The 144179-nt window shown below is 33.4% G+C and overlaps 11 protein-coding genes across 21 annotated transcripts in view; 3 read left to right on the top strand and 8 right to left on the bottom strand.

Moving 5' to 3' along the window:
• The window catches only part of LOC140441005 (tripartite motif-containing protein 2-like), a 112764-nt gene extending 66482 nt beyond the window's left edge, over positions 1-46282 (bottom strand). Inside the window, exons 1-2 of one of the 3 annotated variants that reach the window (XM_072531390.1) lie at positions 46143-46282; positions 22949-23084 (exon numbers count right to left, since the gene is read on the bottom strand). In XM_072531390.1, the coding sequence (XP_072387491.1) occupies positions 22949-22968 (20 nt within the window). In that variant the 5' untranslated portion in view covers positions 22969-23084; positions 46143-46282. Of the gene's footprint in view, positions 1-7530; positions 7731-22948; positions 23085-30971; positions 31102-46142 lie in introns of those variants that run through there. The other 2 variants (XM_072531391.1, XM_072531389.1) reach the window with 2 other exon arrangements.
• Positions 46283-52165: 5883 nt separating this feature from the next.
• Chro (chromodomain-containing protein chromator) lies at positions 52166-80067 on the bottom strand. 8 transcript variants are annotated; one of them, XM_072531378.1, is made up of 17 exons: positions 79963-80067; positions 78563-78911; positions 76640-77107; positions 74966-75364; positions 74809-74915; positions 71123-71274; positions 70849-71058; positions 68514-68862; positions 65879-66076; positions 65488-65824; positions 65217-65407; positions 58280-58456; positions 57753-57991; positions 54373-54578; positions 53692-54023; positions 53367-53601; positions 52166-52535 (listed from the first exon to the last, which is right to left on the bottom strand). In XM_072531378.1, exons 2-17 carry the CDS (start codon positions 78864-78866, stop codon positions 52441-52443), a joined length of 3999 nt encoding a protein of 1332 aa, XP_072387479.1. In that variant the 5' UTR covers positions 78867-78911; positions 79963-80067; the 3' UTR covers positions 52166-52440. The 8 variants fall into 8 exon arrangements, with proteins under 8 accessions (XP_072387479.1, XP_072387482.1, XP_072387481.1 ...); XM_072531381.1 differs by having other exon boundaries at positions 57753-57988; XM_072531380.1 differs by having other exon boundaries at positions 74809-74912.
• A 491-nt stretch (positions 80068-80558) lies between these two features.
• Ssl1 (general transcription factor IIH subunit 2 Ssl1) lies at positions 80559-82587 on the top strand. 2 transcript variants are annotated; one of them, XM_072531388.1, is made up of 6 exons: positions 80559-80758; positions 80818-81019; positions 81082-81384; positions 81637-81749; positions 81819-82068; positions 82180-82587. In XM_072531388.1, the coding sequence occupies exons 1-6, from the start codon at positions 80700-80702 to the stop codon at positions 82306-82308; spliced, it is 1056 nt and encodes a 351-aa protein (XP_072387489.1). In that variant the 5' UTR covers positions 80559-80699; the 3' UTR covers positions 82309-82587. The 2 variants fall into 2 exon arrangements, with proteins under 2 accessions (XP_072387489.1, XP_072387488.1); XM_072531387.1 differs by having other exon boundaries at positions 80560-80758; positions 81496-81749; positions 82180-82586.
• Positions 82588-83750: 1163 nt separating this feature from the next.
• Positions 83751-90653, bottom strand: DCTN2-p50 (dynactin subunit 2). Its single transcript, XM_072531373.1, has 7 exons — positions 90495-90653; positions 90086-90360; positions 89831-90028; positions 89425-89657; positions 85991-86154; positions 85612-85714; positions 83751-85386 (listed from the first exon to the last, which is right to left on the bottom strand). The coding sequence occupies exons 1-7, from the start codon at positions 90528-90530 to the stop codon at positions 85205-85207; spliced, it is 1191 nt and encodes a 396-aa protein (XP_072387474.1). The 5' UTR covers positions 90531-90653; the 3' UTR covers positions 83751-85204.
• A 65-nt stretch (positions 90654-90718) lies between these two features.
• Positions 90719-91683, top strand: Rpp25 (ribonuclease P protein subunit Rpp25). Its single transcript, XM_072531377.1, has 4 exons — positions 90719-90906; positions 90963-91144; positions 91197-91313; positions 91421-91683. Exons 1-4 carry the CDS (start codon positions 90811-90813, stop codon positions 91611-91613), a joined length of 588 nt encoding a protein of 195 aa, XP_072387478.1. The 5' UTR covers positions 90719-90810; the 3' UTR covers positions 91614-91683.
• Spx (Spliceosomal protein on the X) lies at positions 91673-93315 on the bottom strand. Its single transcript, XM_072531374.1, has 5 exons — positions 93126-93315; positions 92981-93064; positions 92655-92929; positions 92335-92593; positions 91673-92224 (listed from the first exon to the last, which is right to left on the bottom strand). Exons 1-5 carry the CDS (start codon positions 93157-93159, stop codon positions 91710-91712), a joined length of 1167 nt encoding a protein of 388 aa, XP_072387475.1. The 5' UTR covers positions 93160-93315; the 3' UTR covers positions 91673-91709.
• A 1324-nt stretch (positions 93316-94639) lies between these two features.
• On the bottom strand, positions 94640-96345 carry LOC140440998 (uncharacterized). The gene is made up of 2 exons (XM_072531372.1): positions 95611-96345; positions 94640-94852 (listed from the first exon to the last, which is right to left on the bottom strand). The coding sequence occupies exons 1-2, from the start codon at positions 96312-96314 to the stop codon at positions 94708-94710; spliced, it is 849 nt and encodes a 282-aa protein (XP_072387473.1). The 5' UTR covers positions 96315-96345; the 3' UTR covers positions 94640-94707.
• A 2482-nt stretch (positions 96346-98827) lies between these two features.
• On the top strand, positions 98828-100676 carry Nf-YB (nuclear factor Y-box B). The gene is made up of 5 exons (XM_072530890.1): positions 98828-99061; positions 99114-99274; positions 99328-99525; positions 99821-99887; positions 99945-100676. Exons 1-5 carry the CDS (start codon positions 98977-98979, stop codon positions 100043-100045), a joined length of 612 nt encoding a protein of 203 aa, XP_072386991.1. The 5' UTR covers positions 98828-98976; the 3' UTR covers positions 100046-100676.
• A 1595-nt stretch (positions 100677-102271) lies between these two features.
• Positions 102272-102937, bottom strand: LOC140440941 (protein FAM200A-like). The gene has a single exon (XM_072531291.1). It carries the CDS (start codon positions 102935-102937, stop codon positions 102272-102274), a length of 666 nt encoding a protein of 221 aa, XP_072387392.1.
• A 331-nt stretch (positions 102938-103268) lies between these two features.
• Positions 103269-103814, bottom strand: LOC140440940 (protein FAM200C-like). The gene has a single exon (XM_072531290.1). It carries the CDS (start codon positions 103812-103814, stop codon positions 103269-103271), a length of 546 nt encoding a protein of 181 aa, XP_072387391.1.
• A 1278-nt stretch (positions 103815-105092) lies between these two features.
• l(3)80Fj (lethal (3) 80Fj) lies at positions 105093-143955 on the bottom strand. Its single transcript, XM_072531371.1, has 20 exons — positions 143899-143955; positions 143706-143808; positions 143445-143640; positions 143201-143387; positions 142437-142589; positions 140515-140767; positions 139470-139846; positions 138891-139212; positions 133644-136421; positions 127578-128646; positions 126149-126442; positions 125727-126087; positions 122316-122558; positions 121995-122264; positions 121566-121913; positions 121142-121335; positions 118128-118339; positions 105778-106031; positions 105499-105720; positions 105093-105380 (listed from the first exon to the last, which is right to left on the bottom strand). Exons 1-20 carry the CDS (start codon positions 143911-143913, stop codon positions 105252-105254), a joined length of 7980 nt encoding a protein of 2659 aa, XP_072387472.1. The 5' UTR covers positions 143914-143955; the 3' UTR covers positions 105093-105251.
• Between the last annotated feature and the right edge of the window lie 224 nt (positions 143956-144179).

Raw genomic sequence — 144179 nt, 5'->3', positions numbered from 1 at the left:
TCATTGTTTATTCAATATTTGAATAAGCTTTTTATATGATTGCAATAATTTTTTATAAAAGAAAACATAGAGTAAACATTAAAACTATTTTATGTTATGTACCAGGTGTAGTTTTATATGAGTGTATCTTTAAAAATTTTTTTTATTATTTCTTAATTTTTATTTTATAATTTGTATGCAAATTTGCTTTTTATTTGCCAAGTTCACTGGCCTATAAGTATTTTCGGTTAATTACTTTTATAGGGTTATTTTTTTTATATATCTGTATGTCAAGTACCTGACCAATTCGGAGCATGATTAGTGTTAAGACAAAAAACGAAGTTATTTTTCGTCTTCTTTATCGTCTATGTCTATTTATATCTTTTAAATGCGAGAAAAACGTTTATAAAAAAATTCATAACAGTCTATGCGACGGTCTTACCTCCACAACCGTTAGGCGTATAAATAAAAATAAAAAGACACGACCATAGTAAAATTGGAATGTTAAAACCCAATGGAATGACACGTGCTTATGTAAATTTCGTGTTTATGTTAATTTTTTGAACTACATTCTTGCGCGCTGTTGGAAATGAACAGTTAGACCGAGGGAATCAAAATTACAACTTTTTCTGTGTGAAAATTCAAAATTAATCGATATTCTATCTAAAAAAGTATAAATACAAGAAAAAAGAAGAGCATTTTGTGATTTTGGTCGTTTTGTCTTTGGATGTTTACTTCTTTTAGGCTTTTATTTTATTTGTTTAGCTAGTCCATAGTCCTCCATTCTCTTTAGTTTTTCCATTTCAAATAATTTGTACTTATCCACCCACTCGGAGGCTTTTTTAAAATCCATAAATACACTACGTTGTGTTTCTAGGTTGACCTCTCTTCGTTTTTCGATTACTTCTTTTATAATGAAAACATTGTAATTACACTCATGGACAAAAATATCGAATATTTTGGAATTTTCAAATTTTTGTTTTTTTCAAACAAATTCTGGTAAAGTACTTAAGTCGTTTATTGTAAAATAGAGTTTATTCTAACAATGTTTAATGAACAATTTTAAGTTTTTATGCGGAGAAAATTGTGAAAAAAATAAATGTTTAATATTAGGTAAATAAGGTTATTTTACTCTAAACTTAAATGATAATTTAAATTGCCTAAACAACTGGTTTAAACTGAAAGAAGTGCATGATCAGTAACGAGTATTCCCCCTGTAGCTCTTATTACTGCTTGCATCTTTCTCAGCATGCTTGCAAGTAAATTTTGGACATATCATTGGGAAATTGCATTTCATTCATCCTGTGCAGCAAGCCGAAGCTGCTCTAACGTATTTGGAACGGGATTTCTTTGTCGTATGCTGCGTTTTAGGTGATCCCTCATGCGCTCTATTGAATTTAAATCCAGGCCAGACGGTGGCCAATCAAATCTACGAATTTGGACCTCATCAAGATAATTACTCACTACGGCAGTGGCATGTAGTCAAGTGTCATCGTGCATTAACGTGAATCTTTCATATCCAATGTAACCAACATATGACAAAACATGATCTTGCAGGATGTTTTAAACGTAAGAATCACCAGTCATCCATCTAATCACTTCCACAAGTGAGGTACGTACCTCCCAACTAATACCTTCCCAAAGAATTATGCCATCAACTCCAAAACTAACGGTCTGGTCGAGACTGCAGCTGCCGAATCGTTCTTCAACTCTTCTGTAGACGTAGTTTTGACCATCTGGCTTCCATAATAGGATTCTGGTCTCCTCAGTGAAAAAAACGTTTTTCCACTAGTCGATATTCCACTAAATATGTGTTCTTGCAAATTTCAAACGACGAGCTTTATGATTTTGGAGAAGACGTGGAACTTTGGCGGGGCGTCTGGGCTTTAAGTTTGCTTCTTTTGATCTTCGTCTAACTGATTGTGAACTCACATTAACTTATCTAACATTTAATAGTTCATTTCTGAGTTGCATCGATGTCAACGAACGATTTCGTGTATAATTAAGAACCAAAAAACGGTCATCAATTGCGGTTGTGCACCTTGGGCGTCCTTGACCAGGCCTTCGTACAAAACTTCCTGTTTCGCGGTACCTTTTTAGAGTATTTGAAACTATAGATTCAGTTCTGCTAAAACGTCGTGCGATACCTTTTTGTGCATATCCTTCGTCGTACAAAATTACAATATGTACTACTTGGACTTCATCGCAGTGCCGAATTCGTGGGATACTTGTTTTAAACTTAGTTAAATCAAAACAATATTTGATTAAACTTAATAAATTAAACTAAAAATAACCGAATTAGTATGATTTTTCCTTTACGTGAAGAAGGATTTTTATGATAAAATGTACGAATGACACTAACTACTGAATAAACGTCAAAATAAACATCAAAATATTTCAAACCAGTTGAGTACATCAGCCTACTATATGAGTATTATCAGTAATCTAAAATTATTTTGAAATAATAGTGACTACAAAAAAAACTTAGAAAATTCCAAAATATTCGATATTTTTGTCCATGAGTGTAGTAAAGCTTTTCGAAAACTGTGATGGTCTTGCAACATGGCATGTGATTTTCTATGATAACTACTGTACTTTTTCGAGCAGCGGTTGATAAGGTACGAATCGAATGGCCATGATGATTGCCAATGTCAGAATCGGTTAGGCCCCGAAAGAGGTGTTGTTCTTATATTATTATAATGACTTTGCAATATTATTTAGCCTATTAGTTTGCCAATTGATAAGATGTAGCATTCTTAACTGTAGCAAGGGACTTGCATATCTCAGAAATATATGTAATTTGTTCTTATAAAGTGAAAAATATGCGCATAAATATGAATTTCTTTTAGAAAATATGTATTAAATATGCATTTTTTAGAAAATATGCATACCTACTGTCAATGAAAACATGTTTTAACATTGGTATATTAATTAATGTTTATTTTAATAATTAGAAAACAATATAAATAAATTTAAAAACTAAGTAGGTAATTGTAATGTACTAATTAATTGTAATGAAAGTAGTAAAATACTGAAAACTTTGTTTTCAAAACTTCCACAAAATTTATTTTAAATTCTTATCACTACAGCTGCTTCGGCTGATTGCCTTTCTCAAGTGATCTGTTTTTGGCATGGTTTTACAGTTTATAGTCTCTAATGAAATAGGTTGAGGAGGGGAGAACTGTTTATCTCAAGCTGGTCATTTAGAATTATATCTGTGTTTTTTAATTTGTTGATTTCCATAGATTCATCCGACACCCTGATAGGGTAAAAGGAAGGGGAGAAAGAAAGATTTCCATAGATTCCAACAAAGATAGCTTAAGGCCTTTATTTTGAATGTGAAGAATTTTAAATTCGTCATTAAAAGAATAATTTTGATCTAGAAGGTGAAGTGCGTATGTAGAATCTGTTTTTCTATTATTAAAAGCCCTCTTATGTTCTGCAGAAAAGTACTTTGTTCTCTCTTTAATTTGTAACGATGGCCTCTTAATCTTTCGTCTTAATTCAAAGTGAATATGGTATTTAGGTTTCCAAAATTATGTTTTAAAATACCAATTCCAGAGATCAGACCAATTTAAGTCACTATTATCACTCCGAGATCGTTGTGGGAGGTTACCGAGTTTAAGGGATGTCCATTAATAAAATACGGCAGTGATGGATTATTCTTGCCGATATGTAAAACAACTCATTTTTCAATGTTAAGCAGAAGTAACCATTCTGAGGACCATTTAAATATTGCATCAAGATCGTGTTGAAGAAAATGTTGGTTAATAGTTGGATTCACATATAATTTCGTGTCATGGACGTAAATGGAAACCTTACTGGATACAATGAGCGGAAGATCACTAGTGTAGACACAAAAAAGTAGCGGTCCAAGTATAGTGGTCGTATTTTCGAATTCGTTCGAGCATATTTCGCATACGAAATGAGAAGAAATTCGCTCGAAATCCAGTTTTTTGTATTTTCGAATAGTACGTATACGAATTTTTTTGTATAGGGCGACACGAATGGGTATGAACCATTCGAATTTCGATGCTAGTATACGATCAAAGTAATTGTTGTCATTTCAGTTGTCACTGGGCCCGTGTACGTCAGATAAAATTTCAGCTGATAGTTTTTAATCGTTGTTTTAGATTGAACAATACAATAAAATTTACATTAATACCTACCATATTTTTACATTGAACTTTGTTTTTAATGGGTGGTTTAAATAATTTTTTAATAGGAAGAAATAGTTAACGCCCTTGCCGAGGCGATAATATTAGCGGAACGAAGAGGCAAGTTTATCAACCCATTCTTAACCCTCTAGAGGACTATTCGGATGTACAATTTCAAAAATTGTACAGATTAACAAGGCCCCTCACAATGGAGTTGAGAGACTTGATAGAGTTGATAGAATGGCTTTTTTTTGTTTGGCCGACACTGAACCACCATATTTCATGCCCTTTTTTACTTCTTGTTTTAGATAACAAATTCACCATAAACTAGTTTAAGTAAAAGTGTCAATTATTCTTCTTTTTTTATTATTTAAGTTTTGGTTGTTCGAATTTACATTGTTGCCGGTGCAAATTCTTTTAGTATACGTATAAAATTTCGAAGGACGTTCAAAAATACAGATTCAAATTCGTATACGAAATTTTTCTTTCGAGTTAACTCGTGTACGAAAAAATTCGATTGAATTCGAAAATACGACCCCTGATCCTTGTGGGACTCCACTCTTGACTGGCTTATCTAGTGGGTCGTCTTTCAAAATACGAACCCTGAAGTATCTGTCGGATAGAAAATCTTGAATCCAAATGTTTAACCTTCCGCGAATACCATAGTGATCCAATTTTGCTAGTAATCGACGTTTTGGAACACTGTCGAAAGCTCTGGAGAAGTCTAAGTCTAGACTACATCGACATGATTCCGCTTGTTTAAAGATAATGACCAGTCATTTACATAATGAAGTAAGTTTGTGATTGTTGAACGACCTTTGATAAAGCCATGCTGTTGGTAAGAGATGACATTTTCTTGAAAAAGAAACTCAGACATAGCTTCGGAAATAATCGATTCACTGACCTTGCCGACAATAGGAACCAGGCTGAATGGACGATAATTATTGCAATCAAGTTTATTTCCTTTTTTGAAGGAGTAATCTAAGCCACTTTACTGGACGAGGGGAGAGAACTTTGAATAACAGAAGCATTCATTATAAGAGATACATATAGGGGGCTACAGATTCTGCACATTGTTTGAGGAAAAAGAAGGTGAGTCCGTCAAATCTAGGTGATGAATTATTGCGTAGTTTCCATAAATGATGTTTAATTGCATCCGGTTTGAAAGATATATTGTTAAGAGTTTTAGACAAACGTGGGCACATTATTTAAAGAATGGTATCGTTAGGTTCATCTGTAAAAACCTGAGAAAAGAATAACGATAAACATTCCGAAGATTCGTTATTCGAAGAACATAAAGACCCGTCAGCTTTTTGAAGTAATGGTATGGAGACTTTAGAAGATAAAGATGTGCGAATGTACCGATGAACTTTTTTACTATTACCACTTGCAATGATAAATTCTTCAAATTCTGTTCTTAACTGGAGAAATAATTAATAACATAAGGTATGCTGATGACACTGTGATTCTAGCAAGTAGCATGGAGGAACTGAGTTGCCTAATGAGTAAGATACAAAAAACAAGTGCACAATACGGACTCAGACTAAATATCACAAAAACCAAATGGATGTTAGTAAGCAAAACCCAACAACCACCACAGGAACTGATATTAGACAATGAAAGAATTGAACACGTGGATTCGTACATCTACTTGGGAACAACAGTTAACTCAAATTGGGATCAAGTGAAGGAAATACGTATAAGAGTAGAAAAGGCAAGAGCATCGTTCACTAGCATGAAGCAAATTTTCACCTCTAAAAGCCTCACCCTACCTCTCAAAATTCGACTTCTGAAATGTTATGTATTCCCGGTTTTGTTATATGGAATGGAGGCGTGGACAATGACCGCAACATTGATGAAAAAAGTAGAGGCCTTCGAAATGTGGGCTTACCGACGTATATTACGTATATCCTGGACTGAGCACGTGACCAACGAAGAGGTACTACGCCGGATAGGTAAAGAGAGAGAGAGGTAGGAATAAGTATTAAGAAAAGAAAGTTGGAATACTTGGGTCACGTTATGAGACATAATAAATATAGAGTACTACAACTGATCGTTCAAGGGAAAATAGACAACAGAAGAGGTCCAGGGAGGAGAAGACACTCGTGGCTCCAAAACTTGCGGCAATGGTTCGGATTGTCATCTGCTGAACTATTCAGATCTGCCGTAAACAAAGTCAGAATAGCCATGTTGATTGCCAACGTTCGGAACGGACAAGGCACATGAAGCAGAAGAACTTTAGCAAAGATTGTTTGACTCGGTTGGAAAAATTAGGGTGGGCGAGAAAATCATCAAGGGAACCAGTTGATATGTTTGCCAAAGATTTCGCTTATGTCGAATTAAATGGGTAGCTGAGAGGTTAATCCAAGGTTTTAGTCGATTTCTTTATAGCTGCCGTTCGGTTGTATAATCAGAAATTGTTTTAATAGCAGTATGAAGAAGAGTACCGCATTGACGATACATCAGACTGACTAAGAAAAATAGATTGCCAGTTTAACTGGGATAAAACTGAATTTACATTAAAGAAATCAGTAGTGGCATAAGTTACGAAATTATTTTTTCAAGGCGGTGTTAAACTAAATTGAATGTGAGCAATAATAAGCGAGTGGTCATAAGGACCCACAGGTGAGGACACTTCAAGTGTAGAAATTAATCGATCGTCATTGTTCCTATTCGCCATAATCCTCCATAAAATTGGAGGATTATTGTTGGCTCTAAACCTTAGTTTAGAACCTAGTAGGTTCAGTTATCAGTTGTAATAAATTTGAGTGCATGATAAAGTTAAACAAATTTTGGGAATTGATACTATCAGTTTTGGTAATCCAGTTAATCTCTGAAAAATTGAAATCTCCAACAACAATGAGATTTTCAAGGGATGATAATTCCTCAAGTTTGTCAATAAGCATATTGTCCTGAGTAAGTACTGTATCCGGAAGTCTTTAGATGCAAACTATATTAAATATGAAAGAGTTATTGAGAGTTTAGATTCATATACATAAGAAGCCAATCCGTAAATTTTGGTGCAGAAGAATTATGAACGAAATTTTATTTCTTTATTTAATCATTTTTTTCATTTCTTTAACAACATTATTACAACAGCTCTATACAGTCCAGCTCTATATAACAGACCCTTGTATATTCTGCCATAAAAACTGAGTATCGTGCATTTCCAAATCGAGTATCACAAGAATATTTTCAAAATTACCAATTATTGTTCTTGTAAATAATATAGAAACTTCTTATACAGTCTAACAAAGTAATCAATAAAATTAATTCGTTATACACATTATTCCTAACGGAAAATTGACAAACCTTATCCACTACTTATCAACAAACACATCAAGACGCGGTTACTTCATAAATATTACAAAAGAATCTGAAAACGAATACTCACTGGATCGCCAATCGAAGCCCATCCATGGCCACAGTCACGGAACTGTTTTCCTAGTCAAAAAAAACAGCGACATCGGTAACGAAAATATTAAGATCGTTGTCGCCCGGGGCGAAAAGCATTGACCCCGAAACGAAATAAAGCACCCCAACGTTGATTGTGTAGCTTCTTAGTGCGATTAGCGCGTTCACTCTAAGTTCGCGAACGACGAACTGGCTGAGAGGCAGAGTGTGCTTTGTGGAAAACGACCTGCTGGTGTACTACGTTGTCAGACTTACCAAAAAGTTAAGATCATACTGTTTAAGTAAAAAATATTTTTACATAGATTCGTTTTCCCTTTTTCAATGTCTTCGTTTCTTTTTAGTCTTTGTATCGAAACTTTCTCCGTATGGGATGATGTCAGTTATTGTTCACAGTACTTTTCTTTCATATGTTCTTAAGTTTTCTTGTCTTTTTTGTTTGCCACTGTTGTTTCTATCGCGAATATGATAACTGATTATATGAGTTTTTTGTTTATCTTCATTTTTGTCTTTTTCCTTAGTTTTCTGTTTTTAAGCATCTTTCTATTTCTACCGAAGTCTTGGTTTCCTTTTACAATTCTTTCTTGAATTACTTCTTTTCTAGTTGCACATGGTTACTCCCCGGTATTTGCATGTCGTTGCTTGTTTAAGTTTGAAGTTGTCAGTCCGCAAGTACTCCGCTTTATTCTTTCTTTTTTGCTTACTGCCATTGGAACAGGCTACAAATGCAAAAACCCTGGAATAAATTAAAAGAAGACAAACACGTATTAGGTGGGAAAAACGTTATATATCCCATAATAATCGTTAAACTTTAGAGGGGAAGAACAATTAGCGCCAAAGCAGAACAATCCTCCCAGACAAATCATTCTGTCATATCCCAGGTGTAGTAGACGTAGAATAGTTGAGTAGGGTATTTATTTAACTACATAACAAATAAAAATATTGTTTGTAGCAAGTCAAAAAAAAAATACATAGTATATAAAAAAAGGAATATAAAACGTAACTTAAATATATCATAAACACGAACACGTATTAAACAGAAAAAGATTTATAGAATAGTTACGGTAAGCAGTTCAGTGGATGTTCTGCAATGAGTCATATATTCTTCTGAGCAGTAAAAACAATGTTTTAGAAGATATTTTTTATAACTTTATCGAAACTATTACAGCTTAACTGTTTAATACTTTTTGTTAAAATATTGTAATAGTTATAATTAAGACTATTTTTTTCTGAAGGACTTAATCTACAGCGATTTGTTCGTAGGTGGAGACAGTTTCGCGTATTGTGAACGAGAACATCAAACTGCTTTATTAAATGGTCCCGTTTTCTGCGAATTTCAGTTAGAACTTGAAATATTAAAATAGTAGATCGACAGTGTTCTAGATAACTAACCCCTGCTAAAATCCTAACAGCTTTCTTTTACATTCTAAAAATTTGAAGTGCCTTTGTTGAATTGTCCCATATGATTAAACCATAGTTGTTTCAAAGTTGACAACCCTTGCTAGTTGGCGAATATCAAATAATTAACTTGATAGTTTTTTCTTTAGTTGTGAAATATGAGCCGACCAGTTGATTATCTATGGTTATTCCCAATAATTTAACAGTCATTTTGTTATCTGGATCATTGTGTAAATTACTTGCAGATATAACCAAATTTTGCGTTTTATCAGAGTTAAGTTTTAGTTTGTTTGCAGCAAACCATGTGCTAGATTTAGTAGAAACTTCCTCATGAGACATTTTAAAATAATCATTACTTTTTCCTGATATAACGTATGTCGTATCATCTGCGAATTGTATGGTTCTGTACGGAGATGCGAATTTAAGCAAATCGTTGATATAAATAATAAACAAAAGAGGTCCTAAAACCGAACCTTGTAGGGCACCATGTTTTCCGGATAGAAAATCGGAGAGATGACCTTTAGACACTACCGCCTAGTGTCTGCCACATAGATTAGAAGTTATAAGCTTAATAGGGATACCTCTGATTCTATAGTAATTTAATTTGTGGAGCAAAATGTTCTGTGAACCGCAATCAAAAGCCTTCGACAAGTCGCAAAGAAAAATTGCTATGCGATTACTGCGTTCAAGCCCCTCAATCACCTCGCTCGCAACATTAAATACCGCGTTCGTAGTAGAACGAGGGTACCGTACCTTGTCGAATTATTTTATTTTGATAAAAGTTTGAAGAAGCTTCTAGTTTTCTTTCTCCGACGTATAGATAGCTGTAGATGAAGATCATAAGAAAATTAGTGTTGCAAATTGGAATAGTACAACGATATTTTTATTCCAAGTGTAAAAAACCACAGACAACAATACAAGCAGGAAAACAAGGTTTTTCTTACCACCGACTATGTTTCAACTCTCCCGAGCCTTTAAGTTTTAAACAAAATTGATGATAAGATTCAAGCAATGTTCCTCCCACGAAATGAGATCTCCATACTGCAACTAATGGACCATTGTATTTAGAAAAAAATGAAAAAAAAATTTAGAAAATAGATGCTTCGAGAGCTCTTGTTGGCTGAGAGGGTTGAAGAAGAAAGTGTAGTGCAATTTGTAAAGAACTCAATCTGAAAGACTCGATTTACATGCAAACTAGAAGGAAAAACAACACGGAATAGAATTGGAAACTAAGATATCAAAGGAATATAAGATAATAAATAAATAGTTGAGAATATACAACAAAACTTATAAAAATAATGAAAGTTATAAGACTAATAAAACAAATCATAAGGTTAGAAAACTGTCTGAACACAGTTTGTAACATGCAGTCAAAGCTGTCGAGAATAAGGAAATGGGAGTTAATGCTGCAGCACAGGCGTTTGACATACCAAAAACCACTTTAAAAAGACGTCTCAAGTCACAGAGTTATATTAAAGGTCCAATGGGAAAAGGCTCATTATTAAGAGCTGAAACGGAAAAAAAATGGTTAGGCATATTAAAAACGCTCCATGGCTTATTATTTAGCAGAAATCCTGCAATTAAAACAACTCTAACCATAAAACTAGACAAGCTGGCTACGACTGGCTTTCTGCTTCTCTTATGCGCAATCCTCAACTTTCCATTCGGCAATCTGAAGAGATACCTATTGCAAGAGCAAAGGGCTTAAATAAAATAGCTATCAAAAGGTACTTCGACCTCTTAAAAAATATTTTGGAAGAAAACGGTCTCATAGATAAACCTATAAACATTTTCAACATAGACGAAATAGGTTTACAATTGAATAAAAAACCTGAAAAAGTTGTTGTCTTAAAAGCTTCTAAGAATGTAACTGTTGTTACTTCGGGGGGAAAAGGTGAAACAATTTCAATATTAACAAGTGTAAATGGTACATTCTTACCACCTTTTTGCATAATGAAAAAGAAGAATCTAAAGCAGGAGTTTTGTCTCCTGGTGCCGAAGTAAAAATATCTCCAAAATCTGGACATTTTACTCCAACAAAACCAGCAGAAAAAGTACTCCCTCTTGTAGATGGACACACATCGCATACTAGTTACATTGAAAAGCTGGAGTTTGCAGAAAATAATGATATAATTTTTATGAGTATTTCTTCCCTCCAACAGCCATTGGCTTCAACGATTAGATCGTGCTATCTTTGAGTTTCTCAAAATGAAGTACTGTTCTGCTTTCTCCCTCAAGGAAGATCACCGCTGCAGTTTGGTACGCTTCTTAATTTAGCTTAGGGAAAAGTTGAAACAATACCAGAATATGCTTTTCTGTCAGAATCCACAGACCCCATGCCTCAAGATACATCTCGTCTTTCCCAAAATAGTATGACTTGTATCGCTGTTGGTGGTCTTAGTAGCTCAATAAACGATATCAATTCTGGTAACTCAAGAAGCTATGAAAATATTTCTGTACCTGGATCGTCTAAACAAGACGAAATGAGCCCATAGGCCTATCTGAAAATGTAATCCCTTGAAGTTATTGGACAAAAATACATCCAGTGCCTTGTGTCAATAAATTTCAGACTTTGAAAAGAAAATTTCAAACTATAGCGACAGATTTAAACTCTCCAGAAAACATAATGACTCTTAAAAAGAAAAAAAGATGAAAAATAGTCAAGAATTAAGATAAAACAAGAAAAAAAAAGAGAAGAAAATAAAAAAGAAAGAGAAGAAAGAAGATAAACATAGAAAACAAGAAAAAAGAAAGGAAAAAAAATAGTTACGAGATCAATAGTTACAATGTGTATCTCCACATTGTAAGACAGTGATGATGAAGATGATATACTTTGTTTGATTTAATACACAGGCTACACACTACGCTTTGCGTGAGAGCACGCCTGCAGAGACTTATTTGCACAGGTAAGAGCGTGTGTATGGACGACAAGACGGTAACGCGCGCAGGCCTCCAAGTACTGCCTGTACTCTCATCGACCTACTGAAGATTTTACTGTGCGGTTATAGGTTCTCATTCTACGGTTTTACTTGCAACGTGTGGTCGGAAGTTCAGTCCATTTTTCGTTTCTCAGTCCAGCAAAAGTTTTCAAGGAGAGTAGACGAAATGGGCGATATAAGAATCATTTCAAAAGCATTCTTAATTGAATTTATAGGGTTGTACAAATATTTCAATCGTTCAAAGAAAAATTACGAAAATTAACGTACAGGATAATTTTTCATTAGGAGATATAAAACGGCGCATAACAGTATCTTCTTTTTTAATTATGGTCGTCACTAGACGCAGTAAATCAGTATAAGCTGTTTCATCCATTCTAATATAACCACGTCTTTAGGATCTTCTCTCAAATCTTATTATCTTATTATGTTAACATGTGTTAACATGTGAATGTATGTTTTTCCGTAGAAGCCACTTTTTACTCCACTTACTTCTACAGCGTCGTTGCTTGTTTGTTTGTTGCTTTTTTATTAATAAACGATACAAACTATAACGCTTTCATTAAAAAAGCCAAATTTTTACGTAGCCTTCACGTGTAGACAACGTACGGTGTTCGGTCTTTTTGTTCCGTCATACCTACACGGTGTTGAGCGGCACAGACAAAACGTAGTGTGTAGCCGGTCCATAATGCATGATTTAACTATGTTATTTCGCATACGTCACCCTGTATATCATTTTCTATTTGAAATTCTTCAGAAATACTGAATATTTTTCATGTAAGTTTCCAAGCTTACAACAAGTATTGCTAATTTCCTTCCTAAATATGTAACGAGTTTCAAAAACATAAAAAGAACTCGTCAAAACTAACCACACAACGTGACAACAGCGCCAGAAGTCGTCAGCTGTTTTGATAAATGGGTACATTGAAACCCATGTGCGCTATGTCGATGGGATTGTTTTGTTGTGGTTTTGTGTTAGCCGGCAAAGTTAGCTCAAACTCAACCAACACAAAGAACAGGCATCGGAATGTGAACTATTGGATTGGAAAATAACCTCGTATTATTTGCCTTATGGCCGTTTCTTATCGAACGAAACACCGGTTTGAATATTTATTATTTCCACCTGGTACTAATCTACCATTTGATTAGTTACTGTTCTGGTCTTGAATCGTTCAAGCTACCAATTTATTGTTCTAAAACGATAATACCTACCTAATACAAAGTGCATATTTCCTTACACGAGGTCATTTCTAGAAAACAAGAAGTAAAATGAAAGAGATTGTTTTAGATATGGGTCTTAAATCTTTTCTTGTAGCATACCTATATATGCATTGAGAATGAAGCACAATTTTAAGTAAAAATGCGTTATGTTTGATGTTTCGATTTCCAACTTGCAAATGGTTCTCAAAATACCTATATATTTGCCTTTTTATATCTACTGTCACAACTAGAAATGAGGTAATTTGATAAATTAGAAACACTTGCGGCATTAGCGCCTGCAGGATTATTTTCAGGGGGGTGCATCTGCAATTACACATGCTATTAACCAATATAAAATATAGAAGGCGGTAATTTTCACCATAGAGACATCACACCACTCAATATGCAATCCACTCAATACAGAGTACAAAATAAACCGACCTAACAAATCAACAACCTATCAAATCTTTACAAAGAAGCAAATTCTTGAGAAACCCTAGAGTTAGATGTTAATAACAATCATATATTTGTGGATTTCAAAGCTGTCTTTGCCTATGACTACAGATAGCATTCAAGGTTGCCGTATCTCCATGTAAGTTGTACATTGTTTGACAGGATCGCCATGTAAGATTACCAGAAGCAGGTTCTTTTCAATGTTAAGTAGTTAAGGAATAATAATGGCACATCTTTATTTTATGGAGTATTAGTTATACTATGCTAAGTGTGGCCTTTAAATAATCATAACACTTTACATAAATAATATAGAGTAGTCGAATATATGTTCAATCGGAGTCCAGAACTCAAGTCACTTTAATTATAAAAATGAACAAGAAAACGTAATTCGAGATTCTTAGACCAAGACGTCTTTAATAAATATATACAAGTGGTTGGATATGCAGATGGCATTGACATCACCGCTAGGTCAACCAAATACAAATTTCAAAAGCTAGTTTCGAACTCACGACACGCTCTCCATCAATCATCTCGCTGCCGTTCACATTATATTAATTGGTGATCTTTCTAGCTAAGTCCAAATAAAAAAGGGTTACACGTAGACATTAAATTAATACCTAAAAGGAAGGAACACCGCCAGTTGTTTGCATTATATAAGCCACATGAGCGGCATTTGAGGATTAGTGTTGTCAAACTGTTTTGGAAGCGATATCCGTGTGAATTATAAGCAATAATTATTAATACAATTAGAATTTATGATATTTCTAATGTAGTGGGTTTTTTGGAGTTAATGTAAAGTTAGTTAAACCACTTAATCTCTCAACCCACAGAAAAACGTAACAATAGTTTATAAATTTCTAAAGGAAACCTCATCCCAAGGATCCCGATGTATTCAAAGTATATAAACAACAAAAATTTGAATATAATCGGCAATTACAAATTGCTAAAAAGTTAGCTTACTGTAATTTTATTACTAATTCCAATAATAAACCTAGGGACTGCTGGAAAATAGTAAATTTCGAAAGAAACAACACAAGATCCAGTTCGGTACAACCTGATCTACCTCCAGACGAAATAAATCAATTTTTTACTACAATTGCAGAGAATATAATTACATCTCTTCCCACCACTAATATCGATGTCCCCTTCAAGTATAGAATCTTCTCCGAGCAAATCCTTTTTTTTCGTCCCGTTGTGGAAGAAGAGGTCTCTCAAATAATAAAGTCTCTTAGTAATTCTAATTGTAGGGACGTTCACGAAATTGACAGCAAAATTTTAAAAGAAACTTACCAAATAGTTTTAACACCTTTCACTCATCTTATTAATTTAATTCTATCAACTGGAGTATTTCCAGAAGTACTAAAACACTCAAAAGTACTATCTATCTACAAAACAGGTGATTTCTCAAAAACTGACAATTACATACCTATAAGCATTGTTTCTACTTTTGGGAAAGTAATTGAAAAGTTTATCAAACGACAATTTTATTCCTATTTTGAGTCAAATAATTACTTTATCAACTCACAATATGGATTCAGAAGTGTTCGTTCTACTACAAACGCGGTATTTAATGGTATGAGCAAGGGGATTGAGGGGCTTGAACGCGACAATTGCATGGCAATTTCTCTTTGCGACTTGTCGAAGGCTTTTGACCGAGTTTCACACGAATTAAATTACTATGGAATCAGAGGTATCCCTCTTAAGCTTATAACTTCTTAGCTATGTGACAGACACCAGGCGGTACGGCGGTAGTATCTAAAGGTCATCTCTCCGATTTTCTATCCGTAAAACATGGAGTCCCACAAGGTTCGGTCTTAGGACATCTTTTGTTTATTATTTATGTCAGTGACTTGCCTAAATTCATATCTTTGTACAAATCCATACAATTCGCAGATGATGCGACATGCGTTATATCAGGAAAAAATAATGATGATTTAAAAATGTCTCATGAGGAAGTTTCTACTAAATCTAGCACATGGTTTGCTGCAAACAAACTAAAACTTAACTCTGATAAAACACAAAATTTGGTTATATCTGCAAGTAATTTACACAATGATCCAGATAACAAAGAGGCTGTTAAACTATTGAGAATAACCATCGATAATCGACTTAACTGGTCGGCTCATATCTCACAACTAAAGAAAAAGCTATCAAGGTCATTATTTGTTATTCGCCAACTAGCAAGGGTTGTCACTTTGAAACATTAAAAATGACATATTTTCCTTTATTCCACTCTTACCTAAACTATGGCTTCATATCATTTGGGGCAATTCAACAAATGTACTTCAAATTTTTAGAATGCAAAAGAAAGCTATCAGGATTTTAGCATTGGTTAGTTAACTAGAACACTGCCGACCTTTCTTGATCAAATTCCCAGAAAACGGGCCCATAAAGCAGTACGAAAAATCGCTGTAGATTACGTCTTTCAGATAAAAATAAAGGAAATTAAAGAAAACTTTTACTGAAGCTCTCACAAACCTAGAGATGGGAATCGGTGAATACATCAATAATATCCGCTACGCCGATGACACTGTGTTGTCATCATGGACGTATAAACATCTGTGTTTATACGTCCATGGTTGTCATCATGAAAATATCACTGTCGAAGTCGCTCACTATAGTCACAAAACGATTTTTTTTTAGATTGTTTGAACTGAATAGACCAAACAATTCCCAGAAATCTCACGTTTTCGATACGACCAACGTATGCTAATTATTTATTGTGTTTCCAATATGTTGTTCGAAAGTGTGAAAGTAGAAGTGAATTACACTTTTTCGGTTTTTGTGATGTCTGAATTATAATTAACGATAACTGTAAAAAGCGAAAATTGTCTAAAATAAAGTGTTGAACATTGTTGTTTCACGATAATTAGTATTATGATGAAGTTGACGGGCAGAAAAATCGGCCACCACATAAAATAATATAAAAATAACACATTTTTACATACAGGGTGAGTTTTTAGTAAGACATCGGTCGATAATTATATTATGGTATAGAATATCCAAAAAACTTATTGAGAAAAAATGTAGGCAATGATATTCTCCATGCTTGGAAAATATGTGGAATTCTACAGGTCGATTAATAACTATGTGGTATAGTAAACATACAATTTTTTAAATGGGACACCCTATATATTTTTTCAAATTTGTATTCTTCTCATAATTCTTGTTCTTATAGTATTGGGTTTTGCATTACTATGTAGCATTTGAAATTTATTGGAATCCCCTCGTAAATGTGTTAATTGAAATCCCCTTATATATGCATTATAATAAAGATAAATTTTTTCAATGTTTCTTAGTTCGTATCCTTCAATTTAAAACCCAAATAATCTTTCGTTCTTTTTAGGTCGCCGCCGTCGATAATAAATCATTTTATTGTTTGTTTATGTCACAGGCGCAAATTTCTTCGATATTTCTTTGTTCAAACCGCCCGATATTGCTTTTTCAAATTAAGAATTTACGTCTTAATTTCCGTTGTGTCTTGTTTATGTGTCTTAAACCCAAAGTGTTTTGTTTATTCCAACTTATGCGATAAATTTTTTAAGATAATTTCGTCACTTTCGTTGGAGCCGCGGTGAGGAGCGGTGGTCTTCAGCGTTATGTCCAAATTTTACGTCAAATTTGAAATGTTCCTCGTTGTTCGTCTTTTTTTTTTATGAAAAATATGTAAAATATAGTAGCAATTTAATGGTTCAGTTACAGTTTTAAGTAAGTTTTGAAATGTTGCCATTGTATCCAGTTGTACCTTTTCCTGTTTTTAAGAAGCCAAGTCCAGTTTAGTTTCCAAGGTTTGTGTTACAGTGACCCATTTTCCTTTTTGTTCGTGTGTCAGAGATTCCCAGCCATTGTTGAGTTTTTAGGAAGTCCAGTTTACAGCGCAAGTGTAATTTTTGTGAAATCCAGGTAACTTTCAAATTTTAAAGTAAAGACAGACATTTTTTTTAATAATAATTTTCATAACAAAAAGGATTTGTAATAATTAATAAATTGTAAAATTTTAGGGTTTGACTTTAGCTGTCAATTTATTTGTTCAGTTTTTTTTTTTAATTTAATGTTAACTCACGACAGCTCGTTTTATTATTTTTGATTTTCGTTTGTTTTATTTAAAAAAAAAAGCTTAATCTCTGTGCGGTAAATTTTGTAAGTTTATAATAGTATCTCCAACTCCTGGAATTTGTAAACAGATGAAACATGTAAGTCTTTTTTGTATTTTTGTATTTTGCGACTATTGCTGTATTATTTTTTCACTGTCTATTTTGTAACTGTTTGTGGTGACACAAAAATAAATGTTAAATTTTGTTTCTTAACATTTTGTTTATTCTTTTTTTAACTAACCCTTTTTTTTGAGTTTCCATTTGGAAAAGATATGTTTTTTATGTTTAATAATTATATCTCAAGTTACAACTAGTTGTTGTAATAGTTATAATTAGGCAAATTGAAGTGGCGCTCTTTATAAATTACTAGAGGTGTTTCCTGTTTCTTTTTATTTTGTCCCAAGAGATTCATGACCGTTTGTTTCATATTTTTGTAGTTGCCCCAATCCAAACCCCTTGATATTTTTTACTTATCCACGACCCCAGCTCTCCTAACAAACCCTGAGTGCCGTTCGCACAAGTAGCGTTTATTTTGCTTACCCTATCTCCACCCCCATAGTTTCTATTCCCCAATCTTCTGCCCCCAAAATCTTACCCCATGGTAGGCAAAATATTATCGTTACAACTATACAGAGTATTTAACAAGTTATGACCATTTTTATTCCGAAATCCCCATGAAATCAACACCATGTATATAAAGAAGTAATGCATAAACAATTATTTATTTTATATAATAAAGTAAACAATATATTGTAGTTTTTAGTAAACAAATATTGTATTTATGATACTCTTTCATTTTTATATAGCTTTTCCCTATACCTAAACTCATTATTTTCCGAGAAATTCGGCGGTACATTCAATTTTTGTAAGTAGAAATAAGTATTGAGTATTGAGTGATAATATAACAAAATTATTTTTATTCAATAAGTAACTAACAAAAAATATAAACCCTAACAATATGCAGTGAATGTATCAATAAATGTGATATTATGGAAATATCATATTTCCTTAATGTAATACAAGATTCCTAAAATTCCTACAAGATATGTTTTGTATAATAATATAACAAGATTATTTTTAATACACAAAACAGAAAGCAAAACAATATACAATTGATGTAACAATTATTAGATTGTTATATCAACAGTATTCTAAGCCAGGAATATTTAATAAAACATTCCTAACTGCCGACTGTGAGGCGCAGTTATTAAGAAGTAAAAGGTCATTTGTGTCAGACAAATTAAAATAGAAGGCTTTGAAAAAATGACAGTTTTCATATTATTACCTTTTTAATCGGTCTGTGTGGCTTGTCTTTATTGTTAAAAATGAATTCTTCTGTAGAAGAGTTAACAGATATGATCCGGGTATTAGGAGAAAGTCCGAGAAATTGATTACTTGCATTTAGAATATATCACGAGCGATATCTTGAACGAAGGAAGCCAAATGCAAGAGCTTTTGAAAAATTAATGGACCGTTTTGTTCGCACCTGGTCAGTTGTATATAAAAAAAATAAGAGAACCAAAACTGTTCTAAGTGTAGAAAAGAAATATGATGTACTGATAGCTACTACTGAAGATCCCCACGTCAGCACTCGTGAAATTTCACGTCAACATGACATTAGTCAAACTTCGGCGACAAAAATCCTTCGTAAACATAAACTGCATCGTTATCGCATACAGTTACATCAAGAATTGACAATTGATGATTATCAACGCAGATTATCTTGTCAATTTTTTTTTCGATTATGTGCTTCTTGGAGATGATGCTACAAAATTGATTTCACAAAAATGGAACGGTGAATCGGCATAATTTTAATTATTATGCATCAAACAATCCCTATTTTGTTAACACTCATAGTCAAACTAGGTGGTCTATAAATGTTTGGAGTGGTATTGTTGACGATTATGTGATTAGTCCACATTTTTTGACAGTCGTGTGAATGGTGCCATATATCTGGATTTTATAAATAATAATTTGCCAATATTACTGCAAAATGTACCACTATTCGACAACGAATATGGTTTTTACAGACGATGCTCCAGTTCACCACACTGCTCCTATTCACAATCATCAAAATAATAACTTTCCTGAGAGGTGGATAGGCAGAGGAGACCAATTGTTTGGTCACCGCGATCACCGGAATTCTTCAAAATTGATTTTTTCATGTGGGGCTATATAATACACCTTGTATACCAGAAGCTTTCAACAACAACAGATGATGTGAAAATATAGAATAAGAGAAGCTTTTAATAAAATTGACTTAGAAATGATGAGAAATGCGGCTCGCTCATTTGAACATCGGTTACAAACTTGTATAGACGTTGAAGGTGGACATTTTGAACATTTTATATAGGGAATGCTTTATAAAAATGAAAGAATATTATAAATACAATATTTCTAAAAAATAAAATACATGGTGATCCATTAAAAAAAAATAAGAAAATCGTTATGTCGTTTTGCAGTTCACCCTATAAACAAATTTTAGTCAATGATTTCAATTAAACTTAATTTAAAAACTATAATATATTGTTTACCTTATTTATAAAATAAATAATTGTTTATGTATTATTTCTTTATATACAGGGTGTTTCAAAAAAAGGTAACCCCGTCTCTAGGGTAGGTAAAAAACTGAAAAATAAATGGGGTTTGCTTAGTAAAAAATTTTTGCAACGCCATCCGTTTTCAAGATACAGGGCGTTGAAGAAAAAAAAATTTACGCATTTTTTACGATTTTGCCGAAACTACTGGCAACATTGTAATGAAATTTTATACGAATATGTTTTGGAAGCTGATACATCCCATAAATTTGTTTTTATATCTGATTCTCATAGAGGGCGCTAGTTACACGGATCGTACTAAGTATTAGTCAATATAACTTTTTTAAGAGTATAATTATTAATCAAAATTTCAAGTAAACTTAAACATCATTCAATTTTACACGAAAAAGGTACTTTTGGTAAAACTCGATACTGTGTACCGTTTTCGGAATATTTTGATTTATTTGAAATTATGAAGTAATAATAGATGCTGGTATAAAATAGTTAGTAATTAAACAAAACTCACAAGAAGAAAATTAAATTAATGACTAAGAACATAAAATAAAATTCAATTACAGTAAGTGTTCAAAATGCCCTCCATTTTCGCGAATACACAAGTCTATTCTTTTTTCTAAAGATTCCATTAACCTTCTAAACGGTAGGGGATCAGCTATGATGTCATTAAATTGACGTTGAATTCTTTCTTCCAATTCTTGGCGTGAATTTACCTCTGTAGCATAGACTTTTTCCTTAATATACGACCAAACTGCGTAGTCCAAAGGGTTAAAATCGCATGACCGAGGAGGCCAATGAATCGGAGCTTCTGCACCTCTACCAATCCATCGATTCGGAAAATGATTACTCAACCAATTACGACACCTTCTATCAAAGTGTGGTGGAGCTCCATCGTTCATAAAAAATAAAGATCTTCGGCCGTTTAGCGTTAAATCTTCTAATATCTCGAATAAGGAATTGTTTAAAAAATCAAGATACATATCACCATTTAAATTTCCAGGTAGAATATGATAACCTATTAATTTGTTATCTAAAGTTGCTGCCCAAACATTAACTTTAAATGAGTGTTGGTAATGTGATACCCTTTTGACTCGTGGATTCTCATCACACCAGTAGTGTGCATTATGGGAGTTAAACATACCTTGTCGCGTAAAGGTGGCCTCGTCCGTAAAAAGAATGCATTTTAAAAAATTTGGATTGTGGGCTGTCCTTTGTTGCAATGTTTCACAAAAATCCACACTAACCGGTAGATCATCTAGATCATCCTAAGAGCTCTTGGACTTGTCTGTAATGATAAGGATGTAATTGCTGTTCTTTCAGTATCCGCCAAGTACTTGAAGAAGAAGTATTTGTTTGTCTTGCTATATTCCTTACGCTAACTGTTGGATCTTGATCAAGTAAATTTAAAATATTATTTTCTTTATTAATAATTGTTATTGTTGTTCTTGGTCTACCAGAATTTATTTTATTTGGTCTCACATTCTCAGTTTGTCGACAACGTCGTTCAACGGCTCTAAATGTTTTTTTACTTGGTAAGTTTCTTCTAGGAAACTTTTCTGCATAACGTGTCACAGCTGCACTAGAACATCCTAAACATTCGCCTAAGGTTAATAACATGTCAGTGTATTCAACGTTTGAGTACATTTTGATTTGATTTTAGAAATAACAAGGTTTAAAAACTCTAATTATTGTTGATTTATCGTCATAACAATCAATAAATGTCAGATTTCGATGGCATACTTGGAGAAAATAGAGGTATATCTATTAGAACTTTATCATTACTACCAGCATCAATTATTACTTCATAATTTTCAAATCAAAATATTCAGAAAACGGTATATAGTATCGAGTTTTAACAAGAGTACCTTTTTCGTGTAAAATTTAATGATGTTTAAGTTTACTTGAAATTTTGATTAATAATTATACTCTTAAAAAAGTTATATTGACTAATACTTAGTACGATCCGTGTAACTAGCGCCCTCTATGAGAATCAGATATAAAAACAAATTCATGGGATGTATCAGCTTCCAAAACATATTCGTATAAAATTTCATTACAATGTTGCCAGTAGTTTCAGCAAAATCGTAAAAAATTTTTTACTAAGCAAACCCCAATTATTTTTCAGTTTTTTGCCTATCCTAGAGACGAGGTTACCTTTTTTTGAAACACCCTGTACATGGCGTTGATTTCATATATGGATTTCGAAATAAAATTGGTCATAACTTGTTAAATACCCTGTTTAGGAATGAAAAGCCCAATATTATAAGAACAAGAATTATGAGTGGAATATAAATATGAAAAAATATATAGGGTGTCCCATTTAAACAAATGTATGTTAACTATACCACGTAGTTATTAATCACCCTGTAGAATTCCACATATTTTCCAAGTATGAAGAATATCATTGCCTACATTTTTTCTAAATAAGTTTTTTGAGTATCTTGTACCACAATGGAATTATCGACCGATGTCGTACTAAAAACTCACCCTGTATATGAGACGACAAGATGTGGCCTAGAATTGCTTCTACTGAAGAACTTGCTAAAACGGAGCACCTCATTTTTGCACCAGTGTCTTCAATTTATTGTTCACGTTAAATAAACGAGAGTGAAAAATTTTTGGAATACCTCAAACTTTTTTAAGCTTCTTTTTTAAAACTACTCAGTAATAACAACACTGCATGTTTTACTGAAAGTATAAAATGTAATTCCTTCATTTAAATGTGCTGTATATACTTTCATTTACAAAAAAAAATTAAAAATACTTACAGTCTGGAACAGCAGAACATGAATCGCTCGAAGCTTTCACGTACTACTAGCGATGACTCTTGATTCTTGTCACATCTCCAAGAAGGGAGCACTAGACGTCTCGATGCACCGAAGATCCAACCAACGACTCAGGCCACTAAAAAACATGTCAACATTTACTTTGCATTATTTGATCGCTGCAGACTAAGCATACATGATGTGGAAACGTTAAACGATAACGATAACAAGTGCCACTTGAGAATATTAAATCTGGGAAGTTCTTGGAATTCGTGTTGCTATAGGGGCGTGTATAAAAAACAAGGAAATATTTTGTATAGTTTGTTTCAGCGTTCTTTACTAATATGGCGAGTATTATTGAGAAAGAAGGTGTGTTGAGAGAGAAAATGGTAGAAAAAATGAGCTGAAACATAAAAGGAAGTCCTAATACTTCAAAGTGAATAGAAATTTATTAACAATAGTTAACGCGTTTCTTGCCGATACGCGCTGGCGCGTCGCTACAAGACTTTAGCTAGACGCCGACGACGCTTTCGCGCGTTTAGACTTTTATTAATTATAATCTTGGATTATTTCACTGGCGCTACAAGGTCTTTTATATTTCAAATGCAGGTAACTACGGGTATCAATTCTCTAATTTTGTTCTTGGTTCTCCGACTACAGTGGCGGATCTAAGGGGGGGTCACGGGGGTCATGACCACCCCCAAAACAAAATTAAATATCAATCAAATAATCAAAAAAACATAATTTAAAACCCATCAACCCTATAAGCAGGATGTCAAGAGTTGAAATGATTCAAACTCATTTATTCTAGGGGTAAGTGTAGAATTCTTCGGAAGCCTTTTTAAATTGCTCTTTAAAAAAATCAACAATTCTAAATACAGTAATACCTCGACTAAGACTTCCACGAATTCAGAGTTACGCGATTTTCAAATTTTGTCAATTCGTCATTTGAGTGCCAAAGAATCGTTCGATTATCGATGAGATAGAATTACCGTCCACACATTATTGCTCATTCAATGTACACGACATGACTTTTTGCACGAAATCCGCACATTTTTATTTTCTAGTAGGTATTTCTTATCTTCAGTTTTGTCTACGAATTAGTTGTTTGTAATTTGAATATGTATTATAATTGTTGAGACTGTGTGCTACATTTTATAATTTATCTATAATAAATATCAAAGTGAATATTGTTGTTGCATTAGCTCTGTCTGATACGTTAGTGAATACAAATAAAGGAACTGGGGGCTGCTTTCCAAGATATTTGCGACACTGTGAAACAGTAGTTTGTCTTAGTAATGTTTTAGGTACAACTGTAGTTGTCTTCTTCAGTCACCAAAATTAGATTTTAAGTAGGCTACTGAGGCCATAGAGGACACTAAATGCATTCTCAAAATAAAAGATCAAATGCTGAATCTGTTTTTAGCAAACTTTACTATAATGTAAACAAATAGCTGAACAACTAGACATTGAATTGAAGATGCCTCATATAGTTTCTCGTCAAACCTGTCGTCAAAACCAATCTGCTAACTCTTGCGAAGAATATTTCTGAAGATCTATTTATTTACCCCTTTTAGACAATATCTTAACTGATTTAGAAGAACGTCTTTCACCGAAAGTTATGAATCTATTTAATCTTCGAGTTGTTTTACCTAAAACTGATAACACACCAGAAGATAAAATTGCATTAAAAAAATTGTTGACATCTTCCAGGATATTATTGGATCAACTACTTACTGCATATTCCACTGTAGAACAAGAGTTTTCACTGTGGATTCAAAAGTGGAAAAGAGTCGTGCAAAATAATGGAAAACTTCCTGATTGTATTTTAGAAGTATTAAAAAACTGCGATATTCATATGTATCCAAATACCAGAATATTTCTGCAAATATTAATTACACTGCCAGTCAGTGCAGCCACAACAGAGCGTTCTACGCTTAAGCGTCTAAAGACTTGGCTTAGAAATACAACTTCTGCGGAAAGGTTAACAGGTGTAGCACTCATCAATGTGCATCCTGAAATTTCTCTAGATGTTGATGCAATCATAGTGCGATTTGCTAAATCGGATAGGCGAAAAGAATGCATTTTTATAACATTATATAATATTTACTTATCTTATTCTTATAGTATTTTTAATGACTGAAATTTTATTTACCACTCGTTGCCGGCTGTTGCTGACAATTCGTGAGAAAAATTTCAATATCGAGTAAAAAAATATTTCACTCACTTATAGCCTAATATGCCTAATTGTAGAAATAATTATTCCTTAATTATATTATGTTTTTTGTTCAATAAATCAATTTCAATAAAATACTGTTTACACTTATTCTTAAGGTTTCTTCTTCATTACGGAAGCGTGGCTATAACTACAGCAAATTGCTCTCTATCTTGAGCTCTGCTTAGTATCGAATGTGTGTCCATGCCTGTCTAGTCTCTTACATTCTTCAGCCAGGAGCCTTTTTTTCTTCCTGGACCTCTTTTTCCTTCTACTGTCCATTCCATTATGAGTCGTAGAAAGTTATATTTTTCTTCTCTGTAAATATATCCTAGATAACTCGTTTTTCTGTTGTTTACAATATTTAGGAGTTCTCTCTCAGTCCTCATTCTTCTCAGCACGTCGTTATTGGTCACGTGCTCTATTCGCGAAATCTTCAGCATTCTTCGAAAAACACACATTTCAAAGGTTTCTATACGCCTCATACTTGTAATTCCGAGAGTCCATGTTTCCACTCCACTTCCAATAAATGAATGTTTTTACAAATTAATATCGGATATCCAACGATAAGATAGAGTTTATTAGGAATGTTAAATACATTCATTAATGTTTACACTTACATTGATTTATTGCATTTAAATTACTTAACTTTGGTTTATACTTATTTATCCTTGGTTTGTTCTTGATTTTGTAGCTATATGATAGGTGGGTTTAAATTAGTTGTCTTTAAAATAACTAGTTTAAATTGACAGTCCTTGATTTTTCAGTATTTATATTTTAATAACTTTCCTTTGGTTTAATAGTCACACTTGATTTTACTGTCATAGAGTATGTGGGTTTAAATTATTTTTTTTTGTTTAAGTTTAAGATCCTTTAATGTTGCACCCTTCTTTGCACCCGTAGGGTATTTGGGTTTAATAACTTCTCATTTGTTTAATATAAGGCTTAAAATAATTATTGAGAAAATGGTTCCCTTACATGAGGCACAAATCATATCAATCGTAAAGGTGCAAAAATCTAAATTCTATATCAAAATCACCCTCAAGACCCATGACCCCCTCCCCTGACAAAAATTTCTGGATCCGCCACTGTCCGACTATCGACTTTTTGTCCCGACAGGGTGTCTATATCTTCTGGATTTGTAATCATTGTAAATATTAGTAACAGTACATAAAATTCTGCAAATGCATATTATTTTATCGGATTAGTAACCGTGTAAAAATTAGTAATTCCCAGATTTCGATATTTCTTCTATTTTTTAGACTCTTGAATCATAAAGCTTGGTAATAGCCGGATATTCTCAGTGTTTACCCTAAATTTGATTTGGGTTCTTTTATATCTCGTTTGGTTAAAGTAAGATATAAAAAAAAATATCAGATGAAGAACTGTTGAGATTATTAGAAGTAAGCGATGAAGAATTTAATGACTTTCTTGATTCAGACAGTATTTACCAGAATCTAAGAATGAAATTGAAAATAACTTATCTGCAGCACTTATGGAAGATACGGAAGATAATGTATATTATAAAAATAGATGCAAATATTTTTTTTTTTTTTTAATAAAAATATATTTAATTGTAGACTAAGCTGCTCGTTGAAGTTGATGGAAGCGATAAATGGGAAGAACATTTTGATGGTATGAAAATATAAGTTTCCGATAATAATCCAGTTCACTTTTTTCGAATGCTACTTACAGATGAATGTTTGCAGCAAATATGTGATGAGACTAACAGGTATGCCGAGTACGTTTTCTTGTTAAATGCAGCGGCGACACATTCTAGAATTTTCGATTGGAAAATATTGACTCCTGAAGAACTGCTAGTCTTTTTAGGATTGGTTTTACATATGGGTCACATTTCATTGCCTAAGATTGAGGATTATTGAAAAAAAAAGATACTCTTTTTGCTAATGCAATTTTTTCCATTTTTATGGACCGGAACAGATTTATGGTCATACTGCGTTGTTTGCATTTTACTAAAAATCCAGAAGAGGGAGAACATGTACCTGAAGACAGAATATATAAAATTAGATCGATGATAATCTTTTTTAATAAGAAAATGGAAGAAAATGAAAAAGACAGTCAAGATTTGACGAAACTATTTTACTCGAAACTATTTTACGGATTTAAAATGGAAGAAGTTTATTATCCTGATCGTAATTTGAGCTGAGATGAGTCAATGGTATTACACAGATGACGACTTAATTTTAGACAATACTTAAAAAACAAAAAGCATAAATATGGAATCAAGATGTATATGTTGACCGAACCAAATGGTCCAATTTTAAAATTTTTAGTTTATTCTGGAATGTTTGACGATTCAGGTGGAAAGGGACATGCCAATAAAGTGGTTTTGCACCTTTTAGAAGGGAAACTAAATATAGGCTATTGCGTTTACATGGACAATTTTTACAACAGCTTTGATTTAGCCAAAAATTTGCTTAAATGTTCAACTTACTGCATAGGAACTCTTCGAATTGACCGTAGAAATAATCCTGCAACAATTGCCCGTTGCCGAAAAGGGGTATTAGTTGGCAAATAAAAGAATAAGAGAGACGTTTACTATATAACAACAGAATGTCAAAACACCTTACAACAAGTTAACAACAAGAAGAGGTCAGCAGGTAATGAAACCAGAGCCTATTATAAGATATAATAAAAATATGTCTGGTATTGACCGACAAGACCAGATGTTTGCCTATTATCCGTGTCAACGAAAAACGAATGGCCAACAAAAATGCTTATACATATTATGCAGATGATGGTTATAAGTGCCCACATACTATACAACAAGTATTCTGGAAAAAAGATTGGTCTTTACGAATTTCGTTTAGAACTCGTTAGATCACTTTTAAAAATTAATATTTCTGAAACCAAACATGTTACAAAAGATCACCTAGTAACAAAATGAGAGGTAAACGATCTAAAGGGAAAAGTTATGAGAAAACGCTGTAAAACTTGCAGCGAACGAAATATCCATAAAAATACAATTTACGAATGCAAAACCTGTCCCAATACCCCTGGATTTTGTCTGGATTGCTGTCAAATATCCCACATTTAAACCTTAGTATTGTTTTATATATCTATATTTTATATTATTTTGTATTTCTTGTTTTATTTTGTATTAGTAAATAAATGTACTTCATCTGTATATAAATACTAGAGCCGAGCGCCAGTGACGCTCTGACGCGTTTACCACCAACCCTTATTGTGTATATGTGCATTTAGTTTAAAAATATTTACTTTATTAGAACTTTTCCAAAAACTAATAAATACACGATATATCAAAAACAGTAAGCGGCTCTTGGTGAAAACCTACCCAGAATAGATCGGCAGTTAACGTGTTAAAGGTCTAGGCCAAAAAATTTAATAAGTAGACGTTATTATATATATATATATATATATATATATATATATATATATATATATATATATATATATTATTGTGATATTTAAAGTCTTGGTGCAAGCAATAATTAGCTAATTAATTTTTTTTATTAATTAAAATTATTTAAATGATATGATTATGACTCTATCACAATTTTTAATTCTTTTATCTCAGGGTTAAATTCGTGCTTCAATATCTATGCTATTACATGTGAAAGGTAAGGTCCAGAGAATACCGGAATAATAAAAAAAACACATATGATCTAACACTATATATTGAAATAAACATAATGAAATAATTCACACTCAAAAGTTTTCAATAAACAAATCTCATATAAGGATTCTCATAATTTTGTTCTCCGTACGTGAACAATCAAAATTAATGGTACAAACAATATTAATTGAAATCTCAAAATCCCAAACTATTCTAACTCTCCTAATCAAAATATTTATATCCTTTCTAAATTACGTGTAAAAATTGTGTTATCAATAAAAGAAAAAACTGCAGAAAACAAAAATATCTCTCTCTGATGATGAGTGGTCCAAATCCTTGTTCCTTGTAGACTGTATTATCTCCTCTCAACCGCTCCCTATGTAATCAGCAATCTTACACAGATTGTTGCAAGTATATCGTCCTTAATGATCTCCTTCAAAAGCACAAATCATTCAAATTATGATAGCCTTTCTCCTCTCGATAAACTGAATCTCTCGTTGGCCCGAGTGAAAAATGACTCTTGGAATATCTTCTCTTTACGATAAACTGAATCTCTCGTTGGCCTGAACAGTGACTCTTGGAATATAAGTAGAGAAATATGACTTACAATATTTTGGCTGCTTCAGCTTCTGTCAGATACACTAACTCCACAAAAACTCACTAACATTCAACACTACTGCTTGCTACATTTCAGGAACCGCCAGAGAACAATCACTGTTCTTCTTACAGACTTGGAAACCAACTGATTATATCTTTTCTCTCTCCTCAATCTCGCTAAACTTTTTCCTACATACTTATCCCACCTTTTTCAATCTCCGCCAATCAAAACTCGTCACAATTCCCCCATTTTTTCATTTCGATAACAAACAAATTTTACCTATAATTATAAAATTTCCTAAAACTTATTTACAAATAATATTTTCTATAATTCTTAAAAACTAACAAAAACCTCTTTCTAAAATCTCTTCTATTTGTCTCTAATCACTGCATTAATGTATTTTGGAAAACCCCGTTCAATTGTCTTTTTGTTTTCACTTAAAATTATGCGGGTCACTCAAGTATAACAAAGAAATAATTTATGCAAAGCTTACATTTTGTTTAGTACAGGTAATTCAAGAAATTAATAACTCTCCTTCTTCGAAATGTTTGTTGGATATTATCCTACTTATCTGAATTATTTTAATGTTATTGAATTTTGAAATATTTTTAAACAAACCAATATTTTTCTCGATTTTACATATCATAACAATATATATATTTATATATATATATATATATATATATATATATATATATATATATATATATATATAACTACCTTCACCTAAATTTTTATGCAATTTGAGATTGTCAGGAAAAAGTACTATCAGTTTAAAAATGATAAATGCGATTTTCGAAAAACTGAATATTTTTAAACAACTATGTCTTTGAATCTGCTAAACGGAGTTTAATTTAACAATGCTCAATTGAAAGGTATTTAAAAATCCTTTAATTTACCTGTTTCTACATTTTTTTCCTCATTTGGTTAAATTTTGACAATTAATTGAAAATCATAAAATTTTGTAATTTTTTTTTCGTTCTTTTTGACCAATAAAATAAAACATCTTTTGCGATTTTTTAAAATTATTTTGTCAAAAAGTTGACATTATAACAAATTAAATGAGACCTTAAGAGTTAAAATCGGTCTAATGGGCTCAGAGATACAGCTCTTCAATTATAAGGAAAAAGGGCTATTTTTGAGCCTTTTGAGGGCATACAGAAATAAAAATCATAAACAGTATCGAAGTTCTAACAACTGGCAGTTCATTTAAACTAAAAACAAACGTTACAGTATAATAAATATTTACAGAAAATTGTAAAGCAATCGCAAATAAGACTTGCAATGATTCTGCTACACAAAATATTCACAATTCAACACCGATTTGTCACAAAAACTGCTCACCTGCACTAATTAACTACCCAGCACTCTCACTTATGTAAACCTGATAGCTACAGCTAACCTAAGTTAAAGATTTATGACAACTCTAACCCTAATTAGTGATCTTGACATTGTATTTTCTTTGTTCCGTTATTATTCAATTATTCGGAAAGATTTTAGAATGAATAACACTCATTTACATGTAAGAATGTTTCTTTGTTACATTTTATAGAGAGATACTCACAATCGAAGATTCAAATCCAGTGAATCATAAAGAAAAATTATGCAAACTCACCAAAAACAACAGAAACGCTATTTCCGACAACGTTCAGATTCACGGTTTCAGCTGTTCGTGTTTTTGTTTGGGAATCGACTAGTTTGCTAGGGAAAATCAAGCTAAGGGGAAAACGGAGCAGCTGTAGGAGGAAAGGAAAATCGATAGCGGCGACCAGCCGCGACCTGCTTCTCTGTCTCATTCATTCATCCTTACTCCCCCTTCATGGGAATTTACCCTTTCATAAAGTTGCTTTTGTAGAGTGGTTGGTGTTTGCAGTCGAGGGTGTTCGAGGATTTGCACCTGTTCGTTTAATTGAGTGGTTTAAATCAAGTTAAAATATAAAATACTGCTAGCAATCATTCCTGCCATCTAGAAATGCACTTGGATTTGTTTAAACGTTAAGATTTTTGAAAAATAAACAAAAACAATGAAAAAATAGTTTTGAAAATATTTCTTTTTAATTAAGAATCACCATCATCATGGCCAGGCATGTTACGGGAATTATCTTCTTTCCTATTTTGAACTACTTGGGTCTATATACATGTCTACAATTGCAGAGAATATAATTACATCTCTTGCCACTATTAATGTCGATGTCCTCTTCAATTATAGAAATTACCCTTCTCAGAGCAAGTCCTTTTTTTCGTCCCGTTGTGGAAGAAGAGGTCTATCAAATAATAAAGTCTCTTAGTAATTCTAATTGTAGGGACGTTCACGAAATCAATATCATAATTTTAAAAGAAACTGACCAAATAGTTTTAACACCTTTCACTCATTTTATTAATTTAATTCTATCAACTGGAGTATTTCCAGAAGTACTAAAATACTCAAAACTACTACCTATTTACAAAAAAGGTGATTCCTCAAAAACTGACAATTACAGACCCACAAGCATTGTTTCTACTTTTGGGAAAGTGATTGAAAAGGATATCAAACAACAATTTTATTCATATTTTGAGTCAAATAATTACTTTAGCAACTCACAAAAGGATTCAGAAGTGCTCGTTCTACTTCGAATGCGGTATTTAATGTTGTGAGCGAGGTGATGGAGGGGCTTGAACGCGGCAATCGCATAGCAATTTCTTTTTGCGACTTGTCGAAGACTTTTGATTGCGTTTCACACGACATTTTGCTGCACAAATTAAATTACTATGGAATAAGGAGTATCCCTCTTAAGATTATAACTTCTTATCTATGTGGCAGACCCCAGGCGGTAGTGTCTAAAGGTCATCTCTCCGATTTTCTATCCGTAAAACATTGAGTCCCACATGGTTCGGTCTTAGGACCACTTTTGTTTATTATTTATGTCAACGGTTTGCCTAAATTTATATCTCCGTACAAATCCGTACAATTCGCAAATGATATGACATACGTTATATCAGGAAAAAGTAATGATGATTTAAAAATGTCTGATGATGAAGTTTCTACTAAATCAAGCACATGGTTTGCTGCAAACAAACTAAAACTTAACTAAATTTGGTTATATCTGCAAGTAATTTACATAACGATCCAGATAACAAAGAGGCTCTTAAACTATTGGGAATAACCATAGACAATCGACTGAACTGGTCTGCTCATATCTCACAACTAAACAAAAAGCTATCAATGTCATTATTTGTTATTATTTGTCATCAGCTATGTCATTATTTATTATTCGCCAACAAGGGTTGTCAACTTTGAAACATTAAAAATGACATATTTTCTTTATTCCACTCTCACCTAAACTATGGATTAATCAGATGGGGAAATTCAACAAATGCACTTAAAATTTTTAGAATGCAAAAGAAAGCTATCAGGATTTTAGCAGGGGTTAGTTATCTAACACTTCCGACCTTTCTTTATCAAATTCAAAATTATGGCGCTACCTACTTTGTTGATATTTCAAGTTCTGATTGATATTCACAGAAAACGTGTCCATTTAATAAAGCAGTCCGATGTTCACGTTCACAATACGCGAAACTGTCACTATTTACGAACAAATAGCTGTAGATTACGGCTTTCAGATAAAAATTGCCCTTATAACTATTACAATATTTTACCGTTCCATATTATATAATAGCTGCAATGAAAGCCAACACATAGATGGGGTGTGATTTATTGTAAACCGAAGAACAAAAGGCCTTATTATTAACTTTAAACCCTACAGTCAAAGAATGTGCTATTTGCTCTTGAAAGGGAAATTCTTTAATTACAGTTTGATCAATGCACATGTCGCAACTGATGACAATCAGTTCTTCATGAAATAAAAGAACAGTTCTTCAAAGACCTAGGCAAGCCTACAGGAGATGTCCCAGAAATGACATTAAGATTGTATTAGGTGACATGAATGCTAGAATAGGAGGATCGCGAGTTTTCATGCCCACGATACTGTCACTATTTACGAACAAATAGCTACACGATAGAAAAGCATAGCCTACACATCAGGATGGAAGATGGAAGAACAACGAGTCAGATTGATCACGTCTTAATAGATTCAAGGGTTCAAGGCATGGAACAGACGTAATAAACTGCAGAAGTTATAGAGGCGTAAACATAGACTCAGATCATTGTCTAGTGATCTCAACATTGACGGCTAGAATTTCAATCACCAGTAAAGAAAATAAAATGGATACAAAAAATGGAATGCACAAAAGCTGAGATGCGACAATTGCAGAACGGTACTCGGAAATCATCACCAACAGGATAAGGAATCAAAATGTAAATGAAGAAGGCCAGACAGATATAGACTCCTACTGGACCATAAGAAAGGAAGACATTGAAGCAGTATATGAAAGTATATGAAAATAAGCACGCAACCACAAATCCTACGACCACTTGTTATAGAAAACGACGTCATCGAAGCAGTGAACGAATTTGTATACCTGGGAGTGCTCCTAACACAGAAAAAGAATTTGCACGGCCAACAGATGCTATTTTGGGCTCAATTTCCTCCTCCACAATTATATCGAGAAATACACAAATAAAACTCTACAAAACAATAATACGCCCAGTCCTAACATATGGTTCAGAAACCTGTACTTTAACAAAAAGCAATGAAAACATGTTAGGATGTTTCGAAAGAAAATAACTTTCCTTTGGTTTAATAGTTTTGTACACTTGATTTTACTGTCATAGAGTATATAATAATAATAATAATAATGTTTTTTAAATTTTCTTATACATTTTATAAAAAAGAACAATAATTTAAGTATGTTATTTACACATCGAAAAATAAACATCTGGTACTACCCGTTAAAACCAAAAGTGGTCGAGCACGGGCGTCGTGTGTGCATTGTGTATTTGATACATTAACAATCCAATAATTACATATAAATAATTCTAATTATACAATAATTCTGTACCTATTTCAGTTATTTCAGTTTGTATAACGCATTTTTATGTTTTGATGATGCATATTATACTTATTTTGATTTTATAACTTTCAGGTAATCAAAAACTATTACTAAACAGTTGTTACTATTACTATGGATGAACTATTATTTGCTTGCTTAATCCATTAAATTTTGTATATAGCTGCGATCCAAATTGAGAATGTAGTTTTTAAATATTGATTTTATCATTATCAGTGAGTTGAGAGTAGTTAGGTATAATTTATATTTACCAGGTAAGGCATTGAATATTCTTGGAGCTTGATAAAGGAGGTATCTTTGACCTAATCTTTTTTTGCTACTTCCAGTTTTAACATGTTTATTTGTTTTATTGCGGCTTTCATTCGAAAGAAAAGTACTAAGGCGAATCTATGGAGCAGTGAATGACAATGAAGTGTGGAGAAGACGATATAACTTCGAACTTTATAGAATCAGGAACCTGATATCGTAAAACATATTAAGATAGGACGTCTGAGATGGATAGGGCACGTAATGCGGATGGAACAAAATGATCCAGATAGAAAAACGGGCCTTGATAGACCCACTGGTCAGAGAAGAAGAGGAAGACCCAGAACAAGGTTCCTTGATAACATCGATGAAGACATGAGAAATATGGGAATACGTGCTTGGCGGAGAAAGGCGATAGATATGGACGACTGAAAAATATATGACTCATTGCAGAACATCCACTGAACTGCTTACCGTGACTTTGGCATACCTAAATATTTTTCTGTTTAATATGTGTAAAAATAAATACACTCTAAACTCTCCAAAATCAGCAGAATGCCGTAGGATCTGGTTAGCCACATTAAAAGGGGAAGTCATAAAAAAAACCACCAGTAACATACCATTGAGGATACATAATAAACAACATATAAAATCAGAGTTTGGTGGTAATATTGACAGTAAAATAAATTCTAAGGCCAAATACTTACCATGTCAGGATAGTATAATCAGAGTTTTTTCGTCATGATTTACTACGGTATCACTAACAGGAGAATTTTATTGTCATCATTGCATGTTGTCACAAATCACACGCTATGATTTTTCTGACGGATATTCTTAAGTTTGATTTCATATAATCGAATGAACTATCTTACAATAAAGTCGTCCCAGGAACGCAACTCAACAATATTGGCAATATCACTTCCAAGTCGTCTACTTTAAAATAGCCGTAAAGGGGAAAACACTCACACAAGTAGAGTCGACAATGGAAGAGGCTTTAAACATGATGTCAACTTACTACAAACAAAACTCATTAAAGCCTGTAACATTTTTTATATAATTAAAATATTAATTATTTTTATTCCTTTTACCCCCGTGATGATACGCTCATGTTCGGTTTACCGTCTTCAAATTTTATTGAATGCCCGGAATTTCCCTGCGTCCGAAAGGTTTTTAATCCTTTCCGTCTTAATCCGGAGTATGAAAGAAACTAATGCCTTTCGGTGAAGGCGGGTCTTTTATGATAGATTTGTAAATATTCCGAAGGCTCGTATAGTAATTTTTCTGTAAAGACCCAATCTCGGGAAAAACCTAATCTAGGAGATTTGATGTTTCATCACGTTTGTAGGTAGAAGTATACCGTTATGTTCAATGTTAATTAGAACTTTTTACCTTCTCAGAAATACATACAGCTGGCCTATCATTTTTGGGGGGAAGATACCCTCACCTTTTCTTGGGTAGCTTGGTAAAATTTTAGAGGAACCAAGTCACTTCTCGGTGGGCACTCATAGAGAAAACAACTTCTCGGTGGGCACTCGTAGAGAAAACAACTTATCGGTGGGCATCCGTCGAGTTAAGACGCTTAGTTCACATTATCGTATCTGCTACCTTACCGTCTCTGTGCATTTTCTTTATAAGTGTGTATACACTTGCTTATTAGAGTTTTTTTATATTACACTATATTAGTTTAAGTATAGTTGTAAAGCACCTTTAAGGGTAATTAAATTCAGTGCTTAATACCAGTACAGTATTAACTTCAGTGAATTAAAGCAGCAGTCTTCAGGAATTACTGTAAGTGACATAATTTTAATATCTCCACATATCTGGACAAGTAACATGGTATAGCATCATATCAACTTCCATTATCTGGACGTATCCAACGATCATACATGTCATCAAATGTAGTTGAGAGTAGCTACTGAGTTTTGCAGTCAATTAAAGAACATTCTATTCTCTTTTTTTTGTTACGAACCAAATAATCGACTTAACCAAGTGCGGTTTGGTTAAATTTTTATGTTTTCACTTCAGTAACTTTTTTGTATTTTTGTAAATTTAAATTTTATTAATTTTTGTTATCTTTGGTGTGTGTTATAATTTTTTATTCATTTATTTGCTGTAATATCTCGAGATACGCCAAAACTTTATTTGTGCATGATTGTGTTATACTTATATCTTTGTAAAGATATTTTCTAATTATATTTCTGCCTATTTTTATATGTATACCACCATTTTATAGTTGTTGGTGTATTTTTATTACTTGTGTTGCATTCAGCAGCGTCATAATTTTGTTGTTGTTTAATATATTGTTATTGTTTCATGTGTGTATTTTATTTGTCGACTCCTAACAAAGTTCCCTGATATATTTGCTTTTTACCTTTAAATATAACTATACCTTTGACCAGTAGAAAGATCAGGCTGATTCAAGTGTTGTAGGTGAGTAAGTATAATACCTAATATCTTTATTATTTGTTTATGTAGAGTGTTAACCAAATTTATTTAATAATTAACAGTTGATATCTTTTCTTGGGTTTGATCTCTGAACCTAAATATCTTTCCTTATCTCTTTTCTTTTCTAAGGTTTCTTAATTTTCTCCTGAAACCCCAAAAAATTAAGTGGCGCCCTGTTCCCTATCTTATCTTATCTTTGGTAATTTTACCCATCTGTCTTTTTGTTTATTTCTGTATCTTTTCCAATATCTCTTATCGTATATTTACTTATTTCGTCCGTTGGACCCATTCCTGGTTCCAAAAGCTAGTTTCGAACCCACGACTCGCTCTCCACCAACCATCTGGCTGCCGTCCGCAGTGTCTCCATTGGTGACCTTTCTAGCACCATCCAAAAAAGGTTTCCGAGGTTACAAGCCAAACCCTACTAAAACCCAAGTATGTGCATTCCATCTCAACAACCAACTGGCGCATGGAAAGCTGAATGTTTCTTGGGAGGGACAACGCTTGAAACATACTGATAGGCCCAAATATCTTGGAGTAGTACTGAGTAGTACTAGACCGGTCACTAACGTATAAATTCCACTGTCAGAGCACAAGACAAAAGGTTTCTACGAGAAACAACCTTCTCCGGAAACTTGTAGGGAGCAAGTGGGGTGCAAACCCCCACGTCTTGAAGACAACAGCTGAAGCCTTATGTTTCTCAACAGGGGAATATGCTTGTCCCGTCTGGGGTAGATCTAGACACGCCCAACAAGTCACCACGGCGTTAAATGAAACATGCAGAATAATTACCGGTTGTATGAAGCCCACCCCCTACCCCTACTGTACCGGGTAGCTGGATTCTCATCACCAGATGACCGTAGATGCGCCTCACAATATGTGGAGAAGTTCAGGCAAACTTTCGATGAAAGGCACCAATTATACGGGTTTGACGAACCGCCAGGAATCAGCCGACTTAAATCAAGGAAAAGATTTATGAGAAATGTCAGCGTCGAACCACCCGAACTGTTCCCCCTACATCCAGAACGACCTAATGGAATGAACCTGGACTGGAGAACCTGGCGGATACTGAATCGCATACGCACAGATGTTGCCCCTGTAAAACAGAACCTCATTAAATGGGGCATCAAGACAGACAGCGACGCACTTTGTGAATGTGGGGAAATACAGAACGTGGAGCACTTGAGAGTATGCAGACTTTGCCCATCACAGTGCACCCTCGATGATTGATGGCTCGCAAATACAAAGGGTGTAGACGTAGCCCGATATTGGGCAGAAAAACTGTAGTCGGATCCAGACACGAAAAATTGAAGTAAGTACTTTAAAATGTATAATATATGTCTGAATTGTCAATATGAATGAGTCAGATAAAATTAAATTATTAGAAGAATTTTTCACCAAGTAACACAAACAAAAAAATTTGTTTAATTTGTTAATATTTTGTATTTTGAGAAACTTTAAATTTCTGTCAAATAAACTTATTTTAAAGTAAAATTGTGGCTTATTTCCAATAAAAATAGTAAACTGCATTAAGTACTGTAGGTACGTTATATAAATGTCTATTATAAAACATTCGAAAAATGTAATTGATTTTATTTTTCTAAGAAAGTTAAGACACTAAAATGGTCATCACTCTGGTCAATTTATCGGATCGTATTATGATACATATTGCATAGTTACTGTTTTATAAAAAGATCTATTTTTGATAAATCTCCTGAACCTTGTTAATATTTTCTAACCGCTCATAAAAGGATTTAGGTTCGTTTGGTTTGGGTGTGTGCTTTTTCATTTTACGCACGTCTCGTGGATTCGAATTCCGTGTTATTGTATACAGTGACCTTGCTCCAGGCATATAGGGTGTGTTTTTGTTGAAAAAAAGAGTTGTGTAGCGCACATAGAGATTTTAATGAAATTTAAAAGAGATGGTAGGAAAGCAGGAAAAGACAAACGAATAAGTATCCATTTTTTGCATCCATTGCATCATGGTTTTTAGTCAGTTCAAAAGCCATACAATTAAATAATTCAAAATGAATAATAATAATCTATCAAAATCGAAAGTGTAGAGCTTCGTCTTCTCTTGATGCTACAATACTTTTTTTGGTGAATTTTGACCTGTTTAATGTTTTTCCATTCTGTCCCGTCAGCTGATTTACTTCTTCATTGTCTCATTTTGATGAATTTAGGGTGCTTCTCTAATTAATCCATCCGTGTTCTTCCGACAACTAGATCTTCATCTCCAAACCCAGAACATATAGAGAAACGCATTGCCGGCTCTCCAAACCCCTCGTAGAAAAAGTTCATAAAAGAGAAGTACAATATCAGTCCAAAAAGTAATTACTATTCCGAAGTGGATATTGAAACGTCAATAAACTTATTTTGACCTTCAATTGTGGCTTATTCCCATTAAAATATTATTACTTTAAAATGCCACAAGAAAATAGCTTCAGAACAGTCCAAAAAGATTAAAACTGCACGTCAGCAAAGCCTGCCAATCACGAGGCAAATAGGAACCGGGAAATTAGTTTGGTTAGTATAATTCCACTTCCAGTACCTTTACGTGAAGTTGTAAGGCCGCCTTGGCACAGTTCTATAGTCAACAGTGAATACAATAATATTCTACTTAAACGTTCTGACTCCTTACAATAACCTGTGTAATACCAGCATCAAAAAAACAGACAGGTAGGTAGTGGTATCACACAGTGATACCACTACCCAAAGGTTAAGGAGAGCGCGGTAGTGTGGAGTTATCAACTACAGTACATTCAACTAACTTACACCTCTAAACGATTAATGGAATTCGCAGAAAACCTTTCGTTGTAGTATAAGGCACAGTAAACTGCACTGGAGGTCTCCATAATCTTTTTAATTACTTACTTTGTTTAGAATAGTTTTGCCTGTATTATCAGTTGGAGTTAATTTGTATAAAATGGGGAGCAAAAATTCAAATGGAATTTTAAATATTATTGTTTATTTGGCTAATAATGAATGTATAAATTTAATAGTTAACCTGTTGTACAATTGTATTGTAAATAGCATTATAATAGTGTACTTACTGATTATTTAAATTTATAAATCATCATCTCTCTCTCTCTCCAATGGCGCTACAGCCCAAATCGGGCCTTGGCCTCCTCCAAACTATGCCTCCAACCTTGTCGGTCCAGCGTCGATCTTCTCCAGGTTCTCACGTCTAGCAAATTTTGCACGTCCGCTGCCACTTCATCCTGCCATCTTTTCCGTGGCCTTACTTTTGGTCTTGCGCCCTGCATTTTACTATCTAGGGCTTTTTTTGGCAATCTTTCTGTCTCCATTCTTACTACATGACCAGCCCAGCGAAGTCTCTGGATATCCATAGAGATACTTGGATCTCCATATTCCGTTTTCGTTAATAGGTCCAAATATCTTTCTTAGGACTATAAATCATCATCATCGTCACTAAATTCAATACCGCTATCATTATGTAAATCTATAATCGCTGGATTAATTTCACTAATTTTATTTTCCCGGATCCACCACTCTTCTATTAATTTTTCACATTTATTTACAGTTTTGGCCCATATTTCTGGAGTTGAAGTTTTAAGAGCTTTTTGTCACATTTCCCTAACTGCATCATCACTGTATCCACTGCATCCAACGTGATTATCATAGTACGTTTTACATATACCCCAGATGTGATCGATGGGATTAAACGGGCAGTGATACGGCGGTAACCGTAGTACTTGATGTAAATAACTTGATACAATTTAGCCAACTATATAAACTGTTGGTTTTTCATTACGTTTCGAAATTTCCAGTTACTCTGATTTGAAGGCGTATTCCGGAAAATTGATATTATATCTAACCAATTTTTTATGCTCGGTACGTTCCACGACTGTTTTGGTTATTTCTCCAAAATCTCCGAATGGTAAGGTGCATTATCTAAAACTATAATTGATGGTTCACTCAGTAACAGTTTCTGCTCAAGCCATTTAACAAACATATCTGCATTCATATTTTCATGGTAATCAGCAGATTTTGATTTTAAAGAAAAAAATCAAATCTGCGTTTTCTATAAAGCCTTCTTTCCCTCATGCTGAAGAATGATGTGTCTTTTGCCTTCGCTATCTGTGTGTTTTATTGATTTTATGCTGTCATCTTGCCAAATTCCACCCTTTGCAAATATCCATGTCTCATCTAAGTATATGAATGTTGCATTTTCAGATTTAAGTGTAGTATATTCTCTCAAAAATTTAATTCATTTGTGAACCTCACTACTCCTTTCGCATAAAAGTAACCTATTATTTTCTTTTTTGAATTTAAATCCTAAATCTCTCAAAGCTTTCCAAAGACTATTCCTTTTAATTTCAGAAACTTATTTTTCCGTTTTCTTATTTTGGTCAGAAAAGTATCTAAACTGACATGTTTGATTGTTTTCACGCATTCGATACAAAATATTGCGAATTTCAAATTTTTCTCAGGTAAGTCAATGCTACTAGAATGTTTACAATGTTTAGTTATTTTCTTGTCTTCGTGATACTCAGTCACAGTAAGATCTTCTTGAGAATCTCTGACAGTCTTCATTACAGTTTTTAGTTTACTGCTACGATAAATAATGACGTATCATATGACTCAAAACTGTAAACATATTTATTGCTAATATCTTTTCTGTTCTAGTCATTTCGGCGAGACTTGTTCACCTGCCGGCAGAAACCTCTAGTCCCTTCGCCAAAAGACCAGTCTATGAGTCACCTTGTCGTCTAATGGGTGGAAGGTCATCGACTCATCGCCAGATCCTTCTAGATAACGGCATTTTATATATAAATGGGACATTTTATTTCGAGGAACAGTTAATTTCTGAAGATCGCGCGCCGCGTTTTTAAATTGTAACGCACGTATTATAATAAATTAATTGTAAAATAAATTAGTACAAATAAAGACTTTAAATAAACTTTTAAGTGTTATAAGTGTAGAACCTTTAATAAATAAATAAAAACAATAAATTAGAATTAATAAAAACATAACATTACTTTCACTTATCCCGAGTGCGTTACAAACGCGTTGATTTATACATAATAATGACTTTAAAGGTCCACCATTGTCTGTTTCCATGGTAAAGTATTTATGCACATTTGCAATTAATTCATCAATATCCAACTTACGAATAGGGATGATGGTTACTTGAAACTACACGTTTGAATTACAATATACTGAGTTTAGATCAATATGACAGAAACTTTCTAACTGTTATGTTCGAACAAAGATCCTAAACACATTAAGCAAATTAGCCTAATGATCATTAGGAAACCGATTGTATTTTAATTATGTTTGATAAAAAGTTTGGAAATGGTTGGAAACCGTACATAAACAAATTAAAATGTCCCCACAATTATCTTATTTAGTATAAGTATTTTTATTTAAAAATAAGAAGTTAAATATATTTACCAAAACCCTAACTTTAGCCCGTAATCGCAGACGTCTCAAAAACGGTACTCTAACAGGCATATTTATATTTATGGTCAATCTAACCACCATTATTTAAATTGACAAAATGTTCTAGTTTACTCCGAAGTATTTTTTAACAAAAATTAAAAGTGATATTTTAGTACTTTGTAATTTACTACGAATATAAATTATCCTTAGCAAGGTAGTTTGTTTCAGAAAAAAATTATTAAACAAGTAGGTGAAAGAAATTTACGTTAAACATTATGCAAGAATACTATCTATTAAAAAAATGTAACAAAAAATGCAAAACTATGAACAACTGGTTAATGACACATATATTTATTTTATACCTAAAATTTAGCAAAGTGTTAAACATTATGGAGAAGACCAGTGCAGTTTACCGTGCCTTTTACTACAACGAAAGATTTTCTGCGAATTCCGTTAATCGTTTAGAGATGTAAGGTGGTTGAATGTATTGTAGGCGGCATATTTCACCAGGCGGAAATAATCCCCTCGTATTGTGAAATCAACAATAAAGACGATGAATGGTTCATCACAAAGTATTATTTGGAGACTAAAAGAAGAAAAATTAATTTGTGGTTTCTGCTATTCCTTCTCTTAGTAACACGCATATCTATTTTTAACTGTTCACTTTGCAATACTATGAATACTTTTGGAGGTAAATAAACGTAAATATTTATGCAATCTATTCACGTGGATTTATAACGAGAGGAAATGTTTGCTTTTCTTTCTCATATTATTTATATCTGATGTGGTAATTAGACGTGTGGTATAATTTTATAATTTTAATACGAAACACAAGAGAACACAATAATTATTGTATAAATACGCAATAATTAATAATATTTTTCATTATATTTAGATATAGATACCTAATATTAGGCTTATAAAAAATTAGACAGAACGAGTCTGTTGCGAGTAGCATGCGCCTACAGGACTGTATCTGCGGCGGCCTTGTGGACTATCACGGGTTGTGTTCCTCTGCATGTGTTAGAGCAGTAGAAAAGAAAAGAGACATCTCTATGGGAGAAGAAAGCATTTGACAACAGCTTTAAAAAAAAGAAAGGGAAAGATCAATGGAAAAATGGCAAGAAGAGTGTAACAACAAGGAAGATGTTGCTCAGTGGACAAAGATGCTGATCCCGAGCCTAAGGGACTGGGTAGATTGTCTGTTTTAGGGCGTATCTTCATAGGTTCAGAAAGACAGATGCAGATAAATGCCTATACTGCGAATATTCCGACACTGTTACTCACACAATGCTGGAGTGTAATAGATGTACAGTGGAGAGAAACAGAATGTATAAAGAAATAGGTATGAACCCTGTGACTGTAAGAGATGATCGTAAAGATGACGGGAAATACGGAGGGATGGAATAGTGTTCACAATTACATCCAAGCAGTCATTAAAAAGAAAGAAGAAGAAGAGAAATACCAACCGGGCTAATGACAGAGATAAGATCTAATTACTATTTTAATGGGAATAAGTCGCAATTGAAGGTTAAAATAAGTTTATTGACGTTTGAATTTTTGATCTTTGATCTTGCACTGATAACTTGTTTATACTCCAACAATTAATATAAAAAAGAATAGCGGTTGGTACAGAAGTACATCTAGCCTTCATCGACCTAGAAAAGGCGTATAATACAGTTCCAAGACTTAAATTGTGGCAAGCTTAACAACAACTCGACATTAGTCCATACCTTTTAGGAATAATCACAGAAGTATACAGGGATAACACTACTTACCTAAAAATCGGATATTGACTATCAGAGCCAATAAAAGACACTAAAGGACTAAAACAAGGATGCAGTATGTCACCCTTACTGTTTAATTTATATATTGAGGCAGCCCTCCAAAATTGGAAAAACCACTGCCAGGGAATGGGAATCCCCATAGAAAATGACGTACTGTTCTCCCTAAACTTTGCGGATGACCAAGTCATCCTAGCTCAAGATTCTTATGATCTAGAATTTATGATAAAGTGTCTATAGAGAGAATATTTAAAATGGGGGTTACAAGTCAGCATGAAGAAAACAGAATATTTACTTAATTATCAGTTCAGATGCAAGGTTTGAAGTGTTGATAGATGAGGACGTGGAAATCAAACAAGTGAAAAAATTTAAATATTTAGATCCACTCATTGCTAAGAACGGCTTGGGAGAAACCGAAATTAAACACGAAGTAATCAGGGACGTAAAATTGTAGGATGTCTGAACTCCTTATGGTGGGATCACCACATTTCCAAAAGGAACAAAAAAAGAATAGGGCAAACCATGGTTGAATCAGTTCTTTGTTCTATGGCTCTGAAGTATGGACAATTAATGCAGACCTGAAGAGAAGATTGTTGACAGTTGAAATGGATTATTTGAGAAGAAGTGCTAGAATATCAAGGCAGGAAAGGAAGACTAACGAATCTATAAGAAATAACATGAATGCTACAGAAACGGTCATTGACAGAATAGAAAGAAGAGGTTCAAAATGGTTTGGACATCAATTGAGAATGTCTGACAAACGTTGGCCCGAAAAACTTCACAAATCGAAGCCCCCTGGAAGAAAAAAAAGAGGTAGACCTCGACGCTCTTGAAATGAAGGAATTAGAAGAGCGATGGAATCGACACGTTTGGAGGAGGAGCATGCCTTGCACCGGGAGGATTCCCGGAGGAGAACGGGAATACGGCGATAGCCGTCTTCAAAATGTATTGTATTTACAAGTTCGATTAATGTCAAACGTCAATAACCTTATTTTAACCTTCAATTTTGGCTTATTCCCATTAAAATAGTAATTACTTTAAAATGCCACAAGAAAATAGCTTCAGAACAATAGATAAGATCTAGATAAGAGAAGGGAGTGTTCCAAAAATGTCGTCAGCCTTACAGTGGCCATCCCACTTTCGGAGTACGGTACGGGCGACAGTCAACTGCGCATAAGTAAGAGAGGGTGGTTTTAGTTGGTAGGTAGGATAATAGATACCTGAATCTTTGGAACTGCTATCTTTAGTACTTTAAATTAAACTAAAACCCAAATTGTAGGGACTCAACATGGAGGTAGCATAAAAAAATTTCAAACCTCCCCCCCCCCTAAGACAAATTCTGGGTGCGCCACTGAATAGAGAGGTAACCTAAAATGCATGTATTGGGGAATACTTATTTTAAAAAGCTTTAACACAAAAATCCTAAAAGAATCCCAGACCCAATAAAATTAGGCAATGACACATTCAAAAATTTGTTGAATCTCCAAATACTAGACATCACAAAAGAAGGAAACAATGTTAGATATAATGATATGCTTAGGGGCATTTGGTACATTTACATTTGTGCCAATTGTATAAATTATATAGAAGAAACTCTGAATTTAACGAGAAACAGGAGAATTATGAATTTAGCTAAAAGTTTTAGCCTAAAACAGTGATTGCTGTTCTAGTGAAGATTTATCGCAAAGATCTATTTGCTGAGTGAACTGAATAAATTAAAAGTAAGTATTCTAAACTTTTATCAAAGAATATAGACGCAAACTATATTCTTTGCTTTTATTATAGTGAAATTCAATTATTTTTAATTAAAATTGTGATTTAGTCCCATAAATAATATATTTTGATAGTTCGTCTTTCTCAAAGCTAGCAAATAAAGTTTGATATGAAATGTACTACCCTACATCACCATCCAACTCATACCATACCAGATAACTCTATGCTATGGATATGGAACTTACCGGTAAATTTTCGAAACTTCTCTTGGTCAGGATCAAAGTTCACACTCTTTGTGAGTAAACAAAACTAACCTCTCAACTAACTCATCCAAAACAAAACACCCCCACGTGCGCGTTTGACAGCCGGTATTTCTGAATCTGTTTACTATTACGACCACCGGGTCAATTTTTATGAGCGACACAAATGAACTACCAGACAGCGTTGCCAATATCTTTGAAAATGGGAAACATTTTAATATTTTGTAGAAATACTTTCTTTTGGCAAGCAACAAATGTTTATTGTTACTTATATATTTTTTATTCCGATTTTGTGCAGTATTAGATTTTTATTTCTCCTGCTAATATGCGTCGTTCTAGTATAGTTGTTTTTTAGGGTGTTTACAATTATTAGTTTGTTAGAATAGTTAAAAGGTGGCGCTTTTGTTAATTACCATTATTATTTTCAGACTATTTTGTGGTTGTCGGTCGATTATAATATAAATAGCATTTGCTTCACTGCTGAAATGCTCTAGCGGAAGTCTTGTCGAATCCTGCTTCGGAAAAAAAAAATAAACACACTAATGTAGTAGTTTAAAATTCTAAATGAATCTGTTACTTTACATCTAGGCCATTTATCATCTATAGTCATCATATCTCGTGCCTAGCCTTTCTGTTTACATCAGAGCTATTTTTGTACTATACCACTTTCATTGTTGCTAACAGAAAAAATATATCAAAACATTAACTTTGGATATTTCAGTCCAGCATTAAATATAATCAAATATAAATCACAAATTGTTACATCCAATAAATCACATTTATTAGAACACGATTTAATTTTTCGTCCAACACAGATATTGTTTAAATCCGCTTTTCATCTCGCAAGAAAACTTGCTGCAATATCTTGCATGACTAACTTTCATGCAAATCTATTGAAGGTCTTATGTGCGATTTTACAGCTTGCAATGCAATTTATGTTGAAATTTTTACCCTTAATCTAAGTTATAAACTTTTGTTTTTTTTTTAATTATTAATTGCTGTTTATTTAACACTATTTAGTAAATTTCGAAATGCCAAGACTATTATAAATCCGTGTCAATCAGTGATTATGACATTTGACATTGTGGAAAAATCAAACTTCCTACAAATTCCTCTAGACTTGCATGAAAACTTTCAGCGAAAATGGCACCAAACCGATTATCGCGCAATTGCAGGAAATAATCATCTGACGACATACTGCGCATAATTTTCTTGCATCTTGCAGGTATAATTGCAAGATGTAAAACGAACTTTGGAAATATCGCCTGGGCAGTGGCATGTGTCTTGCATAGCATGAAAACTGCATAATGAAAGTCGATTTTAGACTAGAATACAGCTGAAGCCTGATCGGTCTATGGCGCTGATTCTTCCGGTAGATCCCAATGCCTAATAAACTGGTATATACATATTTTGTGGTTCATTCATATGATATGGTTCTTTTCAATGTGATGATCTTTCGAAAATTATTTTCATTTTGTTGTGACAAATCTCTACAGGACTATTTTATTGTTTTTTATTTTAAAATCGAGCTAAGGGCATTTTATTAATTTATTATTATTATTATTTGTTTATACAATCTTCTGGAAAGCTTACGCTTTGCACCGTGTCTTTCAGAAGAAACTTGCATTTATTTCTATCATTTTTCTTATGTATGAGCAGTATAAACTGTTCTTTTATGAGAATAACTATTTTTTAATTAGTATTTTGAAGGAACGGGAAAGGTATGAAAGTTTTTACAAACAGCAAGTCTAGATCTAGTTGCAGTGACACCTGGTGATAAAATGAGAAATCTTTCCTTTCTTTTTCTCACTGTTAAAACACAAATGGTAATGTATATATGTTTACTTTTAGTTAAATTTTTTTATGTTTTTTAGTTTGCCATTTTGATTTACAAATGGTAATGTATATATGTTTACTTTTAATTAAATTTTTTGATGTTTTTTAGTTTGCCATTTTGATCTGTAGCGTTATTGTTTTTTTTTACCAGACAAATCCTATTTTTAATAATTCAACCAATTTTCAGATTTTTTTGGGCATTTCTTACTTACCTTTCAGTTTTTGCTGTTTATAAAACTTTCCTCATTGTTATAAATAAGGCTACTCTTCCATTTTTACTTTATTTAGTCTTAAAAAACATATATAGCATAATGACATTGTAGATATACCTTTATATTTTACAGCCAATTTCTTTTACCACCATTTTACTCTAAATAAAAAGTAAATCTTTATCGAATCTCTATTTATAAATATACTACAGTAAATAAATAAAATATTATTTAAAAGAAAACACTCACAAATTTATTAAAAAGTACATTTGAACTGACAGTTCCTGTCAAATTTGGTCGCGACGGCGATTTTTACAACTAAAACTCAGATTTATTTTGACAGTTGCTGCCAAATTAATCCCGTCATTTTTTTTTCACTATAATGATAATGCTCAGTAGTATAAAAAAATATGTATTACAATAGTTCTTAAAATTCGGCATTTGCAGCCAAAATTATCCATAAAAATTCCTTTTTTTCTCTATATGATTGTACTTTTCTCACTAGGCTGAAATATTCTGGAAAAAGTAAAATTCACGTTGGATTATTAGATATGATTGCACCAACATAAAGAAAGACCGGTTATGGTGTAGTTGTTTATATGAAAAATAAATTACTATTGGGAACGAGAGTATTAGCGCAGTAGACTAAGTAATCAGGTTTTCTGCGGTTTCCCGAGACTATTGTATAAATATATCATTAACTTGGTAAATAATATTCAGGGTTGGTGACTCAAAAGAGTTCACACTGATATTTGGTAAAATTCATAGGATTTTGTGAAAATGCTAAAACAGGTCGATTTTTATTTTAAAGGGGTCATCTTTTAACGATATAGAGCTGTCAATTATATACCCCCTCCCTTCCTAACTCTTAAATTGGTACATTGTTAGAGAGGTATTTTGCTTTAGAATTCAGATATGCATATTTTTTTCGATATTAACTGTATTCTTGTGAAAAAGTATCAGTTTATTGAAAGTGTTACACTGTTTTTATCATTTTTGACAAAATCCAATTAATCTGGTCAAATTTCAGGGTGAACTCTTTTGAGTTGCTAACCCTGTATATAGTTCTTGGTTGATTATTGTTTATATGAAATATTAATGGTTTTAAAATATTCATCTATGAAAGAGTAAGTATATTTAGATTGTAGAAAGGGAAATATCTGTTTACATAGGAAAATTTGTCTATTGACAAATTTATGTGATAATTATAATTAGTAAGAATATGTTTAACATACTTCAGTTTCCCGAAGACCACAACATTTTCCTGTCGTGTTCCCTCCATCTGTATTTTCTGAAACCATAATACCTACCTTGCAATTTTTGTCTTCCAACGATGCTATAAGAAATGATAGATAAAATATCTACAATAGCAAATTTTGTATAATGCTTCATTAAAGGATTTTTAGTGGAATTTTATTAGGTTAGTACTTACGTGTAACAATAAAATAGACAGCCCAACAAAACAAATCAACTGATTTTGGTTAATTCATCTGTGCCGATTCCAAAAATACAAACCTTTTTTTTGTATCAGCTTTAGTTTTCGAGATATAACAATCATCAAATACAAGGACCAACACTGGAGTAACAGAAGACCCTAGTGAGGAACAAGGGGAACTCATCCACCAAGATATCAAAACGATGGAAGGGAGGTATCAGGGGAAATGGGATACTCACATGATAGCGGATTATTGCTGAGTCTTCAAAGGGACCCTTTGCAAAAAATCTTATAAAAGGAACTTTTCAGATGATGCCGAATAACAGATTTGTACTGAGATGCTGGTTAGGTTAGATGAAAAGTTGTTTTTTTGGCAGATATGTGTGATGATTTTTGTGAGTATATTGTTGTACAATAAATATCTTACTTTTTATTCGTGTGTTGTTTATTTGATGGGTAGCAGCACTACATATATGTAGGTAGTGCTGCGTTAAATTACCTATATGTTAGAAAAATGTGATCTGTTGTCGTATTTTCTGAAAACGATTTGATGGAGCAAATATGGTGAAATTTTTAGATTCAGCAGACCCAAATTACCGCTGAAAAATAGTTAAGAACTGCCAGTGCGATTTCCGACCCAATAAATTAACAACGGACCAAATTTACACAGTCAGGCAGATTCTTGAGAAAACGCTTGAGTTCGGAGTCGACACCCACCACATATTCGTGGATTTCAAAGCCGCATACGACTCAGTAAACAGACAAAAACTTCTACAGGCTATGGTGGAATTTTAAATGCCGCTTCATCTTGTTCAACTAACGGAACTTACACTCACAGGCGTAGAGTGTAGTCAGAATCCAAAACGACTTTTCAAGACCCTTCCATTGTAAAAATGGACTGAGACAGGGAGATGCACTGTCGTGTCTCTTATTTAACCTTGCACTAGAAAAAGTAATTCGAGAGTGCCATATTAATACGAATGGCACCATCTTTAATAAATCTGTACAAGTGGTCGGATATGCAGATGACATACACATTATTGCTAGGTCCACAGAATCTCTGATCGAAGCATTTCGATCACTAAGGGCATCTGCACTGAGAATGGGATTAAAAATAAACCTACAGAAAACCAAGTATATGTATTGTACTGGATCAGGCAACCAGATACCTAGACTATTAATTGATGATCTGGAACTGGAAGGTGTGGACACCTTCGTCTACCTGGGCTCGCTGCTGACCAAAGACAACAATGTCAGCGAAGAAATTAAAAGAAGAATAGTGCTTGCCAATAAGTGCTATTATGGCTTGAGGAAACAGATGGCCCCAAAACTACCCATAAAAATTAAAGTTACCACATATAAAACACTAATAAGGCCAGTGTTAACATACGAGTCAGAAACGTGGTCACTTACACAGAACGACCAAGAATTTCTTAAACGTTTCGAGAGAAAAATTCTAAGGAAAATATATGGAGGAGTCCAATAACAGGGTTTGTGGCTTGGGCGCTACAACTTTGAGTTATACAGAAGCTTTGGGGAACCTGACATTGTAAAATGTATTAAATTAGCATGTCTTCGATGGATAGGACATGTAATTAGGCGAGATGAAGATGCAATGATCTGAAAAATTTTTGACCGAAGAGGACCATGTGTGGGAAGACGAGCCAGAGGAAGACCAAAACTTAGGTATCAAGATAACATAGAGGATGATCTAAAATCCATAGGAGTTAAAGAATGGAGAAGAGTTACCAGAGACAGGGGCGAATGGAAGATTGTTCTGAAGAAGAATTTGGCTCATAACGAGCTGTAATGCCACTGATGATGATGATGAGACCCAAATTACCTAGAAACATTAAAAAATTCCGGCTTTCAAAATATCTTCAGACGACGCCATACATTAAGAAAATCCAGAAAAAAATTGTAAATTTAAGTTTGGAAATAGGTTATTTTATTGAAAATGGGGGATATACGATAGTATATCATAGATAAACTCATATTTTTGTTTTTTCTTTAATATCTTTAAGTAAACACACTCTTTAGCACTGTGACGTCACTAAAAATTAATAATATAATTGGTATAATCAAAGTGATTTACTTTTTAATGAAAATACATCAAAATTTTAATTGAAAATGCATTATATTTGATGTTTCGGTTTCGATCTTGGGAGATTTCCTCCCACACGTCAAATTTAATCTATTTTCAATTGAAATTGTGATTTATTTCCTTTAATATAGAAATATGTACCCTGAAAAAAGTATAATAATGCTTATTTAGAAGACCAAATGATTTTCCCTTCAACTGTCAACGTCCTGTCAACTGTCATACACTTTGCATCCCAGGACCACTTTCAACCGTCACGTTTCATGTCAACCGTCATTCCTTTTACGTCTATTGTGACATATATGCAATTATTTAATAAAGCTGATGGTGTTTCCTTAATAGAAAAAATAGTTTTAAGTAAAATGGTGGTGTCATAGTATGTATAAGCATTCCCGACTCGATCCTATCTAAAATACTCCAAAAGAACTAAATACTAAACTTTTTATTGGCAATCTCTTACCTAATAATCTATAGATAAATACAAATATGTACAAATCAACTCATTATAATACAATGTTTTCTTTACAATAATATAACAAATAAGTTCCAATATGATTTCGTTTTGTATCCACATCGTCTGTAGAATGAGGGATTAAATGCTAAAAGAATATGAACGTCAACAAAGATCAAAAAATGAATTAATAGTAAAAAAGGTACATCCTTAACGTAGGTAAAAAAAAAATTAGAAAAACTGCACTCAATCTACTCCAGCTCCAGACTGGCGTATTCTTCTGGGGATACTTGCGTTATCATCAGGTTGCCGTCCGGAAGCATTACTACCACTTTGTGGGTTCCGCCTGTAAGAAAAATCGTTAGAGGATAGTTTTGTGCTGTTTTTGAAGTTATACTTCTATATGCACGGTCGGCGTTGGAAATTTGCAGGGGAGTGAATCTGTGAAACCATTACATAATGTAAGATAATGAGTAAGAGAGAGACATAAGATATATTTTCTCTCTCTTCCTCTCTCGAATATAAGACCGGGTTTCGATTCCCAGTCGGGGAGGACTTTTTTTATTGATGTTATTACATTATTGTCATTTTTAAATACTTATGGATATTGCATTTTAATTTGTATTGTATTATTATATATGGAATTATGTTGCACTGTATTGTAGTGTATTTTTTTATGTATATTATTGTCATTTTTAAATACTTATGAATATTGCATTTTAATTTGTATTGTATTATTATATATGGAATTATGTTGCACTGTATTGTAGTGTATTTTTTTATGTATATTATTGTCATTTTTAAATACTTATGAATATTGCAGTTTAATTTGTATTGTATTATTATATTAATAACAAAATAAACAATGAATTTTACTGCAGAGTATGTCTAAAAAAAATTTGCATTCAACTCCTTTCATACATATATGAAAATAAAAATATACATTTTCATCAAAATATTGATTCAATCCTTCATTGTTAGTAAGTGGTTATTAATTCTGTTTCTCTTTCTGCTATGTCTTACCTATAAAATTACATATGTAACGATTGTGCAGATTGACTCCCAAATAAATTTGTAACGGCGAACGCGTGTATAGAAGTGTAACTTCCACCGGCAGTCCCACTGGACTGCCACACCCGTTTTTTTTTAATAAACTAATAATTATCTCGTTACATACCCGGACTCGGTGGTTCTGCTCTAACCACTTGTGCTACGACTTGATCAGAATTTTCGGTGACGTCTGTTTTGATAGAGAGGGGATCTGTCACCGCGGGGCTGATTTCGGGGATGATTTCCTGTTGGGGTTCAGCTTCTTCGGCGGCCGGCGTCTCCATCGTTTCCGCAATTTCGTTCGTCACTAACAAACACTGCTGCTGGCCGTCACTACCTTGCGTCAACAGAATAGTTTGTCCCTAAAAAAAATTCATCGATAAAGGTTATATATAGCGAATGTTATTATAGTTATTTGTTTCAATTAAACCTGTAATTATTATGTTTATTACCTGTTCATTCTGCCCAGCTACTTGATACACGGTACCATCGTCGCCAGTAATAAAGATCGGATGATCGTTGTCGTTGAGCGTGAACGAGGACATATCAGGCGCTAAGGCGTTGATGCCCGACGTTTCGCCCGCTACGTTCTCTTCAGGTTCTTGTTGAATGGCGACCGGTACTTGGGTAATCGAAGGTTCCGAAACCACCGCTATTTTGTGTGCTTCATGTGATTCTTCAGGTTCGTGTGCTTCGAGGGTGGCTATCGTTTGTACGGGTTGAACGGGTGCTTGTTTTGGTTTCGGTTGTGCAGGTTTGGTTGTCAGAAGCAGGTCGTCGTCACCTAATGAAAAATAGACGATAAAATGCAGGAAATATGTAGGAAAAACATTGAATTAAAGATATTTAGTCAATTTCTACGACGCAAAGGTGCGTCATATATTTTAATTTATTGTTCTTGAGGCATTTGTGCGTCATGTGCCGTGAGAAACCAATTTTTTTAATATTCGTTAACAAATACTGACTTTAAAGTATTTCTAATGTTCTTTGGCTACTAACTGGAGAAAAAACTCTTAATATAAGAATACGGCATAACAAAAGATGAATTAAATACAACGAAAAAACCGAATAGGTGAAATATGTTAGAAAATTGAAGTTATTTAATCAATATTATGTTAAGATTTTGCACTTACTTATCAACGAAGGCATATTGATAACCGTTTTGGGTTTTTGTTGTACTATCTTCCGTTCTATTCTCTCCGGCTGACCTCGAACTTGTACGGGTTCCCTTCTCACCTGCGTCTGTATCACCTTTTGCACCAATCCCGAACTGGTTCTGACGTATTTTGTTTGAACTTTATGCTGGTTGTTGGTTGCAGGCACACCCGAGGGAGAACTCCTAGAAGAAAAACATTCGAAATAGTAACTGAATGGACAGTTTATGTTGGGCACCTCATTGATATTTAAAAACTTTTCGAAGCGATTCAGTTGTCATATGAAAAAAGAATTTTAAAGTTGAGCTAAACCGTTAATTGTGATGGTTTGAATAATTATGTTGTTGCAAAAACGCATTTGTGATTACTAAATCAATCGGTTCTACGATTCAATTCTTTTGGTTCAATTAAAATAACGGTCTATAACTAAGCCACCTCTAAATAGTTACCATGGATAACTGAATGGGGAATTACTTACAGTAGATTCAACCAACTTCACCTCTAAACGATTAACGGAATTCGCAGAAAACCTTTCGTTGTATTAAAAGTAAATTCCATTCCATTAATCGTTTAGAGGTGTAAGTTGGTTGAATGTACTGTAAATGTGGAAAAAGAAAACTTTATCTAGTATGGCATGACCAACCAGCAAACAGTAGATTACTCCTTCTCAATGGAACCTGTAAGTTTCAAAATATTCTCAAGCGATTCAACCACATTTTGATGAAAGAATGTTAGATCTGACTTAAACAGTTACTTTTGGAGATTCTATTATGACGTAATCAGTCCCTGTTCCTAATTTCTTCAATCACGACTTTCTGATTTGAATCACACTTATAATGATGTAGGATCGCCATATAATAATGTTGTATCTACTTATAACGATTATGGGATAGTGGAACTCCAAGGGTAGTTTACCCCCTGCAGGTGGTTAATTACTTGAACTCACTAGATACTCCTTTATATACTACTATAATTCCTTTTATTAGTTCTCTAAGTACAATAATATATAGTACCAGTTGACAGATGACAACGACCGTTCTCTTGATTCTTTATTCTTAATAATAATAATCCTACTCCGGAGCAGTGGCGGCTGGTGTGGTAAAATTTTGGGTAGGCCAAGCCAGCAAATTACATAATAGCTATGTGTAATCAGTGACGGATCCAGAGGGAGGGGTCACGGGGTCATGACCCCCCCCCTTACTAATTTTTTAATGAAAACACCCTCTTCTGTACATCCTTAATTAAAGGACAGGAAATTACTTAAATGTTCCTTGCAACTGGAATGTTTTTTTAAGGATGCAGGCATATTTTTTAAATCAAAGTATCCTTCACAATTCCATACACATTTCTTATTAGAAAATAACAAACACGGTCAACAATATAGTCTGTTTTTCGTAATACTTCCAGAAAACCATTTGTAGACATCATTCTTCTTCTTCTCATGCCACTCCTAGCGGAGATTGGAAATCATCATGGCCACTGCGACTTTGTTAGCAGCGCGCCTAAAAAGTTCAATCGAACTACACCCGAACCATTCACGTAGATTACGAAGCCACGATATTTTTCTTCTTCCCACACTTCTTTTGCCCTGCATGATATTTCTTAAAAGTTCGTACTTTTCACCTCTCACAATGTGCCCCAAGTATTCCATCTTTCTAGTTTTTATCTCATTTAGAATTTCGCATCTTTTGTCTAAAGTTTGGAGTACTTGCGTGTTAGTGACGCGGTCCATCCATGATATTCTGAGAATGCGCCTATAGCACCACATCTCGAAAGCTTCGATGTTTTTTGTGGTCAACTGTTTTAGTGTCCAAGCCTCTACTCCATACAACAGGGTAGAAAAGACATAACACCGCAGCATTCGTATTCGTAACTTTATATTGATATCACGATTGCAAAAGAGTTTGCGCATTCTATTAAAGACTGATCTAGCGATTTCTATTCTACATCTAATCTCTTTTGTTTGATCAGTATCGTCTGTGATCCAACCAAGTATATTTATAACAGGACACACGCTCAATCGTTGTATTGTCTATTACAAGATTAGCTCTGATGTTCTTTGACTTCGTGATTGCCATAAATTTAGTTTTTTTCAAATTAATTTTCAAGCCGTAACTGTTACAGTATATATTGAGACTTTGAACGAGATGTTGTAGTTCTACTAGCGTTCCCGTTAGGAGAACAGTATCGTCAGCATACCTTATATTGTTGATCGTCTCACCATTTATTATCAGACCAAGATCTTCTTCCTCGAGTGCTTACTCACAAATAGCTTCACTATACAGATTAAACAAAAGTGGCGACAATATGCATCCCTGCCGGACTCCTCGACGGATTTGTTATACATTATACCAAGAGCAATTAAAAGTACGCACCTTTTTCCCATCTTTTTGGTCAATACGCAATGTTGGAGTAGGCCTTTAATTCATAATAATTTTTTTTCTATCATTTTTATGTATCAGTTATAAAACAATCTCCCATAGGTATATAAGTTGCATACAATCAGGTGATATAGAAATCATGCAAATGAGATTTTTTTTCTTCGAATTTTACGAATTTTTTAAAATTTATTTGGGCAACCGTGCACTTGTTTGCAATTGTGTTGTTTTTGTTTAAAAATATGTTACATATTTTTTTATCATAATTTAAAAGAAAATTTATATTACAATTCGATAATTACGTTACAAGTGACAACGATGGTCGGTGGAGGCCCGATCGTCTGGTGCCTAAACAGCAAGCATAAACACGACAATATAAATCGTTGTCCGGCAAGCTGCTTAACTTCAAACGCTTTTTGTACGGTGATCTTATGTGAGCTGGGTCGTCCAGTTCCGATCGGGCCTATTAATGATATTTAAAATGCCCGAATACGATTCGATGCTTTCTGTGGTAATATAATAACATAGTTGTTTTAACGGACGCTAATGTATTGAGTGATTTAGTACATTTAAAAGTTATTTACATGCATTAACATAATTTTTGAATATATGTTTTTCAATTTTAAAGCTCTTAAAATTATTGGGTAGGCCCGACCTATCCTGTCTACCCCCAAAAGCCGCCACTGCTCCGGAGATTTCCAGCTATTCACCTCACGTGCGATTGTTGATATAATATTGTTTTTACTTGTTTAATTTGCATACATCATTTAACAAGCTTTTGAATACATTGCAAATTTCACTAGGTCAGCGTGTGTCCTCATTACACCGATATTTTTAATGTTATAAACAAACAATCTCGTTTCGCAAATATGTCATGTTATTAAAAGGTTACTTAGATCTGATGCTTAATTAAATCCCGTTACACACTATTAAAGTATCAATTTTTTGCATAGGGATCACAAAAAACAAATCAAAACTTACCTGATAGTGGTGCTTCCGATTTTTCGCATCGTTGGAGAAGAAACGACTTGCCTGGTGAAGGAATATACGTTTTTAGGCGATGAATTGTGTTCCGGTTGGATGAACTTCTCGGATATATCGCTGGCAATGTTAAACCTCGGTTTCGGGGCCACCGGTTTTGTCCTGACGAATGTTTTCGTTTGTCTAACAACGGGATTTACGATGGGCCGTGCCATCGAATGGTTCAGAACTCTTTGCTGCTAAAATAAAAATGCGTTAGATAATAATTTATATAACGCCCATTACGTCGATGTTTGAGTTAGCTGTCTTGAAAAGTGTTAACTACCTGTCATAATTTTTCATTTCATTTGTCTCGATATAGAAAGTGTTTATCTTAAATTTACTTTTCATCAATTAGAAAATGAGATAAATTGGATAAATAATGAAGACTGAGTGTGAAAAATTAATTTTGTACCGCAAAACACGAAAAATGTTAAAAGACATGTTATTAAAGAAAGAATATTCGAATATTACTAAAATGTACTTACTTGTTTTTCTGCAGATCCCGTTACCGCTCTTCTTATGACTTGAGGACCTGTCAGGGCCTTGTTTAGTATGGAAGTCGGGTTTGCTATTACCTTGCGGGAGGTAACAGGCATTTTAACTACCTGTTTCGTAGAAGAAGCGGTGGAGAATCTTCTTTCAGGTACAATCTGAGGTTCAGTCTATCAAACATTAAAAATGCTATATTGCAATATACATTGTAATAGTAATTTTTAAAAGAAACTAATGAAAAAAATCAATTTTTGATACTAAATATTGTTGCAATGTCTTTTTCAGACGCCACTGAGTTTCTGTCTTTTTTATTAGAGAAGGGCGAACAGAATATTGGTCATTTTAGTGAGTCGGATCCGAGAGTTGATTTATTTGACTACTAAAATTTCCGAAAATGGCTCAGTTTGAGGATCTTTACAGAAATATATGAAGAATGTATTTGTGAATCAACCAAGGCTCTTAGTAGATTGATGGTGATTCAAAACACAGACATATTTGATTATATCATATTAGATAGAAATTAAAAGACCGTATGTAATTCGTTTTAATGATCTAGATTTTTGAAGGGTTTAATGATACCATTGTCAGAATTTTTATATGAGTCATAGATCTTCTGAGAACTATGTTGAAAAAGTAACTATATTATTTTATTTTATTGGTTAAATGCTAAAACAGTTTAGGAAAATCGAGATGGTACATAAGAAATCATTCAGGAACGTAAGAGAGTAGTGTTGCCCAAAATCGGTCTTGGTCTTGCAGTCTTGGTCTTGTTCTTGCGTTTTCGCAAGACCAAGACCGCCTAATTTTAGCAAGACCAAGACCAAGACTGACCGTGCAAGATTTACGCAAGAACAAGACTAAGCCTGCGAGACTCTTGCGTCTTGCAGTTAGGACGGAGTGTCGTTTTAGCGAGTATTGTAGTTCGGGTATATGTTTAAATACTCTATGAGACGCAAAAAAATATGTAATAAAAATTTAAAAAACTGGACTTATGCGCATTACGAACAATACCATAAACATACATCAAAAACATCAATCAAAATATTCATTAAAAACAACACATTTGACACGTGCTCAGAGATAATAATTACAATGTAAAAATAAAATATTTTGTACATTCTTTTCCAGCATACGACTTCTTCGCTCTGAAATTAATTGTCCAGATTTATAGCTGCCCTCTAATCATGAAATAATCTTGCATTGATACGTCGACAGTAATATCGTATCAAATTTTTTTAAAAATATGTCACCTTAGCTATAAAAAAAGCTATAAAAAATATAACACTTATTATTACGGACACCCACTTCCCACGTAATAATTCAATTTTTTTCCCATTATAATTTAGTTAGGAGGAATCTAAATAAACAAATCTTATCGGCCTAAGACTAAACATTGTTTCTGCTGAGTGTGCGATGAGATCATTCGGTTAAACCAAATTTGCTGAAAGAGCGCGATAATATTCAAAAGTTTATTAATAACAGATAATGTAGCTTACAGTGTAAACAAAATACCGAAGTAACGATATATTATAATTCTCGGTTTGTTATCAGATACTTAGGGTATTGAATAGTAACGGACATTTATAGTAGTAGTTACTTTTTCGACATCACTAAACTTCATTTGACAAGTTTACAATTTGACATGGGGGACAAAGATTCAAATAGTTTTTAAATAGTCGGAGTAGTGAGCGTTGGAATTATAGATATAAAAGACCTAAAAGCAAATTTGATGAGTTTTTCGAAATAATTTATGCATCCCAAATTGCTTTGTTTGAATTGTGCCTACAAAGAAAGGTTAAAATGAAAATGAAAAACAAACACTTCAGGTTTAAGAAAGCATCTAATATCTTTTCACAAAAAAGAATTACAAATATTTCTTCCTGAAAAACCAAAATTCTGGTTCCTAAAAAAATATTCCTACTACTTTATTTTAGTAAATTAATGTATTTATTAAGTAGATATCTCCTTAATTTAAAATAACTTCTTTTGATTATCATTACTTTCTTACCTATTCTTTATTTTTTCAAGTTAGTTTTTTATATAAAAGTAGAGCTAAGATTGTTAATAACATTTTTGTTGCTTTAATAAGTGGATTATAGTTTGTTATCTTATCACCTAAATAATATGTGCCCTTGATACCTGTATTTGGATTTTTGCCACGTACAGTCTGTCCCAAACCCTTCTTTCAGTGCGTCACTAATTTTGACGTCATATAGGATTTTAAGAATGTCGAGAATTATTGCATGACATTTTAGTTAAATCTGACAGTTGAAGGATCCTAATCGGCTAAATGTGAAAAGGTTATTTTTGACGTGACAACGTCTTAAATTAGATTGTGGCTCGGAGTCACTCATGAAAAAGTGTAACGCCCGCTCACGTCTGTTACGATGAGTCACCGAACGAGAGAGAGGCCCGCCGGACCGGCGAATGCCTTGCGTCTCTCTCCCACTCAAACATGATCGGTCCGCTGCGCGCGCAGCACTAGAGAATTAGGCGCGTTGAATCGGTGCGTGCTTGTGTCTCTGTCTTTCTCGAGCGTTCTTGGCGTTGGAAAACCGAGAAAGCGTCATAATACAAGTTCACACGTGTGGTTAAAGTATCGTCAGCTGTGTCTGTAGTGAAAATGTGGAGTGCTTAGATTCGTCATTTACAACAACTACAACAATAAAGGTAAATAATTGTACACTAATATTTCATTATCGTAAACTATGATTGATTGATTAATTGTTAGATTGACACAAAAGTTGAGAAACTGAGTTTACATGTACAATGTTTTAGTAAACAAAATATATTTCTATAGTTAAAATTTGTGCAATTCTTATTTTCATTCAATTCCTTGTTCCTATTGTGCAATTTAATAATATTCATATCAATAAATATTCTACCGAGAAAAAGACGTTGTCACGTAAAATCTTCGCCCGTAAAACCGACTTTACAGGCAACCGATTTTTTTAAAATGTTGAGTAAAAATTTTAGGAATTCAATTTTTTTTTTTAATTTACATATTAAAGGTCCTGTATATAAATTTTTATTGCGCATTATATTGGAACGGCAGTTTGTCATAATTCCTATTCTATACATTCCAAGGAAAGTGCTTAATTAGCTAAGATTTATTTATGTATTTATTATTATTTATTACAAACACTATGGCTAAAATGTATAGTATTTAAACTACTAATATGAATATTTTTTATAATAATTTAAAACTTACTTCACGAACGGCAGAAACTGGTAATAAAGTTGTCCCAGCTTCTTTTTCTAATTGAAAATAATTTAATAATTTTAATATTAGTCTTTGTTCATTCTCGGTATATCTCGGCATATTTAAAATATTTTTATGACAATAAATACAAAATTAAATTTTCACTGTAAAATGTCTGAAAATACTATCCTGGAATGACAATTATCATTTTATCAGTTGACATTGTCAAAGTACTGGCACTATCGAGACCATCTGCGTCAAATTATATTTATGCGCATCATTGATTGGATATCTATTTAGCGCATTCTAAACTCCAACCAATTATATATCCGTAAGTAGAATTCGCTTTAATATGCAAATACCCATGAACGATATATAATTTTCTAAGTTCTATGTATAATAATCACAGACTCACGTTTTTTTCTGTCACTTCTAGCTTAATGCGTTAGAGAGAATTCGATAAACTGTGACGCACTGAAAGAAGAGTTTGGGATGAACTATACCAATCTTTTTTAAGATTTCCATTTCATATATGGTGGAGGTCCATCAATACCGTTCTAGCAAAAAATGTTCTTTAAAATACAGTCAAGTTTATGTCATTAATTTGGTTTTTTTGTGTTTTAACCATGTTTGATTGACTTTCATGGGGCATGGTAGATAGATGGGTTAGTTAGAGCATAGGCACGGATCGCTTAGATCGTGGCTTCAAACTTCTCTAGTAACGTTTAATAAATAGCAATAGGCTAATGGGTAACTGCAAGACTCTTGCTGCAAGACCAAGACCGGGAGTGCAATACCAAGACCAAGACCAGGTGTATTGGCGCAAGACCAAGACCAAGACTGTCTAAGTCTCGTCTTGTTCTTGCATTTGGGCAACACTATAAGAGAGTAAGTAAGAAGAAGAACTTCGGTAAAGTTAAGTAAGTCCTGCAGGACGTCCCAATTGTCGCATTGGTGCAATGCGACAATGGAGACATAAACTAAAAAATATTGCAATGTCTTTTTTTAGGCGCCACTGCAAGCATGCATCAGAAAAGCTAGATCCACCTTCAATCGGATGGGGGCCTTCTTCATGAGTCACAACCTCTCTCTTGATACAAAAGTAAGAATGCTGATATGCTACGTCTTCTCTGTTCTTTTTTATGGTGTTGAATCGTGGACCTTGAACGAAGATATGTGCAGAAAACTGGAAGCATTTGAGATGTGGCTATATCGGAGAATACTTAGGATCCCGTGGACTGACCGAGTCACAAATGAGGAGGTCCTCAGAAGAATGAATAAGAACCGAGAGGTACTGACCACCATAAAATCTCGAAAGTTACAATTCTTCGGACATATGCGAAATGAATCCAGATATGCTCTCCTTCAAGCCATCCTGCAAGGAAAAATATTTGGAAAACGAGATCCAGGAAGAAGAATATCTTGGTTAAAGAACCTCAGAATCTGGTTCGATACAACATCTGTGCAGCTTTTCCGAGCTGCTGCAGATAAGATAAAGATTGTCATGATGATCGCCAACATTCGTAACGGATAGGCACATCAAGAAGAAGAAGAAGATTCATAGGGAGAAAAGCTCTTCTAGCTCCCCTAAAATCAGGTGGCTTAACCACATAAAGTAAAACAGAGGATGTCCCATTACCCAAGGCTTAAAAAGTAACTTTCAGTACAAAGCCTCCTCATTCGTTATGGCCTGTGATGGACAGGGGTGGTTGGTTATAGCTTAGGGGTCAAATAGGTACCATTCCATTACGGAGTGTGTCCAGTTTGATCTTCGGACATGTGGGTCCCACTGTTCCCTTGGAACACACATGTTACTCGGAGCTAGAGTTCTACAAAAATTGTTGTTTGTGTGTGTCAAATGTTATTTTTATGTCATTATCTTTTAACCACGCACTAAAAAGAATGAAAAATGGTAAAGCCTCAGGTCCAGATGAAATACCAACGGAAATCCTTAAACTAATAGAAAAAGACTCGATTCACATTTTAGTTGAACTTTTCAATAGCATTTATACATCAGGAAAAATACCACAAGAATGGCTTTTATCCACCTTTGTTATTATACCAAAAAAGATAAATGCCAAACAATGTAGTGATTACCGTACAATCAGTCTGATGAGCCATGTACTGAAAATATTCCTAAAAATTATACACTCTGAGTACACAGAAAACTGGAAATGGTCAACAATAATACCCAGTTTGGATTCCGAAATGGACTTGGAACAAGAGAGGCGTTGTTTGCACTGAACGTTATGTCTCAAAGATGTCTTGACATAAATCAAGATGTATTCATGTGTTTCATAGATTACAACAAGGCCTTTGATAAAGTGCGGCATGATCACCTAATCAGACTCCTGACAGAAAAGGATTTAGATAAACGAGACATCCGACTAATAGCAAATATGTACTACAATCAGAAAGCAGTAGTGAGAGTAGAGAATAATACCACTGAAGAAATTGAAATAAAGCGAGGTGTGAGACAAGGGTGTATACTGTCACCAACCCTGTTTAATCTCTATTCTGAAGACGTAATGAATAGAACACTCTCTGAGCAATCTGTAGGTATTAAAATAAATGGTGTTAGATTAAACAATCTGAGATTTGCCGACGACACCGTTCTGATCGCAGAAACACTTGAAGAGCTACAGACATTGGTGAATAAGATAGCAGACTGCAGCGAAGAATATGGACTATCTTTGAACATAAAGAAAACTAAATTTATGGTTATATCGAAATCAACACAAAATGTCCAAAATTAATATTTACACAATGAAATTATCGATCGAGTTAGCAAATACAAATATTTAGGCACTTTTATAAATGAAGACAACGATAGCTCAGCAGAAATCAAAATAAGAATAGAAAAAGCCAGATCCATATTCACTAAAATGAAGAGAGTGTTCTGCGGAAAAGATTTGAGCCTTGAAATGAAACTTCGCCTGATGAGATGTTACGTACTTTCTGTGCTGTTCTACGTCATGGACGTTGAAAAAGATTGATACCAAAAAATTAGAGGCATTTGAACTGTGGATGTATTGCAGAATCCTGAGAATATCATGGACCGAGAGAGTCACAAATGTCGAGGTCTTGAGAAGAATGAATAAAGAAAAGGAAGTCATATTTACGATCAAAAAACGAAAACTGCAATACTTGGGACACATTACAAGAGGCGAAAGATATGAACTGCTTCGAATCATTATACAAGGGAAAATAGCAGGAAAAAGGTCCATAGGAAGAAGACGAAACTCCTGGCTAAAGAATCTACTAGAACGGTATAGCTTTAGCAGCAACGAATTGTTTCGGTCAGCAGTTTCGAAAATACGTATAGCCCTGATGATCGCCAACCTTCGGAACGAAGATGGCACTTGAAGAAGAAGATCTTTTAACCTCCGTAAATATTCTACTATTTCTGGTAAAATGTTATTTATGTTTGTAGCTTTGTTCAAATTGAAAATTTTTACAATTTGAAAAAATTACATATCTATTTCTTACATTTTTACAGTTAAAAATAGGATCCAATATTGCTGTTAATTATGCAGAGTAAACTGGCATCATATTATTTAATTCAACCGAACAAAAAATTATGCAAGGACCAATTGGTAGGGAACACATGAGAATTTTCATGTTACTTCCTCAGGATGCTTTATTATTGTAATGCTATGTCAAATAACGTTTTTTTTTGTGCAATTAATAAATCATATTTGGACTAATATTGGAATTTCCATTCTTACCTTAATAATTTTCACAGGTTCCGCTGATTGAACCAGATGGTGCACTTCAATGTCCATGGGTTCCTCCTGAGGCTCGTTCTTCAAGTCCTCTTCTGTTATATCAGCTGCTGCCAACTTAACTATATTATCTAGCGACGAGTCTGATTTGGCTTCCTCGATTGGCTCGGGTTCAGGCTCTGGGTATTCTACACCTACAATAATAAAAATCCAATCAAATCATTCTCCTTGTTATTTTATGAATGCATATAGACAAAGTTTTCCTATTCCTTACCAGCTATTTTTCCAGTTGTAGGATCCAAAATAAATTCTTTGTTTTCTTCTTCTTCCGGTTCCGGCAATTTGATTTCTTCTGGGAAAGGCAATTCTTCTAACCCATCATCAGATTCGTCCTCTTTAATCTCTGGTTGTTCCCTTAATTTCGAGAATACTTTGGGGCTCGGTTTTGGAGCCAATTCTGGAAGTTTCTTGACGACCATCGGTTTCTTATCGGTGTCTACCTTGGCTGAGAGAATTTGTTTTTTGAGGACTTCTGTCTTTTTAGGTGTAACCGGCGACGCTTTCAGTTCTGATAATCCTTTTTTAGCTTTGGCCAGGTGACTCTTCAGTGCCTAAAATATAAATATGTCTAAAGAGGCTCAAATGGTCCAATAATATTTACTTACTTTTGGCGTTTGTTGAACATTCTTAGGGCTCATCTGGACAACCTGTTGAGTCGATGTACCATCTTTCTTCATAATTTTTATATGAGTCTGTCCAATTTTAGGCGCCACTTTCACGATCATCTGGCCGCTGCTCGTAGCTACTTTAGATGTACTGGAGTCCAATTTTATAATACCAGCCGTTTTCGACATGATGTAGACCTGAAAGTGATAAAATTTATTAACCCAGATATTACTACCGTCCTTTTAAAAGGCAGTGTAAATTATGCGTAATTTAGGTTAGTACAGCTACCAACTGATAGATGGCTCTAGATGGAGTGTTTTCAAGAGCCAGAATTCGACAAGTTTTAACGATTTTAGTGCGCGCACATGCTGTAATTGTAAGGTTATCTGTGTAAATTGCCAGGTTTTGGACTACAAAATGGATGCTTATAATTGGAGGTAAGTCTAGAATTAAAAAACTGTTATTTCACGGCATTGGCATGTGGATTATTGTATAATAGGGACTTATGTACGTATATTCTTGGCTCGAATAGTTGTCTCGTTGTTTCAAAGGCTCGCCGCTTGGGATTTCATTTTGTTCTTTTAAAAGGACGGTAGTAATTAGTACTACCAACGTGCGTATTGTTTCAGGAGGCCTCTCAAATTGCATGAGCTATTAGAAGAGCTTGATTCTGATGAAATCCCAGTCCCTCCAGATGGTTTGATCATATTTCCCCCAGAAAATGCCAATGATGATGTCACCGATTGCGACTCCGGCGATGAAGAACTAACTACAATAAATAATTTACCGGGTAGTCAGATGAGAAACGATGTAGAACTTGTTTTTGACAACGCGACTGAATTACCACAAGATTCTGTGAATTCCAGCCTACCAGAAGAAGATTCGGATGATGACAATATACCATTGGCTTTGTTTCTTTCCAAGGAAAAGCTGCCCCATCAATTAGAGAAGAGAATATCTGCACACTGAATTCAAGGAGACTTGTATCAACACCCTGATTGTACTTACTGGAAAACTCAATTTGGACAGAAAATGACTCAGTCGCCGATGGAAATTTTCAATTTGTTTTTTGATGATGAAGTCATCAATTTTGTTACCGAATACACTAACATCTACGCAGGACACAAAGAAATCTTTTGAACGACATTACTCAAAATGAGATTCGATGTTTTATAGGCGTTCTTGTATTGAGTGGTTATGTGGTTGTGCCGAAAAGGTACATGTACTGGGAAAATCGTGACGATTCGCACAACGCAATGGTGGTAGCTGCTATATCTAGGGATAGATTTTCCCACATAATGAAAGTTTTGCATGTTTGCAATAACTTGTCATTAGATAAATTTGATAGATTTGCCAAGATGCGACCCCTGTTCGACGTAATAAACAAAAAATTTATACAATTTTCCCCTTTAGAACAACATCACAGCATAGATGAGGCAATGGTTCCGTATTTTGGTCGCCATCCCACAAAACAATTTATCAGGGGAAAACCAATCCGTTGGGGGTACAAAATGTGGGTAGGAGCCCTTCGTCTGGGATACATAGTTTGGTTTTCTCCTTACCAATACCTGAACAATATAAAGTCCTTGGATTGGGTGCATCAGTAGTTCTATCCTATGCAGACAGATTGAATGAAGTATGGCCTCAAAGGCGATTCCATCTTATTTTTGATAATTATTTTACTTCTATTCATTTACTGCATGAGCTAAAACAAAGAGGCATATTTGGTACAGGCACTGTAAGGGAAAATCGCACCATGAAATGCCCTTTACCCTGTTCATCTATTATGAAAAAAACTGAACGTGGTAAATACGAGTATCGTCTTGATAAAAATACAGGAATAGTGGTTTGCCGCTGGCATGATAATAATATCGTTTCTATTGCTTCCAATTTTGTACCAGTAATGCCTTGCTTCTCTGTAAAGAGATTCTCACAAGCAGAGAAAAAACATATTCAAGTTCCTCAACCAAATATTGTTAGAATATACAATAACTTCATGGGTGGCGTTGATCGCAGTGACCAGAACATCAGTTTATATCGAGTGTCCATAAGAGGAAAGAAATGGTATTTTCCCCTTTTTGCTCATTGCGTTGATATGGCTATTCAAAATGCGTGGCAGATTCACAAAACTCAAGACGGTAAACTGGATCAACTTGAATTTAGAAGATCTATTGCAACTAATATTTTGGAAACTTTTAAAAAAGAAACAAAACGCGGACCTTCTAAGCGGAATTCGAATTCGGCAGCCAATTCAAGATATGACGGTATTAACCACTTGGTTCTTTATCAAGAAAAGCAATCGCGATGTGGATATTGTCACAAAAAAGTCCAGTTTTTGTGTGAAAAGTGCAAAATACCTTTACATCCAAAATTTTGTTTTAAATCCTTTCATTCTTTGTAAATTGATACTAATAAAATATATATGATATCTGGTACCGTATATTACTACCATCCTTTTAAAAGAACATGTCAAAACTTGACAGGTATCGTCATAAAAAAATATATGATTGTGTTTTTTGGTTCCATATGCTATAATTTCCATGAAAATTCGAAATTAATTCAAAATGTTAACAATAAAAGTTTCAGTAATATCTGGGTTAAAATTGTAAGGAATTATAAAATACAATAACTTACTCCAGTGCTCAAAGAAGGCAGCTGCTTCTGATTTATCCTAACCACGCCGTTAGCGTCCGGTATGAGAATATTTTGCGGCAAGGGAGTGTTTTTACCAACGCCGTTTTTGATTACTTGTAGCGGAGACGCAGGCGGTTTGGGAGCGATTTTTCTCAACGGCGTTTTAGGTTTCGACACTTCTCCGTCAGAATCTTCCGACATTTCTTCATACTTCATTCTTTTTTCGAAGGACTCGTCACTGTCTGGTGATCGAGAGCGTTTTAGACTAATGCCCTCTTCGTCTGAAATGTTTCCGCACCACGCCTTCACTTGATCTAGTGCTTTTTGTTTGCTCGTTCTTTGTGGGCGACTGGAAAAAAATGGAAATCAAAAATGTCAATTGTGATATTAAATGTTATCCTACTGTATTTAATGGGAATTGGCCGCAATATTAATTGAAAATACGTTTTCTCGAAGTTACTATCAAAAATCCTTAAACTTGTGGCAAATTTCCATAAATATACAGTGGAACTTGGTTATAGCGTCATTGAAGGGTCCAGTAAAAAAATTATGGTATATTGGTATATGGAAATCAAAAATGTCAATTGTGGTATCAAATGTTATCCTACTGTATTTAATGGGAATTGGCCGCAGTATTAATTGAAAATACGTTTTTCTCGAAGTTACTACCAAAAATCCTTAAACTTGTGGCAAATTTCCATAAATATACAGTGGAACTTGGTTATAGCGTCATTGAAGGGTCCAGTAAAAAAAATTAAGGTATATCAGAGTTCACGTTGAAGAGGTAGAAAAAAAAAATGAAATTTTAACGGGGCAAAATTTTATTACAGCTGCATTTAGGACAAAAAAATTTAGAAATAAAACATATCATGTATATGAAACTTACATTTTTTATGAAAAAGTTCTCTAAAGCTGAAAAAAGTCAGTTATTTTCTTCTGCACAACTCTTTTCGAAAAATAAAGTTTTTTTGTAGTGTTCTTAATAATCTGAGCTGCTTCTTTGGTAGTTGTGGATGGCTCCCTGAACTGATAAAACCTGGATATGGTCTCAACAGCTCTCATTTCTTCTTAGTTTGTAGGACAATCAACGCCGTCTTCTTCATTATCTTCACCAACATCGATTTCCACATTTTGCACTTGTTTCACAATTTCTTTATCACTTAAAACTTGAAATGTTTGTACCTGATCGTCTACTGAAATGTAGAAGTCAAGATCAGTTCATGGTCCATAGGCCGCAAGACACTCCTGCAGTTGGCTGGTAAGAAAACTAGGATGATATTGGTCAAATTAAGCTTGGGATGGACTGCACAGTTGTTAACTATGAGAAGAATTTTTCTTTTTTTTTTTTGAAGAGAGTTCCTTTTCCCACTTTCTCAATTCTTCTTCACAGGCAGTTTTTATATTTTTGAAACATCTAGGATGTAAACTTTTCCCGATAACCAAAAGCTTTCTTTTCTCTGTATCTATCATTATCGCACAAACAAAAGCAGTGACTCAAAAAATATGTCAAATGTCATGTCAATATCAAAAATGTATTACAAAAAGTAGAGAAATATTAATAATTGTGTCTATCAATTATAGACATACTTTTTAATTTTTAATTGTGATAGGAAATGTCATAAATTTCCGAAATGAAAATCGAAAAGTCAAAATAACCGTATTTTCAATAGAAATTGTGGTTAATTCCCATTGAAGATACTCAATGATAGTTATAATTACTGCATCAGACGTCAAATGTGACATATCGCTGTCATGTCAATATCAAAAACCATAGTCAAAATAACTGTATTTTCAATAGAAATTGTGGTTAATTCGCATTGAAGATACTCAATGATAGTTATAATTACTGTATCAGACGTCAAATGTGATATATCGCTGTCATGTCAATATCAACAACATATAAAAATAGAGAAATATTTAATGGTTGTTGCTGTCAAATGTAAACATAATTTTTGATTTCAATTGTGGTATAAATATCGTATCGGACGCCAAATATCACCAGTAAATGTCAAAAATGTCATTTAAAAGTCAAGAAACATTAAATAATTGTTTTTATCAAACATAGACATAATTTTTTATTTAATTGTGATATCAAATGTCATAAATATCGTATCGGACATCATGTCATCTGTCACTGTCAAAATGTCATATTAAATTATTGTTTGTATAAAGTATAAACATAATTTGATCAAATTAGAGACATCAAATGTCATAACAATCGTATCGGACATAAACATGTCACCTGTCACTGTCAAAATGTCATTACATGATTATTTTTATAAACTATAAATATAATTTTTGATGGCAAATCTGATTGATAAAGTTAGAGACTTACTTTTTAGGTCCAGTTGCGGCTGAACTGGCTGCTGCTGAGCTGGCCGATGAAGCTGACGGCTTCACTTTGGGAGTATTTTTGCTGGCGGCTGCGGCGATTTGTTGTTGCTTGGCTTTTTCCGCTTTCAATTTCTTAAGTTGTTCTTCGAACTCGTCCACCATTTGTCTGCAGTGATTGAGATTTGATAAAGGTTCCCAGGTGTTGTGTTCGCTAAAAAAAAATTCATAATCAAAACAAATTCGCATTCAAAAGGTAATTTAATTTTATAACTTACCTTGTGAAATGCTCCCACTTAATTTGGTACTCCCAAGTCTTCTTCTTGGGGTTAAACCTCTTTGCTGCGATTTTTTCCACGGCGTATTCGCTTTTATCTAGATTAGGAGCGGATCTCATGGCCTTGTTAGTGTTAGCGCTGTTGTTATTGACCTAAAAATTGACGTTAACGTAGAAAATTTTCGACAGGACGATTTTGAAATCAAATTAGGTGAAAATGTGAAAAATTAACTATTTAAAAATCGGTTTTGTATCCATCGAAGGGTGATAAACTACGAAAAATCTACCAAGGTTATAAGTTGATGAAAAAGTGAACAAAAAAGTTGAAAAGAAACACTGGATTCCTTTTATTTAACTAACTACTAATAAAACTACTGATACAGAAAATTTAGAAACCACAAGAACATGAACTCTAATATCGAGGGCTGAGAACCATAGGGTTCCAAGCGACAGTTTGTACAAAATTTGTTTTTTAACAGAAATCTATTGTTATTTGAATTCTGCATAGAATGGTATTGAAAGTTCTGTCATTCGTGGATAGATAGCGCCACAGTCAACAGTGAAATATAGTTCCAAGTGCACAAAACGCTTTAAGGTTAGAACCATATGGTTCTATGTACTACAGTGAAAGTATTGGTGAAAGTTAAATGTCAGTTAAATCAGTTAAAATTATCATTTTGTTGTTTTGAAATGCGTCTCTGTGTCCGAAAATGAATCTTGGGCGGATTATTGTAGCTCCGGTTCTATATGTACCAGAAAATAGCAGTGGAAAGAAATGGTAACCTATTAAACATTGTACTTTACATTTCGGAAAAAATATAACCTTACTTTTTTAGGCGGTCGCTGGCTGCTATTCATATTTCTAGTGATTCTGACACAGAGAATACCAGTTGTGATGAGAAACAAAGGGTACTTATTACTGAAGTACCAGTAAAAAGAAGGTACATTTTTTTTTTCATAAAAGTATGAAACAATTTTAATACATCCTTTATGGGGTGGCAGATGGCAGATACACGTATATGCGAACCGTTATAACAAACAAAACAAAACTTATACTTATACTGAAGTAGATTTCTTACTGTCTTGACTGACAAATATTTTTAGACTAAATTTCAAAACTGGATAGTCCTCTACAGCTTTAGATGGAAGTGTAGTAAGTCCAAGGGAAGGAGTCAAGAACATTCATAAATATTCTTGGTCCGAAAAATCAAGTTGTTGCCTTAAGAACGTAAGACAAATTAAATAGTATGTATAACGATGTCCGAATCTGAATCTGAAAAAACCCCATTGAAGGAGGTAAATAGGACTCGAAAACGAAAGCGGAATCCCCAATGTGGAAAAAAAAACAAAGGAAAGAGAATTATCAACAAGGAAAAAGCTACATCAGTACTAAAGGTATAGCTAGGCCTGGTAAAGTAATTAATACACGGACATGTTGCAACCAAAGTAGTCGTTTCCGATGTAATGAAAAATTTAACCCCGAAGAAAGATTGGAGACAAAAAAACAGGTACTACTCATTGGACCAAAATTGAAAGTATGCATTTATATTAAATGTGACAAAAGAGAATTTTAGTTAGGAGAAAACGCAGTACTGAAACAAACTACAAATATTTTTCATTTGAGTATTACTTCGAGAAAGAAAATGAAAAATTGAGAGTATGCAAGAAATTTTTCTTAAATACGCTTTGCATAAGCCAAAAGCCCATACATACAGTGCATTTACAGAAAAGTGATTCAGGCATACGACACTCTGATAAAAAAGAAAAGGGACCAAAGATCGCATTTTAAGCAAAGAAAATGAAGTAATAACACAACACATACAATCTTTTCCATATGTAGGCACATTATTGCAGGAAATATTCAAAAAGAAGATATCCAGGTTCAAAAAATGTATGATATTAACATTGAAATGTGCAATGCAAATAATATACCTCCACAAACGCTGTCGTTGTATAGGCACATTTTTACATGCGAACCGTTATAACAAACAAAACAAAACTTATACTTATACTGAAGTAGATTTCTTACTGTCTTGACTGACAAATATTTTTTAGACTAAATTTCAAAACTGGATAGTCCTCTACAGCTTTAGATGGAAGTGTAGTAAGTCCAAGGGAAGGAGTCAAGAACATTCATAAATATTCTTGGTCCGAAAAATCAAGTTGTTGCCTTAAGAACGTAAGACAAATTAAATAGTATGTATAACGATGTCCGAATCTGAATCTGAAAAAACCCCATTGAAGGAGGTAAATAGGACTCGAAAACGAAAGCGGAATCCCCAATGTGGAAAAAAAAAACAAAGGAAAGAGAATTATCAACAAGGAAAAAGCTACATCAGTACTAAAGGTATAGCTAGGCCTGGTAAAGTAATTAATACACGGACATGTTGCAACCAAAGTAGTCGTTTCCGATGTAATGAAAAATTTAACCCCGAAGAAAGATTGGAGACAAAAAAACAGGTACTACTCATTGGACCAAAATTGAAAGTATGCATTTATATTAAATGTGACAAAAGAGAATTTTAGTTAGGAGAAAACGCAGTACTGAAACAAACTACAAATATTTTTCATTTGAGTATTACTTCGAGAAAGAAAATGAAAAATTGAGAGTATGCAAGAAATTTTTCTTAAATACGCTTTGCATAAGCCAAAAGCCCATACATACAGTGCATTTACAGAAAAGTGATTCAGGCATACGACACTCTGATAAAAAAAGAAAAGGGACCAAAGATCGCATTTTAAGCAAAGAAAATGAAGTAATAACACAACACATACAATCTTTTCCATATGTAGGCACATTATTGCAGGAAATATTCAAAAAGAAGATATCCAGGTTCAAAAAATGTATGATATTAACATTGAAATGTGCAATGCAAATAATATACCTCCACAAACGCTGTCGTTGTATAGGCACATTTTTTACAGCATTGTTTTATGAATTACTGTATTACCAAATTCTTAAACAGTAATATATAACATATCTTGGAAAGTATAATTTTGTCAGAACCGTTTTTTTTGACAGCAAACTTTAAAATTCGTTTTCTAAAAAATTTTGTAAATGTTGCTAGAAACCCTATGGTTCTTAGCCCTCGTTATACCAATGAAGTTTTAGATATACTACTTTGTTGTATGTCTTTGGATCGAAATAAAAAAATAAATAAATAATTTAATTAATTATTTATTATTTATCAAATAAATTTTTAATATACTGTCTTTTATACATACTTTTTCTGTACCTTTTGTAGTATTTTACTACCAAACGCTAAATTAAGTAATCAACATTAAAAAAATGTTTATTTCGATCCAAAATGTGACAAAATACAAAAACAAAAGATATGGAATAAAAATTCTACAAATTGAATCAACCAAATATACCAATACCAGTATTTCTTTCATTAATGGTTTTATCTACAAAGCCAACAATGATAAAATAATAATGAAAAAATTAATAGGAAGAAACAAATGAAATTATTTTAGATTATGATAAAAAAACATACCCAATAAAAATGACCTAATTTATGTGAAGTGAAAAAATGACACAACTTTAACCTTTGGTAGATATTTTGACGTCTTTGCCATATCCTTAGCTTATCTATATTACCATGCAAATAAAGATAAGGCTACAGTTGCAATCGCAAGCAATAATTAAACAAAGCACAACACAGTTGAAAATCGACAATATGTTACCTTCGGAACCGTAGGAACAGCTTTAGGTTTATTAATAACTGTTCTTTTAACATCGAGCAAAGGCGATTTAGAATTATCAACTGAGGAATTTTCCTTATTACTATCTGCTAAAATCAAAGAATTATTAAAAATTTTCACAATTTCACAGTATTATTACTTTTACCGAAACCATCCAAAGAAAGCGGATCTTTGTCATCTTTAGCAACAGGTTTGTTATGTACCTTGACTTCGGTCACCTTGGCAGTCTCCAACTTGTGGCAATACTGCAGAAGCTCCCCTGCTGATATCCATGAAGTTTTTTCACTTTCCGGTAGAGCACACCATGTTTTGTACAGCTCCCATTGGGTTTGTCCTCGTCCGAACTCCTGTTTCATTTGTTTGGTTTTCCATAAAGTGAAAGCCCACACTTCTGAGTTATTGTCAATTGTTAAAGTTGAGTTTGACTTTGTCGAACAAGTTTTTGACTTGTGGGTCTTAAATTCTTCTACGAAGTGGAATACTCCATGGCAATTGCCACACACAAGCACATCTACTTGTCTAAGATTTTGTTGGGCATCTAAAATAGCAAATTAGTAAAACTAGTTAAAAAAAAAGAAATAAACAACATATAAACCTATTCTGAAGAAACAGGCACACGAAAATTTTATTGTTGGTTTTGAAAGATATTATCAAACCTTGTACCAATTCTCTCAATGGACAATGTCTGATACCATAGATGACTCAGAATCCTACCACATTGATAGACTTTATTGAAAATCTCAAAGGATCGAGATACAAAAATTCAAGAAATATGTTGTCAATGAAATACCTTGTTAAAGGAACAAGGAACACAGCCTCCATTTTTATAAATGTGAGCTGGACCCTATCAAGCAAATAAAAAACAGAGAGGAAACTTGCCCTTTGAAATGGATTAGGTTGAAAGGATGAAACTGCTACTTATCATGACTAAGAATGGAAAAACTGCAATGAACACACTCTAAAACAAGAGAAAAATACAGTCAAGAAAAAGCACATCTAAATAAATAATAATGCTGTTAAAAAGATAATCTGGCACTGTTCATGAATGAAATTCACTCAGTTTTTGCCATTTTTAGCACCTTTTAATTGTGAAAGGTTGAAAATGTTACTTATCGTGCTTCAGAATGGAAAAATTGAATTCGGTACACAAGAAATCTGAATGCGGGATCTATAATCAATTCACAGTCAAGAAAAATCATGCCTTAATAACTACTAATGCTGTTAGAAAGATAATCAGACCCTGTCCATGAATTTCGCCACCTTTTTCTTGGATATGAATATATTAAAGACACAGATTCAAAGTTACAGTTTAACAATTAATTACAATTTTTCTTCAGACTATAATACATTAGGATTTCATACTGATGGCAAACTACTTGTATCAAAATTGTTTTTGTATTAATATAGATGTTTATATTTTGTTCAGATACATTTGGAACTAGCCAGAGAAATGAATAATCTTTCTCTACCTTAGTACAACTTGATTTACTGTTATTTGCTACTTATCACCAGCAGCACAATGCGATGCAGGTAATGTTGTCATGAATGACTTTTAGAGACATAATATGTACTTTTCGATTTTTTAAAAAATTGTATTGATATATTTTATTAGATAGCTTAACAAATACACTGAGTCTGTTATTCTACAAGCATTTGACTGCATGTGATGATATAAAAGGTTGGTAACACCAGAACAAAACTCTATCATTTAGATTTACATTTTTGCCAAAAGCTGTCTTGAAACATATTAAGATCTGAACATAGAAAGGTTGAAATCATACACATATATAGTTAAAACAAATTATTTACTCACTTTTAATCATTAGTGGATCCTGCAACACATCATCAGCTGCCAACATCTCTTCCAAATCAGAATCCTTCATTATTGGAGTTGGCTTACTCTCAGTATTCACTTTACTTTCAGGAACATTAACTTCTTCAAGCTTTTCAGACACAGGTTGATTCTGATCCAGTTCTGGTTCTGGCTGGACAGACTCCTCATGCATCCTTTCCAGCTCTTCTTCCAGTGAATAGACCGGTTCCTTTTGAACTTCCTTCATCTCCTCTATGGGTGCGGCAACAATATCTTTTTTGGGAGGCTCTACAACAGGCTCTTCCTTTTCCTCTGGTTTTTCATCCAAGTTTATATCTTCTGTTGAGATATCATTAGGTTCCTCAGGTAGGACAAGTGAGGGCATTGACAGGTCGGAATCAGCAGCATTGCTGGTTTGTTCATCATTTGTCTGTGTTTCAGAGGTTGGATTATCTGTGGTGAATGAGTCTAGAAAGTAAAGGGTATTAGAAGATTATTTCTGTATTCCTGATTTAAGAAAAAATATATACACACTGGAAAAACTTATGACAAAAAAGTGAAAACTTGTAAACAGGTTGGATATGGGATTGAGCATATACAAAGATGCAGAAGAATAAGTACTTATAAAATTAATAAAAACACTAAAGCACTTAATTACAAAGCATTATATGCAAACGAATATAGGCAATAATCTAACAAATTATCTAAGTCAGTTTGATCCAATGAGAGAAGAGAAATAAATTATTTTTTCCATGAAACAATGACGAAGGCCTGCTGATTAACTCATGGAATACAAACAGTAAAGATATAGTTAATGCTAAAGACACATTTTTAAAACCAGAGTTGGACAAATCCGAAAAACACTGGATCATCTAAGACAAAAAGAGAGTGATCTAAATCTAACACAGGATGGAACTAACAAGTTGAATAATTTCCTAGAACATTAAGAGTACAAAACTGAAAACAACTAATGAGAAGATTCAGGCACATGTAACATAAAAACAAGATTGATGTGAATATATGGCAACAGAATTTTATAAGAGCATGTAGAGCTTCTACATAAGCATTGCTGATTTATTCATTATTAGTTTGTAGTTCAGAGGGTAGATTTTCTGCAGTAAAAGACTTTAGAGAGTTAGAATTATTATTAGATTGTTTATATGATTTCCGGATTTAAAAAAAGTATATAAACACTGACAAAATTTAATACAAACAAATAACATACACACTGGAAAAACTTATGACAAACAAGTGAAAGCTTTTAAGTTTGTTACTTATCTGTAACAATTACAATCTGTAACATTACTGTAACTTTTAAGGATGTTACTTATCAGACCACCTAGTACTTAATCAGCATAAAATAATGAAAGCACTAAAAATCTACTTTATTTTTACGGTTCAACTCAGCTACAAAGCATTCTAGGCAACCAAACATAATATGCAATAACACAATAAAATATTGTAGGGTAGTTTGACCCAGTGAAAACAAATCCATTAGAGACAGAGATCACGAAATGACTGAAACCTGTTAATCAATCATGGAACACACTAAACAAAGAAACAGTTAATGCTAGAGATAGGTTTTAAAAAAAGTTAAGGCAAATCATTAAAATATTGGATCAGCTAAGGCAAAAAAGAGATCTAAAAGAGAACAGGATGGAAAGAACAAGTGGAACAATACACACAAGAATACCAAACTGAACACATATATTTAGAGAAAAACGAGAAGTGTAACATAAAAAGAAGAATGATATGGACCTACTCCAATAATAAGAGTTTTCTAACAAATACAGGAAATATAGGGCTTAAATTCAAATAGCGTCCTGCCAAAACATACACAAACAAAAATATTAAAAAGAATAAGGACCTAACCACTGCTTTAAATCAATAGGTATATTGGGATTTTATGAAAGTAAACAATACCTAAAAAAGAATCTGTTTCGCTAGTTGTTGCTGCAGCAGATAGGGTAACATCATTTAACTCAGAAATTAGATTATTATCATCGTTCCCATCGCCAGATTCAACGTTTGGTTCGGACACTTCTGGTGTTTCTATGTCTTCGCTAATTCCCGCGTTTTCCGTTGGCTCCACTGCCGAAACGTCGGTGTCGGTACGATCCGTGTCTACCGGGTCCATCGGTATATCCATCCCTTCTTCGTCCAACGACCCGACTACTGGCTCGAGTGTCTCCGCAGTTTGATCGCCATGTTCGGATTTTTCATCCATTGCGTTTTGTGCTTTGATATCAAAACTAGTTTCTCAATTTGACAACTAAAACATATTTATGGATCACCATTGAAGTCCAGTTTAATCTCTTTAAAGGATTAATGTAAAATAAAAATATAATTTAAAAAAAATTACCACTTCCACCTAAATCCAAAATATTGCATAGAAAATGTTTACCAATATTAATATATAAAAAATATCGCACTATAATGAAATATCCCTAAAATATTCCAGTTTTTAAAGGTTTAAATGAATGTACTCAAAAACTATCCTTTGTAATGACATTTTTATTATACTCATCAAGAAAAGGCTGAAACGAAAAAACACATCTATATTTTATATTCCTTCCTGATAACACTTTCCTGTGTGTTCCTAAAAATGTTTCTTAAATAATTATTCAAAACCCGCTATTGAATGACTGATTGCAATTAATTTTTCTGAAATATCCCAATAATTGTCAGCGGCTGACGAATCCTAAAATATGACAAAAATACCATATTTTTCCGAAAAAACATTGTTTCTAATACACCCTGTTATACGGCCAATTTTGAAATTGTTGAACATTGAATTCGTAAGGAAGAGGGGTCTGAGTAAATACAAATTTTATAGAAAATATTCTATTTTCTACGAATTGTCTTTTGATTTACATATCACATAAAATTAACATGACACATCACTGTAAAATTTGTTGATATAAAAACTGCAACGTTATTGGTGAAAAATATTTGGAATCCTTTTCTGCCTGCATCAAAAGCCTTACCTTGAATCATGCAATATCAAAACTTATTTCTATGTTTGACGTATTATAAATTCATTTGTGTATTTATTTAATCACAATAGTTTTTGCTTAAATAGTGGAAAAATGAGTAATTATACAATTTTTTCGCCAAAAAATATAGTATTACACTTTGTTTCCTTTGCAATAAAACTGTGGCTAGTGACTACTATACAAAATGGCTGTGTGACACGGTGTGCTAAATCGAACACATTCCTGACGTGAACTTAATTTTTTTATTAAAACCTACTACACCTAACAAAAAACTAGCAAATTTAACGTAGTTTGGTACACTTTTAAATAATTAATAGCTAAATTTACCTTGCTTTCTTTATTTTTCACGAAAGTTTCACCACAAGCGTTACAAACATAGCGACGGTGCTGCCACTCACTTAAATGGCAACCGTGCTCGTGTCGCTCTCATTTATCAATCGTTAGTAGCGCCAAATTTGTACGTGGCGTTACTATCTAGATTAAAATAATAATAAAAACAACCTTAACAACTTAATACTCTAAAAGTATTACTTACATTAATTTTCCTATTTATTATGTACATATATTCTTCATATTTTTACACTTTGTTGGTGACACAAAAGGTCAAAATTAATCAAAATCCTATTCTTTGCAGGGGATAATTTCAAATTAATATGGCGGAAACGAAAACCGTCAAATTCAGAAAAATACTTCCCCTACATTGATTTGTTTAGTTTTATTCAAAATCGTATTTTATACAATATTATTTTATAAAATTTAGAATGTCAATAAAATTACATATGAAAGTAAATTTAATGCTAATGATCTCTTATTAATTTTATTATTTTATAAAATTATTAATTTTGTTATTGTACATATCAATTTTGACTTATTTAAGATTTAAATATATTTTCTATACTAGACAATACTAATTCAAAAATATTAATTAATTCTTGAGAAAATTATGATTTGTTTGATGATAAAACTACATAACCTCAATAACTTCTAAAGAAATGCTTAAGGATGAGAAGGAATATCGTTAAGTAAAAAGTATTTAGCAATAATTAAGACATATCAATACAAAAATGGGAGATGACGAAGATGGTAAAGAGTATCGGTGGGAGACTGGATATGAAAAGACATGGTAAATATCAAAATTTTGTAATTTACCATTTTATGTAGAATTTTTTTGTTTCTTCAAAGGGAAGCTATTAAAGAAGACGATGAAGGATTTTTACAAGCCAGTGTAGCCGATATCGTTCAAAGGGCAAAAAGAAAACGGCAAGCCCTAAAACATGGAAGCCAAAAGTTGGGAATGATGAGACATTTATTCTTGCTTTTGGATTGTTCTGAAGCAATGGCCAGTCAAGATCTCAAACCAACAAGGCTTATATGCACCTTAAAGGTAAGATTCAAATTTATTGTATCACCCGTGACTTATACAAAATAAGCAATTTTTACTTGCAGCTCTTAGAAATATTCTTGGAAGAATTTTTCGACCAGAATCCTATAAGTCAACTAGGAATTATACTTATGCAAAATAAACGAGCAGAGAGGATCAGTGAACTAGCTGGGAATTGTAGGAAACATATAAAAATGCTCAGTAATTTAAACAGAACCAGCTTACAAGGTGAACCATCTCTTCAAAATGGTTTGGAAATGGCTTTATCTTCATTGAAGCTACTCCCTTCTCATGCCAGTAGAGAAATCTTGGTTATAATGGGTAGCTTAACTACTTGCGATCCTGGAGATATTACCAAAAGTATTGAAGTAAGTTTAAATTTGTCAATATTATTTATTTTATACCATCTGCAATAAAATCATGAGCATAAGGGATGGAAAATTGATCAAATTTTCATCTTGAGTCTGTTTTTATTGTAGAATTTGAAGCTGGAAGGCGTTAGGTGTTCAGTGATAGGTTTGGCAGCTGAAGTACATGTGTGTAGGCAACTGGCAAATCAAACCAATGGAATTTACAATGTAATTCTTGATGACAATCACTTTAAAGATTTACTACTCCAGCAGGTAGATCCGCCTCCTGCTGCATTGTGCCTTGAGTCAAGCTTGATCAAAATGGGATTTCCTCATCAACTGAATAATGAAGGGTCTGATGAACCTCTAACTATGTGCATGTGGTATGTTATTATTTATTTTATTTTCCAAAGAATAATAATTTTACAACTTATTTTTGTTTATGTTTTTAGTCATGTAGACAGTATAGAAGATGGTAGTAAACTAACAACAGGAGGTTATTATTGTCCCCAGTGCTTCAGCAAATATTGTGAACTTCCTGTTGAATGTAGAGCCTGTGGGTTGACATTAGTATCAGCTCCACATCTAGCAAGGTCCTATCACCATCTTTTTCCAGCTGCCAATTACATAGAAGTAGATTTCGCCAACCAGGCAACAATTTGTGCTGCTTGTCAGAGGTCATTTGGAGAAACAGACAAACAGGTTGGTTTAATTGATTTATAAATTTCAAACAGGTATTTACAAGATTATATATATATTTTGAACTACCAAGAAGCAATTGTAAATAATATGAATGCAATGGTTTTGTTTTAGGTGTATAGCTGTCCAAATTGTAAACGAATATTCTGCATAGATTGTGATATATTTGTTCATGAAACTTTACATACTTGTCCTGGATGTGCTACAAACCCTCTAAAGTTTCAAATAGCCCTTACTAACTAGTTTTTTCATTACGAAGACACTTTTATATAAAAATGAGTAGTAGCACTTTAAGAAGAGTTCATGTGGTCAGTAAAATATGATGAATTGTCTAGCATTAAACAAATGTGAAAGTAAAATCAATATAAATTGTACTTTTTATTAATTATTATAATTATATATAAAATATTTTTATTTCTAGAATTCTTTTTGCCAGTATGAAATTGAGTTATTGATTGTTTGATCTTGTAAATTTATTTTGAATAAATTGCTTAAAAACCAATTTAAAAATTCTTTTACCTGTGCATATGAAACAAAGACAACAGCATAGGATGTGTGTAGGCATGTAAACTGATGTAAGTATTTTTTTTTTGTTGCTGAACCATCCATATTAAAGAAGATTCACATTCTTTCGCATAAAATAGTGAATAAAAACACCAAAAGCTTCTGTAATTTCTTCCCATACAACAGGTTGTTTTTCTGGTATATTGTTTTCTAATGTTTCACAACTCTCACTTATGGCTCCATGTGCCACACTCTGGACAACTCCCTTGGTCTGCAGGCTAAACTAAGTGAGGGTAGCCAGATATGGTGAAAATTCCACCTAGGATTGCTGGTATAAGCAATCCGTCATTTACTGGCCAACAGCTTCGGATGGAGGAGCTAGTAAACAGTAGGACACCCCTTTGTCCTGGAGTTGGAAAACTGGCTTCAAACGCGGAAGAACCGTGGAGGCAGTCAACAGCATAGAGATGAGGAAGAAGGTTGGGACAAGACACCTCATTATAGATCCGGATTGGATAAGTCATAGTAGAATCAAGTGGCAATGCTTGCAGCAAAATTTAATTCCGCAGTAAGCACCTCAATTGAATCTCTGGGAGGAGCAGTTGCAAGTATAGCAAAAAAATTAAAATGCAAAGAAGATATCAGAATAGGCATATGGAACGTGAAAACCATGGCACAGGAAGGTAAAATCCATAATGTGATACAAGAAATGGCATACATGAAATTAAATAATCTGGTAATAAGCGAAATGCGTTGGCCAGGTTTAGGAACTGTAAATATGGAGGAACAGCGAGTTTACTATTCTGGAACATATAATGGCAACTTTTGAGCTATGACAATGAGATCTATCTCAATATACAATGTATTACAATATACAGTTTAAATTAGGATGATGTAGTTAACAATCATAGAGAGTTTTTGTATCCTCTCTTAAGATAGGCAAAATGCCATCACAAAATAATTTTTTTTTATTTTTGTACTTTCTAGGCGATTAAAAAATAAGATTTAGTGCAATTTTAATTCCCACCTCCAAAAACGTCATTTTTTCAGAATGTAAAAAACTGAAAAAAATTGCATTCTGGGAGTGAGAATACTCTTTATGAAACAAACAATATGAGACATATACTGACCAGCCTCTCGATTTGTATTTGCAAAAAAGGAAGAAAAAAACTAGATTTTATTTGTGTAAATAATTTACTAGCGTTAATAGACAAAAACAAAATAAATATAAATCACCACAACATAAAAACTATTATTATTTTAGATTAATCATTGTGTTATATAAAAAAAGTTGTCATCAAGGAATTTGCTTGTCTAAAAGACAGGTTTATAATACGAGTATAGTTAAAAATTTATGGATAGAAATATGTGACAATATTACTTTACATAGAAGATATATTTTGATTTTAATTGTGATTTTTGCTTTCACTCGTAAATGTACAGTGTGATTCAACACAGAATGGGTAATAATTTACATTCAAAGTATCATTGTTTGACTGCTATCAACATTGATTGTAGCTAACAGAAATGGCTGTGTAGAAAACAAAGCATGTAGCAAGCAAATGATGAGCAGCAAATACACTGACCAGATAAAAATTTAAACATACTAAGCGAGTGGATCAGTAGGAACGAAAAAAGATTAGCACATTAAATGATGGAAATTTATACCTCTGTGTCACGCATTCATTGATTTTTACCGGAAGATAATGGGATGCTAGAAAGAGTGTAGTTGTAGAAAAATAAATCAGGATATATGAGATACAAACTATAGATATTCAGAAAAATTTGTTTATTGTTTTTTCTAAATAAGTTTTTTGGATATCTTGTACCACAATGGAATTATCAACCGATGTCGCACTAAAATTCAGTCTGTGTTACAATTTAAAAAAACTTTTGGAAATTGTGAAAAAACTGTCTTGTGTCTACTACAATGTTTAGCGAGCGTGAGAGGAGAATCTATGCCTCGCATTATATACACACACTTATTTTCTCTAATTTGGTGGAAGAGAGGGAGAAGTGAGAAACAAAGAGCTTGTAGGGAATATGGTTTGGGTGCTAAAATTTCACTATAGTTCTATGAAGGAGAAAAAAACGAGATGTGGCACCCCGGGAGTGACCGAGAAGAAGCATAGCTTTCTTATCGTCTACACACAGAGCGATGGTTTTTTACGTTAATATAATTGATTTGATTCGATTCCAATTCGATTTTATTTTATTTTATTAATAAACATGACTGCGCTTACTACCCCACGTAGTGTTTTGTTGCCTGATCAGTGCTTACTGTCGGATTTTTTTATACCTCTGTACGATCCACCGCTCGGTCCTAACCCGCGATAAGAAAGCTATGCTTCCAAAAGAAAACATAAAATGTGGTGTAGATAGATATCCATAAATTGTCACTGCAAATTTTGAGAATGAATAATGAAGTCCAACAAGGAATGGACAAAAATGACCTATCCTATCTGAAACACCTTCAAAATGAAAAATTCTCATCCCTAGCAATAAAAGGAAAATTAGAAAGGAAGCATATACAAAATACGTTTCACAACTTCACTGAAAACTAAAAAATACAATCAAAATAAAAAACTCCACGGATATTCTTTCCTTCAATTAATTTAATTAGTAATTTAAAAATTTATTTATTTTTAAGAGCCTTAATTCTAGCATCTAAGCTAACTACCGTAGCATTAATTTCATTCAGATTCACAGCAAAACTTTCTTGAACGCCCTGCAAAAGCATCTTGTTGTTCTGCACGTTGCTCATCATTTCTGCCTGTGTTACTTCTATTTGGGTCAAGGTCTTAGCAAAATCGGCAGCTGAAACAAGAATTAAATAAAGAAATATTTATTTCCTACAAATTATACATCTATAATATACATTTAAGGCCCCCCTCCCACATATTTTCTAAATCTTTATGATGTGAAGTAATTGTTAACAATCTTGGACAGGAGCCATTAAAGCTAGTAGTGACATTTTCCAAATATTAACGTTCTCGATTTTTCTGGCAACAAAAAATAATTGATTTTAAAGCACTTTCTCACCTTTATTATGTAACTGCTCCAAAGATTTAAGTCGTTCTATAGTCTGTGGAAGCAGCTGTGTAATACCTTCTGTATTTTTTACCAATTCATAGAGTTCCAAAATCTACAAAAACAAATAATCACTAATATGCTAGCAAATAGTATGTGATAAATTTAGAATACATACTATAACAATAATAAAAATTAATAATGTTCATTATTCAGTATTATAAATGCTGTTTGTGATTTACAATTTTTATTGAATATTTTGGCTTACAAATGGGAACTTGTTACAAAATACACCATGATTTTTACCAAGATAATAACAATTCCCACTTTTCACTAATATTTTTACAGTACGAGTATATCTACATATTTCTTAAATTATTCACATACATACCATCCTGTCTTTTTCTTCGTCTGGCTGTACTTCTTTCTTTTTTTCTGCAATACTCTCCAGCTTTTGCGCCAGAGCTCCTAGTCTGCCTTCAATGTGATCCAATTGAGCAGAGTCTAAAAGACTTGCTGTAGCACTCAAGTGTTCAGCCCATTCATATAAACTACCTAAAATCAATATAATTATAAATAATATAAGAAAGTGCTGTTATTTAAATTTGCTAAAAGATTTTTTTTGTTTTTTAATGACTATAGAGACAATTAGAAATTTGTTTTATGGTCTGTGTGAATGTAAGTCCTATAACTTTTTCTGGCTTGAAATACTTTTGAAATTTATTAATAGTAACTAGAGAATTCGGGCCTGCGTAGCGCAAGCGGTAGGATGCTTGCCTCGCAAGCCAGTGGTCGGGGTTCGAATCCCACCGCCGGCAAGAACATCTAGACATTTTAAAAATGTCTATAGGCCCCAGGTCGACTCAGCCTGAATAAAAATGAGGGGTAATAATAGACGGTTGAAGCGTAGCACTGGCCATGTTACCTTCCTTGTATACCGTAGGCCCTAGATATAGCAGACTACCCTGCTATACTCCCAAAGCCGCGATAGCGGTTTAAAACGGGAGACTATTATTATTATTATTATAACTAGAGAATTCTATAATATGAATTTTTATGAAAAAACAAACAAGAAAACTACCAAAAGGGCACTACACAGCATCTTTGTTATTAATAAATGTATAGTTACATACAAGATACCATAGGGCACTATGAATGAAAATATATTTACTCTAAGACAAATTTTGATTTATTGACTTCTAAGGAGGCTTTTGGCTGAGCACAAAATAAAAAACTGATTGAATCCTAACATGCGACATAGCAAATTAAAGGGGAGGATATAATGAATATATTTAGATAGAAAAAACAGAATCAAACAAGGTGACTACCAAAAGGGCAGGAAGTTACATACGAGATATCATAGGGTACTATGAATATAAGAGATTTATTATATGACAAATATTGATTTATTGACTTAAAGAAGGCCTCTGACTGAGTACAAAATAAACAACTAGCTGAATCCTAGCATATGACACATCAAATGAAATGGCGTTAATAAATGTACAGTACATATAATTTTTATAGTGCCATAAAAAATATATATATACAGGGTATAGTAAAAACACTCCAGAGAGGGTCGACATAAGTGAAAATTTCTTAAACTGCATTGAAATTATAAGTATTAATTTGAGATAAATGCTTTTTCCGTGTAATTTTGTCTCCATGTATTTTTTTTAAATGTAATTGATATTTACAAAAAATTTTTAATTTTATTTATCTCAAATTAATACTTATAATTTCAACGCAATTTAAGAAGTTTTCACTTCTGTCAACACTCCCCCGAGTGCAATACTTTCTTGTTTGAAGGCAAACTTCAAAGAAAATTTAGTTATATCGATGGCGTCATGACAAAAAGGCATAAGCGCCAAAATTTATAAATTTATGTTTTGGTATCAAAATAAAATACATTTTACGTCCTATCGACTATTAAAATGACGCAGCTGTAAAAAATTCCAATTAGACTATAACAAGCTTTGAATTTTCTAACCGCCAAATGAGTTTCTTAAAAGATGAGACACCGAAATCAGTAAGCGACAAGATCCGTAGTGGAAGGTGGTGCTTACGTCTTGGGTCTGAAAACGTGGTTATATCAATAAGGTAAACAATAATTTGAAATATTATTAATATTTAATGTTTTGTTAAGCGTTTAGTTAGATTATTTATCTTGAGAAATCATAATATACCATAAGAATGTACAATTTTACCTACTGTCGGTTAGGCCTTTTCAGAAATTTTTTTTTCGTTTATCTAACCGCCATTTGGCCATTTAAAATACACTATGACTTAGATTTGCCATAGAAAAGATACTACTTAACCGACTTAAATAAGGTTTGAACCTAAATAAAATATATATTGACTTTGTTGTATATTTTTCTTTTTTTTAATTTTAAAGTTATATTTTGGTAGTAATATTATTTTAAAAAACTAACATTTGAATGGCGCTTACTTCTTTTTTTTTAATGGTTTTTAGAATGGTTTCTCGGGGGCACAAAATAATGAATCTTGCATTGCAATCCATTTGGGAAGATCAGGAAAGCAATGTGCAGGAATCCAGCGGAAATAATGAAAACCATGGTTCATTTTCCACTGAAAATGAGTGAAGCGCTAAAGCATGATGTTCTTTTAGAGCCTGTACTAAAAGACCATGAACAAGAACTCCAAATGCCTAGTTCTGTTCTAGATGATGATGCCATTGTGGATTTCAGTTTTCCTCGAAGTCCAAATTTGAATATTGACAGCCGTTTATTTTCGAATATTGATGAAACTGCCGAAGAAGAGACTGATTTATTAACCTGTGATAAAAAGCTTGTACCTTACTCAGATAGTGATGATACTGATGATAGTAGTAATATTGCCGCAATAGTATTTAGTTCATTAGTTGATGATAAGATAGGTTGTAATGATTTTATACAACAAAATGATTCTTTAAACTCCGAATCAGATTCATCATCCTTGACAGTATTTTTTAAAAATGAGACTGAAATTGACAGCATTAGTTCTAGCTCATCAACTGGTTCAATTTTCTGTTATATCGGTCCTTCGTTTCTATTAGTTTGTTTTGTTATTGATAAATGTTATTTTCTGTTATCAAATTTTGATTTGTATTTTATTTCTATTAGTTTTATAATACAACTTACTTAGTTATCAATATAGAAAAAAATGGTACGTTTTAATAGTTTTTGTTGTTTTTTACTTAATATAACGTGATAATTATATTAACTTTATTTTTGTATTTTTTTACACCAATATAACTCTAAGAAACTCATAAATATATTATTGTGTATTGTTTAATTTGTATTATTTTTACTTAATTGTTATGCTTTAAAATGAAAAGATTTATTTTCCATTTTTGTTATAATTCCGTAAAATTAAAAGGCGTACAAGTTCCTAAGAGACATTTTTTGATCAAAATACTTTTTTCCAAATATGGTAACTGCCTTTCAAAAAGGCTTAAACGCCACAGAACCTAACATTAAAGTCGTAAGCACCAAAATGTTAAATATCTCATGTTTATAATAATTGTTTTATAACTAACATATGGTAAGTCAAAATTCCTCTTCGATAATAATAAAATGCCAAAAAAATGTAAAAAAAGAAATATTAAGCGATATTAAACGTTTTTTGTGTCTCCTGAAAAAAACTGTCAATGGCGCTTATGCCTTTCTGTCGTGACACTGTCGATATAAGGTTCTCAAACTTTTACAATTTACTTAGGAGCTTATTAGAAGAAGTATTCTTCCTACATATAACTTGATATTTGCACAAAATCTTATTGGAACATAAATTGTTGACTAACTACTACTAAACAAGACAAAAATCACTTACTTTTAGAGTTTCCAGCTGTCAATCTAGATAACTTATCACTAGGTGATCCTACAACATTTTCCACTCTGTGAATTCTGGCCTCTAAGTCAGCTAGTCTTGTTGACTGTGCCAATTTAGCTTGTTCTGGTCTATAGTTGAACTGATAAACTATGCCAGAGCCATCACCTTTCAATTCAGATTCTGGTTTTTCATTAATAGTTGCCTTGAATTTTTCTAACTGGGATAAAAGTTTCCTAAAACATTACAAAATTACAATAAAAACATTGCTCTGTAGGTATGTCTTCCTGGCATTTCAGTTTTTCATATATTTATTAAATAATAAACCAAATCAATGATTTTCTGATCTGAAAATCAAACCAAAATACTCAAAAATTATACAGTAAAAATGTTATCAAATTTTGCTTACTGAATTTGTGTGCCTTGTGGATCAGATATTTTCTGAATGATCCCTTCACCCAAAGTTTCTTCTAACTTCAAGTCAGCTAGTTGTTTTAAGGATTGCTCCACTTTTTGACTAGACACCAGACAACTCTCTTGATTTTCTTTAGGATTGTTTTTGATATTATTAACTTCTTCCAGAACCTCTTTCAGTTCACACTGTAATCTGAAAAGTATTTAAGTACTATTATATAAATCAAAAACGTTCAAGATTATATCCAACCTATTGTATTTTTGAATTAAGGTTTCATCTTCACCAGATCCCACTAGTTCCCAATCACCACTTCTAGCATCATAGCCTGCTCTATGTTTTTTGCTTACTTTTGAAGAAAAATCAACATTTTCTGATCCTAGATATTTTCCTTTAAATTTATTAAAGGCGTCGTCGGCTGAAATATGAATTCTTTCAATGGGATCATTTTCCTCCTCAAAGGCATCAACTGATTGCTCTGATTCGGGAAGATCAGATGTTTCGTAGACATCAGGCTCATCGTGGGCCTATAAAATTAGATATAAATTACAATAATCACTCAAATTTTAGTATAAAAAACTTGAGACAATGATTAGTTTAGATGGTATAAAGAATATTCTGTTTAATTACCAGATGCTAAATTGACTTATGATCTACTTACTATTCCAGGCAAGTCAGCATATTTTGGATTTGCCATTTTATGGATTCAGAATGTAATAGTAAAACAGTTTAGATGTGGAACAAATAAATTATAAAATATCCGGAAAATTGAATAATTACAAAATGATGACAAATCTTGCTCTGACAGAACAAATGTCAAAAGCAGAAGAGCGAAGAGAACTTGTCACTTTCTTCTGTTTTTGTTTAATTAAGGCCAATTTCTTATAGCGTCTAGCCATATTTTACCTTATGTGATGTGAAAGTTAACCAAACTTTAATCCAATAAAAAACAAATATTAAAAATTTAAATTAAAATAATGGAAAATTACAAAAAAGGAAAAAATATCGAAGAACCTTTAGAGAGAAATAAAATACCTATACCAAAACTTCCAGAGAATTTTCTGTGGATGCAGGTAATTTTGAAATAGATGATTTATGTATCTCACAACATAAAATTATTGTTTTTTAGGTACGAGGAGGTAGCAAAATTAGAAATCTTCTAACACACGCCATAAATGAATTCCCTGAAGCAAAGCATGTTGTATGGACGGGTTTTGGATCATCTGTAGGGAAATGCATAACCTGTGCCGAAATTATGAAAAGAGAATTCAATAACACTTTACATCAAATAACAAAAATATGTTACAGGCTGTATGTTTTTGTAAACGGAGTGTGGACAATTTTCTGATAAATTCTGTTTTAGTGTTGAAGAATACTGGGATCCTCTACTGCCAGAACTTGATCAAATAGTTGTAAAACGAAGACTGCCAATGATCCACATATATTTGTCTTCTGAGAGCATAGATGCAGCAGAATTAGGGTAAGTGTGAAAACTTGCAATTTATTTAAAGTTTTGATATGAAAACTACATTAAATGAATTAATTTTTACCTGTTGTGTTACAAATACTGCAGTTTTTTCATTTTAGGTATCAAGCCCCTGGACAAATACTATTTTTCAACAGTCAGACTAAGGGTAATAAACAAAAACCAAGGAATAATGATGAAAAACAATATATGAAAAGAAATCAAAAGAAAAACAGGGACAAAAGAACAAAAAATGGCTCCACCACAAATGGTTCAAGCAGTAGCAATGTAGTCAACACATCAGAACATAGCTAGGACATACTTATTTTTTTTCTACTGGATGTAAATAAACTATTTTTTAAATAAAACAAATATTGTACTTAAATATACTTATATTTTATTACAAACATCTCAAATTTTAGTATCAAAAGTGGGTGGGGGTGGTGGAGGTCCCCTCGGTGGGAAAGCTGGTCTATTTCCTGCAAAACCTGGTGGTGGTGGAGGAGGTGGCCTCCAGTTAGGCGGTGGTGGTCTTCCTCCAGGGGGTGGAGGAGGTGGAAACATTCCTCCAAATGAAGCACTTCCAGCAGAAGTAGGTGGACCTGGAGGAATGGGCAAGCTCCCAGGAGCTGCACCTGTCCATGTTGGAGGTGGAGGTATCAGTCCATGAGGTGCCACTGGAGGAGGTGGTAGAGGGGGTCTGGCTTGGCCTCCTGCTGCAGTTGGCATTGTTGGGGGTGCACCAGGTGGTAAGGGTGGTTGGGAGGGAGGTAATGGAGGAGGTGGTATTCCTGGTGGGAAAGAACTTGGTGGTGGTACAGGAGGAGGAGGTGGTGGCAAGTTTGAAAGTGTTGGAGGCGGCGGGGGCATCATTCCTGTCATTATGACTGGTGGAGGAGGTGGGGCCATTGACATGGGCATCAAACCTATGAAGAAAATATTTATTTTAATTTTAAAACACAAATATACATCCCTAGTTAACCCTCTTATCATGTGTACTCAATAAGGAAAAACATCACATTAATAATAAATATACCTATTGGAGGTGCATCAGCAAACAGTTGATGAGGCCTATCAGCCTGTGATAATGGATTCTGAGCAGCAAGGAGACGTTCAGCTGCAGATCCATGTCTCTCTCCTTTGGAGTCTTTCTTGAATGCATATGACACTGATATGGGTCTATTGCACAAATATTGGCCATTCATGGCTTCGATAGAGGCATCTGATGCTTCAAAACTTGCAAAATTGATGAAAGCGAACCCTTTGGAGTTACCAGTATCAGGATCTCTCATAATCTACAAAATAAACAAATTATTTAATGAACAATATTTTAATTTTTATGTTGTATATGTATACCTTAGGTGTTTGTAATATTACTCCAAACGCCGAAAAAGTATCGTAGAGTAACTTTTCGTCTACTTCTGGGTCTAAATTTCCAATAAAAATATTAGCCCCTACGTCCAAATTTTTCTGATGAGCGGAAGCTTTGTTTACTCTTATAGGCTTCCCATACAATTTTATCATGTTCATAATTTTAATAGCATAATCTGCATCCTCCTCTCCCATAAATTCTACAAACCCATAGCCCTGATGCATCGTCGTTACTCGATCTTTGGGCATATGTACATTGACTACAAAATTAAGAGGTTAGATCACAAATTGGACAATATTTTGTAACTTACCTAAAGGTCCTGCTTGTACAAAGAGCTCCCACAATAGGGACTCCGAAACTTTATCATCTAGGCCTCCCACATAAATAGTGGCATCTAAAAGCAAGGTTCTTGTTAAGATTTGCCGAAAAAAACAGGTTATAAATTAAAAACTTACCTCGATTCCTTTCTGCTATAGGTCCGTTGGCCATTGTATCAAGATATAGTGGCAGGCAACGATTGTAGGTATTTTTTTAACTAGATAATATAAATTAAATTTATTTACTGGATTATTATAAACTCATTTTTAAATCCAAACAATCGTGTCCGCCATGATGTCAATGTCAATATTTCATGCACAGTATATACCACAAATAGTAGTGTAAGTGGTATACAACAAGCAGGGAGAGTAAATTGCATGGGCCCAGCCGTTCGTAATAGTGACGGCGCTACTAGTCACATTAGGTGGAGGCATTGATTATAAACATAAACCACCCACCCTTGGGTGGTTTATAATCAATGGTGGAGGTATAACACCATGGGAAGATTAAATGAAGATTGGTGGAAAAATCCCTACATGAAGTTGTCCATCTGGTACAGGATCGCAGCTAATGGAGACAGCAAGCTAACAATATTTAGAGTGGCCCCACTTACACCTTGACAAGTGCTTAAGGAATGCGGAGGAGGATATTTGTTGCCAATACTTTACCAAAGAAAATTATACAAATAAACAAGTGTCAGGGTGTTTTATTTTGTTGTTTTCAGGCCTTTTACCCACTTTGGTTTGTTAATGTAATGGAAAACAGATATAGTCATAAAATAATAAATAAAAACTTTCCTGTACCATAATATATACTCTGTTTATCTATTATTTTATACATTTATATATAAAAATGCATAAGTGTATACTATATTTTTGGACAGAGAGAATATATTTCTTGACATAGAATAAGTTTTTATTTCTTATTTTATGACTATATTTATTTTCTATGAAAAGCATACCTTTTTAATTTTGCCGCCTAAAATTCAGAGCATATTTTTTGAATTTGCCACATAAAGTTCAGTACATAGGCACCCAACAACATAGGTTTGTTCGGTGACATAGGTTTTAAATTTGACGCCAAATAAAATTAGTTTCGGCCCGTCCGCAATATGGCGCTAGAAACTCTCCGAAATCTTACTATGGGACTTACTTTACTAGAGGGCTATGTACTGTGATTTCATGTGTCAATTGCCAATTTCAACATTTGAACTTAAACAGGTGAAAAATTTAAAAAGTTTTTCTGTTTAATAAATTTTTAATTATTAATATGTAATGTAATAAACTACTATTTTTATCGATTATTCTAGTAAACTCCAGATTTGTTATACCTATATAATTTTAAATTGGTCATTAAAGTTAAGTAGACAATGTTGAAAAATGTTTACTTATTCCAATTATATATCCACTAGATTTTCTTCTTAGTTTTTGTATTAATGTTGTGCTTTTATTTATTAATTATTAAGTAGAAAACGTTGCACAATCTATGTTGCTTTATTTTTTACTTATTCCATGTTTTTGAACTTATTATTAACATTAAATAGGCTTTCTTCCACAAGTTCGTCATTGATATCATCCATTTTTTACGTTATACAAAGCTTTTTCAATCTCTGTATTAAACATTGTACGAAAATTAAAATAAAAGACAAATATTAACAAAACATTTTTAATTTTTATTATTTAATGAGAATTAAAGAAGTATATTTTTCTATAACAGTCTTTAGTAGTCTTTGCCGATTAAAGGAGTGGTTGGTTTGCTGGCAATTTTTTGTTGGGCAAACGAAGCCCACATGTTGGACCAGGGGTTGGCAGGCTGGGCACTCATTCCTGAGGGGTAGAGTCCTTGGTTAATACCATAAGCTCCTCTGCAAAATAAAGGTAAAAGTGCTATAAAAAATTATAAGAACTCTTTCTAATAATTAACGATGAATATTAAACGATAATTAGAATATTGGAATGAAAACAACTCTGTGTACGCGAGGACTGGGTGGATTGACTAGCTCAGAAGCCGCGTTCATCTACACAGCCGGTCTTAAGTCCGGATAAAAGAGGAGGGTTGTTGGGCCAGGTTAGCACTGTACCCATTGTAAAAGAAATCAAGCCTCAAAGAACCGATATAAATCTTCGGAACCAGACGGAACCTAAGATGACGAACCACACAAAGAAAAGGAAAACGAGAAGGAAAAATAAGCCCACAATCAATAAAAGAAGACCTGATAAATTAAAATATAGACATTTGTGCAATCTAAGAAACCTAGAAGAAAGGTAAAGGCCAAAGAGACTATAACTAATATTTGCTAGCATACAGTGGAGTGAAGAAAGAAAAATGAGCACGAGCAGGAAAGGAAAACTATTGAAATTATAAAAAGAAGACTTTATTGTAAAGAATCTTGGTTTGACATAAGAAAACTGTAATAGAACCAAAACAAAAAGAGTTAGACGTTATAATATAATTAAATATCATATCAGTAGGTCCAATAAGTTAAATTAACAGGAAAAACAATCTAAAAACCATTCGCAATTGTTTGTAGCGCTGTAGAATATACTAAAGGGTATACCTATATGAAGTATAACGGAAAAAAAACATTAGCTTAACTCGGTTTGAAGGTTTATTTGAACTTACCCGTATCCACCAAGATTGTTGTTGTTGTATCCATATCCGTAAGGGGAGTATGGAGAGTATGGGTACTGTTCAAGTGGTTGGTAATATGAGGGTACTGGGGTCTCTACGGGGTATCCGTATCCAGGATATCTGAGTGGTTGTTGGTTTCCATTTTGCACAGCACCGTTGAAGTCCCTCAAGCTGCGGATAACATCATAGACACCACTGTTAAGTTGACCAGATTTGACATAGGAGTCGACTTTGTTCAACAAATCGCTGTAGGACTTGGCATCGGTTGCATCTTGATGTTCGCTAAAAATTTCTTGTAATAATTGAGCTTGAGTTTTTGGTTTTCCTTCCTTTCCTTTGTACTCTTTGGATCCTTTGGAGTTTTTGCTGTCTTTTCCGTCTTTGCTGCTTCTCTTGGCTCTGTCTTCTTCAGTGTTGTAGAGCTCAGACAAACTTGGTTCGATGAGGTTGATGGTTTTGCTGTTGGTTTCGCCATCTACTGAGATTTTCTTGACTGTTCCGAAAGGTCCACCAATTGAAATTTCGATATCTCTTGGTCCTGTGCCACCAATGGCGTTTGAAATAACGATTTTCTTACCATTTTCTCCCAAGATGGTGAGGGTACCGTCATCGTTGATGGTGACTTGTTTGCCTGTACCAAAGGTGAGGGCACAGCTGAGTGCGATGACTGAAAGAAAAACCAAAGCTGACTTCATCTTGACGAACTAAAGACTGACTTCTGTCTCGCCGGTATTGTCTTTTATATGGTTTGCATTGTTTTTCTTTGTGATTAAGGAATATTTTACAATCTATTGGAAAAGGTTTTCGTGAGGCCATCATCAAAGGTGCACGATTAGACAACAACATGTTTGTAAAGAGATAAGAGCTTAGATAAGTGCTAAAATAAAATATTTATCGGTAATTTTAATTATATTTTACGACATTTTGTAACGGATGATTAGTTTATTCCGATTAAGGTGTCATCATAACCCCCTTTGCAAGTTCAGCTGGGTACAAACTGATAACTGGACTGTTGATAACAAATATTTTAAAAAGGAATTTTTGGTAACTGGTAAAACAATTTTGTAACAAATTAAAATAATAATAATGTTGTGAAAACTTTTGCATAATTAAATTATTTTGTTTAAAAAATAAATAGTATTACATATTTATTTTGAATTTTGAAATTAAATAGGTGTAATAGCAAAATTAAAAATGGGAATATCGTGTGGAGAAGAGAAGTTTGGTACAGATAAGAACATAAAAATATTTATGAGACATATTAACATCACAAAAGCTAAGAACATCGGGAAAAAGCCAATATGAAGCCAAAGAAGAACATAACGAGGTTTAATTGGGGATATTGGCAAAAAATAGTAAAAATATGGAAAAAATAAAATTGATGGCAAAGAAGGACAGGATGAATAAAAATAATAATAATTTTTTGCTGAGCTAAGAGCTTACTGGGTGATAATCATAAATAAATAAATAAACAAATAAACAGTTTATTTACGGTTATACCAATTACAATCATTAATAATTCATATCATATTAACAGTTTTAGGAGTCAATAATAATTACATACCTACAATTTACGCAAGACAAATAAATAGAATAAATACCTAAATGACAGTTTACAGTGACAGCCTGCATTGTATTTTAAAAAGATTTTTCAGCCTTTTTCGAAAACTATTCAGAGAGCTAGAAAAAGTCTACAGATAGCCAAAAAGTCTAAGCCATTTCCAGATTGACACATTTGTCTTATAGGTCTATTTAGACAATAGTTTGTTTCATGAATGTAATAATAATATTCCTTTTTTTTATAATTAACATAACAACATAGAATTTTAATAATATTTTAATAAACCCAAACAAACAACAACAAAATTTTCACCTTCATCTATAATATGCAACTTACTTAACTCAAAACGATGTGTTGCATAACTTCAAAAATATTGTCAACAAAAAGACGCAAGGGCTCACAGTTTATACCACAAATAGTAGTGTAAGTGGTATAGAACAAGCAGGGAGAGTGAATTGCATAGGCCCAGCCATTCGTAATGGTCACGGCGCTACTAGTCACGTTGATGTATTTATATAATATACCTCATTGGGTGGCATCGAGTTAGATTGGGTGGCTATATTCTTTGGTTAAAGTTGGACGATATTAAACATAGTAAATTACAAGCTCAATACTACTTTGTACATTTTGCTTCTGTAGTTAAATTACCTTTAAATCTTAACCAACACGAATATTTTATTTATATACTATATATATTTTAAAATCATTAAAACTCTTATATCATATTAACTCTTATAATTGCAGTCCTAAAAGTTGCCTTATTTTATAAAAAAAAGTCATACATTCTTAATTATAATATTTCATTATTATAGATTTTCATGGACCTTCTACTTCTGAGCAATAGTTACATACAAATTTGTGATGATCCTGAACAGCAAGATCGCAGAAATGCTTGAGATAACACTTTATTATCTACAGATGGTTCTTTAAGGAAGAGTATTTTAGAAGATATGGAACTTATAACAAACCGGTACTTATGAATATAGAGGCATCTATATTTTTATCAATAGGAAAATCTGTAACACCATGGGAAGATTAAATGAAGATTGGTGGAAAAATCCCTACATGAAGTTGTCTATCTGGTACAGGATCACAGCCAATGGAGACAGAAAGCTAACAATATTTAGAGTGTCCCCACTCACACCCTGACAAGGGCTTAAGGAATGAGGAGGAGGATATTTGTTGCCATAATACTTTACCAAAGAAAATTATACAAATATACAAGTGCCAGGACATCTGTGTTTTATTTTGTTCTTTTCAGGACTTTGGTTTGTTAATGTAATGAAAAACAGATATAGTCATAAAATAATAAATAAAAACTTTCCTGTACCATAATAATATAATATTCTCTCTGTCTGATATTATGTTATACATTTATATATAAAAATGCGTAAGTGTTATACTATATTTTTGAAAAGAGAGAATATATTCTTTGGCATAGAATAATTTTTTATTTCTTATTTTATGACTATTTATTTTCCATTAAAAGCATAGTTTTTGAATTTTGCCGCCTAAAATCTAGAACATTATGTTTTAAATTTGCTTCCAAAAATGAAATTAGTTTCGGCCCGTCCGCATTTGGCGCTAGAAACTCCCAAATCTTTCTATAATAGGACTTACCTTACTAGAGGGTTATGTCACTATGTACTCTGCAAGAGCTGTCATTTTATGTTGTCTTGTCAGGCTAACAAAATAAGGTTTTTAAACATAATTAACTTGTTTTTGGACCAATATTTCACAACTTCTGATGCAATAAACTCTATAAGCTACCTTAAGTTGATGGTATTGTAAAAACAATGGAAAAAGTTGAAGACATGACACATTCCTATGCCTTGGCCCCTTTGAGTGATCAATACATGGTTCAAGTAGAAGATATGGAAGGTATGAGTGAACGTAAGGTATCGATAAAAGTTTATAAATTCGTATGTTTTAGATGAACACGATCAATTAACGGCCGAAAACACAGATGATTCCAACCATGACGGCGACAAAATCGGTGTTCCACTCCGGGAACAAGATAGGTTTTTGCCTATCGCTAACGTTGCCAAAATTATGAAAAAAGCTATACCTGACGCGGGAAGGATAACTAATAAGGTATCAATAAATTTTTCCGAAATTCATTAATTCTAGTATTGTTTATATTTTAGATTGCTAAAGATGCTAGAGAATGTGTGCAAGAATGTGTTTCTGAGTTTATCAGCTTTATTACCAGTGAAGCTAGTGATCGTTGTCACATGGAAAAGAGGAAAACTATTAACGGAGAGGACATTTTAGTCGCTATGAGTACATTAGGGTTTGACAACTATGTGGAACCTTTAAAAATATATTTACAAAAGTACAGAGAGGTAAGACATATATATACATTGCCAAAAAATCATATAAAACAAGTATAGAGCTGTCGACAAAAAAAAACATAATTTAAGGAGGCCATACTAACACTATAGTTACAGATAATGATTTAACCATATACTATAACTAATATGTTACTCCAACAATAAAATTTTGTTTTCATAATATTTGTATCTACATTCAAATATAAAAGGTGCATAATAATGATGATATTTGCAGTAAATATGGTTACTTAAGAATCTCTTATATTTATCTCCTTTATGTTTTTCATGAGTAAATTTTGATTTTTAGGCTGCAAAGAGTGATAAAAACCTGAGTGTAGACGTAATGTATGAGGATGTCCAGGAAGAACCCTTCAGTAAGTTGATTTTAGCTGCTACATCCAGCAAAATAATTAAATTATGAAATTTTGTAGGTTCTGCAGGAAACAACATATTAAGTACAGAGAATGGAGGAACAGAAACTGTATTGTACACTTATCAGGACAATGGCATACAACAGTTTCAACTAGGATAGAAATGATTTGGTTGTTTTATTTAGGCAAAAATGTTAATGTTTCTAAATTAGTTTGTTTTTCTTTTTCTTGTATGGCTTTTTATATTTTGGCCCACAGCTGCATTTGATTAATTTTTGTTTCCTTCTGTGACATGAAACAAATTTAAGGGATATATTTTAATATGATTACTTTATTGGTTAAGAAAAACTGTCATTAATTTTTGTACAGTTTTCCACTGAGACATGGAAAATTTCCACTTATTGTTAATATTTCGAGATCATTTTCATTCATCAAATCTCCACATTTACTCAAGTCAGGTAAAGAACATGTATATATGAAGCATATTTGACAATAATTGCTTCATTTTCATTACTTCTCTGAATGAAATAACATTTAATCGTATTGACATTGGCAGCTGTCACAATTGTCTCAACAATTTATACTCCAAACAGATTAGTTTTCAAATATTTAACAATATTATTTGTGTGAAAGAAAGACTGTATGTGAACATAGTTATTTTTGTTGAAATATTAAAACAAATCATGTAATTGTGAATTGTGTGTATTAAAATTAGTCTAGTAGTTAATTGTATATTTCTCCATTCTTTTTATGAAACTATAAGTAGTTTTATATAATAAATATGTGCTGTAAGTTTTATTTATTTGTCAACAAGCAATTGCCCAATTTAAATGCAATATTACAATACTAAAATGTAAAATATTAACACCCCAATTTATTACATGTCAAAATTTAAAACTAATATAGACAAAAAAGAAAGAAACAAAACAAAAATCAGGGCACAATTTAAAATCGATTAAACTAAATTACACAGCTGGTAGCATCTGAGAATCACATGCAAGATATTAATTGCACTTTAAGAATACTTTGCATTTCAAAGCATTCCAACCTATTAGTATACTGATTTGCAGAGTGAGGTAGATAGATAAGAGTACAGCATAGTTAGATCCTTGTGCATGCATCTGACCTTAAGAGTTGTGATGTTAAGAAAACTTTTAAGGTTAAAAGTAATTGCTTTCTTCAGCTGTATGGTGATCCTCAAATGTAATAAATCATAGGAATTTATGTTGAACCCTCTCAATAGCCTGAAGATGAACATTATAGTGGGGGGACCAGACCTAGTCCACACTATAATAATTTAATGGAAGGGATATTAATATAATCCTTAGCACGGCATTTGAAGTGACTTTGAAATAGTCATGTGCAGTATGAATGATAAAGTGGAATCTTTAACTTGGATTACAGACTCTAAAGGACAACTTTTTATAGTATTTTGTTGGTGGGGTTTCCTATATTCAATTCCATACCATTTATTTCACACCAGTGGTTTAAATCCGCTTGTAGGTAATAATCATAGATATACATGATCTTAAGTTTTAAATCACCCGCGAACATGAGAAAGTGTGAATGGACAAAACAGGAGACAATATCATTCACATAGATATTAAAGAGAAGAGGACCTAGGTGCGAATCATGAGGTACACCAGATGGTACCTCTAATTCATTCGATTGAAAGCCTTGAATATGCACTATTTGTATTCTTTCTGTAAGATAATTATCATAATTCCTTTCCACTAGTATGGGAGAATTTTTTATTTAAGTTTTAAAAGTTTAATAATGGCAGATTTGTTAAAAGGTCTGACTCAGTGCTTTTCAGCTTTATACAGTATTTTTGAGCTAAAAGTTGTCTACGTAATTCTAATGGGATTTCATTACACTCTGGCTATTTAAGTTTGTTGGAGTTGATACTATTCTCAAATATCTGTTGTATGCGATCGAATATTTTTAAATTTGCATTGCTTGCTAATCCATTTATCCAACATGTGTAGTCCACGATTGACTGAATACAAGCATTGTAGAACAATAAAGTTGTTTTGGGACCAGCACCGTTTTCTGTTGATATACACCTTGTTTATTATTACATACACGTATGTTTATTATTTTTTGACACCATTTATGTGTTGAATATGTTTAGTCCACAGAAGTTTATTATCTAATATAATCTCTAGATACTTATACTGATTCACCACTGGCATAGTATGTCCACTCAAGTCTATGAACCCTGATGCACACAACCTATGCCTAGTGAAAAACATTATATTGGATTTTCCGTGGACATTGTAAAGTATTACATAGAAAACAAAACATTTATTTATACTGCCATAAGATACAATAATATTAGTTTTTATAAAATACAAAAATTATTAAAAAAATATAGATTAGGTTGGTTAGTGAGATGAATGTGCTTGCATTTTCTTTACTAATATGCCTATTCGTGGCTCAGTTTTAATAAGTGAACCAAGCAAGTCACTAGTACCATTAAGTTTATTCCGATACTTTGTTTTAATTGACACAAATGTTGAAAATGATTTTTCGCACAAATAGGTGCTTGAAAAAGGCAAATATAAACGAAGAGCATCTTCTTGAAGTGATTCAGGCAGGGAGTCTATGTTGACGTGAAATGGGTCAATTGACATTCTGAAAATACTATCGTAAGCGTTTGGGAAGTATTTCTGAAACTCTTCAATTGGGCTCTCTAAATGGTTTGATATTTGGATTTTCAAACTTGATCTTTCATAAATGTCCTTGAAGCGTGTTTCTTCTAAGATTGATTCTACTTTAGGGAAATTCGAATAATTGCAGGGGTGTGCTGATATTCTACGCCTCCAAAGTTGCAGTTTCTCAATATACATCTCATCACGATGAGTAACTATATATGAGTCTCCACACTGCAGTTTTAGGTTAAAGCTGTTCAACGAGTCAAAGATGTCTGACAAATAAGCCAATATTACTTGAGTACAATATTTTTTGAAAGCCATGCTTAGTTCATTTTGCTTTTGCTGTTCCAAGAAGGTGATTACTTCATCTCGAAGGTCAAATAATCTTACCAACATGTTTCCTTTTAAGGGCCATCGTACTTCTGTATGAAATAGCAGTGTTTTGTGATCACTCCCTAAATCTTCACAAAGAGTTTTAAACAGTCGAGTATTCAACGCACTGTTTTTTATGTAATTCACTACTTTGATACACAACTTTAAGAAAGCATTCAGTTCATTTAAAAGAGTTTTTGCTGTCAAGGCTTGTCGATGTATAATACAATAAATCCCAGTCACATCAGCATTTTTCTCTCTTACTAATTGTACAAATCCTGAGCGAGAACCAAGCATTGAAGGCGCGCTATCCGTACATACACCGATCAGTTTTTGCCAAGAGAGTTCATGTTTGTCAAACACGTCTGACACTGCTCGTAACATCAATAGCTTTTGTCGTGGTCTCCAACTCTGTAGAAAAGAGTAGCTCGTCTTTCATTTTTTCGTTTTCAATATACCGAACATAAACAATTAACTGAGAACATTGTGCTATGTCTGTACTCTCGTCTAGCTGAATAGCAAAAAATGGCGATTGTTTTACTGCATCAACTACCTGGTTTTGTATATCTTCGGCCATATCATCAATGCGACGTTTCACAGTATTGTCAGAAACAGATATTTGAGATAACTTTTGCTTACTCTGCGTTCCAAGAATAATATCAGCTACCTTTAACAAACACGGTTTAACAAGCGTCTCTCCAATAATATGGCTCTTCTTTTCTTTAGCAATTAGAAGTGACAGTTCATATAAAGCTTTAAGTACTTTTTCAGATGTCTGAGCCGTATAACCAGTACTATCCAACTTCATGAGTTTTAAATTTTCAGATTTTATAGCAAAAAATTCCTTTGGTTTGTCCTTATGTTTGGATGACAAATGTCTTTCAAGACGATTAGGTCTCATTGCTTAATACTTCATAGCAAGTTACACACTGAGGATGTTCGAAATTATCTTTACTCATACAAATAAACCCATATTTGATATAATTATCATACTTGCGTTTCTTTGCTGAGGTCATCTATAAATAGACTACAATAACTTCTCACACTCAAATCAACGAAAGTCAACTACGACAATTAAAATTTCACAACACGTACGCTTTTATAATGCAAAAAACGTGCAGGCTAGGCCGAGGTATCTCAAATACTGAGTCACAATTGATTAGCTGCGGTTACTGGCCTGCGTCTGATGGAGGAGGGAGTTGTCAAATGCGCGCTAATGCCACATTGAACGGCTCACATTCTATTCTTTCAAGCATTCGATTTCAAATGTAAGGTCAGATGTTACAGTGGTTTGTTTTAATTGTCTCTAAACATCATGGTTAATTTAGAATTTTAGAAAGACTACCTAAATTTAATTTAATTTTCGACTTGTCTCGCCCCCCCCCCCCCTCTGACATGTCCTCACGCCCCCCAGTTTGGGAACCCCTGCTGTAGACAGTCAAAACATGTTGCAGATACATATATGTAGGAAATATTTCTTATTAGTTTAAGTATTTAGCATAGTTTTATTCGTTAGTTACGCCACTGCAAGATACCACTTAAACCATATGCTTAAGGCGCCAGTGACCAGACGCCATTGGGAGGCGAAGAGGACAGGAAAAATGTAGAGGAATTCACACATTCCTGAGCTAAGGGGGATTCGATTTTTGTCGCTCGGGCTGGGAAGGTGAATTATTGTGCACGCCGGAAAAGACGACGCCGCGCTTGATAGATAATGAGCATGGCAGATTGATTTTAAAAGACGAAAACAATTAACGACGGGGGTGTCCGATATTTTAATTCGCAGACAATTATCCGTAATTTTGTGTACCTGTAAATAACATCATTACAGTGTATTTTATGTAATAAAGACTTCTAGTATGGATCGCGGACTTTTATTCTAACGTTAGTGCCTTTTCAAATAATAAAAGAACTGAATAGACCTACATATATATATATATATATATATATATATATATATATATATATATATATATATATATATATATATATATATATATATATTGCTGCACACTTTATTAAAACATTCTTCAGGTGAATCAATTGGATCGCTTGCCTTGAAGATAAGTTCTGCATAAGAGCTGTACTATTACTCCATGTAAAATCCACTTTATTCCCCAGATTTGACTACCTCAGATTTCCAAAACTAAAAATTATCTTCTTTCAAATGAAACTCCACTTTAATTATATTCTTTAATCTTATAATCTTAACAACATCTATTAACCAAACAAGAAATATTACAATGAGGTTCTTATAAATAAAAAACATTCTATACGTCGATATACGGATACAATGAGGAAATTTGGATTGCATTTTGACGACGGCACGTCTTAATGATCAGGTTAATAGGGTGTCATCGAGTTCCTCTTCCTTGCCTTCGGGTTGTGACATGATCTTCTTTAATACTTTGCTCACCACGTCCGAGAGGGATTCTCTGGCGCCGGCGTCAAGAATTCCGAGACATTTCTGCAACAAAGGCAATATATAACATAAAAATATATACATTAGAAGTACTTTATAAAGACGAAATATGTTTTTCTTGATAATTCTACAAAGAAATCCAACTTTATTGTGAAGGACTTACCTGGAACATAGAATCACCATCCCTCAACCTTAATAACGCGATTAAAGCTATCTCTGAGTTGGCTTTTACGTAGGTATTCTTTTCTTTCGTTCCATTTACTAAAGTTGGTAACAACATTTTTAATAAATCCGCAGACATCTTTTCTGCAGGAATTATTTTGGCCAAGTGGAATGATACCCTCGCTAAAAGTTGTTTTACATCGTTGCTGTTATTGTTCATAGCCTGGAATCAAAATGTATATTAACAACACTCAACGAGTATAAAACTATAGTGACTCACCCTAACAAATGGTACCAGGAGGTTGCTAGGAATCGGTTCTTCGCTCATCAACAAAAACTGCAAGAGATAACCACAGGATCGTATGGCGATTTGATTGATAACTACTGATTGAGAAGATAATTGACTTAACAACGTCTGAATCAACCTCGCTCTGTATTGCTCGTCCCACAAACTTGCAGCTGCCTCTTTTAAAGCCACCGTTAGTGCTGAACCTCTGCCTTCTTTCAGGGTATTGTTAGCTGAACTATCATCACCTAAAACAAACAAGTGACACCTGTATTAGATATACATTCATCTTTTAGAGGTCATTGCATGTCATTACAGTACAACAAACTGCTTAGAGATTATTTAACAAATAATTATTTTGCCTTGTATAAATCTTGTTTTAAATAAAAAAAAAAAAAAATACAGAAAACATTTTAAGTCTCCATTATGGCATTTCAGTGTTCCTGCTTAATATTCTATGAAAAAAAATTAAAGATATTGAATCGTTTGTTTAATTATGTTTAGGTAAATAATAATTAGTTATATCCACCTTGCAATTTATACTGTTTTATGATTAGGCGTCTATTTTTACATCTATATAAAAGTAATTACTTTAATAATTGCCGTGTTAAATACAATTTTTACTTAATTTTCCCTTAATTTACTTAATTTTTTTACTGTGATATTAATAAAAACTGATGACCTACAATACATTAACCAGAAAAGGACCAATAGTTACATTTAACTGATCACTATATAACCAAAGAATATAGACGAATATAGAAGGAGCTTTCACTGTCATTTTTTTATAGCGTCGGCAAAGGTTATACACATGAATCAGAGGTTGATCAAAATATTAGTTCCTTATTTGTACCACTAGGGAGCGATCATGTCAGCGCTATTACTGCTTCTAAAATGTGAAAGAGTGAGACAACAAATGCAACTTTAAATATTTTTATATATAGATACAGGGTGGTCGTAGAATAACACTAAATTTTTGAGTTTTAAAAATTTTTTTGAAAAAATATGATTCAAATTTTTAATTTAAATATGTACAAATCTACAAATAATATAATTAAAACTCTTTTCTTATAAACTATAAATAAAATTAATTAAAGGTGAACCATTGGGAGAGAACCATTGAGAGAGAGTAATACTCTGGGTATTACTTTTCTCTTCCATATTAGGTTATATATGTATAACAATTTTTCTTTTGCTTTTACTCCTATATATTTCATCATTTCTGGTGCTACTTCATCGCTTCCTGGTGCTTTTCCAATCTTTATCTTTCTTATTGCTTCTTCCAGTTCTTCTTTTTCTATAGTTTCTGGATTTTCCGTGTTTCTCATGGATACTCTCCTGTTGTGGCTTTCCTTCTCCATTGTATTCGCTTGATTTCCATTCAGTATCAGCTGAAAATGTTCCCTCCATCTTTCCATTATTGTCTTATCGTCGTTTATTATTGTTCCTTCCTTGTTCATTATTTGTTTTAGTTTCGTTTCTTTGTTGCTTCTTAGGTTTTTCAGTGTTCTGTAAAATAATTTTACGTTTTCTTTGCTGTTTTCTTCCATTTTTTCCCCGAATTTTTCCCAACTTTTCTTTTTCTCTTTCTTAACTATCTCTTTAACTTTTGTTCTTTGTCTCTTATAATTTTCATATTTTTGTTGTGTTTTGTCTTGGATGTATTCTTTCCATAATTTCTTCTTTTCTTTTATTTCTCTTTTCACTTCATCGTTCCACCAAGATGTTCGTTTCCCTCTGTTGTTATTTCTTGTGGTTCCACATATTGATTTAGCTGTTTTTATCATCGTATTTTTAAATTTTCCCCATTCTTCTTCTATTGTTTCTGTTATTTCATGTTCATTGTCCATCTCTTTCTGTAGTCCTTCTGAGTATCTTATTCTGGTTGTTTCTTCCCTTAGCTTATAAATTTTTATTATTTCTTTGTGTTTTCTGTTTATGTTCTCATTTCTTTTTATTTCTTTTCTTTTGCTTTTGAATGTGGTTTCTAGTAGATAGTGGTCACTACCAATTTCATAACTCCTTTTTACCCTTACGTCTCTTATCCAGTTCTTCCCTGTTTTTTGCACTATAGTATAGTCTATAATTGATTGTTCGTCTCTTGATTTGACTTCTCTTGTGATCTTGTGTATCCTTTTATGTTAAAAGTGTGTGTTCATAATCACCAGGTTATTGTCTAGACAGATTTCGAGTAGTAATTTTCCATTTTTGTTTAGTTTGTCCTCCCCATAAGGTCCGATGACATTGTTCCATTTTTCTGTTTCTTTCCCCACTCTGCTGTTCATGTCTCCTGTGATAACAATTTTCTCTGTACAATCATTTATCACTTCTTGTAATTTGTCCCAGAATTCATTCTTTTCGTTTTTGTTGCGTCTTCATCTGGTCCATAACATATGATTAGGTTTGTATTGGTTTCCTCTGTATCCATATCTATGTCTACTCTTAGTATACGTTCGTTGTAATATATCCAATTTTTTATTTTGTTGATACTCTCCTTCTTTATCATGCACGCTACTCCTGCCTGAGCTCTCTTCGTTTCTTCCACTCCACTGTATATTAGTAACATTCCGTTTTCTAATATTATTGATCCTTTTCCTTTTTTGTTTGTCTCTGTTATAGCTACTATTTCAATGTTCTTATCTCTAATTTCTTCCCCCAGTTCTATTTCCTTCCCATTTATACCTCTCACATTCCATGATGCCATTTTCCAAATTGTTTTGTTCTTTTCTGTGTTTATGTTGTACTTCAATTTGTTTTTACTTCCGTTTGTGTTATTATCTTTAGATCTGCTCATGTCCCTGTTCTGTGCCTGTTATGTTTCTCGGTCCGTCATTGTGTTTTCTTCAGCTAGTTTTGGGACATGGACAAATCCCAAGAAAACCAAATCAGCAACACCCGAGGATAAAAAGAGACTTCGGGAGAACACCATCACCCCCCTCGTAACAGAGTTGCTAAGAAACCAAGGGGTTCTAACGAGCAGACTAGGTCATAAAGCACTGTAACAAAAGGATTCAGAATGGTGGTAGCACATAGACACCATCCTGATACTCAACTAGATCGGGCTCAAGCAAATTTGATCATTAACAAACTGGAGCAAGTACTTGATGTAGTTCCTATCTTACGTCAAAATAAACTTCTGCAGTTCCATAAAACATCATTTAGCGACGGGGCTCTGTGGGTGAACTACGTTAACGAGTATACAAAAAAATAGACGACTAAAGTGGTGAAGATTATTGAGGGACTGTGGGAGGGAGCAAACTTAAATATAATTGATCCAAATAATATGCCCACGTGAACCATGGTCCTTACCCGCTTCCCCGAGAAAGAGCTTGATGAAGAAACCATCAGGACCCGTCTAAAGAGGCAAAATCAAGATCTCAACAAAGAAGACTGGTTGTGATCTCTGATCCGCAGACTGAACGACAGTAAAGATAAAGGTCATAGAGGGAGGTGTTTCGAAGGAGATAGTTCTCAGATCTTACCTTTAAAACGTTTATAATTTCTCATATATTTTTATTTTACTTTTTTTGTTTTTCAATATTTCTGTAACATTAACTTCAACAAATGACCGCAGTATCTAGGTTAAATATATATATATATATATATATATATATATATATATATATATATATATATATATATGAAAAGAATATTATTTAGTTGAATATACTATGTAGTCATTAAATACTAAGTTAACATTTTTGCTTCATTTTTGAAACCAATAATTTATTCATTCATTCATATGTGAATAAAAAAATCAGTTATGAAGATTATATTTTAGTAAATGTCATAGATTTATACAGAAAATTTATTTCAATTTTAATTAATGTCATCAGTTTATTTTCAATTAAATATAAATCAATTTAAGACTATATTGTAATAATTTCACCAATATTTATTCATTGTGAAAATTATGTTTTACTAGTAGTTATTATTTTAAAACACGATTAAATAGTACCCATACAGCGTAAAAACTTTCACAAAGACTATTCATTAAAAGTTACTGTTAAATATTTCAAAAATAATTCAGGAATGCTTTTTGTTGTTATTAAGAGCGTAGGCGCAATCTTTCGGGCCAATGCATTTTAAATGCATTCATTTTTTTCGAATCCTAAAAAAACTAATAAGTATTTTTGAAAAATTTAAACGCAGAATGAAAGAATACATTATTACTGAGGGTCGAAAGTACCTGAAAACTTCTATAATGTATATTTTAATAAGTTACAGGGGCGAAAAAAAGGGAAAATTTAGTGTGATTTTTAATTTCAAATATCTCATTCAAAAAAACTTTTTGTTTATTCTAAGGGACTTTCGGCCCTCGGTAATAATGTAATCTTTCATTCTGCGTTTAAATTTTTCAAAAATATTTGTTAGTTTTCTCAGGATTCGAAAAAAATGATTGCATTTAAAAAGCATTGGCCCGAAATTTTGCGCCTACGCTCTTAGGAGATGGATGAAATGGAAGTTTGGAAGTTTCGGCGAAATTGAAAATTTCAAAATTTAGTAAAAAGTTTCATTGAATACTTTTTTGAACAGGACAATTGTTCAATGAAATTTTTGGTTGAAAAATTTTGAAATTTTTTTAAACTGTTTCGTAAATTTTTGTGCAGCAAAACAGTATAATAAAAAGTTATGTGACGGTTTTTCGTAGTGTTGGAGCAAACCTATTTTTAATTCAAAGTTATAAAATTTTATTTACATGTAATAAAAAAAAATAAATACTTTAAATATTGTAAATTTCATACCTTTTAAGTTTTAAAATTAAAAATTTAACAATTTCTTCTTCTTCTTATTCTTCTAATGGCGCTACAACCCTTTGTGAATCTTGGCCTGCTTAACAATGTTCTTCCATTCTGCCCTGTCGGATACTTTCCTTCGCCACTGCCTGATGTTCATGATTTTAAGATCCCTCTCTACGTCATCTATCCATCTTTTACGGGGCCTTCCTCTTGTTCTGTTTCCTTGGGGCTTCCATCTCTGGACTACTTTTACAGCTCGATTATCTGGCATTCTTTCTAGGTGACCAAGCCAGTTTAGTCTTTGTGACTTTACAAATCTGACAATATCTGCGCTCTGCATTAGTTCATCCAGCTCGTGGTTCATTTTAATTCCCTAACCATCTCTGCATTGGGTTGGTCCAAATATCTTCCTTAGTATTTTGCGCTCAAATATTCTCAGTTGATTTTCATCAGTGGTTGAGAGGGTCGAAGTTTCACATCCGTATGTGACCACTGGTCTAATTACTGTTTTGTAGATTCTCAGCTTAGACTCATGATTCAGTAACTTACTTAATTTAACAATTTAATATATTCAAAATAAAGATTTTATGTTGAAAAAAAAAAAAAACAAAAAAAGGCAGTTTGCAAATCAATGGCATCAAAATTTGATTAGGCGTGGATGCATAAATTAAATAAATAGCTCCGTTCGTACTCCTTTCCCTCTTCCCAATAACTACATCCCTCATGATGGTTTTCAGCCGACGGCCACGGTTTGAGTTCTTCTATATGCGTCTATATTCTTTGATATAACTTCAAAGGTTGATTTCAAATATATAGGCAACCAATAAAACAAATATTGAAGGCATAAACGATACTTAAAGAAGAAATCTTAAGACTAAATATCAAAAAGTCACCAGGAATTGACCTAATAACACCAAAAATGCTAAAAGAATTACCAAAAAAAGGTATAGTAATCCTTACATAAATATTTAACGCGATATTAAGATGTAATTATTGGCCTAACAATCTAAAAATTGCAGAAATACTATTATTCCCAAAACCAGGAAAGGATCCAAGTGAAGTCTCATCCTATCGACCTATCAGTCTGTTATCAACAATCTCCAAATTACTAGAAAACCTTTTAATAAAAAGAATAGATCCAGACTTTACAGGCGCAGATTGGATACCAAATTATCAGTTTGGATTTCGACGAGAACACTCAACTATCCAGCAATGCCACCGAATAACCCATAATATCAATTCCGCATTAGAAGAAAAGGGATATTGCCCAATGGTATCACTAGATGTACGTCAAGCTTTTGATAAGGTTTGGCATAAAGGACTTCTTTATAAAATTAAACAAATATTACCACCATTCTTTCAAATACTTACATCATACTTGGAAAACCGACAGTTTAGAACAAAAGTAAATAGAGAAATATCCAAAACGCATCCTATTAAGGTGGGAATTCCACAGGGAAGCGTCCTGGGACCTTTATTATATATATTATATACGTCTGATCTACCAACATCACATAACGTAACAATTGGCACATTTGCAGATGACACAGTAGCACTTACAAGTCACAAACAAACACATTAACATAGCTACACAACAACTCCAAGACTATTTGTATGAGCTTGAAAACTGGCTAAAACAATGGAAAATAAAAATAAATGAAAACAAGTCAACCCACGTAACTTTTACTTTACGACGAGAAACACCACCACCAATATATATCAACAATGAGGAAATACCCAGGACTAAAACAACCAAATACCTAGGGCTACACCTGGACCAAACCCTGTGTTGGAAAGAACACATCACCAAAAAAAGAAAACAAATACAACTAAGACAAAAAGAAATCAATTGGTTAATTGGAAAAAACTCCAAGCTGTCAATAAATAATAAAATTCTAATTTATAAAACAATTATCAAACCAATATGGACATACAGTTGTGTGCTGGCATCGATAGTGTCCACATCAATTAAGTGCTAATTAGTTTTCAATTTCTAAGCAGTTAAAGTTTAGTTTTTTAAATAGTAAGGAATAATAAAACAAGGTAGGATTGTTCTTTATATTTAAAAATGGATGATTCTTCGGGTGGCGAAAAGCCACCCCCTGATAAAGGTGAAAATATGGAGGCAGTAAGTGCCCGTTTTGATTTAAATAATAGGTATAAATCCTCTGATAAAGGCCCGTTTTTTGTTTTTGTCGAGTCCATCGACCCAAATATTAAACGTTTATCACCAGTCCGAGTAGGTCATTATTTATTCATTAATAACTTTTTTAAGAAAGATGTTGTCGATATTAAACTCGTCGGTAGAAATAAAGTGAAAGTAATTTTTAATTCTTACACTTGTGCAAATAGTTTAGTCAATCACGACATAATTATTTCTAACAAATTTATTGCTTACATTCCGAATTTTTTTAATCACAAAAAAGGAATAATTAGACAAGTTGATACTTTTTTGGACGAAAATTATATGATGAATAATATTATTTCCGACCAAAAAATAACCGAGGTAAGACGTATGAAAAGAAAACTTATTGATTCAGATAATGAAACTATTTTTGTTCCTAGGCAAATGGTAATTTTAACATTTGAAGGAAATATTATTCCTCAATATATTATGTTAGATTTGGTAAGGTTTCAAGTTGAACAATACATATACCCTGTGGTACAGTGTTTAAATTGTTTTAAATTTGGTCATACTCTCAGACAGTGTAAGTCCACTTTCAGCTTATGCAAAAATTGTGGCAAAGAACACGAAGACAACTCCCGTTGTAATAACTCACAATATTGTCTTCACTGTAAAACAAACGATCATACGACTCTAACGAAACAATGCCCAGCTTATCAACATCAATATAATATTAAAAAAATAATGGCGATTGAGAATACTACATTTAAAGAAGCTGAGTTTTTAGCAAAAAATCCATCCTATGCCAAAATCACGACACATAATAAATTTGAATTGCTTAGTAACCTAAATAACTTTCCCCAACTCCCGACTGCGGCAAATGACCGTACAGTAAACAATTCATTCGTTCCTAAACCCAAACAAACTTCTAATCCTCTTAAACGAAAAGCCATATCCCCGACTCAATGTAAAACTGCCTTACAATTTCCTTCAACTTCTAAAACAAAATCAGTGTCACATCCTATAATTCCTAACCCATATCGTAATGAGTTTATAGCATATAAAGAAAAAATACAATTACAAATTCTACAAGAAATTCCATTTGCTTTAGAAAGAATAATTAAACAAATTGACCCCAAACTAGTCTCAGTTGAATTCCAAAAAGTCACTCAAAATGAAATCAGAAATATACTTTCTTGTTTATCAGACAACGATAGTGATGGGGAATCATAGAACACTTAATATTCTTCAGTGGAACTGCCAATCTATTATAAAACAAAAGACTAATTTGCTTAATTTTCTAGAAAGTCATACAATTGATGTCATTCTTCTGAACGAAACTTGGTTGTCACAAAATAAAAATTTATATATTAAAGGTTTTAATAATGTTAGAGTTGATCGACGTGATGGCTATGGAGGCGTTGCTGTTTTAGTTGCAAACAACATTTCCTTTTCAGATATAAAATTCAAAACAAATTATAATCCAAATATAGAGGTTTGCGGTGTTTTTCTAGAACAAGTTAAATTATCAATAGTATGTGTTTACACACCTCCTAAAATATATGTCTCATCCAAAGATTGGGAAAATTTATTTGGACAAATTAAAGGCAGAGTTTTAATTGGGGGCGACTTTAATAGTCATCACTGTAGGTGGGGTTCCATACAGGATAGTGCACAAGGTAATATTTTAGCTGACGCTTTAGACAATACTAATCTAATTTTACTCAATGACGGAAGACCAACCAAAATATCCAGACCAAACGAACGTCCTTCAATGATAGACTTAACATTAGTATCTCCTCATTTAACAGGCTTTACTACCTGGAATCCTCTAAATGACTCACTAGGTACAATCCACATCCCTATCCAAATCACCCTAGATTTGAAATATTCCCCAAGAACAATCCATACCTCCACAAAATGGAAAGAGTCTTCAGCGAACTGGTCTATATTTGAAAATTACTTAGAAAAATGCCTTCTAGACACTCATTCTATAGATGTTACATCTTTGGAAATGTTTAATAACTTAATAAAAACAATTAGCGAAGCTGCAGACTCTGCTATGATTACTCAAAAATCATTTCAACCAAAATCCGGTCTTCCCGTATGGTGGGACGACGAATGTAAAAATTTAATATCGTGTCGAAAAAAAGCTTTTCGGGAGTATAATATTGTCTCAAATCTTGAAAATTATCTAAAATTTAAACACATCCAAGCCAAATGCAAAGTTGCTTTTATGAAAAAACAAAAAACGTCTTGGATCAACTTTGTAAATACTATCAATAAAAATACACCGCTCAACAAAATATGGAAATTTGTTAATAAAATGGCTAACAAAAATTATCATTCAAAGACACAACCAATTTCAACAGAGCTAATAGAAGAGTTACTTGACAAGTTCGCTCCACCATACGTTCAAGACCAATTAAAACACGTATCAATATGCAATTCCAGTAAATTTAAATTACTAGAAAATCCAATAAACATCCAAGAACTGGATGCAGCTATTAAAATATCAAAATCTACTGCGCCCGGGAAAGATTATATTACTTATTCCATAATTAACCACCTTCCCGATAAGGCAAAAAATCATTTATTAAAAATATTTAATGATTGGCTTTTGAAAGGAAATTACATTGACAAAATGAAAGAAACAATTATATGTCTTTTTATCAAACCCAACAAAGACAAAACTCTCTCATCGTCTTATCGACCCATTTCTCTATTGTCTTGTATAACAAAAACTTTCGAAAGAATTATCAAAAATCGTCTTAACTGGACAGTCGAACACTATAATCTTTTGCCAAGCACTCAATACAGATTTCGATCTGGTCTGGGAACACTAGATGCAATAAGTCACTTAACAACAGATATCCAACTAAATTTTTCAAAAAATAAATATTTAGCATGTTTCTTTCTAGACCTTAAAGGCGCTTACGACTGTGTTAATTTAACAGTAATGCATTCAAAGTTATGCAAACTGGGGTTTTCCACAAATTTATCCGCTAATATAGTTAATCTTTTTAGCAACCGAACTTTATATATCAGAGACCATAGTAATCAGTTATATGGTCCACGAATAACTCATACAGGATTACCACAGGGGTCTGTATTAAGCCCAATTCTCTTCAACATATTTTCGGCAAGTATACACGACATTTTTGTTGATTCCATAAAATGTATACAGTACGCCGATGATATATGTATTTACTCCGTCCGTGATTCATATGACGATTGTGTGGAGGTCCTGGAACACATCATGAAACTAGTAGATAATTGGACTAAAGACCACGAACTTACTATATCCCCAGAAAAATCTGCCATTATGATATTTACAAGACATAGGTTACGTACGCCTGATAGTCTACACCTGTCAGGATATGATATACCCGTTGTCACTGAGTATAAATATCTTGGTATAATCCTAGACCCCAAATTACTATGGTCTAAACATGTCCAATATGTAAAAAAAAGATGTGAGAAAGGCATTAATCTTCTTAAATGTGTCACTTGCAGGAAATGGGGTGCTGATCCCAAAGTTGCATTGATGTTTTACAGGACCTACGTGCGATCAATTTTGGATTACGGATGTGTGTTATACGGATCAGCAAGCAAAACACATTTACTAAAAATAGATCGTATTCAGTTTAAAAGTTTGAGATTAACTTTGGGTGCTATGAAATCAACACCATGCCCCCTGTTACTTGCTGAAAGTAATGAAATGCCATTAGAATATCGTAGAAATTTATTAGCAACAAAATATGTATTAAAATTAAGGGCTAGAACAAGTGGCCTACTAAGTATGCTGTATGAATTATCCATTCAAAATCTAGTAAATAATTATTGGAGAATAAAAAATTCACCACCATTAGCAGATGCCTTTCTGGAAACCAATGATTTACCGGTTACACTTTCTACAAATTATATTAAACCATTTTATAAATTAGAATTTAATACAATCTTAAAAAAATTAAATATTATATTTCCGAAATATTCAGATTCACATCAAATAAATAACAAGCTGTTGAACTCCATATTGAGTGAATATACTAATAAAACTATAATTTACACAGATGGTTCTAAACTGAACGATGGGAAAGTAGGGTCTGCAGTGTATATTCCTTCCAAAAACAAATCACTTAAAATAAAGCTTCCTCCACATTGCTCTATTTACACTGCAGAAGCGGTAGCTATTAGGAAAGCTCTGGATTGGCTAGAGCACGCAAATTTGCAAAATGCTGTGATCATCTCAGACTCTAAGTCAATTCTTAGTGGACTTAATAATACTGTGTTAAACCATAAAACATGTGAGCTGATATGTGACATTAAACAAAAAATGAGAAACAAAGATATAACATTTATTTGGGCAAAAAGTCACTCCGGGATAAAAGGTAATGAAATAGTAGACGAGCTCGCTAAGGATTCTACTCATTCAGGTATACAAGAACATATTTACACAGTATCAGACCTAATCAATTTTTATACTAAAAAAATAAATTTTAACTGGCAAGATAGATGGAAAATATTGGCGAATACTTCAAATAATCATTATTACAAGATCCATCCTACGTTACCATCCTTAACAGAATTACCACACATATTCCATTATAATATATCTAAACGATCAGCAGCAACTATCACAAGATTAAAAACTAGTCACTGTGCTGTTCCTGCTCACCTGGCTAGATTAAACATTATAGAATCAGGAAAGTGTTTATGCGATAATATTTCCCAGTGTGATGTTAATCACATCCTGTTTGGATGTATTAAAAATAAAGCACTCTCATCTACGTTTTATGAAAACCTAGTTAAAAGTAATGTGCAACTTCCAGTAAACATAACCCACCTACTGTCATTGAATCAGAAATCTATATACGAACTCATATGTAATCACTTATATGCATCCGGATATATAATATAAATTTAGTACAATCAAGTTTTTAATTGATAAACATAACATAAATCATTTAAAAATCTGTGGCAAAAGGACTGGTTTCCATGCCAAACACACTATCATCATCATCATCATCATCAATATGGACATATGGCATAGAGCTATGGGGCTGTAGTAGTAAATCTAATATTGCTATTATGGAAAGATGCCAATCAAAAATCTTAAGAGCAATTGTTGATGCACCCTGGTACGTAACCAACCAAAGAATCTATGAGGATCTCAATATCTCAACAGTGAAAGAAGTATACCAGCAAAAGAAATTACAATACATTCAAAAAGTGAACACACACTCCAATCCATTAATTTCCGCAATACCTCAACATCGAGTTATCAGAAGACTAAAGCGACGTTGGCCAACAGACCAGTAACATGGACCCGTGATTCTCTCACTGGAGTGGACCACATCACGCCAGAACCAAGGGACAGGACCTAAACTCATCACATTAACTTATAGAATAGTTGTTTTATTCTGATTGTTAATTTATTAGTTATAATAAAAAAAAATAAATAAATAAACGATACTTACATAAAATGTGTTCGAAAAGAGTGGACTCCAATTGATCCGGCGGTAAATACTTGCAGAGGGCACCTAAACAACCGGCAGCACACTTTCTTACAGTGTCGTCCGGTACTCCTAGATAGGAAACTAGAGTGGCGTGGATCTGTTTTTTCAAAGGCTCTGATATTTTGTCCCCCGCAGGCGATATTATACCTCTCAATGCGTGCATGGTCGTTTCTCTAAAAGATTCATATTAGTGTTATTAATTTGATTAGGATAAATTCTTTAACCGAAATTTTCGAAAAACTAGTTTAAGTTGGTTGTAATGAGCTGAAACTTAAAAATTTTGTAGATGTGTTTCCTATTAGAAGTTCTTTTAATTCCACAAATGAAAATGTAGTCGTAGATTTTTTGAAAGATGTACACCCCCCTTGCGACTCTTTATTTTTATTACCTGTTCGTGATACTGAAATCAGGAATGTTTTACATAGATTGAAAAATTCACACTGCACCGATTTTTAATTTTTAAACAAAAAAATAATTGTGAAAACAATCTATATAATTATTGACAAATTAATTATACTTTATAATAATTGTCTTACGTAAGTGATTTTCCCAGATGTATTAAAAGTAACAAAAGTGCTATCAGTGTCCAAAAAGAGCTTTAGATGAAATTAGAAATTATGGTTCCATCTTAATCATTCCCATTTTCGGCAAAATTTTTGAGAGTATTCTAAACGTTCGTTTGATAGAATATCTAGACAAATACAAAATACTTCACTGTAGTCAATATGGCTTTCGAAAAAAGTGTAGCACTACACTAGCTATACAGAAAATTGTGAGAGATATAGTTGATGGCTTGGAGGAAGGCCATTTTGTGTCTTTGACAGTGTGACTTATCCAAAGCTTTTGACTGTGTTTTGCATGAATTACTGTTGAAAAAAAAATGTATAAATATGGTATTAGAGGAAACACTTTTAATCTATTTAGATCATACTTAACAAATAGAAAACAGACAGTTTTTCTTAATAACAGTGAGGATACTTGCAAGAGCAGAGTATAGGGGACACTGTAAAACTTTATTTCTGGATTTAGGTATTATGACACTACCTTCACTCTATCTACAGTATTGTGCGAATTAATGTGAACAAACAGAATTAATTTGTAAATATGATTTATTTAGGCCAAAGGTAAATTTAGGTACACTTACATGAGATTTTTTTATTAATTAGTATTTAATATGTCCTCCTTTTACTTTTATGACTTCCTGGAGTCTTCTAGGCATGGAATCCACAAGTTTTTTGCAATTGTTTGTGATTACTTCACCTCTAAACCACGCCTTAATCACTGCTTCTACCATTTTTGTTTTAGTAGTACAGTCAAATTTTTGAGCCTTACATATTGCCCACAAATTTTCAATAGGAGTAAGGTCAGGTGAATTCCCAGGCCAATCAAGAAGGGTAATATTATCCTTGAAGTGTTTTATCATAAACTTCGATACCTGGCACGGAGCTGAATCTTGTTAAAAAACTGCATTCCCTTTGGTCTGTACTTTGTCAAGCTCTATAGCCAAGCGTTGCCCTAGCATGGCTTTGTACTTTTCACTGTTCATCATACCTTCAATAGGAATAACAGTGCCAATTCCCGAGTATGAAAAACAGCCCCAGAACATTTTTTTGGTGGGATGTTTAACTGTTTGGTTAATATGGCTAGCTGAAAGTGACTCATTGGCTGCCTTTCGTACGAATTTTGATCGCTGGCCCTGCACTAGGAAGTGGGTCTCATCAGAAAATAACACTTTTCTCCAATCTTCTGTACTCCAATGAGCGTATTTTTTGCCCAATTTAGTCTTTTTTTCATCATAGGCGCTGTCAGAAGTTGTTTCTTCTGCGGTCTCACGGCTCTTCTCCCTCCTTCTAAGAGACGTCTGCGTACCGTTGAGTCGTGAATTTTTATTTCAGCTTTTTCTAAATCTTGCTGGAGGTTATAGCTTGTTTTTCTGGGATGAAGTTTGCTATCGCGCAAAAGAAAGGCTTCATCTCGAGGAGTAGTCTTCCGTTTTCTTCCACATTTTCTTTTCCACTGCACTTCAACTGACTTTGTTTCCTTTTTTTGTTTAATTATTTTGTTTACTGCCTCCAAACTTACACAACACTCCTTTGCAATGCCCCTCTGAGTCATTGGTGTATGCTCACTAAGTGTTATGATCCTTTCTCTTTTCCTAGGAGTGATATCCGTATTAAAAAGTTAAACCTGATTGCACAGTTAAATCAATGAAAATAACACCAACTTGCACATAATCTGAGATACAACAAAATATAATGATGATATAAAACACAAAGCACATGTTTTGAACAATATACTAATAAGGTTTTGAGGTTATGTTGTTATTTTGACAAAACAGTTGAAAGAATAGGTACAGCAGGTGTGCCAACTTATGAAAACTGAATTTCGATCTCTGTTCACATTAATTCGCACAATACTGTATATATATATGAGACGCTAATTGAAATTCATGCCAACAAAGGTAAGTTTAACATAAACTCGCAACTTCCATGATCACGAGACAAGATCTAGAGATGCTATTAGAGAACAACGTTTTAGGTTGACTAAGAGCAGTACAGTACAGCTCTTACACAATAGTACTAGTTTAGTCCGGGTATTTGCCTATTATGATGACGTTTCACGTTTTTATATTTTTATTTAGTATATTTGTCGTTTCTTAAATTGTTAATATTAAATATATGTTTGTAATGTTTAAATTCGCAAAATAAAAAAAAATTCCAGTCCATAGAAATGAAAAAGTTATATTTTGGAAATTTGTTTAGTGTATTGTTTTTTTGAATGGTTTCAAAACTTTGATGGATGGAAAATTCAATTTTCAAAACTTTCACATCAATACACATAATTTTTCTCACTTGGAAACCTACACCATTACAAAAAATTGTAGTTATTGTTAAAATTACTTTACGAGAAAAATATTTCACTTTGAGAAAATCTTCTATCCTATCATATACGACCTAATACATCCATATACTAACCTGATAGAAATATCCTCAGTATTCTTAATAGTATTGTGCAGCTCCATAAAGAGTGGATCAGCCCTTTGATGGATTACTATGAGATATCCTAAAGCGGTCGCAGATTTTAACCGAACAGCTCGATTGGGATCGTTCAAAGCTTTCACGAACGTTGTTTGTAATTGTGGCAAAAATTGTTTCAGCATTATTCCAACCTAAAATCACAAAATGTATATCATCCGAATAATAGTCCAGTCAAAAATAATTCAACATAGGAAATAATTAATAATTGTTTGTTTTATTTTTCTATTATAGTACAAATATTCGACAAGACATATTTATCCTGTATGACTGTATTATAAAATTAAAGTTAAACAATCAAATCTTTTTTAATGCTCGTGTTAAATAGCCAAAAATAGATTTAGATAAAAAAATTACAACTGACCTTTGCCAATAAAGTAGCTAGCGCATCTAGAACGGCAGTCTTGACATTAGCACTGAACCTATCACCCAAAATCCTAATCAGAGGTCCAGTAATAGCCACCACGCTGGGCTGCAAAGCTGCGGCGCTGGTAACTTTGATGATTTCACCAAGTCCTTGAGCTGCTGCTTCTTTTTCGTCGCCGTCTCCGTTCAGAATCGCTTCTCGGAAGATTGGCAGGATCGGGGCGATACCTTTGGGTATACAGAAACCTGGCAGTAGGTCTGATGTGCCTTTCATGTCGGACATGGCGTAGCGAACGGCTTGTCGGACGTCTGAGACGTATGTGGCTTGCTGTTTGGGTTCTAGAGTCTGAAACAACAAAAAATGTGAAGAAAACAATTTTGTCTAGTACGTCTAAATGCACTTTTGAAACAATTATAAAACACTTACCTTTGTAACAGCATTCAGAGCTTCCCATGACATTTGCAAAACTTCCCGATCTGAGTCAATACAGAGATGTATGAGTCCTCTAAGCAACTGCGGAACGTGACTGGTGTACTGCGCTTTGGAGTTAGCACAAAATCCACAAAGCAACGTTGCCGCTGCTCTTCTCTGATCGGCGTTTTCGTTCCTTGTATTTTCTAAAAGGGTATCTATTACAGTTCGGATTCCTACTTCATCAACTACAGAGAGAACAACGGCTTGGCAGTATTCCATTTGCTAAAAGTTTAAAATTTAATAATACGATAGATTACTGGATGATTTGATTACCTGTGCTTCTTCGGGAGTACCTCGTGAAGAACCGAGAGTCGTTTGAAGGGCCGGTAGGATCCTCGGGAGGTATTTGTTCAAGGCCTCGCCTGCTACTGAAGCCAAAATTGACAATGCTTTGGTATTGGCAGGAGGCGCCGTTAGCTGAGGTACCAAATAGGGCAATACTACGCGCGATTTGATTGCCATCACTTGTCTTAAACCGTCTAGTGTCCATTCTACAACCTCTGGATTTTCATCGTTCTGAAAAAATATAATAATGATAGTTTCTTCGGTGTCTTAGCAACAGTGTGTGTAAGTAATAACACGTGAACATTATTAATCAAAAAAACGTATACAGCCAGCAGCATCGAGACTAGTTCAGTGAACAGAAAATCAAAAGAAACATTAAAAATCCTGGCAAATAAAGAAACGGATCACAGAAAAGAGGTCTAGAAATTAACGAAGGAAAAAAAATATCTAATCTGCAATTTTGAATGAGTTCAACAATTTAAATACTTGGGAGTAATTGTGAATGGCAAAAACATACTGGACGTTACTAGCAGATAACAAAACATACTGGAGATACCATAGGCTAAAGAAGAACAAACACTTACCCAGAAATATAAAACTGAAGATATACAGAGTTGCAATCAGACCAGTAGTTACATACGCAGCTCTAATGTACCTCACAGATAAAGGTGAAGAAAGATTAAGAATATTCGAAAGAAAAATCCTCAGAAGAATTATGGACCCGATAAGAATGGAAAACGAACAATTGAGAAGAAGAATGAACCATGAAAGGCCTTGATGATCATCATACCGTGATAAAACCATTCAACATATAAAATGTTCATACACGACCAATCTCACAGCAAAAACTGAGTGCTGTTCGCAGTGTTGCCAACTTTCGTTTGATTTCGTCGAAGATATACCCAATATTTTAATATCGGCAAAATTAAACTTTTTAGTATTTTTGATTCATTACTACACTCACCGGCAAAATTAACGGAACACCTTAGCATATATAAAATATTGAAATTAAAACTCAATTATAGCCTCAGGCTTTCTTAACATTTTCTTTTTTGATTCATTTGCTTGTGTTGGATAATAAAAAAGTTAGGTACTTTAACAACTAGCCATGTTTTTCATCAATAAATGCTCATTTTCTGCTTAGTTTCACCGGCATATTTAAAGGAACAACCATAAAATCTGAGTATTTTCTCTCTAGTCCATATATTGTTAATATTGTTTAGATAATATCATAATACGAATGTCGGTGAAGTATTTTGAATTTATATTACAATGGTAGTACAATATGAAACCTGTTTAAGAAGAAATAAAACACAAAGATGTCAGACTCAAACAAAATACGGATTTTAAACACATTAACTTTATTGTACAGTTTGAACTTAAATTGGTTTTTTTATGCATTTTTTTTTGGCTTTAATAGCGTGTGTTTCTCCCACGAGCCCTTCAACTGCAGTTATTCGTCTTCTCATACTTCTGATAACGCTATCAATCAGTTGTTGAGGCAGTCTCTCCCATTCTTCAATCAAAGCAATTCTGACTTCCTCTCTGTTTTGAATAGCAGGAACCCGTGCCCTAAGTTTTCTGCCTAGCATGTTCCACACATGCTCTATCGGGTTCAGGTCTGGGGAACAAGCTGGCCAATTCATCGTTGTTATACCCACTTGTAATAAGAAATCTCTTATACAGCCTGCGACGTGTGGGCGCGCATTATCCTGCATTAAAATAAAATTTTCGCCAATATATGATGCAAAAGATACCACATGGTCTTGGAGAATATCTCTGATATATCTATCTGCTGTTAATGCTCCATCATCAATCACCACTAACTCTGTTCTTGCTCCCAAACATATACCGCCCCACACCATAATTGAACCTCCACCAAAAGGTACGGTCGTAGTAAAATTGAAAGGAGCATTTCGTTCTCCTTGGCGCCCATACAATCTTTCTCTACCGTCGATGTAATTTACACAGAAACGGCTCTCGTCCGTAAAGAGAATTTGACTCTAGTGGTTATCATTCCAATTTTGATGTACTCGACCAAATTGTAGCCGTGCTAAACGATGGTGTCTCTGGGGTCTGGGAGCTTTTATTGGCACATATGACTTGAGACCGGCTTCTTTCAGTCTCCTTCTTACTGTGCGCTCACTTATGGTAGTTCCACGAACATTTTGCAACAGGTTTTTGGTTTGAACTGCCGTTTGACGTCTACTACGTAATGTTTGCAACGTTATAAATCGATCATCTACAACCGTGGTTAAACGTTTTCTACCTTGTCCCCTTCTTCTTACATACTCCCCGGTTTGTCTCCAACGACTTACACAACGATGGATGGTTGATGCTGATTTACCAAATATTCCAGCAACTTCCCTATATGTTCGACCATTTTCGACCATTGTTACGGCCATAGCAATATCAGTCGGTATTAAATCACCCAGAACAAATCAAAAGAATAATCACATCCAACAAACTCAAACAAATTAACTTATCAATTAAACACAACTTTGTACTTGTTATCAACAAACAGAACGACTGTAAAATGTAAAACACAATACAAATAAACAAATTAATTTGACATTTTGACATTTAAGACTTTCTTGTGACAAGGAACATTCAAAGCTATGTAGATATAGTCTATAAAATACAAATATAAAGAAATATTGCATTAATAACTTGTTCCTTTAAATTTGCCGGTGTGTGTATTAAATTGTTAACTTCTCATAGCCTACTTTAGGCTTGTTTATTAAACTAAGCAGAAAATGAGGATTTATTGATGAAAAACATGGCTTTATGGCTAGTTGTTAACGTGCCTAACTTTTTTTTTATTATCAAACACAAGCAAATGAATTAAAAAAGAAAATGTTAAGAAAGCCCGAGAAAGAAAAAACACAGTATGATTGTTACACCCGGTATAAAATGACATTGACCTGTCTAGCAACAATATTATTACATCGATATTCTTAAATAATATAACTATAACATACTGAAAAAATCACTAAAATCGGACAACAGGTTTAGGAAATTCGAGACATCTAACATGTCCCATTTTTAAGGTGTTCCGTTAATTTTGCCGGTGTGTGTATTAATATGTCTATTGTAATCTCGTTTTGGATTGATCATTTACAATATATTATATTAAAATTCCAAACTGTAATACCCAAAAATACTTTCAAGAGTATTTGAAAATATTTTATAAAATTTAAACACTTCTTTGCAACATATGATAAGCCTACATCGTATTGAGGCTGAGAGATCCCATTAAATACTTCGTTTTTCCCAAATATAGTAACATTTTGACGTTTTGGCAACAGAAATTTATTCATTTTTAGATACGTTTGATTTTATTTATCTTAAAATTTACCTAACCATGTAAATTAGAATGAATTATCAACGTCTACTTACCAATTGATTCAATAATGTAGGAAGAATATCATCCAACGCTCGGGCACCGACAGTGAAGTGCAAACTGTCAAACGTTTTCGCCGCTGCTTGTCTAACTTCCGGCAACGGATCACAGAGGGCTTTCCGAACAGTTGGTACCAATGAATTGACGAAAGTGAGTACCATTTCTTTGGAGGTCGACGCCATAATTTCGGACAATCCGATACAGACTCCTTGACGTTGATCCGCTTGCGGAGACTGCAGACCTCGTTCTAAGATCGGAATGATCTCTGGAAGGACTCTTTCGCCCAGTTTTCTGACCAGATCCCCGAGTGTTCTAGCTGCTACCTGACGTTTGTCGTAGCTATCGCTCGCAAGACAGCTACGCGACATAAAAAATGACAGTTTCAGAAGATTATATAGACCAAAACGTATATACTTACCCAAGAAGAAGTCCAAAAAGCGTTGGTAAAATTTCTCTTAGAGTTCTCGGCGTATTCGTAACGACCACTTTCCAAACGTGCAGAGCAGCTTGTCGTACCATGAGGGCTACGTCAGATCTACCCATGTACAGTCCAGCCAATACTCTATTACGTCTTTCGGCACCGAGGGCTTTGATAATTGCAGTGTGTGATTGTTCGGTACCGAAGTTGTCGTCTTCGCTGGCCGTTTCTGTACTCATCTTTCCGGTAACTCCGGATATTCTGTACAGAAGGTCTCCGAGAAGCTGTACGGAACTGAAATAACAAGCGAAACGATTCAAAATGGCATTTTTAAATTCAATTATATGTTTAAGTACTTCTAAGTTACCTTTAAATTTTACTAAAAATATTTATTTACTTTAATCAGATATGTGTCTTTAAGTACTATTAAAATGAATAAAACAATCTTTAGCTACTTCTAGAATCAGTTACTATATACTTTTAGAAATATGCCCTTGAGAGTTTTTAAATTGACTTTTAAAATCATCACTATATTTTCTAGTCACTTTTAGAACCAACCACAGGTCTTTAAGTGCTTTTAAAATTAGTAATACGTTTCTAATTTTACAATTAGTTATGTCTTGAAGTACTTTTAAGATCAGTGTCACGGTGAGAGCTACTTTTAGAATCAGTCATATTTTCCTAGCTAATTTTAGAATCTGTCATCTGCCACAAGCTCTTTTGCTATCCGTCATTTGCCAATAGCTCCTTAACAATTCGTTCATATGTCTGACTTACCTTTAAAATCAGTAAATATGTCCCATAGTTACTTTTAAAATGAGTTTAATGTCACTAGTCTCTATTGAAATCAATCATACATCTCTAGCTTCTTTTAAAATCAGTAATATATTTCCTAGCCACTTTTAGAAATAATTACTCGTCTTGAGTGCTTTTAAAATTACTAACACGTTCCTAACTAATTTTAAAATCAGTTATATGTCTTAAAGTACTTTTAAGATCAGTGTCACATTCATAGCTACTTTTAGAATCAGTCATGTATTTCTAGGAGTTCTAAAATAGGTCATATATAATGTAAATTAAAAATCGTGTTTGAAAATCAGTCATTTGGGCTATAGCTTCTTAGTAAGTCGGTCATATGTCTGAGTTACTTTTAAAATAAGTAATTATGTGTACTACTACTTTTAAAATGAAATAAATCTTCTTCTAAAATGAGTCATACGTTTGTAGCTGGTTTTAAAATCAGTCATATGTATTTAAATACTTTTAAAATCAATTATTTCTTTGTAGTGACAAGTGCTTTCACTAAATTTATACTCAGTCATAGGTACAAAAAAGGAAAACATGGAAAATGCAGAGAGAAAAACTTTTGAATTAATAATTTTGAGATTTTACGTCGATATGGACAAAACCATGAAAAATACTAACTTACCTGTATCTAATTCTCCAATTTTCATCAAATAGTCCTTTTTCCAACTCTGGTAGAAGCAACAAAATCGCCGAATCTGCATAGAGGGTGACAATTCTTTGACCAGCTTTCAATGCCGTATCTCTGACATACTCATTTTCGTCAGCGAGTGCCTTCAGAATAGGAATGATGATTTGCCCGATGTAAGGAGTAAACTCGTTGGTGAACACTACTGGCATATAGATGAACATCATGATGTATCCGTCTTTGACATGAGGAGCAATGTCAGTTCGTTCGGCTGTGCTGATAATCTCTGGCATGAGTTTGTGGAGTTTTTCGACGCCCAAACCTCCTACAACTTCGGAAAGACCTTGCGCAGCTCCCGATCGGTCTACAGAGCTGGTTTCTGAGGTTAAAGTGGTCATCAACCAAGGTAAGAGATCTTCGAAGCTGGATTCACCCATTCCTCTCACCATAGCGCCTAGAGCTCTGGCGCTGACAGATCTTACCTCCGGTACAGGATCCAATAGAGAAGTCTTCAAGCCAGGGATGATCGTCGGCAGGTAGGGCATCAAATCCTTTTGATCAGTCAAGGAATACATGTTTCCGATGATTTGAGCTGCCATCTTACGAGTCTCTGTGGATCTATCGATAAAAGCTCTTTGAACTACCGGCATTATCAAAGCTAGAGATGGAGCATCGATAAAGTGGACAAACTGAGTGTCCAAAAGCGTCTGCAAACACACCGAAGTTTTATTAGAAGGATCTTGCAGCGCTTTGAGAAGCACCGGCACGATAGCTTGAATCTCGGGATTTCTAATGACCGATCCAATCACTTTCAAAGCCGCAGCTCCAGCTTCTTGGACCTTCATGTGGGAATCACTGAGAACTTCTATCAGTTTAGGAACGATGCTGGGAAGACACGACGATAGTTGTTTGGGAGCACAATACGCCATAGCTCCTAGGAGTTCTACCGATCCGGTTTTTGTCCTCCAGGAATCTTCCTCCAGCGCTGCTAGTAGAGATGGCAGGACGAGCTTCACACCGTGGCCGGATAACTTGCTCATCACGACTTTGGCTGTATCGTCAGCAGCTGCAACATATACAATAAATAAATAGCTGTGACTCGACAACGCTAGAACGAATGCAATAAGTACAACGAAGCACCAACGTGTTGTGTGTCTCGTTGTAACGTCGTTGAATGTAGTGGGGCACAACTGGCTTTAAACTACACTTACAATGTATTTTGACGACAGATACGCAATGCAATTACAGAAACGCAATGAAACGACAGATCGCGCGACCACACTCCATGAATGAAGTTTCATGTGAGTTTCTTAATAAAATAAAATAAATTAAAATAAAATAATATACAATAAATTCAATTAAAAACAAAGCAAACAGTACAAACCCAAAGATTTCTACTATATGTTCGAAACCAAATTTCGCTTATTTCAGAAACAACCTAAGTCAAATTTTGGCGATTTTGAGTCTATAACACCAACATGTATTTGCCGCCGCATTTGCCATGTATACAGTGTAGGTAAAAGTTTATGGTCGGTATGGTAAAATTTAACAGGATATCTAACACAGATATAGAATCATATTTTCAGCGAATAGACAAAGATAACAATCATATTTCCCCTTGGTCTCCCCTCTATATTTCTTATTGACGCCCATTGCCCATTAGTGAGACGATTAGTTCCGATCAGAGATATTTTACATCTCTGGTTTCGATCCTAATATACCTCAGAAACTAGAGGTGGGTCGTTGACATTTTAAATATACAAATAGTACTTACATTTACATTACACATTATTAAATCGCGAATCGTCTAAATTGACATTTAAAAATATATTCTTGTTAACCGTGTTCTTCTTTTATTTAAAATTAAACCAGATTTTGAACATGTGTTCACAAGGAACATATTTTGTTACAATACTACAATATTTTATGAATATAGTGGTTAAGTTAGGATACACATGGCGATGGTTTTTCCACCACTATAATGGACAGTTCCAATCTCCGTTCGATTTTTTTTTGTGGGTAATATATCATCAGACAAATACATGTCGACTTTTATATATCTCGATACTGGTGTATGTTTAGATGAGTCATGTCCAATTCATCAAAAATACACCATAGACTTAAGTCATCTTTATCAGTTTATTTTTCTTGTACTGGTTGATTTTCAATAGTACAATCTTCTTTTTCTTTTTTTATAGAAGTAACCAGCTTCTTAACTCTTTCTTTTGTTTTTTACCTTCATTTTTATCAGAAAATCCCTGCATTTTAAATCATTATTTGTCATTTACGAATCTACGGTTTCTCACTGGTAAGCCAACTAGTTGATGGTTGATTAAAAAAAAACTACGTTTTGTGTAGACGTAAACAGAGGAGCAACGAACACTTTACGTCGACGAGGACGATTAGTTGATCTGAGAGACTACTACAAAACTAAAAATAACTCTTTCGGGACAGTGGACATTCGGGCTATCGGTTAACGTTAAAAATAAAATAACTAGGTATTCTGATTAATGAATCAGTTTCGATTTACGATTGATCTGCATTTTAGAAGGTGATGGATACTTATATTAATAAAAATATTAGTTTAAAACAAAAAAAAAAAAAACAAATAGATATGGATTTACTAAACCTATGCAAAGAATCGTTCATCCGTTTTCCATAGCTGAAGAACGAGCTTTAAAAAGTTTGCAGGGTGGATTTCTGGATATAAACCGCCAACAAGAAAAACTTTATTCATTACTTCAGGAATGTTATATCAAAACTGAGCAAATTATTAGATCACAAGTTGTTAAGGAAGTAGAAAATATCTGTAATACTACTGACCTCTGGACATCTGGAGTATCTGAGAGTTACATCGCATTAACAGGACAATATTTAACCGAAAATTTAGAATTTAAAACGGTTTTATTAGGCTGCTGCCATTTTTCTGGAAACCATAATTCAGAAAACATCGCTTTTGAAATTAGTGAAATTATTAATCAGTGGGGTCTTATACGAAAAGTACATTTTGCAGTAACTTATAATGCCTCAAATATGGTCAAAGCTATTAAATATGTTTTGGAATGAAAACATTTAAATTGTTTTGCTCATACGTTAAATTTATTGGTGGAGGACGCACTTAAATGCTGTCGTGTACAAATAGATAAAATAAAAAGTCTTTTTTGACAATTCGGCAAAAAACACATTTCAAAAAAAGTACCTTATCGTCAAAAAGGCTTTTAAATATCAATTACAACATAACAAAGTTCCCAAAAGGCCAATCCAAGACGTGGAAACTAGGAAGAACTCCACCTATTACATGTTAAAAAGAATGACCGAGTTAGAAGAGGCAATCCGTTCCACATTGGTATTAGTTAATACAGACTTAGACTTAGACCAAATCTAAATAATGAAGACTGGATTATTCGTTCTCAACTTTCCCAAATTTTACGGCCTTTTAAAGAAATAACAAGTACAATGAGTGGCCAAAAATACTTGAAGGGTAGTTCAGTGATTGTTATGGTACGCTGCCTGCAAGAATCTTGCAATAAAATTTTAGCAAACGGTAACCCTACATCCATAGTATCCGACGTAGTACAATTACTAATATCGGGTTTAGCAAAAAAATTTAGAGGGATAGAACAGAGTGGCACATTATCCTTATGTACATTTATGGATTCACGATTTAAAGTACAGGGATTTGATTGACAAAAATGAAGCTAAAAAAAAAACAAAAGAAAAAGTTAAGAAGCTGGTTACTTCTATAATTAAAGAACAAGAAGATTGTACTATTGAAAATCAACCAGTACAAGAAAAAGAAACCGATAAAGATGACTTAAGTATTTTTGATCAATTAATTGTACATGACTCATCTAAACGTACACTTTATCGAGAGTCCATTACAATGGTGGAAAAACCATCGCCATGTATATCCTAACTTAACCACTATATTCACAAAATATTGTAAATGTGAACACATGTACAAAATTTGATTTAATTTTAAATAAAAGAAGAACACGGTTAACAAGAAGTAAGGTAGAAGAACTTATGGTTTTAAATGTCAATTTAGACGATTCTCGATTTAATAATAACGTGTAATGTAAATGTAAATACAATTTACTATTTGTATTGTTTAGTTTATTTTTCAAGTTATAATAGTTACTTGTTTACGAAAAACGATTCAGTTTAGTTAACGATAAAAATGTCAACGTCCCACCTCTAGTTTCTTAGTTATCGCCCGTCGAATACCGGTTCAGCTATTGCTAAAATGGTATTGGTGTTGTAACGAGACGTTGCCAAATAATTTTGTATACAGCTTTTTTTATTGTTGGCGTTATAATGGCGTTTGTTATTTTTATTGGAAATAAGGCACAATGTGACTTTAAAATAAGCTTATTTTGATGGTTAGATTTTTAATTCGGAAATCGTACTTAAAATACGAAACATTAATACTTAAATTTTATTTATATAAAACGATTTCCGAAGTAAAATCAAAATGTTAAATAACACTTATTGTAAAGTAAAATTGTGGCATATTCCCAATAAAAAACAGTAAGCTGCAATTTAAATCCATTTCGCCCAAATTTGATTATCTTATAACATTGTTCAAATGCTAAAAAGACAACAGGCCAAATAAAACCAATAAGTTTGGCAACGTTGAATTTCCCCTTTTTTATTATTTCCATGCATGTATTTTCGGCGATATTTAAAGGGCGGACTTAATATACCTCTCTCTTTTTAAACAGGTGTTTCTCACTCCATCTCACGTAAGGTCCATCCCAACCATAAACTTTTACCTACACTGTACACTGCCGCCGAAGTAAAAAATTTTACACTGCCCTACATGATCAAGTTGAGGAATGCATTCAAAGAGATGATGTAGAAGCAATCGCCTTTGAGGTTATGCAGAACCTTCAACTTCCTGTACAAGACCTATTTTATATGTCGCAGCTTACCGTTAATATTTTTGCATCGCCAATGTTAAGTCACGAAAATCCGTTCTTTATATTTACCATGAAGCAGAAGCACGAAAAAGCCCGAATGAAGTCTGCAGCTTTGTATTAGACTATATTGAAAAATATATTGGAAGAGATGTAAAAGAACTCCGCTTGTTTTCTGACAATTGCCCAGGTCAAAACAAAAACCACTGCGTTAGAAGAATGTGTATGGCTTTAACCGATACAGACAGATTAAAAAAATTCAACAATTTTTCCCACTTCGAGGTCATTCATTTCTTACCTTTGACCGTGTTTTTGGAGTTATTAAAAGAAAGCTCAGCAAATTTGACCGAGTTTATGTCATCAATAAGTACACGGAGATCATTGTTAACGCAAGTGCCCAAAACCTATTCACAGTCTATGAAATTAAAAGCGAAAATAAGCGATTCAAATGTATTTACTAAAAAATGTCTTTTTTTAATTAAAAACAACCGCTCGGTGCGCAGACGATATGATATGCTTTCCTCCTCGATCACTCCAGGAGTGTCACATTCTGTTTTTTTTTGTGTGGAAGGTCGTTCAAAATAGGGTGTTTTGTCAAAATATAAATGAACTTTGATAAAATAAAGGCAGATATCGAGCAATCCCACAATGTCATAAACATAAAATTAAACATAAAGTTGAACATAACACTAAACAACGACAAACAGCTGTCCTTGTTTAGTGTAGTGTTATGTTCAACTTTATGTTTAATTTTATGTTTATGACATTCTGGGATTGTTGGATAGCCCATAATTCACGAAATGCCCCTGAAGATCCTCTAGTGAGCGAAAGTACTTGTGCAAGATTTAATTAATAAAACTGTGCTCGATATCTGCCTTTATTTTATCAAAGTTCATTTATTCGAGCATTCAACCTATCAATCAATCAAAAAATATAAATGATGTGTAAAAACTAGCACAGGAATAATCATCATGTGAGTTAGCGGCAGATTTGGAAGCAAATAAGTTAATTTTAAGCGACCAAAACACCCGCCTTTAATACCAGATTTGCCACCAAGTGAATTTTGCTCCTCTATAATACAAACTTTGAAAGCAATTTAGTGCATTTATCAAAATAATTGTGAAAGAAAGTATAAATACATTACCTGTTCTGACGTACTGGCTGGAATCGCCAAAACACTGCAACAGATGAGGCAAAACGTGGACAATATAAGGCTCGAACAGCTTGCCCAACATCTGGAAGAGCATCTCGAAGGCGAACAATGCTCCCTCTCTGTGTTTGTAGTTCTTTTTGTCCTGAATGGCGTCCGTGAGTTTCGTCATGATATCGTGCTGCTTTAGTGCCAAAATTCCCATTCCTTTTACCAGACCGGCCAAACCATAAGCAGCTCCTTTCCGTTCGCCGTATTTGTCGCCTTTTAATAGCTGGTGTAGTAGTTTATTGACGTAGCCAGGTGCATCGTCTTTAACGGAAGGGATTAACGGAGGCAAGCAGTTGGATACGGCTTCTTGAACGGTTTGAGATGGGGTTGTTAGTGCTTGTATCAGTCTTAATACGATCGGTTTGATTCTTGGATCGTCTTTGTCCAAATGCCGTGCCAAGGAACCCATTAGAATGACAACAGCTTGTTTGACAGCGTCGTAGGTGGCGGATTTTGAAGATTTTCCCATGAAGTCGTCGAAAACTGGCCAGAGAGTACCTACAGTTTCTTTGCCGTGAAGATCCACAACTCTCAAAGCAGCATTCAGCATTTCTTTCCTAACAGTCTCATTTCTGTCTCCTAGAGATTGGAATACGAAAAATTGTATCAAATCGGCGATGAGCTCGTCGGTGAATAGGGGCGCCAATTCAGCCAAAGCCAGCGCTACTCCTCTGCGGGGGAACCAAGTGTCCACAGCTTTCTCTACCTCTCTGCCGAACTCGTCTATTTTGGCAGGAACCATCTTCAAACGGTCTTGGTACAATTTAACTAATTTCTTCATTATTTCTTCGACTTGCGACTGGTCGGTTTCTAAAAGAGCTGCTAGAGATTTTGCTGCAGCGGACTGTACACACTCCACTGGATGTTCAACATCGTCCATTAATTCTTCGCTTAATTGAGCAGGAAATTGCATATTGGCCTCATCCCACAATTGTTCAGCTAATATTCTGTTTTCTTCGACTTCGTCGAATTTCGCGATCCAAACTCTTTTACAAACTTTTATGGCATAGGCGTAGTCGTTCTCGAAGGTAGGAAGTGTCAAGATGTCTATGGTTAGTCCTCTGAGTGCAGCGTCTCTGAGTACCGAAGAGGGGCTCTGCAAGGCACCTAGCAGCACATCTATTTCGTCAGTGCTAGCTTTGGCGCAACCTACTTGGCCGCTTATACAAGAAGCTACTTCCAAAAGACAAGCTTCGCATTGGGACTGTACTCTACCCTGCGTTGCGTTGATAATTCCTACAAGGAGGCTGAGGATCTGTTTGGTAGGCAAGTATCGTGGATGATAGATATCTTTAACGCCATTTTCTTCGGTTCCTCGTAATTTAGCGTGCTCTGCTATGATTTGGAGTCCGTCGTGTATTAATTCATCGTGGTTCCTAGCGTAATTTGAGATTAAACTGTATTTTAAGAAAGGGAAAACGTAGCAAAAAGCTGGAACTGTAAAACACATTTCTGAATGATCTTCAGTCTTTTTGGGTACAGTCTTATCGTGGATTAAAGCCACAGCTCTCACCATAGCTTTGTTAATGTTCTCCGATTCCCAGTTGGAGTCCAAATCGCACTGAGGATTGGCTAATCTTAAGGTCAAGTTAGCCACTAGTTCTCCCAGGGGGTCCAGATCGTCGAAAAACACAGTTTTCCTCAGACTGGTGAAGAGCTTGCAGATTAGTGGTGCGGCTAGGGGTGACTGCAAGTCTTGGAGCAAAGTAGGGAGAAGATCTTTAAAGTGCAGAGATAAATGTAAAGGGTTACCCCTAGCCGCTGCTTGTATCATAGATAGACATTCTTGAACTGTCGTGTTTAACTCCGTTAGTCGACTTCTGATGGTTTGTTCCTTCAACTTTTGATTCTTAATTGCTTCTAGTTGTTTAGGTGTGAGCTGTGGAGGCTTTATTTTGCCCTCCTTCTTTTTCTTTTCCTCTAGTTCCCTTCGCAGTTGAAGCTCCTCCAACTGTTCCTTGTAGCTGTACACCTTGCTCTCTCTCTTCAGGTTCATATCGTTGTTGCTGTCGTTACCTGGGATCACGCTTTTGTCGTACAATTCTCCATCTGGTGTCAGGAAGGTGAAGTAATCATCTTTCGATATTTGGCAGATCCTCGGGTCGTTTAATCGAGTGATGACTTTGCTGGCTATATCTGGCAATAAAGCGTCAGGATTGACAGCTATGAGAGTGGCTAAAGCGTTCTCATTGCTCACTGTGTGCTTATACTCATCTACAAATAGTTGTTTGAACTGAGAAGATTGCCGAGCCACCAAATCCTTAGGTTTACTATTGAAATGCTTTATTATCTTGACCCACAAGTTTGGCATTAAGTTAACAACAGACGGATGGTGCGTTGGCAGTAACGAATCGACGGCTAGAAGCTGCACATCTTCTGTGGTTAAACCAGATAACGAGCACAACGTCGTTATACATTCCACGACAGTATGAGAGCTCAAAAAATTGTTGTCACTCTCTTTATTATCCTCCGATTTCGGCTCGTTTATTACTTTATTGGTTTCTAAAAACCTTTGCAGTTCCTTGAACAAAGATCTAGCTATAGCAGCTCCGCTTAAACTGCCTACTATTCGCTTGAGTATTGCTAGACATTTCCGTCTCGTACCACTCGAACAAACTGTTGTGCAGTACAAAACGGCTCTGTGGATTGGTTCTGGTTTCTTTAGTTTTTCCGGGTACTGCACGAGCAATACTTCGCACAGTTGCATGACATATATGAGACCTGCAAAGAAAATTAAAAGATATAATACATAACATAACATATACATTTTTCGTCCTTCAAGTCCAGATTAGATGAAATTTACAGGATATTACAGTTATTCACTGTAACTAAATTAACTAATTATTTTTTTTAAATCCTATTTTAATCAGTGGCGACCCCTGAGGTAGTGTAGAGCCATGGCACTACCTTGCTAACTATGCAGAAACATATTTTATCTTTAAAACATCTTAATGCCTGTTAATTATTTTGTGTGTTTTTCTTTTTATCTTCATAAATTATATAAAATCTGGCAACTATGTGCGCAATACAATTCTCACAACCGATACTAGCAACCCACTGCGGGCCGGATAATCTGCTGGTGCCAATATCATTGTGGCTCCTATGAAAAGAGAAACATTTTACGAGCATTCTTAGCTCTGAGTTAGCTCTTAGAGGTCGCGAAGAAACCAAAAATTCAGAAAACAGAGATATTTTAGAAGCTGGTCAATTTTAGCTCCGAATTGGACAACGACTTCAAAAAAAGGTTCATATTCAAAGTTCTAAATATTTTAAAGGTACCTCAATAACAACCCAAAATGAACTCCTTTAGTGTATGTTGGATGTTTACCACGAGGAAATTAAGAAAGAAATTGAACATTCTCCTTATGTTGGAGTGATTGCCGATGAAACGACAGACGTTACTGGTGAATTTCAATTAGTTATAGTTTTCCGATATTTGTGTAAAGGAGGAGAATAATGTTGAAGAAATTACAGATGAATAAAAAGTTTCTGATGGAGTTGCTGGTCTCCCACCAAGATAGATAGATAGATAGTTTATTTGACTGTAAGTTACAACAAGGTTTACAGCAAGTCAAAACTAAAATTATAAATATAAATTTTAAATAATTACAAAGTATAATATAAATCACTATAAAGTCATTACAAAAAGATGAAAACAATACACTAAAAATATTTAAAACATTAAAATACATATAAAACGTACAATATGGACATCATAATATAATTAAAATAATATTAAATTTGGTTATGTTGCAGCTTGGGCATTCACAGATACACTCTGGTAATATTCACCTAATGTATAAGGACACATGGTCACTAGGTACTCTTTGACTTGGTTTTTAAAAGCTGTAGTTGAATGAATGTTTTTAAATTTTTGAGGAAGTTGATTATACAGTAGTAAGCCAGTGACATTAGATGACTTCCTACTTATTTCCAAATGTCGATAGGGTACTACAAACTGTCTCTTATTTCTTGTGTTGTGTGAGTGAATATCACTGTTACATAAAAAAGTTCTTTTATTTTTATGAATTAGTATCAATAATTCCAAAATGTAAATTCCATACACTGTTAATATATTTAAATCTCTAAATAGGTTTTTACAAGACCAACCATACGGAACACCTGCAATATATCTGACAATACGCTTTTGGGCCTTAAAAACGTCCTTTATACTAGGAGAGCCACCCCAGACAGTTATACCGTAACTCATTGTCGATTGTACCTCAGCAAAATAAAAAAGACGAAGGTGTTGCAGACTAAGTATTCTACCCAAATTTCTCAATTGATAACATTTAGAATTAAGTTTTTTACATACATTCCAACAATGAGTCTTAAAAGATAAATGAGAGTCGAAAGTCACTCCTAAAAACTTCACATCACTACAACTCAAAATACCCTCACCATTGATGGAAATACTTAAATTTGGTTTAGTAGAATTTGAACGGGACCAAGCGCCACCGCAGGCGTCGATTGTACCTACCAAGTATGAATAACATACTTTGAACGGACTAAAACCGGTAAGCAATGTTTGTTCTTCGTGTTTTTATTGAACCAACTGTTGCACAATAAAATATGTAACAATTCTGAGGATAAATTACATACAATAATCTCAGGGCAATATTATTTATGGATTGGATGGTTGTGTATAGATTTTTTACTAATATTTGTTGTATATCCGGCTCGAAGGACCAAAAATATACGAGATAAACTTTTCTCTACTTTATTATGTAAAAGTTACAGCGAGAAAAATATTAGTGAATTGGTCAATTAAAGTTTATTGTTTATTCTTAAGTTATGAAATCTTCTTCTACTAATATTGGTAGTAGATCTAGCTGGAAGAAACAAAACGTATACGAGAGAAGAATTTTTCCACGTTATTATGTAAAACAAAGTAAACAATAGTGATTAAAGGATTAATTGATTCGCCAATTGAAGTTTGTTGTTAAGTTATGAACTTCTTACTAATATTCGTAGTATATCCGGCTCCAAGAACCAATAGCTATGCCGAGGAACTTTTCCCACGCTATTATATAAAGTAAAAGTGAGCAAAGTATTAAATAATTGACCAAAGTGTCAATTGAAGTTTATATGTATTAAGCAAATTGAGCTGAAATTTCCACAGGAAAGTGTTTTAATGGTGAGAATAAGAGAAACGCAATATTTAAATTCGAGTATAAAAAAAATACTTACTCTCTTCGGTAGTAGTGGATAGATACTTCTCCGCGAAGAAAATCTGTTTTTCCATATCCAGCACAGCATTCCAAACACTCTGGAAATCGTTATCCTTCTCTTTTTGAACACTGGCAAGTTTAAACAACAACAGAGCTGCGCAGAGGCCCTCAGTTACTGATAATGCGATTGTTGGTTGAGCGACGGCTTTTTCCACAGATTTAGAGAGGATGGGGATGAACATTGAGGCTTGGGGTATTGTTTTTGTGTTAAAAGTGGCGATCATACATTGAATGTAGGATATTTTCACTGCAGGGGTGGATGTTTTCAAACCAATGCCATTCTAAAATAAACAAATATGTTTTCTAATGGTAAGTATTGAAAAAAGGTGCAATAAAAGCATTTATAATAGATTTAATAGCCAATTTTAACTAACAAATGATTTTAATAACTCGTTTTTATTAATTTGCTGTCTGTGTTCTGGTCAAATTTTGTAATCGATTTAATACCAATTTCCCAATGAGCTAAAAACTTAAATTTTTTCAAAAGAAAAAATTTTTTGTAAACATTTTCTTTTATGTTAAAAATATGCAATCTTACCTTTAATATATCCAATATTTTTTTGGGCACATCCTGACTTAATTTGCTAGTCCACAACGACATCATTTCCAGAGAATGACACAAAGTTTTTTCATGTACCTCCGTTTCTAAAACCTTACCGAAAAACTCAGCAGCTACTACTATCAAAGCTTGAAAATGTTCAGGTGCTACCGCATTGCAGCTGAGATGGCCAGCACCTAATAAGACACTGATTTTATGATCTACCACTGTCAGTTTTCCATCCGACCCGTGGAAGACGGCGAAAGTTTTCTTGAGGAGTTCCTCTACTGATTTTTGGTCTTTGACTTTTTCGGCGAGTCTTTTGCAAGCGTCTGCGGCTTCAGATCGTGCTTTGTCATCTTTGGAATGTAAATTAGCTAGAAGAGAGTATGTGTTTATACAAAAATGTGATCTTAATAAACAAATACTTATTTTTTCAGATACATTTTAAAAGACACAATCACACACACACACACACACACACACACACATATATATATATATATATATATATATATATATATATATATACTTGCAACAATAATAGAAAAATCATAAAATGAAATACTAATAATCACAAAATTAGTGTTGAATATAATTAAGCAGAGGCACATACTTCTGTTTAAACTCAGACTGACCAACTAGCGACCAATATCACTTAGAATGTGACTTAAGTGATATCTCGAATGTTATCAGCACTGAACAAGCAAAATTTTCTCTTTCTAGGTCAAATTTTTCCAAAATATGCCAAAAGTTTGTATTTAATCCATTGTAACGCCTATTCTTTTAAACATTTTGATCAAAACATGGTGCACTTTGGTTTGCATTCCATAAACACCATTCGTAATGTATAATTTATTTGCGTAACGAATAAGGAAAGAAAAGTGCATACAAAATATTCATTTGCCTAGGAAAATGTGTCTTAAAGCCAATTAAATATACAGGAAAAAGTTCTGGCAGTTTAATAAACAAGAATCCATACAAATATTATAAAATACGAAGTACTACATTCAAGAATTGTGTAATATGCTATATAAAAACTCACCTATCAAACTGTTTCCCAAATCTCCTGTGCATTTACTGAGATCTAAATCCACTCCTGATATCACCAGTCCAACACATTCTAAAATAACTTCAGGATTTCTCAGCATAGCTTTCTGAAGGGCGGGAAGGACAGATTTGGTAAACAGTTGCTGATTGATTTGAGACAAGAGAGGATAACAAGCTATAATTATGTTTGGAGACGGTCGGACTTTGCAGCTGATGAAGTTCTTAATAAAGGTATCCACTAGCAAGTCCTGAAATAGTATAATAGTAATATATTCATTTGCATAACTACTAATATAATCATAGGTAATGATTATAAATTACAAAACATACAAACACACGCACACACAGAGAGATTTATAATTCGATGATATAGATAATTCACTACTTTTATTAACTAAAGAAACTGATAAAATTTTCATAGTTTCGTTTGTAATGCTTTCTATGCCAAGAGTTTATGAGTAGGTAAATTTTTTATAATTTGTAGAATCTTACTTTTTTGGTGAGATAATTTTGTATAAATATGATCAACATATAGTCCCTTATTGTTCATTTTTTGTTTAACCACACATTTTCCATAGTATAACCCACATTTGAATAATATCTATAAAATATTTCAGCCATTTCTAAAAGGTTATTTGTTTTTTTTTTTGTTACGTTAGGTCATAGAAATAACCTGGTTTATTTCTATGTTTATGCAATACCCTTTCAGACTTTTAAATATAGATATATATATATATATATATATATATATATATATATATATATATATTCTTTTAAATTTACTAAATTATTATGACATTTAGAGTCAATGGTTATGATTTCAGGATTTTTCAGCATTTTGTAATAATTGTTATTCTGTCGTCATTACTATCTTTAATTAATGTACCAATTCCTTTTTTTTAATTGTCTGAATATTATTACTACTAAATTGCAGCATTAATTTCAAAAAATCTTGCTTTTTTTATCCATAAAATACTTGGTTGCCTTACAAAGAAAATGGGATCAAAATGGTTGTTTTAGTTATTACACTCTCAGTCACCAGAATAGCTGTTTGACCATGACTTTTTTATATAAAAGTCTGACAAATAATTACATGTTTTCCAAAACTCTTACGGAATATCAAGCCCATCTTTTATAAATAATTTAAAAACATAAAAACTCACAATTTGGGAAAAGTTCTTACAAATTTATTTATTATTAAAAAATTTACTAACAATTATAGAAAACACTAATTTTTCTCTTAATATGCAATAACATTTTTGTTTATGGAGCAATTTTAAGTTACAAAATTTTGCTTTAAAGGTTATAGTGTTACATAGTTTACTCACAATACAGCAGTAAACAAAAGTGACAATTTTCCCACCGAATTGTTAAAAAAAAAAAAAAAATACTAAAAGCCTCATAGCGGTCCTGAACTACAGATGAACAAATTGCATTTTTAGGTAAAAAGGAAGCTATGATAAAGAGAAACTAGTAATTATTCCTACATTATATATGATTTTTTTCATGTGATTCCCCAGCTTCTAAGCTTTTTGCTATTGTACATACCACTGTTTTCTGTTTATTATACATAATGCAATATTTTTAGGTGATTTTCCAGCTCCCAAGCCTTTGCCTGCATTAGTTACACTATATTTTGTTCATTTAACTATAATGTGATACATTAAGGTGATTTCTTATCTCCGATCTTTTACACAACTACATTATATTTTGTTTATTACTCATGAGACGAGTGATTGCCAATTGCCAATAACAAACCTGTGAGTTTGATGTGTTTATATATAAAATACATATTCTTTTTTATATAAAAAAGAATCATAATATCATTGTTTTGACTTTTAAAATCCACAGGTTCAACAGTTGGCTTGGCAACAAGAATTTGAATAATTGTTAATGATAAAAAGTTAGTCTACTTACCATATATGTGTTAAGTTCTTCACTCTTAGCTTTGGACAACTTTTCAGCCAACAAAGATGCTAATACTACTATATACTGATTCTGTTCCACCTTTTTGATGACTTCTAGGTACATTTTTTCACTATCCGGCACACTAGACCAAGCTCTATGCATCTAGAAACAAAATACATGATTTTCCTATTACAGAGAAAAGTTAAATGCTAAGAATAACTACACAAATGAGTGTTACAAGATTTTACTGCTTCCCATTTAATATCTTAAATTTTTTTTAGCAAAAAATCACAATTACAGCTTTTAAAGCATATACCATCTTAGGATGTATATTTAGAGTATTACTGTTACTATTCTCCATTATATATTTTAATTCTAATTGAATTCCGCAAATAAGTAGTGAGAATAAATGAAAAAATAAAATAAATTAATTAGACTTTCAAAAAAGTGTCAATGACAAGCAAACTCTCTGTACTGTCATTATAGAAAAATAAATGATAAAATATATCAATAGAATTTATATAAATTAAATAAATAGTTCAAAATTCATCTGTTGCTATCAAAAATCAATCATGGGGTCAAAATAGATAAAATAATCATTCTTTTTATGGACATACTCCTCTTAAGAATGGTAAAATTTCACTAAACCAGCTTTAATCAGTTTGTTCATGAATACTGTTAAACATTAGATTACAACAGTTTCATGATTGATAATACTATCATAATTCTTTGACACAATTCAAATATTTTCTATAAAGCAAAAATGTACTCACCAAAGTGATAGCTTTTAGTTTCCTCTTCATGTTATCTGCACCAAGAATTGAGGTAACTAAATAAGACTGCAATTCAACTATTTGTGTAAGTTGTGCCTGAACAGTACCTGGACTGTGCTTCCAACCTTTTGTGAATATAATTGTAGACCAAGTCAAAGCAAACAGAGCAGTTTTGCTGGTGTTGTTGCTGTAAGATATTCAAATTAGCAATTTTACTCAAAGATATCTCAACTAATAAACTTACGTGATGACTATGTTCTTGTGTTGTGTAGCAACATCTACCAAAACGTTTGTGAGACATTTTACGGCTGCTTCTGGATGATCTTCTACCAGTGCTGTTACCAAATTCTTTACAAGCTGTTGTGATGATCTATCCCTGTATCTGGACAGAGTTAAAGGCAATGTTTTGGAAATTCCCTTAACGATGTTTTCGTTTACAGCTATAATGAAACAAACCGACATAGTAGTAATAATTCTCATATGGTTATTTTATAAAAATACTTACCCGGATTTTTTAAAACTCTAATAACGTTGTCAATAACCTCTTTCCTTTCCTTCAAACTTGCAGTTTGAATTTTATAGTGGATATCTTTCAAAGCACTAGTCAACTGTGAAGAAAAATAGAGATTAGCAATATATTTACGATTTGTTTTATTCAATATTATTGAAAATACTTATTCCACGTGAGGAAAACCTACCTCCGCATCTGCCATTTTCAAGTGTCAAAAGAGAGATGATCTGTCACTGTCACTGTTGCTGTCAATTTTATACTATGCTGTCAATATTTTATTTAGCAGTGAAGTTCGCACCTAATTGTTGACAATGTAAAGAAAATAAATTTTCTGATTTATAATCTGTATAAAGTGTTGTCTATGTAGTAGTAAGAGAACTATGTATCTGAATTAGTAGGAAATATGTTTGAAATTGTATAGATGTTCTATACTATAATAGAAGAAGTACAATACTGTAAACAAATATA

This window comes from Diabrotica undecimpunctata, chromosome 5 (genome assembly GCF_040954645.1).
Source record: "Diabrotica undecimpunctata isolate CICGRU chromosome 5, icDiaUnde3, whole genome shotgun sequence".
NCBI classification, from domain to species: Eukaryota; Metazoa; Arthropoda; class Insecta; order Coleoptera; family Chrysomelidae; genus Diabrotica; species Diabrotica undecimpunctata.
This window is presented reverse-complemented; position numbering and strand designations above follow the sequence as displayed.

What these genes read in the sequence shown, in the direction of transcription:
- Chro (XM_072531378.1), bottom strand. Translation starts at nt 78,866, where the DNA reads ATGGATGAAAAATCCGAACATGGCGATCAAACTGCGGAGACACTCGAG. An exon ending in ATGTTCAACAAACGCCAAAA is followed by an intron (nt 65,825 to 65,878) that starts GTAAGTAAATAT and finishes TTTATATTTTAG; the next exon opens with GCACTGAAGAGTCACCTGGC. An exon ending in AACCTGTGAAAATTATTAAG is followed by an intron (nt 58,457 to 65,216) that starts GTAAGAATGGAA and finishes AATGTTTGATAG; the next exon opens with ACTGAACCTCAGATTGTACC.
- Ssl1 (XM_072531387.1), top strand. Translation starts at nt 80,700, where the DNA reads ATGGGAGATGACGAAGATGGTAAAGAGTATCGGTGGGAGACTGGATAT. An exon ending in GGCTTATATGCACCTTAAAG is followed by an intron (nt 81,020 to 81,081) that starts GTAAGATTCAAA and finishes TTTTACTTGCAG; the next exon opens with CTCTTAGAAATATTCTTGGA. An exon ending in ATATTACCAAAAGTATTGAA is followed by an intron (nt 81,385 to 81,495) that starts GTAAGTTTAAAT and finishes TTTTTATTGTAG; the next exon opens with AATTTGAAGCTGGAAGGCGT.
- DCTN2-p50 (XM_072531373.1), bottom strand. Translation starts at nt 90,530, where the DNA reads ATGGCAAATCCAAAATATGCTGACTTGCCTGGAATA. An exon ending in TTAATTCAAAAATACAATAG is followed by an intron (nt 90,029 to 90,085) that starts GTTGGATATAAT and finishes AATACTTTTCAG; the next exon opens with ATTACAGTGTGAACTGAAAG. An exon ending in ACGAAGAAAAAGACAGGATG is followed by an intron (nt 85,715 to 85,990) that starts GTATGTATGTGA and finishes TTGTTTTTGTAG; the next exon opens with ATTTTGGAACTCTATGAATT.
- Rpp25 (XM_072531377.1), top strand. Translation starts at nt 90,811, where the DNA reads ATGGAAAATTACAAAAAAGGAAAAAATATCGAAGAACCTTTAGAGAGA. An exon ending in AGAATTTTCTGTGGATGCAG is followed by an intron (nt 90,907 to 90,962) that starts GTAATTTTGAAA and finishes ATTGTTTTTTAG; the next exon opens with GTACGAGGAGGTAGCAAAAT. An exon ending in ATAGATGCAGCAGAATTAGG is followed by an intron (nt 91,314 to 91,420) that starts GTAAGTGTGAAA and finishes TTTTCATTTTAG; the next exon opens with GTATCAAGCCCCTGGACAAA.
- Spx (XM_072531374.1), bottom strand. Translation starts at nt 93,159, where the DNA reads ATGGCCAACGGACCTATAGCAGAAAGGAATCGAG. An exon ending in TGTACAAGCAGGACCTTTAG is followed by an intron (nt 92,930 to 92,980) that starts GTAAGTTACAAA and finishes TTAATTTTGTAG; the next exon opens with TCAATGTACATATGCCCAAA. An exon ending in TAATATTACAAACACCTAAG is followed by an intron (nt 92,594 to 92,654) that starts GTATACATATAC and finishes TTTATTTTGTAG; the next exon opens with ATTATGAGAGATCCTGATAC.
- LOC140440998 (XM_072531372.1), bottom strand. Translation starts at nt 96,314, where the DNA reads ATGAAGTCAGCTTTGGTTTTTCTTTCAGTCATCGCACTCAGCTGTGCC. An exon ending in AACAATCTTGGTGGATACGG is followed by an intron (nt 94,853 to 95,610) that starts GTAAGTTCAAAT and finishes TTTATTTTGCAG; the next exon opens with AGGAGCTTATGGTATTAACC.
- Nf-YB (XM_072530890.1), top strand. Translation starts at nt 98,977, where the DNA reads ATGGAAAAAGTTGAAGACATGACACATTCCTATGCCTTGGCCCCTTTG. An exon ending in CGGGAAGGATAACTAATAAG is followed by an intron (nt 99,275 to 99,327) that starts GTATCAATAAAT and finishes TTTATATTTTAG; the next exon opens with ATTGCTAAAGATGCTAGAGA. An exon ending in TGTCCAGGAAGAACCCTTCA is followed by an intron (nt 99,888 to 99,944) that starts GTAAGTTGATTT and finishes GAAATTTTGTAG; the next exon opens with GTTCTGCAGGAAACAACATA.
- LOC140440941 (XM_072531291.1), bottom strand. Translation starts at nt 102,937, where the DNA reads ATGTTGGTAAGATTATTTGACCTTCGAGATGAAGTAATCACCTTCTTG.
- LOC140440940 (XM_072531290.1), bottom strand. Translation starts at nt 103,814, where the DNA reads ATGAGACCTAATCGTCTTGAAAGACATTTGTCATCCAAACATAAGGAC.